The 144,179-nt window shown below is 40.1% G+C and overlaps 2 pseudogenes; one reads left to right on the top strand and one right to left on the bottom strand.

Moving 5' to 3' along the window:
- Window positions 1–34,131: 34,131 nt before the first annotated feature.
- On the bottom strand, window positions 34,132–78,663 carry LOC124787759 (annotated as a pseudogene).
- Window positions 78,664–85,727: 7,064 nt separating this feature from the next.
- On the top strand, window positions 85,728–129,502 carry LOC124787757 (annotated as a pseudogene).
- The last annotated feature ends 14,677 nt before the right edge of the window (window positions 129,503–144,179 follow it).

Here is a 144,179-nt window from a genome sequence, read left to right as displayed (position 1 = left end):
CTAGTCAGTTGCCGTGCTTCATTTCTGACTGTATCACTATTCAGCATACGAATAATACGAATATAAACATGACATGATATATATATATATTCTTCCGCGTTTGCTGTTGTCTCACTCTAGTTTCGTAGTTTATTAGGAAGACAGGTTTTAAATGAGATAGCAGGAAACACGTAGGAATACATGGCAAAATGTTTACATTCATATTATTCTTATGGTGAAGAGAATACTGCATGTGATTCACAATTCATAAAAGTTGCTATTAACAACCATCTCTTGTCACAGGTAGGACAAAAATTCAGAACGTAGACTTGGCCATATTGACAAACATCCCAAACAGTCTTCCAGTTGGATTTTCATAGTACATTGAAAGGCTGCAACATTCAGAGATGAAAAATACGGAATTTGTATTTACTTCGTTGGATAAAGTATGAAAATGCAGTGGTCGAAACTTGGGGCAGAGAAAAAAGCTCGTCTTCCACCCCCACCCACGTTTTTTTTTAGTTTGCTTACTGACGCATAGGTTTTGGCGCCAGTATTTATCTTTGTGCCTGCAAAGCATGCCTGTGTAGTGCTACATATATTCGACGGCAGAAGTTAGTTGTGGCGGCACCTACCAACATTTTTCAGAACTTCCGCTTACTTTGCACTTGATTCTAAGCCGCAGGCGGTGTTTTGGATTACAAAAACCGGAAAAAAGTGCAGCTTAGATTCGAGTAAATACGGTATTACACAATTACGTCTTTTGTGAATCTCGGGAAGCATACTTGCCAACCACTTAGTGGTTTTACAAAGCTTTTGGGAATATACACTCCTGGAAATGGAAAAAAGAACACATTGACACCGGTGTGTCAGACCCACAATACTTGCTCCGGACACTGCGAGAGGGCTGTACAAGCAATGATCACACGCACGGCACAGCGGACACACCAGGAACCGCGGTGTTGGCCGTCAAATGGCGCTAGCTGCGCAGCATTTGTGCACCGCCGTCATCAGTGTCAGCCAGTTTGCCGTGGCATACGGAGCTCCATCGCAGTCTTTAACACTGGTAGCATGCCGCGACAGCGTGGACGTGAACCGTATGTGCAGTTGACGGACTTTGAGCGAGGGCGTATAGTGGGCATGCGGGAGGCCGGGTGGACGTACCGCCGAATTGCTCAACACGTGGGGCGTGAGGTCTCCACAGTACATCGATGTTGTCGCCAGTGGTCGGCGGAAGGTGCACGTGCCCGTCGACCTGGGACCGGACCGCAGCGATGCACGGATGCACGCCAAGATCGTAGGATCCTACGCAGTGCCGTAGTGGACCACACCCCCACTTCCCAGCAAATTAGGGACACTGTTGCTCCTGGGGTATCGGCGAGGACCATTCGCAACAGTCTCCATAAAGCTGGGCTACGGTCCCGCACACCGTTAGGCCGTCTTCCGCTCACGCCCCAACATCGTGCAGCCCGCCTCCAGTGGTGTCGCGACAGGCGTGAATGGAGGGACGAATGGAGACGTGTCGTCTTCAGCGATGAGAGTCGCTTCTGCCTTGGTGCCAATGATGGTCGTATGCGTGTTTGGGGCCGTGCAGGTGAGCGCCACAATCAGGACTGCATACGACCGAGGCACACAGGGCCAACACCCGGCATCATGGTGTGGGGAGCGATCTCCTACACTGGCCGTACACCACTGGTGATCGTCGAGGAGACACTGAATAGTGCACGGTACATCCAAACCGTTATCGAACCCATCGTTCTACCATTCCTAGACCGGCAAGGGAACTTGCTGTTCCAACAGGACAATGCACGTCCGCATGTATCCCGTGCCACCCAACGTGCTCTAGAAGGTGTAAGTCAACTACCCTGGCCAGCAAGATCTCCAGATCTGTCCCCCATTGAGCATGTTTGGGACTGGATGAAGCATCGTCTCACGCGGTCTACACGTCCAGCACGAACGCTGGTCCAACTGAGGCGCCAGGTGGAAATGGCATGGCAGGCCGTTCCACAGGACTACATCCAGCATCTCTACGATCGTCTCCGTGGGAGAATAGCAGCCTGCATTGCTGCGAAAGGTGGATATACACTGTACTAGTACCGACATTGTGCATGCTCTGTTGCCTGTGTCTATGTGCCTGTGGTTCTGTCATTGTGATCATGTGATGTATCTGACCCCAGGAATGTGTCAATAAAGTTTCCCCTTCCTGGGACAATGAATTCACGGTGTTCTTATTTCAATTTCCAGGAGTGTATATTACCATCTGTAAATGTACCTGGTATCTTGTGATAGTACACTGTACCAGATGCATAAAAATTGCTACAACAAACAATTTTTGTTTGTTGTCAGATCACTACTATCATCACTTGTGTAGTTGGAAAAAAAAATTGCCTCATTTTCACAGTGGAAAATAGCAGCTCACAAAAGGGCTCTGGGAGAAATACACTACCACTACAGTTTTTGTCCTAAACCACAAAAATAAAATTACAAAAATAAATAAATAAACAAACTGATCACATGTCCAATATAACATCAAAAAATTTGACTTTGCAAAGGGATTAAAGCATTAATCCTTAAAGACTGCCCAAGCATTGTTACTTTACAGTAAGAATGTTTGTCAGCATGGAAAGTTACCACACAATTGGCAAACGCTACAGCGACATCATATGAACATTCCAGAGCTTTTGCAGTAACAAAATGTTAAAAATCGGCACTACAGAGATTGCTCAGAGCCAACAACAACTGACGACTGCTAACTTCAAATTATAGCTGACAGGTAGTACCTTGGGAACTTACTGTAACTGCACTGTGACTTTTTTTGCAGATAATGGGGAGAGCTGTGTTGACTCACATGGTACACAACCATCTCGACACATTCAGTGGGGTCTCTAGGTGTCCATTATGTACTACAGTACAAACCCCCGGGGAATGTAGTGCACAAAGAATCGTGGTGTACATGGAAACCGGTGGATGGAAAGCGACATTCTTTTTGAGGAGCACTAGTGAGAAAATTTAGAGAAATGGCTGTTGATGCTGACTGCAGAACAATCTACTGCGACTAATGTACATTCCATGTAAGGGCCATGAACACAAGTTTAGAGAGATTAGGGCTCATTCAGAGGCATATAGATAAGTCATTTTGCCCTCACTCTGTTTGTGGTGCAACAGGAAAGGAAATTACTAGTGGTGATACAGGGTGTCCTCCAACGGAACTTGGATCAGTGGTATTGTATTCCTTTCACAATATGTGAAGCATTTCTTTGATACCTAATGATCCTTGTAGAAGGGTGCAGAAATGGCCAGGTACCAATGCATGTCTCAAGTGTGAAGACCCACAGATTCAGCACATAGTTGAGTCAGTCTGGTTTTGGTCTGGTGTCACCTATGGATATCAAATGCCTCTAATAACTAGTAAGTATAATTTGAGAGCTGTGCAGTATCAGAACTGAATCCTCCAGCCTACTGTCTAGCCAACATAATGTCAAAATTTCAGCAGTGGGTCTCTCGACAAATAGTGCACTATGGCATAGGTCCTGTTCTTAGCATGCATTTATTGTAATTTCCTGCTTAATGCAAAGTCCTAAGCAATTGGAAAAAAGCACAGTAATTCCTGTATATAAGAAGAGTAAAACAATGGACCCACAACATTACAAACCAATATCCTTAACATTGGTTTGCTGCAGAATTCTTGAATGTATTTTCACTTTGATTTCCATGAGACAGAAAAGCTTCTGTTCACAAATCAGCACAGATTTAGAAATCATCGTTCGTGTGAAACTCGACTTGCCCCTTTCTCACAATATATCCTGCAAATCACGGATGAAGGGAACAGGCAGATTCCACATTGTTATTTCCAGAAAGTGTTTGCCACAGTGCGCCACTGCAGACTGTTGATGAAGGTCTGAAATTACAGATTAGGTTTCAAGATATGTGAATGGCTCGAGATGACTTCTTGTGTAGTAGAAGCCAGAATGTCGTCCTTGATGGTGAGTGTTCATCAGAGGCAGGGGTATTGGGGTTATTCTCAGGAGTGCCCCGGGGAAGTGTGATAGGACCACTCTCATTCTCTATACAGGGTGTTACAAAAAGGTACGGCCAAACTTTCAGGAAACATTCCTCACACACAAATAAAGAAAATACGTTATGTGGACATGTGTCCGGAAATGCTTAATTTCCATGTTAGAGCTCATTTTAGTTTCGTCAGTATGTACTGTACTTCCTCGATTCACCACCAGTTGGCCCAATTGAAGGAAGGTAATGTTGACTTCGGTGCTTGTGTTGACATGCAACTCATTCCTCTACATCAAGCACATCAATACGTAGCATCAACAGGTTAGTGTTCATCAGGAACGTGGTTTTGCAGTCAGTGCAATGTTTACAAATGCAGAGTTGGCAGATGCCCATTTGATGTATGGATTAGCACGGGGCAATAGCCATGGCGCGATATGTTTGTATCGAGACAGATTTCCAGAACGAAGGTGTCCCGACAGGAAGACGTTTGAAGAAATTGATCAGCGTCTTAGGGAGCACGGAACATTCCAGCCTATGACTAAGCGACTGAGGAAGACCTAGAATGACGAGGACACCTGCAATGGACGAGGCAATTCTTCGTGCAGTTGACGATAACCCTAATGTCAGCGTCAGAGAAGTTGCTGCTGTACAAGGTAACGTTGACCACGTCACTGTATGGAGAGTGCTATGGGAGAACCAGTTGTTTCCGTACCATGTACAGCGTGTGCAGGCACTATCAGCAGCTGATTGGCCTCCACGGGTACACTTCTGCGAATGGTTCTCCAACATTGTGTCAATCCTCATTTCAGTGCAAATGTTCTCTTTACGGATGAGGCTTCATTCCAACGTGATCAAATTGTAAATTTTCACAGTCAACATGAGTGGGCTGACGAGAATCCGCACGCAATTGTGCAATCCCATCATCAACACATATTTTCTGTGAACGTTTGGGCAGGCATTGTTGGTGATGTCTTGATTGGGCCCCATGTTCTTCCACCTACGCTCTATGGAGCATGTTATCATGATTTCATACCTGTGCTGCTAGAACATGTGCCTTTACAAGTACAACACAACATGTGGTTCATGCACGATGGAGCTCCTGCACATTTCAGTCGAAGTGTTCGTACGCTTCTCAACAACAGATTCGGTGACCGATGGATTGGTAGAGGCAGACCAATTCCACGGCCTCCACACTCTCCCGACCTCAACCCTCTTGACTTTCATTTATGGGGGCATTTGAATGCTCTTGTCTACGCAACCCCGGTACCAAATGTAGAGACTCTTCATGCTCATATTGTGGACGGCTGTGATACAATACGCCATTCTCCAGGGCTGCATCAGCGCATCAGGGATTCCATGCGACGGAGGGTGGATGCATGTATCCTCGCTAACGGAGGACATTTTGAACATTTCCTGTAACAAAGTGTTTGAAGTCATGCTGGTACATCTGTTGCTGTGTGTTTCCATTCCATGATTAATGTGATTTGAAGAAAAGTAATAAAATAAGCTCTAACATGGAAAGTAAGTGTTTTCGGACACATGTACACATAACATATTTTCTTTCTTTGTGTGTGAGGAATGTTTCCTGAAAGTTTGGCCGTACCTTTTTGTAACATCCTGTATAGACTGGTGGTCCAAAACATTATGACCTGCTTAGTAGCTTGTTTGTCCATCTTTGGGACAAAATACATCACTGATTCTGCGTATAAGGGATCAGACAGCTTGTTGTTAGGTTTGAGGAGGTATGAAGCATTAGATGTCTACACACAGGTCTTGTAATTCACATAAATAACATATCACTGATTTGCATACGTGGTAATGATGCTCGATAGCGATCCAGATGGGTTCTTTAGGTTTACATCAGGCAAATTTGGCCACCAAGACATCAACGTGACGTCACTATAATGCTTTTGAAACCTCTGTAGCATGATTCTGGCTCTGAGACACAGACATTTACGCTGCTGAAAGATGACATCGCTGTCGGGGAAGACATCAAGCATGAAGGGACATAGGTGATTCACAGCTGTCGGCATGTCTTCGATTACTACATGCAAGTGCAGGAGAATGTCTCCCAAGCATAATGCTGCTCCCACCAGCCAGCTTCCGTGGTGTGCTGCACATTTGGAGCTGCCATTCACCTCGATGATGGTTTTTGTGGAGACACCTATCAACCTAGTGTAGCAAAAATGGGATTCACCCAAAGAGCCAACATTTCCATTGATTGATGGTTTAATCCGAATGGTCCTGTGCCCACTGCAATTACAACTGATGATGTTGTTGGGTAGACATGTGAACATGTAGGAGTGGTCTGCTGCGGAGCTCCATGTTCCAGAATTTACAATGAACAGTGTGCTATGGAACACTTGTGCGTGCACCAGCATTGTGCTCTTTCAGCAGAGTTGCTACAAATCACCGTCTATTCTACATTGCAGCCAGACATGCCTCCAAACCCCAAGTACTGTGAAGAGTTGTGGATGTCTAACCATTTAGCACCTAGTGATAGATAGCACATGAACATTTGACCAGCATTGCCGCTTTTGAGATGTGTGTCACAGGCTCAGCATAATAATAATCTGCCATTTATCAAAATCACTTATCTCAACTGATTTCCCCATTTGCAGCCCATATCTTCCCTAAAGTGAGCCCCCATCTGTGTCTGCTCTATTTACATATTTTTGTTACCGCATCACATGCCCGCAATGCCACCAGGCAGCATCCAACTCGCAGTGGGCAGTGGTCATAATGTTTTGGCTAATAAGTGTACATTAAGGATCTGACAGCCAATGTGGCCAGCACTATGAGGCTGTTTGCTGATGACGCTATTGTGTATGAGCAAATGTCGCCATTGAGTGACTATAGGAGGATATAAGATGACTTAGACAAAATTTGTGATTGGTGAGATGAATGGAAGCTTGCTGCATATATAAAAAAATATAGGTTAATGGAGATGAGAAGGAAAAAAAATCCCATGATGTTTGAAAACAGCATCAGTAGTATGCTGATTGACACTCATGTCAATTAAATACCTAGGCATAATGTTGCAAAGCAGTAAGACATGAAACAAGCCAAATTGGTTGTAGGGAAGGCAAATGGCCAAATTGGTTTATTGCAAGAATTTTAGGAAAGTGTAGCTTATCTGTAAAGGACACAACACTAGTGTGACCCATTCTTTAGCATCGCTTGAGTGTTTGGGATCTGCATGACATTGGGTTAAAGGAAGACATTGAACCAATTCAGAGATTTATCACCAGTAAGTTTGACCAGCACATAAGTATTTTAGAGATGGCTCATGAACTCAAATAGGAACCCCTCTAGGGAAGATGATATTCTTTTCACAAAACACTATTAAACTATTTAGGTACCTCGTACTTGAAGCTGACTGCAGGACGATCCTACAGCCACCAATTTACAATTCATGTAAAGGCCACAAAGACAAGAGAAATTAGGGCTTGTACAGAGGCATATAGACTATCATTTTTCCTAGCACTATTTGTCAGTGGAACAGGACAAGAAATTACTAAGGTGGCTTGTGGGGTATGTACGTAATTTTAATCAGCATGATAGATACATTTTTGTACATGTTTACTTTCAAGGAACTTTGTTGTGCTGTTCTTTTTTAATAAAAACAAATACGAAGCTCATGCTTTTTCACTCCATTCCTGGCTGATGAAAGTATCTAATGTAATTATCATCTTTCTCATGTTCCCAGTACCTCGGAAACTCTCTGTCAATTGTATTTCTTTTTATTTGGCATTTATGGTGTGGACATCTTGGAATTCACGAGCATCTATTCTGTTATCAGAAACATTACATTCTCTTCAGACCATTCTGCTGCTCAAAGATCTTGAGTTGAAGACAAAAGTTCACTGATGAAACACCAGAATTTAGCTCTCTCTCTCCTGCTCTCACCAATGCAGAGACGATGGAGACTTCGTTTGACAGTTCATCGAAAGACTGATAATGGGCAGAACATGAGTGAACACCTGTGAATGCTAACCAGATGCAACAGTATGGTGTCTGCTTGTGCTCAGCTACTGTTCAGAGCCACAGAGAATTCTTGTTCATTTGTGTCCGCTCCAGTGAAAAATGAGTTTCAGACTTGCAGTCCAGTCTTTTAAGTTTAGCAGGCAGATGGATCAGTCATGTTTTGGGCCAGTATGGTATACAGATGTCTGACACATCTCATTTCTAATGAGGCTATTTGAGGGCTGTGCAATATGATGATAGGATCCTCAAATCTACTGTCCTGTCATATAGTCGACGTTTGGATGATCATTGGTTGTGTTTCAAGATGACAATGCACAAGTACACCATGGGATACGAATGATGGAGGAAATCAAAGTCAAAATGAGGGCAGCTCAGTCTGTATTATTGTAAAATATTAGGAGAGAGAGAGTCACGGACATGATATGCGAGTTGAGATGGTAATCACAAAAAGAAATACATTTTTGCTGTGGCAAGATCTTTTCACAAAATTCCAGTCTCCAACTTCATCCTCCAAATGCAAAAACATTTTCATTTTCATAGCACTCACCTTCATAGGGAAAAATGATCGTTATAATAAAACACAACAAATCAGAGATCACACAGAGCAATTTAAGTGTTACTTTTCCCCACACATTGCTCAAGAGTGGAACGGTAGAGAAACAGTATGAAAGTGGTTTGATAAATCCTCTGTCAGGCACTGAGCTGTGAAATGCAGAGTAGTCATATAGATGCAGACATTTCATATCCCATAAGCACGGTGGTTGTGGTGGTCTAGTGGGTAGCGCACTAGACTCCAATCAGGAGGTCCTGGGCTCGATTCCCCATAAAACATAAAAGGTGGGGATTTTTCCTTGTTCCAGTGACTGCAGGATGGCCCCAGGTGACGCCAACCTGCTATCAGATGACTCCTGGGGATATTTCCCAGAGGTAAAAGGAAGCTGGGGTGATAGGCCATAACCCTCTCCCTCCTAGTGCCATGGTGAACAAAGGCTGCACCCTACCTGCTGTCAGGACAACAGCCCAGTCACTGCCTGCCATCATAGACCTTACTTTAACTTTTATGTTGTATGCGTCTGAACAATTACTTTAACACAGAACAAATACGGAAATGAACAAGACCAGAATAATTAACATATTCTGTTGGATTTTCTGTTGCGACTATATCATAAATTAAACAACAACAGAAAGACATCTTCAATCAATTTTCTAAAATTCATGACATAAAAGTATTGTATAAATCATTAAAACTCTACTGTACTCTATCGAAATTGTAATACACCTGGATAGATGCCAACATTAGCATGCAGCTAGAGCCAGTGCTGTCCACATCCGACTAGATGAATAGCAGACTGGTATGCACACTCCACATCAGTTACATGATCCTCAAACATTTTGAAAACATTCTCACACGTTCACACACGATAATATTAGATACATACAGATACAGGGTACATAACTTTCATCCTGGTGTGGGTTGGAAGGGAGGGAGGGGGGTGGGGAGGTGGCATGGAAAGGGCATCTGGCCACAATTTACCACTAATACTGCCAAATCCACATTAACATGCTGAGACTGTGATAGCAGGGGATAAAGACTAAGAAAAAGAAAAAGTAAAATGTATCAAAGTTGTGAGGTAAAAGTCTGTGCCCACTGCCAGAAGAAAATTCACTCCAGATTTAATGTTGCAACAGTGCATATGGAGTACATGAAATGATCACATTTACAGATCAATACTGCAAATGCTTCTCAGCTAGCATGTATCGACCCGTGCCAAAACACACACATTAGTATGTGGTGTAGCCCTCACTTGTGACAATGCAGGCACTGACTATGGCATTCAGTCGATAGTACAGATGGCAAAAACTGTCCTGAGATAAATTATGTCATGTAAGAGTTGTTGGTTGACAAGTTGCACGAGTCACTTCTCATCCCATGTTCCCACATGTGCTTGGTTGGAGACAAACTCGTAGAACATGCTGGCCCGGGAAGTCACTGCTCATCTTTCGGAGAACACTGAGTGTCATGGGCAGCGTGTGGGTCAGCACTATACTGTTGGAACAGTACATTACCTTCCAGTTGCAAGAATACAAAAATAACGGGTGTAACATCATTCTGCATGTACCAAGTGCAGAAACACCACAGATGAATGAGAGTTGTAGTTTATCGCACCCCAGACCATAAGGCCTGGGGTGGGGCCACTGTATCTTGGACAAATGCACTCTACAAGAGAGTGCTCACCAGATTTATGTCATTTGCTGATACGACCATCACTTGTGTGCGAGCAGAATCGAGCCATGCATGTCAGTGCTGAGGCACGATTGGAAGACGGGATAGATGTGTGCACATCCGTAACGCAACTGGCAATAACTGCTGCCCAACAGTTTGTGTTTACACATCTGGGGCTCACAAGACCTTTTATCTGTGCTGTGGTAGCCGTACGATCTGCACCTGCTGCCCTTTCAGTACAACAATCCTAGTGAGCATCTGTGCTGTGTGGATGTCCAGAACGTCGACTACGTGTGTGAGAATGTTCACGTGACTACTGATACTAGCAACGTTGCATAACTGACGCAGCATGTCCAACTTGTGTGGCAATTCCCCCGAAAGGACCATCCTGCCACTCGGGAGCCCACAATTTGACCCTTTTTTAAACTCACTCATTGGCTATAAGAATCACGAGTGTGCCTTCCTGGCATGGTTGCCTGCTTGCTTCACATGTCTGCATCACACTGGCTGTGAGCATTTCCTATGAAAGGGTAGACACATATAGCACTCTGATAGCTATGCCATTACACTATCTGTTGGTGGATGACACTGAAACCGTTGCCAGTACATCTACTATTCCCAGGTGACATGTGTTGTCATCAGAACAAAATTGACATTGTATTTCCAGGTGTACAATATAAGCTGTATCAGCAGAAACATGTGACTAAAAAGATGCTAGCCTTACATTATTCTTGCACATTATCATTATCTTTGATGTTAATATGACAAGAAACATAAAAAATGCAATATCGAAGGTGAAGTTCATGGGAGAGATCTATGAACCGTTCAAAGTAAAGACAGGAGTGAGGCATGAGGATGGCCATCACCTACTCTATTTAACTCAGTTTTGGAGAAAATAATCAGGACATGGGACAAAAGAGACAGATGGGTGAAGACTGAACCGTCGCCCTCCAAGTGCCGTGCCAAACAAAGACTGCATGCTACGTGTAGTCAAATCATGTCACACACCGCACCATGGCTTGGGGAATATATATGCACATGTAGATAAAATGTCTGGCCTTTGCTGATGATATAGCCATCATAACAAATAACAGAAAAGAAGACAAAAAAGCTCTACAAACTCTTTATCAAATCTCAGTCAAAATGGGACTACAAATCTCACATGAAAAAAACTTGTACATTGACATAATGTAAAGAGACAGACACCCACTGGTAACAAAGTATGGAAAGATATCACATGAAGAAAGTTTCCAGTGCCTGGAAGAGATTACACAGAAAATGGGACTGAACTCAACATCCAATGAAAAAAGAATCACAAAACTACATAAAGTATTCAGACTTATATGGAACAATTATAACAAGTTTTTCCATCAATGCCAAATTAAGACACTGTAGTACAGTAGTTACCATAGGCCTTGTACACCTCAGAACAACAGCAATGAAGGGAAGAATAAAAATCAAAGAGATGGAAAAACAGAAGGAAAGATCTACAGGCCAGTTCAGAGAGAGGGGATCTGGATAAACATATTGACAAACGAACTGTACAAATGCAAACAGAGGATTAAAAACAACACCAGGTAAAGAAGGACAAATTTCTAGAGACACATACAAATTATGCACAAAAACAGACTTACCAAGAATATTTTTAATATAGTTATGACTAATAAAGTGAAAACCAACTGGGTATAGGAAACCATGGAGGACCTCAAGAAACTAAAAATCTCCACAGAAGACATCACAGACAGGAAAAAATACAGAGTAAAAAACTTGGAAACAGAAATTTCAGCAGATATTGAAAGAGAAGGAAATGGGGAAGAACGGTACAGAAGAGAGGAAGAAGAATCACAATGAATATATGAGAAGTTTTTGAAAGACAAATGAAAGAGACAGAAAAAAAGCCTTCAAAATTGATGGTGCTTTACTGCTCTACTTTAGGGGGTATTAGTTAACAATAATTCAATATAATAATAATAATAATAATAATAATAATAATAATAATAACAATAACAATAACAATAATAATAATGACACTGTCTCTGTCTCAAGAAACTGATCTTCGAAGATCAGCTGAAGTTATCTCCCATGTCTTACTCTGCCTCTGTCCATGTGAATAACAGTAAAATTTAGGCTTATTTGGGAAAACAGCATCAAAGAAATTGTTTATTACAAATGGAACAACAGTATTATAGATTACACATGACAAAGATTTATTGTCACAAATTGATGTTATCACCACTCTTGATGAATCCTGTTAATACAGTACAATAAAAAATAACAACACCAGATAAATCTCTGTACACACGCCACATTACCACAAGTGAAAACTACATGGAGTGGAAACAGAGGGAGATACTACGACGCAAAATTGTTTGCATCTTATGACCTTTTTGTTGTTGCTGTGGTAGTCTAAAGATTGGTTTGCTGCAGCTCTCAATACTAATCTATCCTGTCCAAGCCTCATCACCTCCACCTCTACATATCTATTACAAGACCCACCCATTTAAACCTGCTAGTAATCGTGAAGTCTTGATCTATATCTACAGTTTTTATACCCCTTCCCTTCCAAAACACACACACACACACACACACACACACACACACACACACACTAGCCACCAAGGAAGAGCCTACAGCTTTGATTCAAACCCCCCCCCCCCCCCCCAGTCATACCCTCATACCTCCCTAACTATGCTTTGTTCATTACTCCATCTTCCACAATCGCAACAAATTCCTCCATCATCCATGAGATATATACATCCTAAACACCAATCCTGTAAAACTGTTGTCAACCTTTCTGCCACAACTCTTAGCCCTGCAGAAGTCTTGGTACTTTCTAAAGGCCTCACCTTTAGCCCAAAACCTAAATTCAAGTGTGCTGGACTTGTAAAGGACCTTCTTTCCTTACCTAATCTCTGCAGTGGAAATTTCTTCAATGTGCATTAGGGAGGTATGAGGGTATGACTGGAATGGGGGGGGGGGGGTGTTGAATCAAAGCTGTAGGCTCTTCCTTGGTGGCTAGTGTGTGTGTGTTGGAAGGGGTATAAAAGCTATAGAAATAGATCAAGACTATGCTCCAGACTGAATGCTGAAAGGCATAATCAGTCTTAAATGATGATGATGATGATGCATCCCACTAATAACAGCCAACAAAAACCTCACATAGAACCTTGCTTAAAACAGTTCCAGCCTCCCTCCCACCCTGAACCTCCCATTCCAGCCAGTCATCTCTTGGTTATCTTTCAGGAATTCGTCACTTCTAACCCGGCCTTTCTTTCCTTTCCTAAATCCTCCCTAATGAGACCAACATCACTCCTATGTAACACACAGCTACCCATATCCTGAAAATCAATCCGTGCCTTATCATCTTTCCCACAGATAAAAGCTTCATCACAGTGTTCATGAATCATAGTGACTATGTGGCTGAGAGTCTTCACCAACTTTCTAACACCTCTGCATACAAACCTTACAACCATGATCACATCCTAGAATTCCAAGACTCCAGCAGCTCTCCAAGACCTTAAGTCCATCCCATAACCTGACTCCTGGACCAATCTCCCTCCTCACACCACTCCTTCCTTTTTACCTATTCGCCAAACTACACAAACCCAACTACACAGGTCTCTCCACTTGTCCAACTGTGGCTGGGTACAATCCTCCCACTGAACATCACATGCAAACCATTGTCTGTAACCTCCCATCCTACAATGAAGACAATGCTCACTTCCTTCACCGCCTTTCTGCAGTTCCTGTTTTGCTACCACATGACTCCTTGCTGGTTACTATGGATGCAACATCATTTTACAACATCCCCCATGCCCATGGCCTCACTTTCCAAACATCCTCCTGATACCAAACCCACCACCTCTTTCCTAATCCCCTTACCCTATCACATCCTGAACCACAATTATTTCACTTTTGAAGACCAAGCCACGGGGTGAAATGCCTAAAGCTTGCACCACAAGTATGAAGTGCTATTGATTTGCGGCTTTGACAGAATGGATTGGTAGTCAGGGACTCATTATTGTTACCCAATCAACAGATTCTAAACTCCATACACCCCAACATCAAATTCACTATGGAGACTGAAACGGAGGGTAAATTACCTTTCCTTGACGTCTTGCTCAAGAAAAGGGCTGACGGCACCCTAGGTCATGGGGTGTATCGGAAGGCTACGCACACTGATCTGTATTTGCATGCAGACAGCTGCCACCACCCTTCACAGAGGAATGGGGTACTTAAAACTCTAGTACATAGGGCGCGCACTATCTCTGACGCAGAGAGTCTACCCCAGGAATTGGAACATCTGAGAACTGTATTTCGAAAAAATGGGTACTCAGAGTGGCAGATTCAACGTGCTCTCCGCCCAACCACTGCAGCACAACCTGTTGAGATGGATGAAGTCACGAGGGAGGAGGTAGGCACTGCATTTATTCCATACACAGGCGCACTCTCGGGGAAAATCGCCCGCATTCTGAAGAAACACCTGGTCAGAACTGTGTTTTGTCCTCCAAATAAAACTCGTGCACTGGTGGGGAGCGCCAAAGATGACCTCGGTTTGAGGAAGGTCGGCGTGTACCAGATTCCGTGTCAATGTGGCAAGTCGTATATTGGTCAGACGATGCGTACCGTCGAGGATCGATGCCGTGAACACCAGAGGCACACTCGACTGTTGTATCCGAGCAAGTCGGTGGTCGCTGAACATTGTTTGTCAGAAAATCACGCCATGGAGTATGACCGCATGAGGATTCTGGTACAGACGTCGAGATACTGGGACAGCGTTGTTAGAGAGGCCATCGAAATTCGCACCAATGACGACCTCATAAACCGTGACTGTGGCTATAATCTTAGCAAGGCTTGGGAACCAGCGATCGGGTTAATCAAGAGTAAATTGAGCAGACGTATAGTTGTGATGACCACGGCGGACAGAGCCATCACACCGACGTCATCTCAGACGCCGTCGCAATCTGTTCCACCGCGCAACCGTGGCGCTGGGCGGACGGTATTTAAATCGGCCGCCGCCGCGACCGAACCCAGTTCCCTCTGAGCAGCCATAGCGTACGGATCTCCGTGCCGGCACGTTCACAGGAGCTCAGTCCGTCAGTTCACCTGATCATGGCGACGTGTTTGATCGCCGAAATATTGTGCCCGTTGGACACTATAGACCGGCAGCATACCCGCGGATATTTTGATTACTTATAAAAATATTCAGACTTAGACTATAATCAAATACAGAGAGAGAAAATATTCTAACTAAAGAGATATAGCAGCGATAGGCAGAAACAAATAAAAAAACTGATACTAATCTTAGCTTTGAGCACCAAAAGTTTCTTCATGTGGAAAACGTAAAAAGAGAAATGAGACTGTTCAAGAATTAAGGATGAAAATTCAGGATCTTGAGTCAAGGAAGATGGATGGTTAAATGAATGAAAAAACTAGACTGGACATGATGAAATTCAGTTGCGAAAGAGCAGCAGATGATGTAATTTTAAATGCTGAGAAATAAGATCTCTTCAAGAGGAGCCACCAAAAGGTCAAATAAGTGAAGAACAAGCTGAAAATACCGGTAAATGGGCTAAAATGGCGGCAAATAGATAAAGGAAACAGAAAGAAAGTGCTGAAGAACAGGCAACCAAACAACAACAACAGCAACAACAACAATAATAATAATAACAGCACATTTTGACACGTTCCATATCCTTGTGATTGACTCACTAACTGGATCTACGGAACAAGAAATAAATAAATAAATAAATAATAAATAAATTGTAGCAATATATAATAGCAGTCCCACAACATCTGGAGGAAGATTTTCTACTAACAGAGCAATAAATTCATGAAGCCATCAAATCATTCCAAAACTTCAAAGCAACAAAGGAAGACTCCACTACAGCAAAATTATTGAAATAGTGAGAACACACAAATGATCTAAAACTGCTGTTTGAGAACATTTGGAAAGCTGAAGAGATTATGGAAAGCATTAATCCACAGCTATGAGAAAATGTCAACAATTGCAGAGATGCCTCACTTCTGCCAGTGGTACACAAAATATTATCAAAAATTCTCTGGACAGAGTTGTAGAAACTTTAGACAAATAACTGGGAGAATCTCAAGGAGCTCTAGAAAGGGAAGACCCTGCACAGAACAGATGTTTATTAGAAAATCGATAATTCTCCACAGACTGTTAATCACCAAAACTATAATAGTATCATGTATTGGTTTCAAGAAAACATTTGATTTGGTAGGCAGAGAAATTATAGGTAAAATCATCAAAGAATTTTGTGTTAAAGCAAACATAATCCTCAAAACACTAGCAAATAGGATGACTGAAGCTAAATTTATGGGAGAAGTATCTCAACCATTTGAAATAAAAACTGGTGTTAGACAAGGGGACAGTTTATCACCTTTACTGTAACACTGCATTCTAGAAAAAATAGAAAGTATCTGGAATTTGGAGAAAAAAAATCACAAAATTGAACCAATAATTTTAGGACGAAAAACAAATGGAATTAAGGTAAACTGCCTGGCTTCTGCAGATGATTCTGATATATTTTCAAAAAATCTGACAGACAGTTATTGAAAGAAATCTTTTGGAAGAAATAGCAAAGAGAGCTGGTCCCAAAATTTCAGCCAAAAAACAACATTGATGACAATTTCAAGCAATGCATCAACATTCTTAGAAAAACAAAAATGTAAAATAGCATTAGTAAGTAAATTTAAATATATTGGACAAACTGTGCAACAAAATGGACTAGAAGAATTAACAGTAGATGCAAGAGTCAGCAAACTGGAGAGAGCAAATCGTTTGACAAAGGATATTTACAACAAGAAATGTACAACTAAAAAAACAAAACTAAAACACTATCCCACAGTGGTATGACCAGGATGTTTATATGGATGAGGATGCCTAATGATGAACTATAAGCTGGACAGAACAGAGGTTCCTCAAAGGAGCATTATTAGAAAATAATGGTTGCAATACAAGCTACAGATGGCTGGAAAATGAGAAGTAATGAGGAGATCTACAAAAATTTTGAAAAAATATCAGAAGTAATGGCTAAAAGAAGATTAATCTTTTTTTAGAGACCTCTACTGAATGAGTAGTTCTGGAAGAAGGAATCAATGATAGCATGGATTGCAGAAATAAGAAAGAAACAACATCAAACAATCAGAAATAATAGAAAGAAACCTTTTTACAGATAAAATACTGAATTTAAAAGGATCATCACCTCTCCAAGATCAAAATTAATTTCATCCCTCTCAATAAGAACGTGAAAACCGGAAATAAAATTCATAAATAAGATATTGCGAAGCTCAAAATCAATCAAAACATATTGGAACAATGCCACCAGTAAGTGACAGTTGAATCCCATAAATGGGCAGACATTGCCTCCATGATCCAACAAGCAGCTAATACTACAATCCTGACAGCTAAAAAGAGGAATCATACATGGTGGAATGAGGTTTGTGATGAGGTGGTGGCCCAAACAGCAAGTGCATGGAAAAAGTGGAACTCTACCAGGAGACCTGATGATTTTGATGTATTCCATGAAGTTCGAAAATATGCAGCCAGAACTCTATGAAGGGCTAAGCAATTGCATGAGAAACAGCAGTTAGAACAGATCGATCAATGTTTCCAGATAAACAATGTCAGAGACTTCTATCAGACGTTCAAATCGAATTTGAAAGGATACCAAGCCCCTAGTTTTTGTTTTAGAGGCGAAAATGAAAAGCTCAGTGTTGTGTACATAGTTCCGCGTATTCAGTGCGTACACAAATTTCCCACTAGAGTGCGCCCCGCTAGGCACAACAGCGCAGGCGCAGTGCTCGTCCATCTCCGCACGACGAGATGGCGCTGCCATAGAGACGGACCAAATTCTGCTTCCACTAATCCACGTATTAATATGTAACGCAGCCAATGAGATTGCTGCTAACATAGAACACTTTCTCCTCATGCATCACACTCGCGCAGTGATACATGAACGTGCGAGGTATTATAACGAGTGTAAAGACCTTCGATCAGTCAGTCTGCATTTGTCTGCACCAGTCTGCATTAGTCTGTACCAGTCTGCATTAGTCTGTACCAGTCTGTACGAGTTCTACAATTGTCTATACCAGTCCACAGTCAAGATTCAGTCTGCACCTAATAAGATTACCATATTCCTGTACATAGCCATGAAGATAAATGTATAGACACTTTTGTCAAGTATCCGAGATATATGTGAGAATAAGATTAACGTACCAATACCAAAGGAACTTCAGATTGTCAATTGTAAATAGCATCCAGAACCAAGTTAAGTAATTTTTATATTTGTTATTATTTTAATAAATGTGTGTGAAAATTAATCAAGTTCTGTTTAAAGTTGGTCACCGTCAATCTGCAACTCTAAGCATGCAAGTGGCATTTCTATCGTCTGACCTAATGGCAGAAGATAAACATGCCATGATAAGACCATGAGACATATTGCTGACACTCGCTTACTTCATTATAGCAACAAGTCAAATAATCTGATGGTGTGTGTACTGAAGGTCTTACAGTATGCACACCACACTCGGCCTGACCAACAAAGAAAACTGCAAGATCATGTCTCGTTACTTTGAAAACCTACTTAATTGTGATGAACCGAAAGAAAGATTCCCTGTATGTGCCCCAATCCACAAACTACCCCTCATCTCCATCTAGTGAAGAGGAGACCAAAGATATCATCAACAACTTTAAGAATAATAAGGCAGCTGGAGAGGATTCAATAGTGGTGGAACTACTGAAGCTGGCAAATAATGAAACTCTAGATATACTAGTCCAACTTTTTGAGGAGATCTGGAGAGCTGGGATGATACCAACTGAATGGCAGTCAGTTTTAATCCATTGTCTACACAAAAAAGGTGATAAATAGAATGTCAATAACTATAGGGGTACCTCATTAGTATCTGTTCCATATAAGATTCTCTCCAAAGTGATACAGAATAGAATAGAAGATTATTGTAACCAACTGATTGGGGACTATCAAGCTGGTTTCCGAAAGGGCGATTCTTGCGCAGAACAGATCTTTAACCTGAAGAACATCATCAGGTACAAAAAAATGGAAGAAATAACTATGTGGTCATGTTTGTTGATTTTCAGAAAGTATATGACTCCTTCGACTGACAGGCATTAATGAATATTTTGGAAAAGTTTGGGGTGGATAATACATCAAGAAAGCTGATCAAACAAACTCTTACTAACACAGTGTCAAAAATTAAATTTATGGGTGAGGTATCTGAACCCTTTACAATCAGAACGGACATATGATGAGGAGATGGACTATCCCTCTCCTTTTCAATTGTGTCTTGGAAAAGGTCATTCGAGAGTGGAGAAAGTTATTAGCCCAAGAAGAAACAAATGAAGAGTGGTTCAAACTTGGTCCTAAGAACAAAGGGGTGTGCTTTGACTGCTTAGGTTTTGCGGCTGACCTGGCCATTTTTGCTAACAACATAGAGTCAGCAGTCAACAAGATAAATAGGCTGTCAGAAATTGCTGAAAAAAGTTAGACTCCGGATCTCTATTCAAAAGACAAAATATATGACGAACATCTGTGACGGACCTGAATGGATGATAACCAACCTGGGAAAAAATCGGATGAGTTAAGAATTTCAGGTATCTCGGTGAAGTCATCCACCAGGAGAATGGATTAAAAGAAGAAGCAACTGTCGGGATGAGGAAGTTAGACCAAGCATACCAACTGACAAAGAATACTTACAACAAAAAGTCTATGAGTATATGGGCCAAGTTACAACATTATAATACAGTTGTAAAACCTGAGGGCATCCAAAACTTTGACCACGAATAGACAAGGTCAAGCTGAGCGGCTGGAAAAGCGTGAGTGTAGGATATTAAGGAAAATCCTAAGGTAATAGATGGGTCGATGGACAATGGCGAATGAGAGCAAATGAGGACTCGTGCAGCAAGACAGAACCTATCACAGCATCCATTACGAAGAAATGATTGTTATTTTATGGTCATCTCATGAAAATGGATGGTGATCGACTAACAAAAAGAATACGGAGTTTCATCCTATCTAAGAAAATGAGGCTGAGATGGTTCAAAGAATGTGAAAAAGATCTTAAGCAGATTGGTATCTCAGAGAGAAATTCCTGAAAGGAACAAATTTAGAAGATTGGTGACCAACTACCAAGGTTTTAACATGGCATCAACATCCGAAAGACAGTGAGGACCATTATCTGAAGAGCATAAAAAGGCACTTCTTGGAGGGGCTCAGAAGATACTGGCAGGAATTCAAAGCTGGAGCAAGAACAAGACCTGGACACTAGAGTGAAGTCGGCTATTACCATGCAGTCCGTAGAGACTCACTTCGATATAAAAAATAAATAAATAAAAATAAAAGGCTTTCGATGCAGAAGAAATAGGGGATTGAGAACAACACGAATAGAATAAAGGGGGAAAAACATGAGTAGGAGATGGACGAGTACTGGAAAAACAGGAGACGACAAGGGAAGAAGAAGAAGTGAAGTTATTACATGACGAGAGATGGTGATTGAATTTGATTTGATTCAGTTTTCGTTACATACACCGAAAAAATGAGATGATTCTCGAGGGTGTGGAACATGTCAGAATGTATAACACAAAACATTTTAATATAATCAATACTACCCTGATCATTTGTCACGAGAGTGTCAAAATAGGTGAATACAATACAGTAAACTGGAAAAGCTAATATTTACAGAATTAATACGCTGTCAGAATGAAACATTGTTATGCACTATTAATAAATTTATCATACACAAAATACCTAATATTGACTGTTGCAACCAAGTGCTGTCAAAACTTAAATCTAACATATTTTTACTTACGCTGGCCTAACAGTCTCTGTTAGGATATTCATCTATAGAGTAGAAGGCATTGCCTATCAAAATTCAAACTCTGTTTAAACTGTGCTTTATCTGACACCAAGTTTTTAATGGTTGCTGGTAATTTATTGAAAATGTGTGTTCCTTAATATTGGACCCCCTTTTGGACCAACATAAGTGATTTTAGGTCTTTATGTAGATTGTTCTTATTCCTAGTATTGATAATATGTATTGAGCTATATGTTGGAAATATAGATATATAACTTGCAACAAATTTCATTAAGGAGTAAGTATACTGAGAAGCAATGGTTGGAATTCAAAGTTCCTCGAATAGGTTCTACACGATGTTCTTCAAAGACTGGTCCCAGATACTCCATTGCACCATTCACCGAACCTGATAACCCCGAGCCGTCAGTAACAAAAATTAAGTCTTGCTTAAGAGATTTACAACACTACATGCACTTGTTACCAAAGTCTCATTTACTTTTAGAGCTATCTGTTCCACTTCCTTTTTGGCCCCACTTATCTCTGTCTTCACTATATCCCATACAGTTCTTATTTTGTTGCCCGATACAATTATCTTTTTCTCTTAACAAAGCTACTTCGATTTCTGGATTACTTGCTTCAATATTTTGCAGTATTCTTTGTAATGCATTACAATGCTAATATCAGAAATGTTCCTAGATAGTAGATACAGTCTCCTTTTTGCCCCACATGATATCTTTATTCCTTGTGTAATCCATGGTTTATCTTTTGACTTCTGTGTGATTTGAGTTACCTTTAGAGGAAAACAATTTTCGAATGAGGAGGTAACTTTATTAATAAATGCTTTGTATTTTCCATTTGAGTCAGGTAAACATCTCTCCAGTTCATGTCTTTGAGGAATTTCCTGAATTCCTCAATTTCTGGCTTATTTATTATCCTCCTGTACTCAGATTTAATATTTTTTTATCCTGACAAGTTTCAACATTTAACACAAGATGCTGCACGTCGTGATCAGATAGTCCATTTACTATTGGTTTTGTGATATGACTTTTTTCCCCTAGATTTGTTCATAAAGATATTATCAATAGCAGTCTCAGAACATTTACATATCCTAGCTGCAAAGTTCACAATAGGAACTAAATTGAATGATAGTGTTAAAAACACCAGCAACCACTATTTCCTCTTCTTTTTTTTTTTTTACAGAAGCCATTCCTTTCGCTTTGTGAAATGAAGCACTGCCTAGTTCCAAAACACAGGACTACTATGACAAGGTGAAATGTTCTCAGAGTGCTACATGTATGATAGTAAATGTAATCAGCACTATAGTTGTTTTCTGAGTAGTTATGCTGTGTGTGTTTCATTCAATCAGATGAAATGGAATAAAATCATCAATTTATTTATTTGGGCTCTTTATCACCAAGATACATTCAATGTTGGTTGAGGTTTATCTTTTGAATTCACTCCAGTGTAGATTGTCAAAATTTTATCAGTTGTCAAAGTACTTGTAACACAGTTTCCGAATTTACTGCCATCCAGGAAAGTCTCGCACTCAAATTATTCTCAGCGACTGAGAGCTGGCTGAAACCCAGAGTAGAAAGCTCTGACATATTTAGTGATTAATGGAATATATATCGGAAAGGCAGGTCAGACACTGTAGGAGAGGGAGTGTCCATTGTCTCTATTGAGGTCAAAGCTGATTGTGACAGTGAAATATAACAAGTCTACGTGAAATCACGTTAATTAATGGATGTTTTAATCAGCCACCCGGTTCTGCTATGACAGTTTTGGAGCCATTCAAAGAAAGTCTAAAGACAGTAGCACGTAAATACCTAGATCTTGCAATACTAGTTGGAGGTGAATTTAGCCTACTGAGTATAGATGGTAGCCTATGGCTTCATTGCAGGGGGTGCAGTCAATTTTGTGAAGCACTTTTGAATGTGGTTTTCGAAAATTGTCTTGAGCACCTAGTTTGGCATGCCACATGCAATGGAAATATCTTAGACCTTGTAGTTACAAACAAGCCAGATATCATCAATGACTTCAGCATAGAGATGGGGATTAATAATCATGATAACATCATAACAACTAAGGTTACACAAATTAATAAATCAGTGAAGAAGGCTAGGAAAATGTTCATGCCAGAAAGAGCAGATAAGCAGATGTTAGCATCTCACTTAGACAGAACTGACATCACTTACTTCCATTAAGATGGACGTAGAGAGATTATGGTCAAAGCTTAAACAGATCGTGAATTGCACTCTCAACAAGTCTGTACCTAGTAAACGAATTAAGGATGCAAAAGAGCCACTGTGGTTTAACAATGAAATTCGGAAAATACTGAGGAAGGAAAAGCTGCTGCACTCTTGGTTCAAAAGAGAATGCCAAATGGCAACAAGGAAAGGTTACTACCACTGTCATACCTCAGCAAAAGATCTGGCTGAGAAGCAGGGGAAATTATTGTCCTATGTAAAATCACTAAGTGAGTCAAAGGTTTCCATCAAGTCACTTGACCAGTCTGGTGTGGCAGTAGGAGATAAATGTTTTAAATTTTGCATTTAAGAAATCATTCATGCAAGAGAATCATATAAACATACCGTCATTTAACAATAGCACAAAGACACCTAACAACGATCACCACAAGAGGCCAGCGCTAGCACAAGTTGTTCACATGATATTCGTTGGACTGTTACCTGTAAACACGTGCCATGTCAGTGCTCTTGGAAGAGAGCTGTGGCAGTGACACGGCTCTGTTGTTGTTCCTGTGTAGTGATCTGCAAAGACGGGACGGTACGTGACAGGTGGGGGGAGGGGGGGGGGGGGGTCGGGTCGAGATTCAAGCAGTGATTAAGTACTTCATAAAGAAAGGTATGAAAGCGAAGGACATTCATGCCGATTTCCAGAATACACCAGGGGACTCTGCTCCTTTGTCTTCAACTGTTGCCAAGTGGGTAAATGAATTTAAATTTGGTCAGGAGAGCTTAGATGATGATCATCCATGAATAGGTCAGCCAAGATGTGTCACTACTCTAGAAATCATTGCAAAAGTGCGCATAATGATCAAGGAGGATCACCAATTTAGAGTGCATGAAATTGCTCTCGCTTGCCAGATGTCATCTGAAAGGTATTCACAAGATGGGTGCCGCAACTCTTGACGCTGGGTCAAAAACGCATGAGAATGGACATATCACAACAATGTTTGGCCTGTTTTAGGGGAAACAAACAAGATCTTTTGTGCTGGTTTGTGACCACGAGGAAACTTTGGTTTACTACTATTCCCCAGAGACAAAGCAACAATCAAAGCAGTGGAAACATGCTGAATCTCCGCCGCCAAACTCCTTCAGCGGGGAAGGACATGATGTCAGTGTTCTGGGATGCACCACCAAATTCCTTCAGCGGGGAAGATCATGGCATCAGTGTTCTGGGATGAGAAGGGGATTCTGTTTGTACATTATCTCCCCACTGGGCAAACAATTAGTGGAGAATACTATGCTAACCTTCTGGACAAATTGTAACAAAAGATATGCAAAAAAGGACAGGTTTAATAAGGAAGAACGTCATCTAGCATCAAACCAATGCACGCTCGCACGCATGTGCCAACGCCATGGTAAACTTACACAAACTAAGGTATGAATTGTTGCCATACGTGCCTCTTCCCTAAACTGAAAATTTTTCTTTGTGGATGAAGATTCACTTAAATGAAGAATTGATAGCCTGAGTTGACAACTATTTTGTAGGCCTGGAGGAAAATCATTGTTGAGATGGGATCAAGGTATTGGAACACTGTTGGACCAAGTGAATTAATCTACAAGCAGGGTACATAGAAAAACAAAAAAGTTTCAGTGACATAAGTACTTTTTTTCTATTCTGTTTCAAGAACTTTTCAAACCACCCTCGTAAGCATCCCTGACACCTGAAATAATTAAAAACAAATAAGTCCCCAGTTGCAGATGGAATCTCAATTTGGTTTTACAAAGAGTGCTATATGGCACTGGACCCTTACTTAGCTTGTATTTATTGTGAATCTCTCACCCAGCAGAAAGACCTAAGCAACGGGAAAAAAATACAGAGGCGTCTCCTGTATATACGAAGGGCGAAAGAACAGACCCGCGAAATTACAGACCAATACCCGTAACATCAGTTTGCTGCAGAATTCTTGAACATATTCTGGGTTTGAATCTAATCAGTTTCATAGAGACCAATAAGTTTATGTCCACAAATCAGTACAAAGCATCGCTCATGGGCAACTCAGCATGCTCTTTTGTCATACGACGTCTGTTCAAAAAATTCAAGAACTTTGTCCACAAAATTTTCTATGCTTATCTTTTAGTTACTATGGATTGTCTCCTTTGAAATACTCTCCTCCACAATTGATACACTTCTCCCAATATCATTTCCACTTCCAGGAGCAGTCTTGACACACCTCTTGCTGGGTCGCATAAAGTGCCGTCTGCGAATTTTCTTTTATCTCATCTACCATTGCAAAACTTCATCCTTTTCAACTTTGGAAATAAAAAGAAGTCTGCAGGGGTCATACTATTCTCGCAAGGAACATCTCATTCTCATTTGTGAGATCCAAAAAGTTTTTTTGGTCTTGACTCATGAGCCGTGGAATGAACTTGGCGGCAACACAATGCATTCCAAGATGCTGTGTCATTTCATAACATGATCCAATTGAAATGTTACATTCTTCTACAATCTCTTGGACAGTGAATCTTCGACTGGCACACACAATTTTGTTGACGTTCCTGACACAAGCGTCATCAGGGGACATCTAAGAGCGTCCTGAATGAGGATCATTTTTGACTTTTGTAAAGCCATTTTTAAAACGTGTGAATAATACGTAACACCGAGTATGGCTTAAGCACTCATCGCTATAGGCTCCCTGCATCATTTGGTGTGTCTCTGTAAAGGTTTTCTTGAGTTTCACACAAAATTTAATGCAGATGCATTGCTCCTCTAACTTTGCCATCACAAAATTCACAAACCCAGATTCCATATTTCTTGATTTCCGAGAAGCATTTGACATAGTGCCTCACTGCAGACTCTTAACAAAGGTACAAGCACATGGAATAGGTTCCCAGACATGTGAGTGACTCAAAGACTTCTGAAGTAATAGAACCCACTACATTATCCTGACAGTGAGTGTCCATCAGTGAGTAGGGTATCATTAGGATCGTTCCAGAGATGCGTGATAGGAGCGCTATTACTCATATTTTCTATGTGCATAACTGATCTGATGGATGAAGTGGACAGTAATCTGTGGTTGTTTGCTGATGATGTTGTGGTGTATGGAAGGTGTCATCGTTGAGTGATTTAGGAGGATAAAAGATGACTTGGACAAAGTTCCCAGTTGGTGTGATAAATGACAGCTAACCTAAATGTAGAAAAATATAAGTTACTGCAGATGAGTTGGAAAAACAAATCCATAATGCCAGAATCCAGCATTAGTAGTGTCATGAATGAAGAAGTCACATTGTTTCAATATCTGGACATAATGTTGCAATGTGATATGAAATGGAACAAACTTGTGAGGGTCATGGTAGGGAAGGCGAATAATCATCTTTCGTTTGTTGGGTGGATTTTACAACAGTGTGGCTCAGCTGTGATGGACATCACATATAGGATGCTAGTGTGATCTCTTCTTGAGTACAGTTTGAGTGTCTGGGATCCGCAAGGGGTCAAATTAAAGCAGACTTTGAGGTAATTCAGAGGCAGGATACTAGATTTATTAACAGTAGGTTGAAACCACAACATACAAGTATTATGGAGATGTTTCTGGAACTCAAATGGGAATCCCTGGAGGGATGTTGAGGAACACTGTGCTGACTGCAGAACAATTCTGCTTGCACCAACATACATTACGCATAAGGACCACGAAGATAAGAGACGACAAATTAGGACTCATAGAGAGGCATATAGACATTCACTTTCTCCTCACTCGATTGGCAGATGGAACGGGAAAGGAACTGACTACAGTCGAATTAAAATTACTTGATAGTTGGCACTTCAAACGCCAATAAGAGTAGTCAGCGTCACACTTGAACTGTCTGCTGTTGCCAAACTCCACCAAAATTGGCCAGTCACTTCCAATTCCTGGTTCAGCATTCTTTCTTGATGTATTTGTATCCCGAATTACAAGCCCGACACTTTTATTATGTATTTCATGACACACGATAACTACACCAAAAACAACACACATTAACAATGCTAATGAAAGACACACATTTCATTCATAGCACTAACCAAACACTACCGAATAACTCAGCACAAGGTGTAATTCAGTATCATACATATAGTTATCATATTCACAGAGATCATCTTACATTAGATAAGCTTTTCACTACACTGTGTGAAACTGAAATTTTTAAGGTTACAATTTATAGTTGCAACTGGGTCACTATATTCACATATATAAATACTTCATGCAGTGCTGTGGCATAGCACAATGGTTGGCAGATTAATCTAATGTGTAGCATGTCATAGGTTTGAATCTCATCAATGTAGCAAAATTTTTATTTCTAAATCTAACCAAAAGAGTGTGATTATTATTTTCAATCAATTAATTGGTTTAAATGTATTTTTTTATTTTTAATACTTTGCTGCATCATTTTTCATCATTGTTTTGACTGTTCTATTTGGTCTTATTTGTCTTCCTGTCATTATTTCTTCATTTGGAATCTGCCTCAGTCATCTATAATCCACGAACAAGTGCCCACACGGGCTGTTCACTGGTTTCTAACATGTCAGCATGTGCAGCTAGTGTAAGGATAGTTACAGGTAACAAATGACATGGAGAAATTTCAATTTGCTTTCAGCCCTGAAATTGAGTTTTTGTTGTCTTGAGTTTACCCTTAAGGGTTAGCTTTAATCGCCATGAACAAAGCGATCATGATATTAGTACTGCTGCAGACTGTTGACCACAATTTTCTCGGCTGGGTTAGGACACAAGTTTACAGTCAGGGATACAAAACGGGTCGTCTGCCCCAGTTCAGTCACTGGTCACTTTAAATCAATAGTCGACAGAGTATCCAACATTTCTGACATACCTTGCACCAGCCACTAGAAAAATTGCTCTGTGTTAAACATTTAACATAATTTGTGAAGTGAACCGCTTGTTTGTTGTCACCTGTAACCAAACGGTAGCTGGTAGCCAATGTGGCAACATTGTTGCAGCAAGTGATTGATGTCAACTATCAAGTAATTTTATTCAGACTATTGTAGTGAGACAGGGTACCTTCTGCCATGCACCATATGGTGGCTAGTGGAGTATGTATGTAGATGTGGAATCAGTCTTTCCTTCTCATCCCATCTGGAAAGTCTCCCCTGATCTGCGGTTCTGGGTAACTTTCTCAAAATCTACCCTTTTTCCTAGACCTATCCTTCACCCCTCTTCCTTCCACTTCAACCCTTCTGCCTGAAGAATGAGCTACTGGCTCTGAAAGCTTGCTTAATTATAATCTTCTTTTATGTGTGTGTTCTGCCGCCACTTAGCAAGTAGATTGTTTATCTATCCAATTCAATTATCATGTAATCAAAAGCTGCATTTAATACACCAAGTCTCTTTTACCAATAATTTTTAATATGTCCTACAGAATGTACTGTCTATCCTGAACCTTTTTGAGATTACTGTTTTGTTGTACTTTTCTACAGGCATCATCTTACTTATTAGGAGTCAGTTCCTTCATGTTGTTGTTGTTGTTGTGGTCTTCAGTCCTGAGACTGGTTTGATGCAACTCTCCATGCTACTCTATCCTGTGCAAGCTTCTTCATCTCCCAGTACCTACTGCAACCTACATCCTTCTGAATCTGCTTAGTGTATTCATCTCTTGGTCTCCCTCTACGATTTTTACCCTCCATGCTGCCCTCCAATGGTAAATTTGTGATCCCTTGATGCCTCAAAACATGTCCTAGCAACCGATCTCTTCTTCTAGTCAAGTTGTAGAGCTACATGTCCTCAGGAAAAATTACGGCTGTAGTTTCCCCTTGCTTTCAGCCGTTCGCAGTACCAGCACAGCAAGGCCATTTTGGTTAATGTTACAAGGCCAGATCAGTCAATCATCCAGACTGTTGCCCCTGCAACTACTGAAAAGGCTGCTGCCCCTCTTCAGGAACCACATGTTTGTCTGGCCTCTCAACAGATACCCCTCCGTTGTGGTTGCACCTACGGTACGGCCATCTGTATCGCTGAGGCACGCAAGCCTCCCCACCAATGGCAAGGTCCATGGTTCATGGGGGGAGTTCCTTCGTAGTCAACAGTTAAGGAATGGGTGGCTGAATTGATATGTGGCATATGTCTCTGTAAGATGACTCATGAACAACTTCCTAGAATTACAATCAAATATGAAAATGCTGAGAAAGAACACAGTGTGATATTGCAAGATCAGTAATTAAAAAGATGTGCAAAACAGTTGATGCCGTGGCCGTACCAGAAAGCGAGTGGCATGTCTGTTGAAGCCTGACTACAACCTAATGTGAAAAACAATTTGGGACAATCTGACACACAATTGATTCTATGCACCAATCTGTTCCCTTGGAAGAGAGACGACCGAAATGAAATAGCAGTCACACAAAAATAGCCAAGGTGACTTCATCGGAGAGAAAGAGTGGTCATTGTTTTCTAGGATGCAAAAGGGATTTGTATTTTAGATTAGCTTGCAAGACTGAAACAATACCTCACAAATACTATGCAAGTATTCTGACTCAACTGGATGAAAAAATATGGAGCCAAGACCCAGAGGGAAAAAAAAAGTTTATCGTCAGTGAAATGCATATGGTCATAAAGGCACTTTCACAATAGGAAAACTGGGAGTTTCAAGTGTGAAGTCTTCAAATATCTATTTTATTCTCCAATTTTTTCACATTCTGACTTTAGCTTCTTCTTCTTTTCTTTTTGTATGAATGATTCACTTAAGACTACATGCGTCACAGCTCAAAACCGTTTTGTGAGTCAACAACTGGATATGTTTTCACTGCTCTGTCTCTTGTAACTCCGTTGGACATGGAGGTAGCAAATGAGGATGCAGGATGTCCATGACATACTGCTGTGCTGTCAGAGTGACCTGAAGTCATATCCAATGCTGCCCCAGATGCCCTGTCCCTATGTCGTTGTCATACTCACTGACAACTGTCATCGCGGGTCTTGCAGAATGTGACTCACTGCTGATCACATGACAGGTGCAGGTGTGAAAGGGTTACAATGTGCTCGGCGTACATTACAGCAATTCTCCCATGGGCTCGTCAGACACGGTCAACTGGAAGCTTGCTGACAAGCATGCTGCCCTTACGTTCCCAAGCAGTCCAACATGGGGACACTACCACATCTGAATGTCTCACAAATCTGCATATTGCATAATTCAATCATCCTGGCAAATGGAGACACACAATTAGGCCCCTTCAAATTTTGTTACGTGCTGATAATGCTGACTCACGGAAGTACAGGGCATCTGTGCCCTTCACAGGGATCACTCAACATATTACACTCTTCACATCTCTTATAGCTCCTACCATTCATGGTAACAATCCGAGACACAAACAAAGCTAATGCAATCTGGTGGCCTTTGTATCCATTTCAGAGAGTTGCAACTCTCATAATTTACCACTGGTATGCACACTCGTGAAACTACGTTGCTTTAGGGAGCTTCCCTTTTTTTTCTTCAAGCAGTTTAGTTCTTTGAATCCATTTTTCTTGTAGCTCAGAATAATTATTTTATTGTGTAGTAAACTTACAGACTAGCATTCTGGTCTGAGCTGTCAGAGTTGGCGGTCATGTGTGTGTGAGGTGTGCTTGCTTGTGTGAATGAATGGTGTGTATTTCTATTTCTTTTTCTGATAAAGGTTGTGGCCAAAAGCTTATGTGTAAGTGTCTTAACTGTGCCTGTCTGTATTTTAACGTGCCATCTTTATGGTAATTAGCACTCTATCGTTTCCTACACTACTGATATTCCAACCTGGAGTTTCCATTGTTTGAACTTACGGTCTACTGTTTTATGTTGCAGTGCACTTCTACAAGTGTAATACACAAATGTTGCCTTAGGAAAGAGTCACAACAACATCCATGTCTACCGTTTGCTATTTTTTACGAAATAGCATGTCACACTTGAAATTTAACTTAGCCAATGAAATAAGTGTTCTGCAACATATTAAATTTGAAATGTTGTCTATGATGTTGAAGAGTGTAAGTTAAACTGATATCTGAGAATTTGTTGTTTTTGTGGCATTATCTGGAAAATGGCCTCTCTTGCAGCTCCAAGCATAAATGTCAAGTGAAGAAGAATAATTAGCACAGCACACTGGAACCAAGTAGGGATCCGGTTTACTGCTTGGCCACTAAATTAGCATATCGTGAGTGCACCTGAAGAGACGCTGTACACACTTGCATATACTACACACACAAGTACAAGCATCGATCAAGCTACTGTGAAACTGCACTCTGTGTGACTCCTCACTACATCAGAATACTGTAAATGTGGTGATTCCAATTTCTTAAGGTCTCTTCCTGTTTGTTTTCATCAGTTGGATCTTATTTTTCAAGTATGTGGGAATCCAATGAGCTGCCTGTTTGGATACATTCTTTCTGTATGTCCCATAAGTTTGATTCTTTGGAGACACATTGTAACAAGAGTTTTTAGGATTTTGCCTGGAGGTTTCACACTGGTTTCTGTGTGATGTATTCCATCTTTTATTCTTGGACCTAAGATTTTTACTACAATTTTACATTCTTGCTGTTTTCATGTCTTGTGTTGGACAAAGAGTCTCTCTCATGCATAAAGAAATTCTAATTTGATCACAGTTGTACAATGTTAGATTTTAGAGTTCCAGGAAAAATACTTTTAGTTAACTAAGAGACAGTTTGTATTTTCTGAAGTCTGGATTCTATGGCCTTCTTTTCATTATGATGTTCAGTGGTCTTTTTCACCTAACTATTTAAACTCTTTAACACAGAATACTATGTCATTTCCTATATAAGTTCACCCAGTGCCATTTTGGTATCAGCCAAGAATTTTTTCTCCAGGTGAAATTAGTAGTCCAATTTTCCTAGCTTGCTCCCTTAATATTTCAAATTGCTTTAGCACATCAGTGATGTTTTTGTCAATTAGTAATATGTCATCGGTATAGGTTACACAATATAATTCTATCTTTAAGTTTACGTTCTAGTCAGTGTAATAATGCACCTCCTCTTCTCCATTATCTTACAATTTTCTTAGGGGTATAGTTGAATAGCAATGTGATATGCCATCCCATTTTCATATTCTTATGTCTGTCTTAAATTACACTGCTTGAAAAAAAGTGAGACACTCAGAAGGTGGGGAGAAAACAAATTGAAACATAGCGAATTTAGAGGGTATGTGATGTTATTTCAGTGATAACAAAACAGATTCAAATTTACACGGAACTTATCAGTTTGAGCCCACTTATCAATACAGCAATGCACCCTGTCTGGCCTGGACAGTGCGGGAGGATGTCGTAAAGCTGCTGCATACCCTCCTGAGAAAGGTGATCCACAACTGTTGTAACTGGACATTGCAATCATGGATACAGGCAGTGGGATGGAGTTGACGTCCATGTTGGTCCCATAATGTTCTATCGGGGACAGATATGGGGATTTTGCTGGCCACAGGAGTATATCAACATACGCAGACAATTTAAAGAGACACATACTACATGTGGACAAGCACTGGCCTGTTGAAAAATAGCACCACAATACTATTACACACTGCTGTACCATCAGAGTTCCCTCGGCCATTACAAGCCGTGACCTGAAGTCATACCCAATGGCTCCCCACACCATGGGACTCCTTTGTGACCCCCCCCCCCCCCCCCCCCGCCCCCAAAATGTGGAAGAATGGGACCTCTCCCCATCTCCCCGGGTCACTGTCAAACTTCTCCACGATAGTCATTTGGAGCAGTGCAGGACTGGGACTCATTAGTGAACATAATGTGATGCCATTCATTAGCAGTCCGTACTTCTCGATCATGGTACCACTTCACAAGCAGTCATTTGTTTGGGTGTTAATGGCAGCCTATGCGCAGGACGGCAATTCCATAGTCTGGCTGCTCCTAGCTGCATGACACAGCATGTTGCAAGGAGTCTGTTACAGTGAACTCCTGTTTATCCGAAATGATTGGGACGGTGGCCGGTTCTGATAACGAAAATTTCAGATAAATCAAAGTCCCCCTGTTTTCATATGTGAACACTCCAAATTGCGTCAATATTGTGAAATACGATCGTAACACGTGCGTAGGGTATGTAAAATGTTACTGATACGGTTGCAATTAACCCTGCACTTTTTTACTGAAAAAATTGTGTTCACATGTTGAAAAGGCACCCAACTGTGATTGAAAACTCAAAGTTTTTAAATGCTGTATAACAAAGCTCGTTTATTTTGCATTCTTACAGAAAAAAATCTCCCTTATTTGGCAGCAGGAAAAAAACAGGAGTTTTAATTTTATTACCTACTCTTTTTAATAAAAAATAAACTACTGAACAAAATTATGAAACAAATCTAGAGATTACTCAAAGGAACGAAAAGTCTGTCTAGAGGAACTTTCAAGAAAAGTAAAAAAAAAAAAACTTTTTATGTTATGGACATAGAAGTTCTAGGATGCTTCATTAGAGTTTATTTTTTGGTAACGAAGTCACAAATGTTTTTTTTTTTGTTTTTTTGCTTGAGAAACTATTGCTGCAACAATACATCTCCAATGTTGAAATCAAACTATTTCAGGATAAATCGTCTCCTCCTGTTGGCTGATGTACTCCAGGGCAGTTTGGATCACTTTGTAACAGAATGTGTGAGGAATATTTTTCTCTGATTCATCATCAGAAACATAGTCTTCTGACGCTTTATGATCAGTCACAATTTGGACGATTTCATCCTCAGTCACATGAAAAAATGCCATTTTCCATCCACTCTTCAATGTCTCCGAAGTGTGTGTCTTTACAACCAGCTTCTCCAGTAAATTCACCAAAATTATGTCAGCTTGAGGTTCGGTGTTGCCTCCTCCTTCCCACCACTTAGGTTGCCTTACGATCTAAGAGTTTTTTCCAAGACCTAACAAGAGGAAGTGGAGGAATTAGACTCCAAGCTTCAGCAATCAATGAATGACACTTAAAACATCGATTTTTTAAGAGCTTCCACAAAATCATCTGCAGCATCAATCACACCTATTAAGTATTCCAGCATCTTGCGTCTGTAATGTTTTTCCATCGCCTCAAGAATACCTTGGTCCATCGGTTGACATAGAGATGTGACATTTTGTGGGAGAAATACAACTTTGATATCCCCATCTTGCAGATCACCTGGGTGAGAAGGAGCATTGTCCACAAGAAGTAGCGCTTTTCAAGGAAGTCCATTTCCTGCCATGTAATTTACTACAGCTGGAACAAACTCTGCCTGGAACCACTCTCTGAAGATGGCACTGTTCATACATGCCTTAAGACTGATTCGTGTACCTCAGTGGCAAATTGGTTGGTTGGTGTCTAAATGCTCTTGGTGTTTTGGATTTGCCAATTAAAGTAAGACACAGTTTATGATTGCCAGTGGCATTACTGCAAGCAAGGACAGTAAATATATCTTTGATTTTTTTGGATCCAGAAGCCATTTCTTCTTCTTTAGAGGCAAGGGTTTTCGTTAGCAGGATTTTGTAATTCAACCCAGTTTCATCACATTTGTAAAGTTGATTGCCAGTATAACCTCCTTTGTCAATGATTGTGTGCAGTTTCTTCTTAAAATCAGCATAGCAGCTTCATCCCCAGATAATGATTTGGCACTGATGGCAATTTCATGGATGCCATGCCACTTCTTGAAACGATCCTGCCGGCCATTACTTCCGAGGAATTCTTACTCCGTTCCTTCAATCAGCTCATCAGCTCATTTTGACAAAGTAGAGGACCTGAAACTGACACACCTTTGGCTCTTATTTATTCGTGCCACAAAAATAATACCTCTTCTAACTGAGGATGTGCACCTTTTCTCATTGTTTTTCAAGATTTCACTGCGCTGCCCAATGTTTGGATGGAACAAAATTTTTCAATTCCTGATCGATTTGTCTTCCGATCAGTAATTGTACTCCTACTGTGCAGCCACTTCTGTGGGTGGCTCACCAGCATCAATTCTCTGCAAAGAGTGAAGCTCTTTTTCCAACAAGATCACATTCGTTTTATGTTTCATGCCCATAGTCACGTTCAGTGTTCTTTTTACAGACACTCGACTGAGTCCTTTATGGTTTTTGGCCCCTTTTATCTCTGGACACTTTAAGGCACATAGTGGGAGCACAAAACCTCAAATCAGAAACACACAGATGCACAACTTGACAACACTCGAGATGCACTAGACAAACTTTTGACTTTTGAAACCAGGCTGTGGCAGCCATCAAATGAAAGCATTCAATACATCTATGCCATTTCCTCTGTTCTACCCAAGCCCACGTGTCAACACAACAGAGTGTTGTACGTTCACTGTTAAACACTCAGCTTTGATGTACCGACAACAAGTGGAAAGTGTTAGGCGGCGCACTCTAATTGTCGGTTTCGACAGGGCTATGTTGCGCTGCATAGAACAATACTGTATGTACTGTACTTACAAGGAGTTCCAATAGATGGCAGTGGCATGAAACCATGCAATACGAATAAGAAACACACTAGAGCTTCAACCAACACACGCACGAATTGACGATACTTGGACTTTTGACATGCACCAGTGCACTGATTAGCAGTAGATTGCCAAAAAACACCAGCAAATACTTGGCTCCAGGTGCACGCAAATTAAAACTTGTCAAGTGTCAATCTAGCTAGCCAAAAGTGTAGCTGCACGAGAGTTTACTGTACTTGTTCTCAGATGGCAGTCACAGACGTGAACAGGTTACAATGTACTCAGTACACTACACAGTGATGCTCCCTTGTAGTGGTCTGATGTAGTCAACTGGAACATTGATGATGAGTATGCCCTTACTTTCCAACATCAGGCCACTGTCAGATCCAAATACTCCAAAAATACAGATGTTGCAAGGTTTAACCAGGCAACCAAATGGACATCCACAATGAGGTTTCTTTCAAACTCTCATCAGATAATGCTGTCTCACACCAATATGCAGCACCTTCATATCCTCCAGAGTGATGATTCAACATCTGACGCTATTCGCATCCCTTATATACCACACAATGCTTGCTAAACAGCAATAAAAACAAAGAACACTAATGAATAATGAAGGAAAAGACAGCCTGTTACTTACCATAAAGAAGATACCTTAGGCTGCAGATGGGCAGAATTAAAAGACACTTACATAAAGCTTTCAGCCACAGCCTTCATCAGTAAGTAGTAATCTGTCTTTTCCAACATTGTTGATATTCCTACTGGAGTTTCCATTGTTTCAAGGACACTGATGCTTTTCTGTTAGTGTTTCCTTTATGATGTTTTCTGCATTTTAGCTTTTTTTTAAAAAAGAAAAAAAAAAGAAAGAAAGAAAAAAAGATTTGTTGCTGGAAAACTTCTGAAGTCCAATAAAGGAGTTACAACAGCCATATATGGTTATCTGGTGGACCTTGCAGAACCAAATTCTAGGGCTGAAATGTACTGTTGACCAATGGGCATTAATCAGAATGAATACTAAATAAAAAATTAAATCCAATTTTACACAAAAAACACAGGTTCTATCACTGTTGTTTTTCATTCTATTTTGCTCTTATGTTTGCTATGACTTGTTAAGCAGAAATTTTCTTTCTATCTATAGAGTTACATTTGATGTAATGTATCTTACCTGCATGTTGTTTCTTCTTTCTTCTCACTGCTGCCCCAATCATGGCAAGCAAGTCATCCTCACTGCATTTGCTTCGTATTGCATCTCTGAAACAACAGATAAAACACCCGTTAAACAGTACCAGGCAATTACCACACAGTGAAATGTTGGTACACTAAAAAGGAAGAAAAACTTTGCAGATATCTTCAACAGTAATCTTGTAGTCTGCAGTAGGCAACAGCAGGATAACAAACCCACTGGACAAAATGGGAAAGACATGATAGAAGTTACTTTTATTTTTATAAATAAACAGGTATCTTACACAAATGCTCAAGAGTATACATAAGATCTCGGGCTGAAGAGGTGGAGCAGAAAGTGACATTAGTTTTGTTGAAGAGGGAGTAGTGGAACATAGCACAATTTCTTGCAAAATGACGCCAAATTTATTGATAAACTGTTAATTAATTGCCAAGCTCACTAATGTGACCATTTTACAACAGGTACTTACTGCTTGGAGTATATGTGAATTTTCAGGCTTGCCTGATAGATCTGTTGCAAAAACACTTTGGGTTCCCCACCAGATAACATTATGCAAGTCCCTCCCTCAATATTTCAGTGACACAACGTTTTGGCATCTTCAGGTGGTGGTGATTTCCACCATCACTGCTGCAAGATGCAACTGGCAATTTCCACGTGACAGCTTTGAAATTTATCATGTGGATGACTATGACCATCATATTTAGAATTCAGAGGATTTCATAGAATACCTGAAGATGCTTAAACTAGTACTTTCAGATCTTTTAGTTAGCTCAAATGTTATATCATTACTTACAAAAGTGCCCCTGCTGCCCTCATTAGAGGTTATTAGCAGCAAGTTTGAGAAAGAAATTGTGGTGCTGTTTAAACATGTGCATACCTCATCCTATTTCTTATGTAACACCAACTACTTTGATCAAGTGGACAGTGTTCCCATGGGAGATCCTCTATTTCCCTTAGTAAATATCCAACATTCCTCCTTCTGGCAGAATGCTGAAGAGACATTTGTGGTGTGGCCCACATAATACAGACACTACCTATGTTCCTGCAGCATTTGCACTCGCTCCATCTGAATATTCAGTTCACTGTGGAAGTACAAAAAGATAGCAGCTTACCATTCCTGGATGTCACGGTTAGAAGAAAAGCTGACAGAACACTGGGGCATAGTCTCTACTGAAAACTGATACACGCAGAGTTATATTTGCGGTCCAAAAGTTGCCGTCACCCTGCACAATGTGGTAGTGTCTTACACTCCCTGGCACATAGACCACACGTGATCTCAGATACCGACAGTCTGCCTGGTGAACTGTAACACCTAAGAACAGTGTTCCAGCAGAATGTTTATTCTTGCAAACAGATTTGAAATGTGTTCTGAGCAAAGCAAGTTCAGTGTAGGGATGTAAATGAAGATACTTAGACAAGCACTGCAAATGGCTTTTTTGCCATATTTCAGTGGCATGTTTTCAAAAATAGGAAGAATCGCTAAGAGAAACAGAATCAAGTGTGTTTTTCGTCTACCAGCAAAACTAAGGAATTGTTTGTGTTCAGTTAAAGACAATCTTGACCTTAGAAAACACAGGTCATATATAAGATCTGATGCCATTATGGGAAATCTTATATAGGGCAGACACCTCACATTGTGCAAGAACACTGCGTTCAACAGCGCTGACAAAAATGCCACCCAGTAAATTAGTGGTAGCAGAGCACTGCCTGAATACAGGGCACCACATGTTTCCCAAGAGGACTGAAATTTTATCCTCAGCATCATCACTCTAGGATTGTGTTTTTAAGAATGAGGCATGTATCCATACGATGGGCAATCTTACCAACAGGAATATGGAATTTTGATTAAGCACTGCCCAGAATCCAGCACTGACTGCCATGAAATTAAAACAGTAGAAACCAGATCCTCCGATGTATGACCTGATGCAGCACCTTGCAGAGAGTTAATTCAGCTTTTAACCACACGAGTGTCCAGAAGTGCAGTCATTGCCCACAACACATAAGCAGAAGGCTACTATGAACGGAATTTCCATCCAACTGGGAGTGCCTGTCCACACATTCGTACTCCTGCTTCTAGCCTGACAAATTTCAATTCTGCTGTGCGAATATCACCAGCCACATCTTGCAGCAGTGATGACAGGACCCACCACTACCTGAAGATGATGAACAGTTGTGTTGGTGAAATATTGTGAGGCTTGCACAAAATTATTCAGTGGCAAATCTGAGAAGATTTGTATACTTTATTTTTCTGTGACGGAGGTAATGTGCAGCAAAATGTGATAACTTTCTGCATTTGCCTTTTTGTACATTTCAAAATACCCCAAAAATTGGTGAGAAACACTGAACATATGACATAACCAGATGACATACCCCACAGCATGTGCAGCAGTTGGGGTTGAGTGTAAAGGAATGATTGAGCAGTGCAATACTTTCATTTGAGCAAACAGAGCAAATTTTGAAAACATTTTGTAAATATGATCTGTTGTAAATGTAGATGTTACAAAATTATTGTCCCTGCTGTAATCAAGCAAAAGCAGTTCTGATTTTGTGTTTTTTGCTTCTGTCCCTTCTCTTTTTGTTTACAGACATTAGTTAGTAAAGAAAACATAGGTCATTTAATGGCAATGATGCTATTCTGAAGTTTATACTCATCTACTTGTTATGCAATATGGTAGGTTTTCATTGTACTGTACTTTGCAAGAAATCAAGGAAACTGCAAGGCCGGTAAATAAAATAATAAACTTCAATATAAATACATAATTGTTTAACACAATGAAAGAATACTGCCTGCCAGATGCAAGACTCAAATCCTGAATGCCATCACTAAAGTCGCACATGTGTGTCCGTAGCCACAATGATATGAATACTTGACTTGGGTTGGGATGATCAAGTGTGACAGACCGAGAGGCTCAACCACTGCAAGCATGGCAAGGTACATCATCTGGTGACATTTGTCATTCGCTTTTGACACATTTCCCAACATTTGTATCGTATCCAACATTTGTGATCCCATGTGTCTTGTATTAAATTACTTGTCTCAGGGTCATCTACAGTGCTTTGGAGGTTTTTAAATGTTAATACGCATCACCCTGTCTGTGTGTGTGTGTGTTTATATATACGAAACAAATACTAACAAAGAGATAGAGGGCCTGACCAGTACTTACCTCAGCTCAGTACAGCCGATAGATACACAAAACAGAACAGAAAATTGACGTATCCTAGCTTTCGGAACTTCGTTCCTTCATCAGGGAGGAGAGAGGGGAAAAAAGGGGAAGAAGGGAAAGTGGATTCAGTTATTCACAACCCAGGTTATGAAGCAACAGGGGAAAGGTAAACAGGGAGGGTGGCAAAGATGGAGGCATGGATGTCAGAGGGAAGCCAAAGATAATTCTACTGTAATTACTGTGCCAGCTTCAAACCAAGGAGGATGAATACAGAAGTAAAGAGGCACATAGTATAAAGATAAACGCAACTATGTAGGATGAAAAGATGCATGAATGGCTAAAGAGGAAAAGGAAAGAGGAGAAGACTAAAGAGTAAATGGGAGTGAGGTTGGTTAACGTAGGTTCAGTCCAGGGGGATGGCGGGACGAAAGGATGTGTTGGAGTGCAAGTTCCCATCTCCGCAGTTCCGAGGTACTGGTGTTGGGCGGGAGAAGCCAAATGGCACATATGGTGTAGCAGGTTCCTAGGTCCCTAGAATTATGCTGGAGAGCATGCTCCGCTACTGGGTATTGGACATCTCCTAGGCGGACAGTTCGTCTGTGCCCATTCATGCGCTCAGCCAGTTTAGTTGTCGACATACCAATGAAAAAGGCTGTGCAGTGCAGGCATGTCAGTTGATAAATGACGTGTTGTCTCACATGTGGCCCTGCCTTGAGTTGTGTATGTTTTACCAGTAGCGGGGCTGGAGTAGTTGGTTGTGGGGGGATGCATGGGGCAGGTTTTGCATCGTGGTCGGTTACAGGGGTAGGAACCGCTGGGTAGAGAAGGTGGCCTGGGAATATTGTAGGGTTTGACAAGGATGTTACGGAGGTTAGGGGTCGGCAAAAGGCAACTCTGGGTGGTGTGGGGAGAATATTGTCAAGGGATGATCTCATTTCAGGGCTTGACTTGAGAAATTCATATCCGTGGCGGAGTAATTAGTTGATGTATTCGAGGCCAGGATAATATTGGGTGACAAGGGGGATGCTTCTGTGTGGTCTGGGGGTAGTAACATTGTTGTTGGATGGGGAGGAATGTATTGCTTGGGAGATCTGTTTGTGGACAAGGTCTGCAGGATAGTGGTGGGAGAGGAAAGCACTGATATATAATATAATACAGGGAAACATTCCAAGTGGGAAAAATATATCTAAAAACAAAGATGATGTAACTTACCAAACGAAAGCATTGGTATGTTGATAGATACACAAACAAACACACACACAAAATTCAAGCTTTCGCAACCCACAGTTGCTTCATCAGGAAAGAGGGAAGGAGAGAGAAAGACGAAAGGATGTGGGTTTTAAGGGAGAGGGTAAGGAGTCATTCCAATCCTGGGAGTGGAAAGATTTACCTTAGGGGGGAAAAAGGACAGGTATACACTCGCACACACACACACATATATCCATCCGCACATATACAGACACAAGCAGGGTATATGTGCGAATGGATATGTGTGTGTGTGTGTGTGTGTGTGTGTGTGTGTGTGTGTGTGTGTGTGTGTGTGGCATACTGATCTGAACTATGCAGCCTTCAAATGGAAGTTTTTTTGATCACTCCTTATTTTGCTCCCTGCCACCTTGGCAATATGTACCGCAAATCATCAGACAGACGACCTTCCTGCATGCTTTGAGCATCCCCTGGTGCTGTTCCGAACCAATGCTAATGTTTGTAAGTGTGACGAGCAGTGTGCAGATTGCATGTTTGTATCCCACAAAGAGGTGACAGTTCCCAGTGGCATGAATGGTTACTGTTTATTGACTGTCACTGAGTTGGTGAGTCATTTGCTACATTGTGGCCCACCTGTTCGCTGCTAAAGCCATGCTAGTCAGTGGTAACCCCTGTCAATGATATCCTGTTGCCCATAGCAGTTCACTCTGCTGACTGTGGTAGTATTTTCCTTGAATAAATCTGCTTACAGTACACCTTTGACACTGTGGTACAAGAAAGCCCAATGACTACACACCCTTGTAGAATAAGTGTCTCTAGCCATGGGTACCCACGATATGGCAGTGATAAAATCACCCTGTGATCAACTGTCACACTGCAGCTGTAAGCTGCACCTCCTTTTTCAGAATACTCAGGTTTATTAATTTGAAGTAAATCAGATCTTTTGAAGGAAGATTTAACAAAAAGAGCACATCCAGGAAAGGATGAAACCATGTCTAATTAACTGAAACACAAAATTAATTATTAGTGGTGACAAAGACCCTCTGCAATAAAAAATAATGTCCACTGACTTCATGTATTAGTCTTGAAGTGACAGAATATATGTAACTGTGTCCTTCTTATTTACACTGATTAAACAATGGAAATTCCAGGTAGGAATATCAACAGTGCAGGGAAAGATAGATCACTATTTACCGTAAAGAAAACAAAGTTGCACACAGGCACAATACGCAAGCAAGCCTACCGCGCGCGCACGCATGCACGCACACACACACAGAGAAAAAAAAAAAACTGCCAAGTCCAGCAGCTAGGGGCAAGCTGCTGGAGTTGACAGTCATATGTGTGTGACATGTGCTTGCCTGTGTGTATGAATGTGTGTGTTTCTCTGTATCTCTTTTGCTGATGAAGGCTGTGGCCGAAAGCTTTATGTAAGTGCCTCTTTAATTGTGCTTGTCTACAATGTAACATGTCTCCTTTACAGTAAGCAGCAATCTATGTTTTCCTATATTTTTCATTTACACAGATGTAATTAACAAATCAGAGTCTATTTATTCCAGAGAAGTGACAGTTTGTTCATGACAGTTCAGCACAAATCTGATTTTTTATATACAGCAAGACTACCTATAAATTATTCTGTGTGCCAGTGTTCATGCTGACTATAGGGATTCACACTGATCATGTGTAATTTGACATCTGGTCCTGTAAACTTACTTCTGCTCAATGTGAAAAATTCTCCAATCCACGTTTTGTAATTAACCTTAACATATCAAATAATGCACCCTTCAATATAACTGCTTATTGTCCACTTCCCATCACTCTATTCCCACTGTCAACCCAGCTGACCTCTACTTCTAATCCAAAAACCATGGTTGACTCAATGTTTGCTATTGCAAGCTATTGCTATTGCAACACATAAGTGCCAGAGGCACCAGTAATGATATATAATTAAAAATACTAGAAAGTAAGGCTCACCGGTTAGTTCATGCTAAGACAAACACTACAAGTGTCTAAGACACTGCGCTCTTACACAACAAGTACGAGGTCTGAATACATTCCAGTTACGATACACTAAACTATTTCATTCACGTTGGAAATATACATACTCTCTCCCCAATAAACAGAATAGTTATAACTCAATTGTTCACAAGTGTATATTATGACTCTTGCCACAGCTATGCAGTCAGTATGCCACAGGCGTGCCATAGAAAGGGATCAGGTTCAATTCCTTGTAGAGCTGGGAAATTCTGCTCGGTGGACAGACTGGAATAGGGTACACTCTGCTTGTAGTTCCAGCTGAGGAGCTACTCAAGTGAGAAGTAGTGTCTTCAACTTCTGGAAGTTGATAACAGCCTGGAGAGTTGTGTACTGATCCCCTAACTCTCCATAGATATATAGTAGAGGACATCTCTCGAAGAGCATTGCGTGGTCTTCTGGGACCAATGCAGAGTTCCTTTATCAATGTATATTGTATATCACCACTTGTACACACTCATCAGCACAGTACCATTTTGTCTCTTCACGTGGCAAATTTTTATTCCCTTGTTTCCAGATCAACATTTTTCCTCTTCTTCTTCTTCTTCTTTTTTTTTTCTTACTATCATTTCTTGTACCACACATATTCCACACAGTTTATGCTCACTCCTTCAATGATACTGCCCATCCTTCTCTAGTGTGCGAGTTGTCCCTGCTTTCCTGCGTGTTTGTTGGTTTAAACACCCTTGTTTCAAAAGAGAGTGACAGCTTAGATACAGTCTTGTCAACATTTTGTATTTTTATTTAGCAATTATTGTTTGAGCCTTATAGGCGAATGTCACAAGATATTGTCAACCACTGCATTCACTAGATTGGAATGGGGTTCATGGTAACTTATCAATTCATTTTTTAAGTTGCTGTTATCTTTTTCATCCTATCTTGGACTAGCTTTTCCATACTCCCACTCTATTTTACGTAGCCAAACAGTTATCTGCCCTTGCAAACTTGCTCCTTTACTACCAAGTTAACTAATACTGGGCAGCCTAACAGAAGTTCCAATATCCAGTCTTTCACCACAATTCACCTACACACACTTTTCACTCACTGATTTTCTTTTTTCAATGTCATAAATATTTTGCTTTCACAGACTGCTGTGCTTTGAACATAAAATTGTAGGAACATCTGCCTCACATGTCAGTTTCTTTTTTTTTAATTATTTATTAAAGAATATGTTCCTTGCTTATTCCTATCTGCTTCTGATACATTTCCATTCTCATTTTTATTTTGTTTTGATCCATTTCTTTTTTCTTTGATAGACAAGTCAAACAACAATGGCAATATGTTGCAGCCCCCTGTGTTTCACCCTACTTACTACGAACTTACTTTTCTTAGCTTCCAATTTTATTAGTCATTTGGTTTTTAAGATACTTAAATTAGTTGTTTGACCCTGTATTTTTATATCTTATTTTACCTTGGGTTGATAAAGGATTTCTGGTATGCTCACAAAGAGAGAGCTGATTCTTCCCACCCCCCACCCCCCTTACCTTGTCCTGAAACAAACTTATCGCCAAGTATCTTGCAGTATTTTTTCTATTATTAATCTCTTAGTCTAGTCATCAATTTAAAAGTGTCAGTTGTTGGTCCCATTGTCTAATAATTTGTCCATTTATACACATGAAGTTCCAATTTTTATTTGGAACATATAGACTCTGATAATCATGAATCACAGTTCAAATGGCTCTGGGCACTATGGGACTTAACATCTGAGCCAAGGCAGGATTCAAACCTGCGATCGTAGCAGTCGCGCGGTTCTGGACTGAAGTGCCTAGAACCGCTTGGCAACGGTGGCTGGCAAATCATAGTTACCATCACATGGACAGAAATACTGTGTTAACTTTATTAAAACCTAGGGACATAGCTAAAAATGTCTTTACATAATTTCCAGTTCTGATTACTTTCCTTTAATTTAATCTCACAAATAGGTTAGTGTAACATGATGTTGACAGAGGCAAATTATATATACTCACAAATTATTTAGCTAGAGGTATCTGGTTTGTATGTCTGGGAGGGAGGAGGGTGCAAGCTGAAAACTTCAAGAAAAGATAACTCATTTCATACCTGCTGGATTTAACTGCAGTTTATCTCTTCCATATACCAACCACATACCTAATGTGCATGGCAAACAGTTTGAAAGTATTATTCTATACTCAGCATTTGGAACTATCAGTTCCTTCATGAGAGAGGAAAGAGGGATAAGTTCCTGAAGGTCTGAAAGGTCACTCGGACTCCACAACTAATGTGAGGACAAGAGGAACGAATGTGTCTATAAGAAGTTTTGGAATTTCACCTCCTGAAGGTAAAATACTGATCAGTCTGTCAGTCTTCTAGTAATTTTATGGTTTCCTCACATGAATTTTCACTTGGACATGATTATTCTATGTTTCATCACTCACCTGAGAGATATCTCTGAATTCCCAAAGAGACACACCTCCAAATTGCCATCAGCTGTTATCCGTAAATGGTTGCATGTGCCACAGAAGTGTTCACTCATTGAGGTAATAAATCCCACGCATCCCTTGAAGCCCGGGACATGGTATGCCTGCAAAAAGAAATTGTAAGAAAATAGCTACTGCTGTTGTGAAAATACTGTAAATGTGTTGCTCACCAAGTGGAGGAAGGAGAAAACGTGCATTAAGGGGAGTTTGAACACCCTATCCTGACAATGTTAAATTTAGTGACTTAACTTCCCCGTATTTCAGGAACAACTGTAGCCATTGACAAGAAACTTTTACAGGACATTAAACTATATGTTCTGAGTCTTACAATAATTGCATTTCAGCCACTGCTTTTGGAAATACAATTTTTTAATTACACAGTTAAAATTTTGTGTACTTTTTTGTATGTTATTCTAAATAATTTTATTTATACATAACATTATGTTTTTCTTTTAGTTAAGAAGACTCAGGATACGTATGTTATTACTCCCTGAAAATTTGAATTCGCTACTCGAAGTAGTTTCTGAGATTTAGGGAAAAATGCAAGAGAAAATGTAAATTTTCAGGAAGAGTTTTTAAAGTTTTAATAGACTGTAACTCAATATATGCTTAACATTTTATTTTTAGTCACTCAAAAGCACCCTGCACCATACTGTATATCATCCTCTTGATCTTTTTTAAGTTTTTTCTTGTTTTCTTCTTTCTGGACTCCGTAGTGGCCAACTGTGCTGCATACTTTGCTTTACCAGTACAAACCTACATCCATACTCCTCAAGCCACCTGACGGTGTAGGGTACCTTGAGTACCTCTATTGGTTCTCCCTTCTATTCCAGTCTCGTATTGTTCGTGGAAAGAAGGATTGTCGGTATGCCTCTGTGCGGGCTCTAATCTCTCTCATTTTATCCTCATGGTCTCTTCGCGAGATATACGTAGGAGGGAGCAATATACTGCTTGACTCCTCGGTGAAGGTATGTTCTCGAAACTTCAACAAAAGCCCGTACCGAGCTACTGAGCGTCTCTCCCGCAGAGTCTTCCACTGGAGTTTATCTAACATCTCCGTAATGCTTTCATGATTACTAAATGATCCTATAACGAAGCATGCTGCTCTCTGTTGGATCTTCTCTATCTCTTCTATCAACCCTATCTGATACGGACCCCACACTGCTGAGCAGTATTCAAACAGTGGGCTAACAAGTGTACTGTAACCTAATTCCTTTGTTTTTGGATTGCATTTCCTTAGGATTCTTTCAATGAATCTCAGTCTGACATCTGATTTACCGACGATCAACTTTATATGATCATTCCATTTTAAATCACTCCTAATGCATACTCCCAGATAATTTATGGAATTAACTGCTTCCAATTGCTGACCTGCTATATTGTAGCTAAATGATATGGGATCTTTCTTTCTATGTATTCGCAGCACATTACACTTGTCTACATTGAGATTCAATTGCCATTCCCTGCACCATGCATCAATTCGGTGCAGATCATCCTGCATATCAGTACAATTTTCCATTGTTGCAACCTCTCGATATACCACAGCATCATCCGCAAAAAGCCTCAGTGAACTTCCGATGTCATTCACGAGGTCATTTATGTATATTGTGAATAGCAACGGTCCTACGACACTCCCCTGCAGCACACCTGAAATCACTCTTACTTCGGAAGACTTCTCTCCATTGAGAATGACATGCTGCGTTCTGTTAACTAGCAACTCTTCAATCCAATCACATAATTGGTCTGATAGTCTATATGCTCTTACTTTGTTCATTAAACGATTGCAGGGAACTGTATCGAACGCCTTGCGGAAGTCAAGAAACACAGCATCTACGTGGGAACCCGTGTCTATGGCCCTCTGAGTCTCGTGGACGAATAGCGCGAGCTGGGTTTCACACGGTCTTTTTCGAAACCCATGCTGATTCCTACAGAGTAGATTTCTAGTTTACAGAAAAGTCATAATACTCGAACATAATACATGTTCTAAAATTCTACTACTGATCGACGTTAGAGATATAGGTCTATAGTTCTGCACATCTGTTCGACGTCCCTTCTTGAAAACAGGGATGACCTGTGCCCTTTTCCAATTCTTTGGAACGCTACGCTCTTGTAGAGACCTACGGTACACTGCTGCAAGAATGGGGGCAAGTTCCTTCACATACTCTGTGTAAAATTGAACTGGTATCCCATCAGGTCCAGCGGCCTTTCCTCTTTTGAGTGATTTTAATTGTTTATCTATCCCTCGGTCATCTATTTCAATATCTACCATTTTGTCATCTGTGCGACAATCTAGAGAAGGAACTACAGTGCAGTCTTCCTCTGTGAAACAGCTTTGGAAAAAGACATTTAGTATTTCGGCCTTTAGTCCCTCATCCTCTGTTTCAGTACCTTTTTGGACACAGAGTGTCTGGACATTTTGTTTTGATCCACCTACCGCTTTGACACAAGAGCAAAATTTCTTAGGATTTTCTGCCAAGTCAGTACATAGAACTTTACTTTCGAATTCATTTAACGCCTCTCGCATGGCCCTCCTCACATTACATTTCGCTTCGCGTAATTTTTGTTTGTCTGCAAGGTGTTGGCTATGTTTATGTTTGCTGTGAAGTTCCCTTTGCTTCTGCAGCAGTTTTCTAACTCGGTTGTTGTACCACGCTGGCTTCTTTCCATCTCTTACGATCTTGCTTGGCACATACTCATCTAACGCATATTGTACGATGGTTTTGAACTTTGTCCACTGATCCTCTACACCATCTGTACTTAAAACAAAACTTTTGTGTTGAGCCATCAGGTACTCTGAAATCTGATTTTTGTCACTTTTGCTAACCAGAAAAATCTTCGTACCTTTTTTAATATTTCTATTTACGGCTGAAATCATTGATGCAGTAACCGCTTTATGATCACTGATTCCCTGTTCTGCGTTAACTGTTTCAAATAGTTCGGGTCTGTTTGTCACTAGAAGGTCTAATATGTTATCGCCACAAGTCGGTTCTCTGTTTAACTGCTCAAGGTAATTTTCAGATAAAGCTCTTAAAAAATTTCACTGGATTCTTTGTCCCTGCCACCCGTTATGAAAGTTTGAGTCTCCCAGTCTATATCCGGCAAATTAAAATTTCCACCCAGAACTATAACATGTTGGGCAAATCTACTCGAAATATTTTCCAAATTATCCTTCAGGTGCTCAGCCACAACAGCTGCTGAGCCAGGGGGCCTATAGAGACATCCAATTACCATGTCTGAGCCTGCTTTAACCGTGACCTTCACCCAAATTATTTCACATTTCGGATCTCCGTCAATTTCCTTCGATACTATTGCACTTCTTATCACTTTAAACATGCCTCCCCCTTCACTGTCCAGCCTGTCTCTCCGGTATACATTCCAATCTGAGTTTAGAATTTCATACTGTTTACATCTGGTTTCAGCCAACTTTCTGTCCCTAGTACTATGTGGGCATTGTGACCGCTTATTAATGAGAGCAGTTCTGGGACCTTTCTATAGACGCTCCTGCAGTTTACTATTAGCACATTAGTATTGTTATTCCCTGTTGCATTTTGTCTATTCCTACCTTGCCGCATCTCAGGAGGTGTCTTGTCGGGCCTAGGGAGGGAATTCTCTAACCTAAAAAACCCACATGTGCACTCCACATATACTCTGCTACCCTTGTAGCCGCTTCCTGCATGTAGTGCACGCGTGACCTATTCAGGGGGACCCTACATTTCGCCACCCGATAGCGGAGGTCGAGAAATTTGCACCCCAGATCTCCGCAGAATCGTCTGAGTCCCTGGTTTAAGCCTTCCACTCGGCTCCAAACCAGAGGACCACCACTATCGGTTCTGGGAATGATACTACAAATAGCTAGCTCAGATTCCACCCCGCGAGGCTTTCCGCCTTCAACAACTCCGCTAACCGCCTGTACGAACTGAGGATGACCTCTGAACCCAGACGGCAGGAGTCATTGGTGCCGACATGAGCAACAATTTGCAGTCGGGTGCACCCAGTGCTCTCTATCACTGCTGGCACGGCCTCCTCCACATCTCAGATGAGACCCCCGGCTAGCAGACAGAGTGAACACTGACCTTCTTCCCCGACCTTTTCACTATTTCCCTAAGGGGCTCCATCACCCGCCTAACGTTGGAGCTCCCAATAACTAATAAACCCCTCCCCCCATGTGCCTGCTCGGACCTTGCTGAAGGAGTGGCCACATGTCCACTCACAGGCAGAACGGGCGATGCCACACGGCCAGCCTCCACACTGACCCTCCGCCTCGTGCGCCGCGAACACCGCTGAACCCGCCACTCCCCTTGGGAAGAGGGTGGCCCAATCGCGCCTGGTACCCGCAAAGATGTGTCGACAGCAGGGTCAGTGGGTGAAGCATGTAACACCTGGGGTGTACCATGCAATGCACCAGACTCACCACTGCTTGAAGACGGCTAACCGCGGCCATCAACACGTTCAGCTGTTCGCGAACAGTGGCCAGCTCCTCCTGTGTCCGTACACAGCAGTCTCACATCCTCTCCATCCTAAGAAATCAATTTACTGTTGAGAGTTAATCAACTTATAACTAGACTGCTAATTCACTAAAGGCGGCTGATAGTTGACTAAACTGTGGTTACTAGACATTTCCTGTAGAAAACAATGAAAATAGCACTACCTGTCTCTGGACTGTATTCAAAACAAACACTAGCACTACTGGCACTATGGCTGACTAAACGGACTCTCTCTGACTGTATTCAAAACAAACACAAAATCTATGGAACACTATTACTAGCACTCGACAATTAAAGCTTCCTAAAAGCAAAAACACACGGAAGAAGAAGTGACAAGTAAGAAAAATAGAGTTAATACTTAAATTAGCGTAGCTCGCTGCACAGCAGATGTGACGCAGACGGCAGTTACGATGACACTGACACTATAAGATTGTTGAACGACTCATTGGGATTTTGAGTCTGACAATGCAGACACTTCTTCAATAATTCAGGATTGGCAGGTCTCTGTAAACAGGTTTTATGATATCCACAACTGCTGCTGGGATAGAATGTTTATGGCTGTATGACCTGTTTGAGTACTGGGCATTGCAGTAATTGCACCATGAACCAGATCCAGGAGGGCAAAGATGGTGTACTGGTTTATCATCAGCTGACAGTCTCTGGAAGAAGGTAGCCCATACTGCCTGCTTCATTTTCAACAAATCCTCAGTATTATTTCTAATGGCAATCTCATAATACTGTTGTAGTTCATCAATCATGTTGTCTGTCAGCCTGCTTCATATGGTCTTACCACCTGAAAGTGTCTTGTCTCTCAAACTTTGTTTCAACTTCCTCAATCTGGTACCCATCCTCTTCTGGGCATGACCAACACATTCCATTTCTGTGACAAGCTTCTTACCATAAGGCTGAGTGGCTACTACACTGTTATATGCATTTGAGTCTGCATAACTTAAGAACTTAGTGTAACACACTCCCCTTTAGTTTACAGATCGATTATAAATTTCAACAGCTGCACGGGCCTCCGTACGACTAGCTGTCCTTCATAATTTCTGTCACAGATATGCCCTTCTTCATTCCCTGATTTATACTTATAACAATGTTTGGTTAAAATCTGGAAATCTATTAGCTTTCCAGTATCCACACTGGTCACTGTAGCAACAGAATTCTTAGAACTGCAGCTGCGCTTCTACCAAGTGCCCCAAAAGCTACTGATATGTCAATCATACCATCGTTTATTTCAGCAGCTTCATTTGCAGCACCCTTAATTGACTCACATGCAGCAGATCTCACAGCAGCTCCAATAAATCCTGCATACTTGTCCATTTTACAATGTGGGCGTGGCATATACATCACGACACACATTGTTTCTGCTGCAGTGTGTCCTTTGCCAATAGCTCTCAATCCATAAAACTACCTAATATTTATTTTAAAATAATTATCTTTACACTTATCAGAACTCCAAAATGAATGAGTTAATTTACAACTGGCAGAATTAATGATAAGTTTCCTGGCTAGTCCATTTGATACCTCAATGTCTTCATGTAAACTAACTGGCCCTCCACATACATACAGCACACACATTCACATAACACCCCTGTTAGGATGTGTAAATGTAGCAGAATATAACCTAACCTACCGTTTACATGAGTTTTGTTTTGAGATAACTGTGTTATCACTATGTTTCATTTTAATATTCGAAGCACTAATGGGTGTTTCGCTAGATACTCATGAGTTTGCCAGTATTTCATTGTCTGTAACTTCACACACCACATGCTGAACACAATGTTTCTCTTTATTCAAAAATTTATTACCATGAAACCCAAATTTCTTAAAAACACTTCATTTTGGAGTCATACTTTTTGAGAGATTTACCAGTCTATTCGTCACTTTTCCTCGGAAAAACGTTAGCACTTCGATATACAAAGCATGTTTATACTATGAAAAGATACGATACTATTTTTGACAGTGCTACCAATACAAACACATAATTTAACCTTTATAACACAGCAATCCACAGCTTTCTACAGGATGGTCCATTGATAGTGACCGGGCCAAATATCTCACGAAATAAGCATCAAATGAAAAAACTACAAAGAACGAAATTCGTCTAGCTTGAAGGGAGAAACCAGATAGCGCTATGGTTGGCCTGCTAGATAGCGCTGCCATAGGTCAAACTCATATCAACTGCATTTTTTAAAAATAGGAACCCCCATTTTTTATTACATATTCATGTAGTACGTAAAGAAATATGAATGTTTTAGCTGGACCACTTTTTTCGCTTTGTGATAGATGGGGCTGTAATAGTCAAAAATGGTTCAAATGGCTCTGAGCACTATGGGACTTAACTTCTAAGGTTATCAGTCCCCTAGAACTTAGAACTACTTAAACCTAACTAACCTAAGGACATCACACACATCCATGCCCGAGGCAGGATTCGAACCTGCGACCATAGCGGTCGCGCGTTTCCAGACTCTAGCACCTAGCACCGCTCGGCCACTCCGGCCAGCTGCTGTAATAGTCACAAACATATAAGTATGTGGTATCACATAACATTCCGCCAGTGCGGACGGTATTTGCTTCGTGATACATTACCCGTGTTAAAATGGACCGTTTACCAATTGCGGAAAAGGTCGATATCGTGTTGTGATCAAAATGCCCAAGGGGCGTGTGCTATGTATGCTGCTCGGTATCCTGGACGACATCATCGAAGTGTCCGGACCATTTGCTGGATAGTTACATTATTTAAGGAAACAGGAAGTGTCCAGCCACATGTGAAACATCAACCACGACCTGCAACAAAAGATGATGATGCCCTAGTAGGTGTTTTAGCTGCTGGGGCAGCTAATCCACACATCAGTAGCAGACAAATTGCGCGAGAATTGGGAATCTCAAAAACGTCGGTGTTGAGAATGCTACATCAACATCGATTGCACCCGTACCATATTTCTATGCACCAGGAATTGCATGGCGATTACTTTGGATGTCATGTACAGTTCTGCCACTGGGCATAAGAGAAATTACGGGACAATGAAAGATTTTTTGCATGCGTTCTATTTAGCGATGAAGCATCATTAACCAACAGCGGTAACCTAAACTGCCATAATATTCACTATTGGGCAACGGAAAAGCTACGATGGCAGTGACAAGTGGAACAGCAGCGACCTTGGCAGGTTAATGTATGGTGTGGCATTAAGGGAGGAAGGATAATTGGCCCCCATTTTATTGATGGAAATTTAAATGGTGCAATGTATGCTGATTTCCTGCGTAATGTTCTACCAATGTTACTACTAGATGTTTCACTGCATGACAGAATGGCGATGTACCTCCAAAATGATGAATGTCCGGCACATAGTTTGTGTGCGGTTGAAGCAGTATTGAATAGCATATTTCATGACAGGTGGATTGGTTGTCAAAGCACCATACCATGGCCCGCACGTTCACCGGATCTGACGTCCCCGGATTTCTTTCTGTGGGGAAAGTTGAAGGATATTTGCTATCGTAATCCACCGACAATGCCTGACAACATGCGTCAGTGCATTGTCAATGCATGTGCGAACATTACGGAAGGCGAACTACTCACTGTTGAGAGGAATGTTGTTACACGTATTGCCAAAGGCATTGAGGTTGACAGACATCATTTTGAGCATTGATTGCATTAATGTGGTATTCACAGGTAATCACGCCGTAACAACATGCATTCTCAGAAATGATAAGTTCACAAAGGTACATGTATCACATTGGAACAACCGAAATAAAATGTTCAAATGTACCTACGTTGTGTATTTTAATTTAAAAAACCTACCTGTTACCAACTGTTCGTCTAAAATTATGAGACATATGTTTGTGACTATTACAGCGCCATCTATCACAAAGCGAAAAAAGTGGTCCAACTAAAACATTCATATTTCTTTACGTTGTTGTTGTTGTGGTCTTCAGTCCTGAGACTGGTTTGATGCAGCTCTCCATGCTACTCTATCCTGTGCAAGCTTTTTCATCTCCCCGTACCTACTGCAACCTACATCCTTCTGAATCTGCTTAGTGTATTCATCTCTTGGTCTCCCTCTACGATTTTTACCCTCCACGCTGCCCTCCAATACTAAATTGGTGATCCCTTGATGCCTCAGAACATGTCCTACCAACCGATCCATTCTTCTGGTCAAGTTGTGCCACAAACTTCTTTTCTCCCCAATCCTATTCAATACTTCCTCATTAGTTATGTGATCTACCCATCTAATCTTCTGCATTCTTCTGTAGCACCACATTTCGAAAGCTTCTATTCTCTTCTTGTCCAAACTATTTATCGTCCATGTTTCACTTCCATACATGGCTACACTCCATACGAATACTTTCAGAAATGACTTCCTGACACTTAAATCAATACTGGATGTTAACAAATTTCTCTTCTTCAGAAACGCTTTCCTTGCCATTGCCAGCCTACATTTTATATCCTCTCTACTTCGACCATCATCAGTTATTTTGCTCCCAAATAGCAAAACTCCTTTACTACTTTAAGTGCCTCATTTCCTAATCTAATTCCCTCAGCATCACCCGACTTAATTAGACTACATTCCATTATCCTTGTTTTGCTTTTGTTGATGTTCATCTTATATCCTCCTTTCAAGACACTGTCCATTCCATTCAACTGCTCTTCCAAGTCCTTTGCTGTCTCTGACAGAATTACAATGCCATCGACGAACCTCAAAGTTTTTATTTCTTCTCCATGAATTTTAATACATACTCCAAATTTTTCTTTTGTTTCCTTTACTGCTTGCTCAATATACAGATTGAACAACATCGGGGAGAGGCTACAACCCTGTCTTACTCCCTTCCCAACCACTGCTTCCCTTTCATGTCCCTCGACTCTTATAACTGCTATCTGGTTTCTGTACAAATTGTAAATAGCCTTTCGCTCCCTGTATTTTACCCCTGCCACCTTTAGAATTTGAAAGAAAGTATTCCAGTCAACATTGTCAAAAGCTTTCTCTAAGTCTACAAATGCTACAAACGTAGGTTTGCCTTTTCTTAATCTTTCTTCTAAGATATTACGTATTACACGAATATGTAATAAAAAATGGGGTTCCTATTTTAAAAAACACAGTTGATATCAGTTTGAGCTATGGCAGTGCCTTATAGCAGGCCAACCATTGCGCCAGCTGGTTTCCCCCTTCGAGCTAGACAAATTTCGTTCTTTGTAGTTTTTTCGTTTGACACTTATTTCGTGAGAAATTTGGCCTGGTCACGATCAATGGTCTACCCTGTATATAAAAAATTACCGATTTTATTAGGTCTTGAAGTAATGCATGTAAAAATTTTAACATTTTCAACTAGTGTAGATTATATTTTAGAAAATAAAATAAAATACTTCCCACGCAAGTTTATAAGTAATATACATATCATTTTATTTGGAAAATTGCAAATTTTATAATCAGATAAAAACCCAAAAAAGTGAAAAAGAATGTTTTCCCCTTCTAACTCCCCTTAAAGTTATGGAAATGTGCAAGCTTTCGGAGCCAGTGGCTTCTTCTTCTGGCAGAAACAATGAAGGGGAAGGAAAAGGGAAGAAAGAAAAGGCTTGTCAAGGTTTAGGAAATGGGGAGAGTTGCAGAAAAGCTGCAGAGAAACCCAGGCCAGGACAGACTTACTGAATGGGATGAGAAATATGTAACTAAACCAGTCCATCTCTCATACCACCAGCAGATGTGAAGTATTCTTGTGATTGGTAGTAAGTCATAAACATTAAATTATTTTCAATGTATGTTCATATGTAATACTGCACGTACCTTTGAGGTATCATTGGGCCCATTGGGAAGAGGATCGAAATTAGGCCACTGCTTTCTAATTATTTGGAGCATTTCACTAAATGAGACCATCTTCCCATCATTCCATTTGTTGCCGCTGAAAGGCATGTACTCGATAAATCTTACGTCAACATTACTCTCTTTTGTTAACTACACAAAACTGCACACTTCATCTTCATTAAAACCTCGCATTACAACACAATTTATCTGTGGAAGAAAGACACCATTAAAAACTTGGTATCAGATAAAGCATGGTTTAAACAGAGTTTGAAAGACCCTATAGATGAATATCTTAACAGTGGCTGTTAGGCCAGCTTAAATAAGAATGTCTGTTAGATTTCAGTTCTGAGAGCACTTTGTCATAACAGTCAAAATTATGTACTTTTTGTTTGATAAATTTATTAATAGTGCATAACGATGTTTGAGTCTGACAGCGTATCAATTCTGAAAATATTAGCTGTTCCAGTTTGTATTGTATTCATCTAGTTTGACAATCTCCTGACAAATGATCAGGGTATTCAAATGTTTTATATTTTTTATGTTATACTTTCTGGCATGTTACTCACCCATGAGAATCATCTCATGTTTTGGGTCTTGGAACAAAAGCTGAATCTAATCTAATCTAACCTACAAAATAATGGTTCTACAAGTCTGTTGTTATATTTGTATACCTCACTGATTCTGTTAAATTAATCTTTTTCTCTTTTTTTAGAGAATGTCTGAATTTATCTTAGCATGCCAAGCTGTTAACCTTCTTAACAATTTACAAAAATTAAACTGCATACATCTCCAATCTTTTTCCCCACTCCAACGCACACATCTTTTGCTGAAGGTATTATTTTAACTATTACATTAAATTAAGAAGCTTTCTTGAAACTGTGCTGCCATTTGTGAAACAAAGTTAAAAGTGTTCTCAAGATAAAAGGTCTTCACAAAAGGAGCATTTAGTATCTGTGCAGGTGGTAACGCTGACAGCCTTCATATAAACAAGCCCAAATGGTAGAACATCCTGCTTTACACATACATGCAATGGCAGAAAAAAGGAAAAGAGCACACCTTTCATTCAAGCATTGAATATATAAACTGATGAGACAAAACACTATGACCTCCTGTTTGATAATGTGTTTGTCCACTGTTGGAACACAATACAGCAGTGATTTTGTGTGGGACAAGTTCAACAAATTTCAGGTATGTTCCCAGTATTATGTGAGGTATGTTCCCAGCATTATGCAGCACCGCATGTCTAAGCACAGGTCATGTAATTCCCATAAATTGGAGATCAGTGGTTTCTGGGTGCAGAACTGGTATCTGATAGCATCACAGATGTATTCCATCAGATTCAGAAGGGGTGAATTTGATTCTGGCCTCGTGACACTGAAAGTCATATTGTTGAAACATGTCACCTTCATTAGAGACAGTGTGTGGACAGTGCACAATAATGTTCACACAGAACAAAGCTGTTATGGAGCCTTCAGTTACTACCACAGGACCCACAGAAGACCAGGTGAATGTCCTCCATAGCATAATATTGCTCCCACTGGCCTAAGTCTGTAGCAAAGTGCACCTTTCAAGCACCAATTCACTCTGTTGACGGTGTATGTGCACAAAACCGTCAAGCAGGTGTAATGTGAAACACGAATGATTCAACCAGATGACACATTTCTATTGATTCACTGCCCAATCTCAATGCTCCTGAGCCACAGAAATTGTAATTCAGCAGTGTTGTCAACATGGGAACATACGGGGATTGTCTGCAGCAGAGCCCTATGTTTAACAATGTGCAATGAATGGTGTGCTCTGAAATACTCGTGCTTCCACCAGCACTGTGTCATCAGACGTGCCACAGAAATTAGCTTCCTCAGCCGAATGTCATCTTTTTCAAAGGAACCATCCCAGCATTTGTCTTAAATCATTTAGGGAAATCAAGGAAAACCCAAATTTTGATGGCCCGATGGGACTCGGGTCCGTTGTCCTCTCGAAGGCAAGTCCACTGTCTGACCACTGTGGTGGCATGACCTAGTCTTAATTAAGCCAGAAAATCCTGGGAAATGCTGACATACTTATTGATTTAAGATATAACAATTTAAAACAATCCTTTCATGAATTTCACTACAATTTTCTGCTCTTTTGAAAAAAAAATTCTTTTGACTGTGTTGATGTTGTTTATTATGTTTAAATAATGATGGCAGTCTCTATAAAAGGGCAGTTTGACTTTTAAGTTTAGTTATACTGTTTTAAACTACATCCTTCATCTATTTGTCCACCCAGAAGTGCTATAGGATATAACTTGAAGACTATGGTGAGGTGGTGGGGGACAGTCATGTGTTGAGAAGGAGGTGCTGCCAGAAATTAAGTGTGTGAGGTGACGTTATTGACACTGCATACAGGGAAAATAAAAATACTCTATTCCATATTCATTTACAATCTACGTCTGGCCCCCATATGGTTTTACTTTTCTCCAATAAGAAAAAAGAAATTGTCAGTAACTGTCTTTATAAGGTCTTAAAAGGAAACAAACAATAGAAAATCTAGGCTGGAATAATGACCATATTATAAAAAAGATACATTGCTATTCATTGTATACAGGAGATGTTAGGTCACAGACAAGCACAACAAAAAAGACTACTAAACACATAAGCTTTCGATCAGAAAGTCTTCTTCCAAAGTGGACAAAACACACACACACACACACACACACACACACACACACACACACACACACACACACACAGACACAGACACAGACACACACACACACACACACACACGACCGTTGTTTCTCCCATGATGCGTAGTTGCTCCCAGTCTGGCCCTAGCAGCCAGAGACAGTGGTCATGTATGTGTGATCTGCATTTGCGCGCATGTGTGTGTGTGTGTGTGTGTGTGTGTGTGTGTGTGTGTGTGTGTGTGTGTGTGTGTGTGTGGGAAGGGGGGGGGGTTGCACCAAAAGCTTACGTGTTTAATAGGTGGTGTATTTTTTTTTTTTCCCCCTGCCTGCAACACAACATCTACACTATACAGTGAGTGCCAATCTATCATTTGATAATACTGTCGTTACCACCTTGCCAAGAGGCATATTGTGGAGTAATCCAAAGGGCTCTACTAATTTGTACAAGAGGGAGGAGAGCACAATCTCAATGTAAGTTTTTAGAAAACTGGTATGTGCATTAATTCTGTAAACCTTTCAGAAAGGACATGGTATGCATTTCATTCAGCAAGATGAGTAATAAACAATATTAGCAATACTGCATCAAACTTGTTCACTTTCATCTTTGGATTAAACATTCGATTTCAGAGAGTACAGAATTTGGCAGAATTGCTACTTTTATTGTGTCTGCTGCTGCAATGCATATATGAAACTGTAAGTGCAGCATCTATGATGGAATAAAATGTTATACAAATGAAACAAACAGGCACAGTGAAATAGAGTAGTATGGCTCATCATTTCGGTCTCACAGATTAGCAGGTGTTGACTTGAAAGATAATACTTAAGAAGTTGAATCCAAAGGAGAGGATGTACCGTATTTACTCAAATCTAAGCCGCACTCAAACCTGAAAAATGAGACTCGAAATAAAGGAAGGAAAAAAAAAATTCCTGAATCTAAGCTGTACCTGAAATTTGAGACTCGAAGTTCAAGGGGAGAGAAAAGTTTCAGGCCGCACCTCCAAATCGAAACAAAGTCGGTCCATTGTAATATGAGACACAACTTAGGTCGAATGATTGACGATACAGCTACAGTAGTTTGGTTCGAGTCGTAAGCTTAGCAGTTAAGCTTTACCAGGTAGCCTTTGCTATGCGTCAGGCGCTCCGTCCGTATTTATACTGGTACCCTTCCTTTTTCACATGCATCGTCTGGTTTGAATCGATTGCTTATTTTGCTTTGATCTGATAAGTGCCGTTTTCCTTGTTATAGGCGTTTATGTCACTCTAAGCTGAAAATGCATTACTGTACTGTGTCATGCATTGTTTGTCGCATTCTGATAGTGCGTGTTTGCGGACTGTCGTCGCTCGCGGCATGGCTTGCTTTTGTGCACGCTACCGCCGCCTACAATTAAAAAAAAAAAAAAAAAAAAAGAGAGAGAGAGAGAGAAATCATCTCATTAGCAGAACAATGGCAAGAGACTACTATTTCTTGTTACTTACACTGCTGCTTTCTTTGATAATGATCAACAAGAACCAAATAATAGACTGCATATGATAGAACATGTTCTGAACGAGAGTTAGGCGAAAATTTTTCTCCATTTGAAAATCTTTGCGGCCGCTTCTTTAGTACATCAAATTCTGCACAGAAATTAGAGTCATCTTAGATTTAAAAATCTAGTCAGTTGCCGTGCTTCATTTCTGACTATATCACTATTAGGCATAAGAATAATACGAATATAAACATGACATGATACGTATATTCTTCCGCGTTTGCTGTTGTCTCACTCTAGTTTCGTAGTTTATTAGGCAGACAGGATTTAAATAAGATAGCAGCAAACACGAAAGAATACGTGGCAAAATGTTTATATTCGTATTACTCTTATGATGAAGAGAATACTGCATGTGATTCACATTTCATCAGGTTCCTATTAGCAACCATCTCTTCTCACAGGTAGGAAAAAATTCAGAATGTAGAGTTGGCCATATTGACAAAAATCCCAAACAGTCTTGCCAGTCGGATTTTCGTAATACATTGAAGTTCTGCTACATTCGAAGATGAACAATACGGAATTTGTATTTACTTCGTTGGATAATGTATGAAAATTGTCTTCCACCTTTTTTTTTTATTTATTTACTGACGCAGAGGTTTTGGCGCCAGTATTTATCTTTGTGCCTACGAAGCATGCCTGTGTAGCGCTACAGAAGTTAGTTGTGGCAGCACCTACCGACATTTTTCAGAACTTCCACTTGCTTTGCACTCGAATCTAAGCCGCAGGTGGTTTTTTGGATTACAAAAACCGGAAAAAAAGTGCGGCTTAGATTTGAGTAAATACGGTACATCCTCTCCTTTGGTAGGTGGTATTTCAACTAATTCTAACTATGAAATAAAACAAAGTACAGCAGGGAGCTCTGACGAATCAAAGAGCAGCAATGAAGATTCTGATGAATAGTAAAGTATGAGTTAAGAAATAAGATGCTACTGAGATCGTAAATTTTTGTTGTGTTGATGAATCTGTTAACAAACATATTCAAAAATGCACTGAAACATTGGCACATGTAGTGTTGGGAGGTGATAAACTGTCATTACTGTTAGAGGAGCTCCGTATTTCTTGATGTTCTACTCCTACATGACACTGTATCTGAAGGTATAGAATGAATCTTCACTGGCTAGAGAAATGGGTAACACAATTTTACAAGTCTCTGCTGTCATGTAATCTCTTCAGGGAAATCATGACTGTACTAAGATTCGGTTTGTGGTTGACAAGGTCAGAGTCATTAAGAAATGCAAGGCAGCTACCATGTCAGTCCTAGAAGAGAGAGACGTAGCAAACTGTCAAAGGATGTACATTCCCGGTGCATATGTTTGTGGTGATGTACTAACCAAGTAATACTGTGTGTCAGGCAGCGCATTACTCAAGAACCATCATGGAAGAATGTGGAGTGGTAATTTATGTAAAAAACAACATATCTTACAATGCATTAGATTTAAAGAGCCATTGTATAGAGCAACAAATTGAAGTATGTGGTGTTGAGATTACTGTAAATGACTTCACGGCTGTAGTGTTAGCACTGTATAGATCTCCCTCAGGGAATTTGAATGTATTTCTTAAGCACTTAGATTCTTCATTATCCATACTGTACTCAAAGTCCAAGAACTTGATAATTTCTGGTGACTTTAATGTTGATTTCCTAAATGAGAGCAATAGTAAAGCTGATTTAGTACATTTAATGGAGTCTTATAATCTGATGGCAATAGTAGATTCACCAACTCGGGTTACTGTTAACAGTAAAAGTCTGATAGATAATATATTTATAGATAAGTCTAGATGGAATGAGATCACTGTACATCCAATCCTTGGCCTTTCTGATCATGGTGGTCAATTGCTTAGGCTCAATTACATCAGTGTGTGCAACAGTTCCGAGCATTCTTGGAAATCTTTTAGGATAATAAATGAACAGGGCCTTAAAAATTCAATGATAGCCTAAAATAGATAGACTGGAGCCGAGTTTATAGGGAAACAGATGTAAACAAAAAGTACAATTCATTTTTAAATGAATTCATGTCTGTATTTGAGTCCATCTTTCCCAAAAAAGTAGTTAGAAATAGTCATATAGACAATGCCAAGAAGTCTTGGATCACTACAGGGATAACTTCTTGTAGAACAAAGAGGATGTTATAAAGTTCTCTCAGGACTTGTAATGATCCAAAGAAACGACAACACTACAAACTTTACTGTAGCATTCTCAAGAAGGTTATAAATAAATCTAAAAATATGTGCATAAAATCAGAAATTGAAAGCTCAGAAAATAAAATTAAAACTATATGGAATGTAATAAAGAGGGAAACTGGCAGGACAACAGGGAACATGTCTCAGGTAGAGATTAAAACAGGGGACAGTATCATTAAGAAACCTGAGTTGGTTGCAGAAATATTTAATAACCACTTTTTGAGAGTAGCAGAGAAGACAGGCTGTAATGGTTCCATGGAAGAATCATTGTCCCTCCTACAGAAAGCTATTAGCAACAGAATCCCACAGTTATCCTTATCTCCAGTTACTGTAAGCGAAGTCATAAGAGTAATTAGATCATTAAAAAATAAAAATTCTGCTGGTGTGGACAATATTTCTAGTAAAATACTGAAACACTGTTATAAATTTGTTAGTCCCGTCTTATGCAACATATACAATGCACCCCTACAAGATGGGATTGTCCCTGACAGACTTAAGTTGGCTGTAGTGATTACTCTCTTTAAAAAAGGGGATAAAAGCATTGTTACAAACTATCGCCCAATATCCCTATTAACTACCTTCTCGAAAATTCTAGAAAAACTCATGCACAGGAGGATTGTAGACCATCTCAACTACCATAGTATCTTAAGCAAAAATCAGTTTGGTTTTCGTGCCGGTCTTTGTACTGAACAGGCAATATTCTCTTTCAGCAACCAAGTTCTGGAAGCCATTAACAAAAAAATGTCTCCAGTGGGTATTTTTTGCGATCTTATGAAAGCCTTTGACTGTGTAAACCACCAAATTCTTTGGAAAAAGGCAGAATACTATGGTTTAGGTGGTACTGTTGGCTTGTGGCTACAATCATATCTACAGGATTGGAAGCAGACTGTAATGCTAAATGGCTCTTCTGGAGAACCTGCCTCGTCTGAATGGGGCACGATAACGTGTGGTGTGCCTCAAGGCTCCGTTTTGGGCCCACTGCTTTTCCTCATCTTTATTAATGATCTTCCTCTTTGTTCTGAGACAAACAGCAAATTTACCCTGTTTGCCGATGATACCACAATTCTAATTGACGATTTGACTGATGATGATCTTGAAAAAACTACAAATACTGTTTTTAATGATATCTTAAATTGGTTCTCCTCAAATGGTCTCTCACTCAATGCAGATAAAACTCATTATATGAGGTTCCATACATCACATAGTAATCCCGATGAAATTGACATAAAATGTAGAGATCAACCAATACAGAAAGTTGAAGACACAAAATTCCTGGGTGCTTACATAGACAGTAAATGTAATTGGTCAGTTCACATTCTTCATCTATGTAAAAAACTTAGCTCGGCAACATTTTCATTACGGGTAATTTCTTCAGTGGCTGAAGTTGACTCTATTAAGGTTGCCTACTTTGGCAACTTCCACTCATTGATGTCATATGCTATCATATTCTGGGGGAACCAACCACTTGCAAAAAAAGTTTTCACCATCCAAAGAAAAGCAATCAGAATAATGTGTGGGGTCCATCAAAGACACTCTTGCAGGCACTTGTTTCAGAAGATAGGTATCCTAACAACTGCCTCACAGTTTATTTTTTCCTTGCTGACCTTTGTGTGCAAAAATTATTCCATCTACCAAGACAGTAAATTCCATGGTTATAACACCAGAAACAAAAACAATCTACATTTAGAAATGAAACGTCTCACTCTGGTACAAAAAGGAGTTTACTACTCCAGCATTAAGTTGTTCAATGCTCTACCACTACATATCAAAATTTAAACTAGTTCTCAAAGATTACCTGACAGAGAAATCTTATTATACTGTGGATGAATACCTGAAAGAAAATGTATACCATCACTAAACTTATTGTGTCTAGAAGTAGTTCAATTGATTTTATTGTGCATTTGGGCATTAGCACACTTTTTGCAACAACAGATTGGCTGTACATGTATTTACTCTTGTAGGCCTAATATCTGATTTAACTTTGTGCTCTTATCTTTAACCTTTATTTGAAACTCCTTTTTCTGTCAAACGGTTGTTATGTTGTCTAGCTGACAGTGTATCTGTTACTGTATTTATAGTATGTCTTACTTAAACTATGTACAATTTGCCATTGAATTGCCCTTGTATTTATTGTAAGTTTAAATTGAAACCTGTACAATTTGACACGTTCTATATCCTTGTGATTGACTCACTAACTGGATCTATGGAACAAGAAATAAATAAATAAATAATTAAATAAATAAATAAATACTGAAGTGTGATCCAAGTCGCACAAATATGGCTTTAATAATAACCTCCAAACAATATGCCTCTAAGGACTCAACAAGACACAGAACACTGATGTGCACATTACAAACTAGAATCACACAGAGAGTCAGTCAGCACTGTTCCACACTTATATATGTGCGAGTCATCAGCAGATGGCACGGCAGGGACCGTGCCGCACGCTTGGCTCCCAGAGACGGAATCCAGCAGCCAGCCTGCAATGATCAGTCGGTGACCAATTTAAAGATGCATGTACGGCAACACCACTCTCGGTGCACTCACACTGACACGTACTAGTAGCACGATACATCACAACTTTCGTAGCCATACTTACAGCACATCCTTTGCTTCCTGGCCTAAATCCAAGTTAACTCCAGCCCCCCTGCCCCCCCCCCCCCCCACACACACACACACGCCGCTCCCCCCCCCCCCCCCCTCTCGCCCCCACCCAAATCAGCTAGTTGTGTGCTGTTATCTCACGTCACACCCTAGTCTATGAGTGCCCAGCTGTCTGTCGCCTGACCCCTCTACCTGCACCCCTAGCTAGCCCACAGATGGCTCCCCACTCTCCCACGAGCCACTAAATGCTTCCCTCCAAACCCCTCCCATCTCTCTCCATCTCTCACATTGCCTCAACCCACCCCATCCTACCCTACTCTAAAGCCCCACCTCACTCCAGAACACTCACCGTGGGCCAGTAAAGAGCTGGCAGTTGAGCGACCACAGCATAAGGAGACATGCATGCGCATGTGAGTGTGTGTGTGTGTGTGTGTGTGTGTGTGTGTGTGTGTGTGTGTGCGCGCGCGCATGTTTTCCCTACAGCTAGAAAAAGAAAGTGCATTCTGGAAGCTTTTAGTTTGGAAGGTAGAAGGCGAGGTACTGGTGGAAGTAAAGCTGTGAGGATGGGTCGTGAGTCGTGCATGGATAGCCCAGATGGTAGAGCACTTGCCCACAAAAGGCAAAGGTCCCAAGTTTGACTCTTGGTCCGGCACACAGTTTTAATCTGCCAGGAAGTTTCATATCAGTGCACACTCCACTGCACGGTGAAAATCTCATTCTACATACCTTTTGTTCTTGTGCCTATCGATGAGACAGTGCTTCTGCCTTTGGTGAGCCATCTCCTTTATTCCTAAACAATTCGTAATTTTCAACAGAAACTTTCCGTACGTTATTATTGCATCCTACATTACAATATGCAATTTCCACAATATGTGGTCATCTGTGAATATAATGGGGGTAACAACTGTAGGTGACCAAAAACTGACTGCAGTAAGCAAGTTCAAGTTATTGTACACTGCAGTAGTTACGCAGAGGTGAAGAGGTTCACACAGGATAAGCTAGCATGGGCAACTCCATGAAACCAATCTTCAGATGGAAGATCACAACAATAAAAACATTTGATTCAGCATACACCAGACTCCAAACAGCGTACACAACCTGTATGCTCAGAAACACAGAAAATCATATTGGTTCCATCAGCAGCAAACTTCAGCCCGTAATTGTTATGGAACACTGCGGCGATCTTGTTCATTAATATAACCCAAAACTGGGGAGTAATAAGAGAGTATTGTTGGTAACCTGGTTACCAAAATACATATTAAGAAGACTGGTAAAGTGTTATTTTAAAGGGGTCACTCCAAAGCGCCACGAAAGTATTTGACCAATGTATAAAATTAGAGAATCAGTGCACAATATTGAAAGCCTATATACACTATCTATATCTGCATGACTAGTCTGTAATTCACAATTAAATGCTGGCAGAGGGTTCAGAGAACCACCCTCAACCTATTTATCTACCATTCCACCCCCCTACAGCATTTGAGGAAAACCAAACACTTCAATATTTCCGTACAAGCTCTGATTCCTCTTATTTTATTACAATGATCATTTTCCCCTATGTAGGAGGGCTCTAACAAAATATTTTCACATTCGGAGGAGAAAGTTGATGATTGAAATTTTAAGAACCTGCTCCAGCAAAATGCTTTTGCTTTAATGACTGCCACCCCAATACACATGCGATATCTGTGGCATGCACTTTCCTGTTTCCCAATAAAACAAAATGAGCTGCCCTTCTTTGAACTTTTGAATAATGTCCTCTGTCAGTCCTATCTGGTAAGGATCCCACACCATGCAGAATACTCCAAAAGAGGACAGACAAGTATAGTTGTAGATAGTCTCTTTAGTAATCCTAATCTTCTAAATGTTTTACTATTAAATCACAGTCTTTTGTTTGCTTTCCCACCGCATTATCTATGTGAGCATTCCAATTTAAGTTATTTGTAAATGTAATTCCTAAGTATTCAGTAGACATCACAGCCTTTAGATCTGCGTGAATTATCATGTAACCAAAATTTAGTAGATGCCTTTTACTACTCAAGCGGATGACATAACAATTTTTATTATTTAAGGTCAGTTACCACTTTTTGCATCATATGGATAGGTAGCCTAAATCATTTTGCAGTTCATTTTGATCATCTGATCACTTTACAAGACAGTAAATGATTTGCAAGACTGTAAATGATAGCATCATCTAAGAGGACTGCTCAAATTCTCTCTTAAATTGTTAATGTAGATCGGCAACAGCAGGTGGTCTGTAACACTTCCTTGAGGAATGTCAGATATCACTTCTGTTTTACTTGACGATTTTCCATCAATTTTTCTGACAGGAAACCACACATCCAGTTGCACAACTGAGACAATACTCCCTAGACACACAATATGATTAGAAAATGCTTGTGAGGAACTGTTTCAAAAAGTCTTCTGGAAATCTACAAATATGGAATCAATTTGGGACCCTCAGTCGACAGCACTTATTACTTTGTGTGACTAAAGAGCTAGCTGTGTTTTAAAAGGTCGATATTTCTGAATCTATCTTGGCTATTTATCAATGAATCATTATCTTTGAGATAATTCATAATATTCAAACACAATATATGTTCCAAAATCCTAATGCAAATCAACATTAGTGATATGAGTCTGTTATTTAGTAGATTACTCCTCTTTTCTTTCTTGAGCATTGGTGTGACCTGAGCAACTTTTCAGTCTCTAGGTATGGATCTTTATCAAATGAGTGGCTATATATGATTTCTAATGCAGCTATTGTATCAGCATTCTCTGAAAGAAACATAACTGCTTTATGACACTGAAGAGAGCTACTACTAAGTTACTCACAGTTGCAGTTGTTCTTGATTTGAATACTGCAATATTTACTTTGTTGTCTTTGGTGAAGAAATTTCAGAAATCCGTGTTTAGTAACCCTGCTTTAGTAGCACTGTCATCAGTAACATTACCACAGCTATTGCGCAGTGAAGGTATTGGTTGTGTCTTGCCATTGGTGTACTACACATGCAACCAGAGCCTCTTTGGATTTTCTTCCAGATTTCAAAACGAAGTTTCACTATGGGAACTATTAAACACATCTTGCACTGAAACCCACCCTAAGTTTCGAGCTTCAGTAAAACATCGCTAATCTTGGAGATTTTGCATTCTTTTAAACTTTGACATGCTTTTTTTCATTGCTTCTGCAGCTGAGTTTTGACATATTTTGTGCACCAGCCTTTTAATTTATTTGGTATCCTTCCAATTTATTTGGTATATATCTCTTAATTGATGTTGATACTATTTCTCTGAATTTAAACCATGTCTGGTCTACACTTACATAGTCAGACTTGAAGGAGTAGAGACTTAGTAGAGACCGTCTCCTTGGAAGGCATCAAGTTAATTTTTATCTGCTTTCTCATTAAATGCCCTATTGTGTAGGGCTGAAAATTAATAGAGATAAGGCAAACAGAATGTGCAAAGTAAGTGGAAATTACTCGTCTCTTCCCCGATTACAGTGCAATAGAAGATACTACAAGATGTTGACAGATTTCCATATCTCGGTAGCTTTATATGTAATAATGAGGTCACAGATGCAGAAATCACCAGCAGAACTGGAAAATCAGTCCATATGGCAATTAGGTCTGTAATATGTCAACAAATCTTTGCCTGTACTCCTTTATCGTTTATATGTGTGAGACTTGGGAAATGTCAGTACAATCAGCACACAGTCTCCATATTTTTCACCAACAAAGCTAGAGATGAATTCTGAAGATGTTAACCCAACCAAGTTACAAACGATGAAGTGCTGAGAATACGACGTCTAGACAGCCTGCACAAAATTATTGTTGAAAGAAGACTGAAGATTGCAGGTTATGTTCTACACATGTAAGGTGGAAGAATCCCAAAATCAACACTGTTGTGGAAATCAATGGACAGATACAGATGTACAGGAAGACCTTTTAACACTTGGAACTTTTGCAATGAATCTTCAATGCATGGACACAAACTTGGAGGAAGGTGAGAACTTGGCAGCTGATCGAGTGAACTAGTGGAAACCAATTCCTTGTATGGTACACAGCAAATCTGAGTAAGTTAGTAAGTAAGTAAGTAAGTAAGTAAAGTAAGTACAACTGGGGATTTTGCAAAACTGTTGGATGATCCATATTATTGTCTATATTTGACACTCTTGGACTTCTACCTTTTCCTTGATGTGTATTCTTCAAATTGTGAGTTTTATGAGAAAGGTGATAGGTACTTACCAATCAGCATTCCCTCACACGAACTGACATTGTCTCTTTGTAAATTCTACTGTGCTAACAATTATCTACTGAGAATCCTCGACTAGGTCTCCGCAGCTCAAATGAGCCAGTTTCTTTTAAATTTCTGTCTTTGGCTATAATTGTCTTCCAAGTATGGTGACACAACATCCTGTCATGAAACTATTGCCTTTACACTTGTTTACTTTTCTGGACACTGCCTTTTTCTGCACTGTGCACTAAATACACTATGTGATTAACGCCCAATCTCCAACAGCCAATCGTGAACTGTAAACAGTTGTAAACTCTACCAGGGCACATAACAAACAATTAACATTTGTGTTTTAGTGCTCTAAGCTGTGAGGTCATCAGCGGACAAATAATTTAGTACCTATTCCTGGACAGCCGGAGTGGCCGTGCGGTTCTAGGCGCTACAGTCTGGAACCGAATGACCGCTACGTTCACAGGTTCGAATCCTGCCTCGGGCATGGATGTGTGTGATGTCCTTAGGTTAGTTAGGTTTAATTAGTTCTAAGTTCTAGGCGACTGATGACCTCAGAAGTTAAGACGCATAGTGCTCAGAGCCATTTGAACCTATTCCTGACGTGCTGTTGTTTGGAACAACAACTGACATGATCCAAAATATTACTTTCTTTTATTATAGCTTCACTTTTATTTTGTCTAATGATTACTAATTTCAGTATCAAATTCCATCATCAAGCCACTATATGATCAGAAAGCATAGTGTATCGTTAAAATATTGTTTAATAAACAGATTACCATTATATCGTCATTCCTTAAAGTAATGTCCAAAGTGGAAGGCCAGATGATTAATTTTGAGTATATACAAAACTCAGAGTACTGAACCGGATATGAAAGAAGGAAAACCAGAAGGGCAGTGAGAGACGGGTGCCTTCTATCACCTTACTTCCTTAATATGTTCATCAAGGAAGTAATAACAACAACAAAGAAAAGATGACAAGAATGAAAAGGTAATTTCTGGAATACTCCAAGGAAATGCGATAGGACCATTACATTTACAATGTATATAAATGATCCAGTAGAAAGTGTCAGAGGCTCCTTAATATTGTTCACAGGTACTACACTTGTCCATCAGAAAGTAGCAACAACAGAAGACAGTATCAATTTGCACAATGACCTGCAGAGGATTGGTGAATGATGCAGGCTCTGGCAGTTGACCCTGCACATAAATAAATGTAACATATCACACACACACACACACACACACACACACACACACACACACACACAGGAAAAGAAATCCAATACTGTACAACTACACTATTAATGACAAATTGCTGGAAACAGAATCTACCATAAAATATCTAGAAGTAACTATCCAGAGCAACCTTAAAGAGGAATGACCACATAAAACAGCAATAGAAAAGCAGATGCCAGACTAAGATTCACAGGAAGAATCTTAAGTGAATGTAAATTACCTCTGTGTCCTTACCCAGTAGGACTGACAGAAGAGAGAAAGAAGATCCAATGAAGTGCGGAGTGTTTTGTCACAGGATCATTTAGTCGCTGTGACATCATTACAGATATGCTCAGCAACTCCAGTGGTAGATGCCATAAGAGAGCAGTTGTGCATCACGGAAAGATTTACTACCCAAATTTCGAGAGAGTAGTTTCCGAGAAGAGTCTGACAACATAATAGTTTCTCTCATATACAATTCACGAAATGATCACAAGAAGAAAATTTGAGAAGTTAAGAGATAATACAGAAGCGTACTGACAGTCATTCTTCCCAAGCACTGTTCACAAGTGGAACAAGGCAGAGGGGATCAGTTGGTGGCATGAGACGTACCTCCTGCCACACACAGTTAAGTGGTTTTTGGAGTATGATGTCGATATGGAAACTTAATTGCATGCATATACACTGCAGATTGACAACATCACAATAGTAAATCAGAGTAGGAACTAAATAAAATGTTTCAGGCCTTAAATCAAGAAGTGGTAAAACTAAAGCTAAAAATGAATACAAAGAAGACAAAAGTTATGGCTACAGACAAGAAAGGAGGTGGAGGTAGGACTGACACAAGAACAGGCAATGAGCAACTCAAGAAAGGAACTGAAATTCACTATCTCAGTAGCATTTTGCAAGAAAACTATCAATATTTCAAGGCATTCAAGAAAAGAAAAGCACAGGTGAAGAGTTCCTTCCAAAATAAGAAGAAGCTGCAACTGAATAAACATATCAGCTTCCACATTAAGAAAATATTTGTAAAGACCTTTGTGTGGAGTGTTCTGACACACAGATGCAAAATCTGTACATTAGAAAAGCCAAAGGAAGCTCACCTCAAACCTGCTGAAATGTGGTTCTGGAGGAGAAGTACAAGAACTAGCTGCATTGACAGAAAAATTAAAGGAAATAGGAGAGAAGAAAGAACCACTGAAAGTTATAGGCCAGGGCAAAGCAAAATACACTGGACACTTAACTGGAGATGATAATCTTTTAAAAAACATTTCTGAAGGCAAGATCGTAGGTAAGAAAACAAGGGGATGACTGAGAACATCCTACTTAAACAATATGATCAATGAATGGGATTTTCTTCACACATGGAGATGAAGACAACTGCTGAAGAGAGGAAGCTGTGGCTGCAGAGACAAGGTTTAACCTTTTGGAAGAGTAAGGACAAACTAATACAAAATATGAGTCTGCATGGTAGCTACATATGGAATAAATGACAACTTCTTGTGTGCAGTCATCAAGTCACTTACCCCAGTAGGTGTCTTATCTACTAAAAGTAAAGGTCACTGCTGTGCTTTCAATAGATGTGAACTGCACCCTGAAAATGGTATGTCTAGTTTGCAGTTGTACAGAAGCTTTTTATTTTGCAAAATGGTTCAAATGGCTCTAAGCAGTATGGGACTTAACGTCTGAGGTCATCAGTCCCCCAGACTTAGAACTACTTAAACCTAACTAACCTAAGGACATCCCTGCCTGAGACAGGATTCGAACCCGCGACCGTAGCAGCAGCACGGTTCCGGACTGAAGTGCCTAGAACTGCTTGGCCACAGTGGTCAGCTTTTATTCTGCAAAGAAATTTTTGATAATAAGATGAACTGATGCTGGTACTTGCTACTGAAACCAGTAGTACTTAGACACAACAAAAGTGTGACTACAGAATTAAGAATAATTTTTCCAAACAATCGAGTATTTTTTCAAAACAACACCACAATAGAGGAAACTTATTTTAAACTAAAGACACAAAAGAAAAAAAGAGAAACTGTAAAGATCTTGAGTCTCATAAGACTCTCTTGGGAGGAAAATATCAGATATTTAATTGGTAAACTTGCAAGGCATACTTTTTTATGTTGTATAAACTATGAAACTGTTAGCATCGTCAGCTAAAATTTATTTCTTCTGTCTTAATATACCTTCCTTCACTTACAGCTGCAGTGTGGAGACAGGGGTGAGGGTGGGAACGGTGATGGGGGCGAGGGTGAGGGCGTACTGCTTTAAAATGGTGATTCTTGTATTGATATTCTTAACAACAGATTTATATCTTTTGCTTATGAAAGTCTGCATGCGATGACAGCTGCACTAGTAATACCTTCACAGGGTCGTATTCAAGTTGCAAGGCTAGATCTATGCCAGCCAAGACACGCTCCCAGCCTTTCCTCCTCGTGATCTGGTTGTAGCGTTGGGACTGCAGGGTGTCTAAGCTGATGTTCAGACCGTCAAGCCCTGCCCTCTGCAAGGCAACCAGCTGTCTTGTCAACATGAGGCCATCGTTGTCATTAAGACACTTTCGAGATCTTTTATTTTCTTCAAGGCACCTGTGAAACAGCAAATTATTCTAAAGAAACTGAAACAAATAATTTGTAACATTGCTGCTGCATATGAAACAAACCTCCAGCTGATAAATTGAAAATACAAATTCCTTAAAAGTTAACTGTACATTTGCCCTAATACAAAGAGATAAGAAGGGTTAATAAACTGAATTGAAGAATGCAAGTTAAGATAGCAATGAAAAAATAATTAGAGGCATGAGATCACCTACTGCAACAGGGAAATGGGAATCAATATGAACCATTACCCATCTACTGTCAACTGATTCCATGTCTCCATGCACACTGTATAAACCACTGTGGGTTGTACGACAAAGTACATTGTTGTACCACACATTATGGTTTTTCCCCATTCAATGCTCATGTGGAGTGTGGGAAGAATGATTCTTTAAATGGTTCTGTGCATGCTGTAATTAATCTTGCCTTCATGGTCCCTATAGGAGTGATACATATGCGGTTATTGTATAATCCCTAAATACCTCACTTAATACAGGTTCCTGAAATTTCATAAGTTGGGTTTTGTCATATATTTGGCATCTATCTTCACTTGTCTGGCATTTCCAATTTGTAGTAGCTTCTTGATGCTCTCCCATGCATCAAATAAATCTATGATCAATCATGCTACACTATTTTGTATACATTCAATGTCTGCCATTAGCCTTATTTGTTATGGGTCATACTTAAGCAATATTCTAGAATGGGCCACACAAGTATTTTGTAAGCAATGTCCTCTATAGACTGATTACAATTTCCAGTATCTTACCAATGAATTGAAGTCTGCATTCTGCTTTGCCTACAAGTGAGTCTATGTCACCATTTCATTTCATCCAGATATTTGTATGAGTTGACCAATTAAAACTGTGATTATTTGATAATGTGGTCATACAATACTGTCTTTTATTTGTTTTGTGGTGTGCTCCAATTTACATTTCTGAAAACTTAAACTCAGTTGCCTATCTTTGGACCAATTTGAAATGTTATGATCTGACTCAAATTTGTGCAGATTTTTTTCAGGCAATAATTCATTATAGACAACTCTATCATCCAGGAAAAGTATGAGGCTCCTTATAATATCGTCTTCCAGAACATTAAGGTACAACATTAATGTAATGGTATAAATTACTATAACTGTATAAATAAGTTTATAAGTGTGTAAAATACATTGAACTATTTGTTACAACAAAACATTGTACTGGTATACTCAGCAAGATGTTAAATCAGCAGATAGCTACATTTTATGTTCAACATTTTGTGTACAGCATATATGCTGGAAAGGATTTATACCCAAATTAAATAAATCTGAAGAAATGGTAGGGTGTCTCTGGAAAAAAAAAATCCATAAAAACTCATACAGTCCAATTTGCTATTATGTCACTGTTACTGAAATATAATACAAAGTAACTGAATTCGATGAACATTCTCAGAGTGCAATATGCCTCAGAGTGAAATGCACAGTAATGACAACATTATTTTTCAAGGCTATGTTTGTGAAAATGGATGAAAGCAAACCACACATTTTGTTCTCAATCAGCGGAAGCATTATGCACTGTGAAACACTGTACTGCTGTTCTACATAAAAGCTGTCTCATTGCCAACATCTTTCCCCTGCTGGCTGTTCTACACTTCTCATCACTGATTCAACATGTTGTAAGATATTTTATGCTGTATGACACCACAGTCCAATCTGGTTAGGATAGCATAAAAATAATATATGAATTTCAGTATTGAAACTGGAACAGCAGAACAGCTCTCATCACACTGGATATCAAATCGAGGTTGGATTACAGCCATGGGTACATCATTTCATGCTACTCAACTGTATGTCATATGTCAGAGTTCATCAACTGTAGTGGCTGGCACCTGGTTGCTGGCGACTGGTGGCATAGCCATCTCTAGGCATCCAGTGAACAGACGTTCTACACAGGTGACAGATTTGAAGAAAATGCTGGATACGGCAACAGTGGAACACTCTCTGTATCGAGGTAGCTCAGTACAGCTCAGGTGATGTGTAGTCTTGCATTATCTTGTTAAAAGATAACATCACGGAGCCTTGAGAATAGGGCACAGCGATAGGCCTTAACAAAACACAAATGCAATGGCTGCTGTCCAAATTACTGGCTATGTGAACCAGAGGTTGTGACATGTATCCAGTTGCACCCCATACCATCACATCACATGCTGGACCCGCATGAGAATGACAGGTACAATCTGGCCAGGTCTGTTGGCATCAGAGCCTCCACACACGAGTACATCAATTGTGACGATGTTGCAGAACCGAGACTCATCTGATACGATGACACAGTGCCATTCCTGTGTCTGGCATTGTTGTCAGTTGCACCGCTGTCAGTTCACCTCTCTCTAGAGCTGCATTAAGGGCTTGACAGTCTGTACTGCTCCAGATGCCATCACATTGTCTGTGTGGATACTTGTCTCACTGTATACAAGCCCACTTCCTGACTAAATGTACACAACTTCACTGCAGGATCACGTATGCATGAGCGAAAACTTGTGCTAGTTGGGTGGCACTACTGAGGCCCTGCAAGGCATTTAGCATGGCCCTCCTGAACCTACCAATTTTATGTTCGCACAAAATGAGATTCTGAGCAATGCAAGCAGCAATATAGTGAAACAATAAACCAGAGTCTCAGCAGACCATGAGCCTGCCACTGCCAAATCTGGAATGCTTATAAACATTTCTCCTTCTTCCATTATGCTTAACACAGTCTTCGTGTAAACAACCAACACTGAAATAGAATTTCTGAATGAGAAACCTGCTCCATAAGCTTTTCTCGCATACAGAATATGCATGGGAGTGCAGAAAAGTAATGCCTCTGAATTTTTTATTCTGTTCTCAATATCGGTCGAGGTATGACACGTCACGCATATTACTTGGTCAACTTTCCCACTTCACTGGCTCGTGGCACACCCCCCTCCCGCAAACAGATGGAGTCACAATAGGCAGCCCACTCTGACCAGAGATTGTGAATATGTTTACGGTGCACTTCGAGGAAGAGGCCCTGATGTCATCAAAATGGAAATCAATCTTCTTCTTCTTCTTCTTCTTCTTCTTCTTCTGTTATGTGGATAACACACTTGTCATCTGGCCTCATGGAAGAGACAAACTTCTTGACTTCTTTGTACATCTGAACTCCACACGCCACAAAATCAAATTCACTATGGAGACCAAAGAAGAAGGAAGACTACCATTCCTGGACATCATAGTCAGGAGAATAATGGACAGCACCCTGTGCCACAGCGTGTATCTGACTCTATAAAACACATAAACTCAGTTCTCCCTATGGCACTGTGAATAATTTCAATAACAAAAAGTGAGATGAATGTTGCAGCGTACATTTAATTTCCACTTTGGCTTTGCATTCAAGATCAGTCTTACCTGAGAGTGCAACATTACATCTTTGGTTAATTTAATTATATGTTCATTAGATTTTGGTTATAAGGCACGTTTTGCTGCCTAATGTTTCATCTCCAAATACTGGAAACAATCCATGGAGGAAGAGGAGTATGTAAGACATTGGTGGACCAGGTTGGAAGAATCTGTGAATTTCAATACTCTGTAGAAGAGCTCAATCATTTGAAAATAACTTTCAGACCTTGTGGCTATTCTAACAGATGTACATAAGGCACTACATTCTAAAATATTTGCATCTTTCACTGAAAAACAAGCAACTAGAGGAAAAGTTCTCTTGCCATTTGTAAAAACAGTCGCAGATCGCGACCTCCAAGTGCTATGAAGAGAAGGTATTGACGCAGTGCTTAAACCAAACTGAAGACCACAACAGCAGCCATACTCAAGTAAATTGCTATGCAGTAGTTTCAGTGAATTTGACAATGATGTGGCTGCTTTCATGGTGGCCCAGTCATATTGTGGGGTAGGGAATGCCAGTGACAGGGCTGGAATTGTAGGTGACAGATGGATTTTTGGCAAAGCCTTGTATCAATACCTCCTTAATTATTGAGCTGAAAAACTGTAAAAAACATTCATACAGCAAAATCACACAAAAAAATTTCCTATTTCTGCAGGTATTGTGCCTTCTGTTTCTTTTTCATTACAAAAACATATTGATTCAAGTTTATAAAGTCACAACTATGTCACTGTGATTTGTGTAACACACATTCTGGAACATGTTCCAGGAATGTCATGAAACAGACAGCTTTAAATACTTACTCTAGCTCATCTTTCAAGACTTGCATGCCAACAACAACACCATCTATCCAATCTGTTTTTATTTCACTTTCATGTAAAGATTTATCCACAAAGGATATCATCTGCCATGTAGGCAGTGCAAGAGGAAATTCCACACTCACATTTGGGTAATCAAGTGGATTCTGTGTCTTGTCAGAACCAAGTACAATCAACCCAATTTCATCTTTACCACTGGTAAATATCTGGAAACATAGTAAATGGTAAAAATAAGTTTTGTTTATAACAAGTTGTATACCAATAAAACATCACACACAGATACTCTTTATAAAATTATTTAATTGGATAGATAAAAAATCTACTCACCAAGCAGTGGCAGAACACACACATAAAAGACTGTTGTGATAGGCAAGCGTTTGGAGCCAGTGACTCCTTCTTCAGGCTGAAGGGTTGCAGGGGAAGCAAGAAGGGTGAAGGAAAAGGACTGGAGAGGTCTAAGAAAAGGGGTAGATTTTGAGAAAGTTATCCACAACCGTGGGTCATGGGTGACTTACCATACAGGATGAGAAGGAAAGACTAATTGTTGGGGACTGCATCGGGCAAGATTCGGAAACCTGAGAGCTTAAAGGTGGAAGACAGGGTAATATGCAAGACAGAGATTACTACTAAAACTGTACATGAGTTAATAAGAGTGAGAAGCTAAGTGTATTGTATGCAACAGCTGTGGGAGGGGGCAGTCAAAATAGATGGAAAAGACAATGAAAGATGTAGAAAGCTAAAACGGAGTGAAGCAAAGAGTAATTACAGTGAAGAAAAGCTGAGACAGGAGAAATTAACGTAAATTAAGGCAAGGTGGGTGGTGAGAACCATGGACACGTTGTAGTGCTAGTTCCCATCTGCGGAGTTCTGAGAAACTGGTGTCTGGCGGAAGAATCCAGGTGGCATGTGTGGTGAGACAAGTGCCGAGGTCACGTATGCCATGTTGTAGAGCATGCTCTGCAACAGGATATTGCGAGTTTCCAGTATATACACTATGACTGTGCCCATTTATCCTAACTGATAATTTGGTGGTAGTCATGCAGATGTAGAAAGCTGAACAGTGTTTACATAATAGCTGGTATATGACATGTGTCGTTTCTATTTTTCGCCTGATCCGCAGTTCTGGGTGACTTTCCCAAAATCTACACCTTTTCCTGGAACTCTCCAGGCCTTTTCCTTTACCCTTCTTCCTTCCCCTTCAACGCTTCTGTCTGGAGGAGCCACAGGCTCCGAAAGCTTGCCAATCACAACAGTCTTTTATGTGTATGTTCTGCTGTCGCTTGGTGAGTAGATTTTTTATCTATTCAATTAAATAATTTTATCAATAATTTATTGTTTATGTTGTTATAGTTACTCTTTATAACCTACTTAAAATACATCACGTACCCTCCTCTCCACAATTCTTCGAACACATAGTTTTGCCTTTTGTAAAAAATCACTGCGTTTCTGTATAACATACTTGGAGTCAAAGTGTCCAACATCTATTACAATTATAAACAGAAGAAAGAAAGTCATTATATTTATTGGCAGTATTACGCAATCAAATATTTTGAAAGCCACACTGTGCATCCATCAAAAATTGTGAGACTCGAGCCACCATATCATCCGGGCATGAATCATATGTCCCATCACCTTGCGAACACACTGGTAAGAGAGATGGAGTGGTAGCTAGAAGGAAGAGTGTGTGTGTGTGTGTGTGTGTGTGTGTGTGTGTGTGTGTGTGTGTGTGTCAGAGAGAGAGAGAGAGAGAGAGAGAGAGAGAGAGAGAGCTAATTTCGGCAAGAGCTGGATTTCCATCAATAAACTGAGTTGAAGTCTGCTGTTGTGGTCTTCATCCAACTACTGCTTTGGTGCATCTCACCAGCCTATTCCAGCCTTTGTAAGCCTCTTCATCTCTGCATAGTATTTCAACCTAAATCCACTTAGAATGGTGAACCACCATTCAGAGAATAACTTTTTAACAACACAGTTTGACTTCTGTAAAGGCTTCTATACTGAGAATCCAACATAATATCTCACAAATTCAATTCCAGTAGAATTAAATAGTGGAAATTATCCCCTCTGTCGTCTTGCCAAAGCCTTTGACTGTTTAGATTAAAAATTCTGTGAGGGGGAGCTAAAATAGTATGGCATTAAAAGTCTTCCCCTTGCATGGATTGAGTTGTACTTTAACTACAGAAAATGGAAGGTCACATTAACAAATGATAAGACAGGAATAAGATTAAACTCAAAAAGGGAGAACATAAAATATGGTGTGGCACACAGTGTTTGCTGCCAAGTCCACAAAAATGATTTACTTGGGGCACTGGAGGGCTTTGGAAAAACTCTAATGTTTTGCAGTGTCACAAACTTATTGATGCAAGATCTAAACTCATCCATACCAGAAACATCCAGGAGAATAACAGAACAGGCTTGTACTGATCCACAGGTACCAGCTTAATGCCTAAAAACTTGTATTGTGCAGTTCTAAAGAAATAAAAGTGACTTACAGATACGAATATCAAAAGTAGGGATAAATGGGCAGTTAGGCTCCCGTGTTCTAAGTTCCTGGGTATGCAGATACCACTCACGTGTGAGACCAGCATGTGAGTCAGCTAACCGAGAAGCTCAGTTCCGCCCATTTTGTGCTTAGAAATCTCTTACTGTATCAAACTGGACAAAGGATTGCTAACACACTTTCACTCAGTTTACTCATATGGCATAATCTTCTGAGGTACTTCAGCTAAGCGGAAAAAAATATTTATTCTACATGTTGAAAAAGCTTCTTCAGGGACCCATGGATTCTCACACTTACATGCCTATAGAAGTTATATTCCCTAATGGTATTTGTGATTAATAACAAGAGTTAGTTTAAGATGAACTCAGCAATTCAGAACTGCAATACTAGAAGCAAAAATAATTTCCATATATAAAAACCTAAAATCAGGGTTGCCACAAGTTTCTCCAAGTGAAATTCCCTGATGTTTCTCTGATTCCACAGACACGTTTTAGAATTTTTCCCCAACAAATTTTGAGGTCTCAAGGGGAGGTAAAGACATAAGTCGACAAAAGAATGTAAGGGCTTTGTATTTCTCCCCCATTTTGTTTTAGGGCGCAAAAACACCTAGGGTCATATGTGTCCATGCCAAAACTGTGAAACACAAAGATGAAGAGAGGAGTTAAAAATGATTACATGTCAACGTTTAATGACAGAAGAGAGGACAGCTACAAACAGGGACCTGGAGAAAGGTCTATGAAGTACGCAATAGGGAAATGGAGGCCCAGAACTAAAAATTAAATGGCCTTCACCATATTGCTACAACTGATAAAAAGTAAAACACGGTCGACAGCCCACGCATTGTTCACTAAAATGGCCAATAACTCAGATGGCAAACCCAAACGGGAATGTAAACGGTAAAAAAAAAAAGGGCATCCCCTCAGGAAACGGCAGACAGTTAAAAGTTGGGTGCAATGTGCACAAAGTAGTAGGGGAGCACCACTTAACAAATGGTGATGACTAAAAAGGCAGTGCCCAATATGCAACCTAGTTAAAATGACCTCCTCGCCACAGGAGGACTGAGAGGTGGTTGTCTAAGCCACTGGGAGAGGCTTAATAACCCAGAGCTTATTCCTATGAATGGAGGACCAGTGGCGATGCCAAAGTGACATCACCTCCTGACAGAAAGCAACAAGAGATCATCAGAGGGAATGCAAGAATTATTGGGCTGAAGTACGAGGAATGCAGCTTTGGCAGCAGTGTCAGCAACCTCTTGGACCGATATGACCTGGAACCCACATAAACATCACAGTGGCTCCATAAAAAGTGAGCAAGTGGAAGCTTTCCTGGAACCGGTGCACTAAGGGATGGACAGTCTACAGTGCACAGAGGCTTTGAAGGGTGCTGAGAGAGTCTGAGCAGTGACACAGTTGAAAAGAGTATGTCACCAGATGTACTCCATGATCTGATACAGGGTGAAGAGCTCTGCTGTAAATACTGAGCAATGTGCTGGAAGTCAGTACCAAAAAATGTTGGTTGACGTTGAAGGCACACCCGACACCATGGTCAGTCCAAGAGCCACCAGTGTACACAAAGATACTATTGCAAAATTCCATGCATAGGTCATGAAACTGAAGGCAATAGACCGAGCCTGGTGCAGTGCCTTTAGAAAGTGAATGAAGGTCAAGGTGAAGATGGGCTGCCGCACAAAGCCAAGATTGTGAAGGGTTCACACCCATCGAAAAAGCTGCAGGGAGCATGAAGTGGGAGGACCAAGATAGTTTTGTATAAAGCAGGAGCCTCAGGAATTTTGTAGTGTCAATGAATGGAAGTGCAACAGGCCCAAGATGTAAAAATGGTGGGAGAAACTAGCTGTGCTGCCAGAAATTCATACAAATGTTTTTGTCAGTAGAAAAACGAAAGCCACTGTCGATACTCCGTGAGTAAAGACGATCGAGACATTGCTGAAGACACCACTCAATGAGACAGGTTCATGGAGAGCAGCAGTAGATAGCAAAATTGTCAACAAAAAGAGAGCTGGAGATGCCCGGCAGGAGACAGGCCATTGTAGGGATAATGGCGACAGCAAAGACGACGACACTCAGGACAGAACCCTGAGGTACACCATTTTCCTGGCTAAAGGTGTCCGAGGAGGCAGACCCCATACATACTTCGAAAACTCGTCTTTTAAAAATTCCTCAAGGAGATGGGGCAGTTGGCCCCATGTGTAGAGAGTACAAATGATACTAGTCCTCCAACAAATGTTGTAGGCTTTCTCCAAATTGAAAAACACAGCCAGTCTGGGATTTCCACAGAAAACCATTCATGACATGGGTAAACAAAGTGGGTGATAACCAGAAGGAAGTTGTTTGTCCTTACCGGGCTTAGGTGTGGGTATGACAGTGGCTTCACGACAGTGGCAGGAAAACATGCCCTCTGCCCAGGTCCGGTTGTACGTATTAAGCAAAAAGTGCTTGCCCACAAGAGAAATGTGCTGCAACATTTGAAAGTTAACAGTGTCTGGTCCAGGGCAGAGGATTGAGAAGAAGTGAGAGCGTGACCTAGCTTCCTCATAGTGAAGGCAGCACAGTAACACTCACGATTCTGAGAAATCCAGCTCTTGCCGAAATTAGCTCTCTCTCTCTCTCTCTCTCTCTCTCTCTCTCTCTCTCTCTCTCTCTGACACCCACACACACCCACACACACAAAAACACACACACACACACGCACACACACACACACACACACACACACACACACACACACACACTCTTCCTTCTAGCTACCACTCCATCTCTCTTACCAGTGTGTTCGTAAGGTGATGGGACATATGATTCATGCCCAGATGATATGGTGGCTCGAGTCTCACAATTTTTGATGGATGCACAGTGTGGCTTTCAACACGGCATTCTGCAGTTGACCGTCTCATTATTTTGCCCACCCATGTCAAGAATGGTTTTCTGCAGAAATCCCAGACTGTCGCCGTGTTTTTCGATTTGGAGAAGGCCTATGACACCTGCTAGAGAGCTAGTACCCTCCATACTCTTCACATGTGGGGCTTCCGTGGCCACCTACCCTGTTTCCTTCAGACATTTTTAAAAGACCGAGTTTTCGAGGTGCATGAAGGGTCTGCCTTGTCGGACACCTTTATCCAGGAAAATGGTGTGTCTCAGGGTTCCATTCTGAGTGTCATTCTCTTTGCTATCGCCATTAACCCTATAATGGCCTGTCTCCCACTGGGCATCTCCGGCTCCCTTTTTTCTGACGATTTTGCCATCTATTGCAGTTCTCTATGAACCTGTCTCACTTAGTGGCATCTTCAGCAATGTCTTGATTGTCTTACTCCTGGAGCATCAACAATGGCTTTCGCTTTTCCACTGACAAAACTGTCTGTCTGAATCCCACGAACGCTGACTGCAAATTTGTATGTCCGTCTGGTTATTTGACCTGTTGTGCTGCCATTCACAAACAGCATTCCAGGAGGTGTTTTCCTACAGGATAACACTTGCTCACATACTGCTGTTGTAAGCCAACATGCTATAGTGTGTCAACATATTGCCTTGGCTTGCTCGATAACCAGCTCTACCTCCAATCGAGCACATATTGGACATCATCTGATGACAGCTTCAACCCATCCACAAACATCATTAACTGTCCTTATATTGGCCAACCAAGTGCAACAGGCATGGAACTCCATCCCACAAACTGACACATGACACGTGTACAACAGCGTACCAGCATTTACATTTACATTTGCAGTGGCTTATCTCACACTCACATTGATCTCTGATCCTGCAACATTAAACACTTTACATACGTTGTCTCAACAAATATATTCCTGGTATTTCATTACTCTACATTAATTATTTTTTGGTGTTGCAAATTTTTCTGTCAATGTACCTGGCCTTTCTTTAACCATCCCTGGTGCAATGCAGAATTCTCTTCCCAGTAGCGAGAAAATGCCATTATTCCAATTTTGAAATCAGATAAATTGCCTCTTCAAATGGACAGCTGTCGTCCAGATTGTTTACTCAGTGTCCTGCAAGTTACTTGAACATATGGTTAGTCGAAGGCTGTATTGTGTCCTTGAATCCCCGGATCTTTGGCTTCGATCCAGGGTGCTTTTCTCCAAGGGCGCTCTACTGAAGATAATTTAGTCCACTTGAAGTGTGCTATCTGAACAGCTTTTGCTCAGCATCAGTTCCTTGTTGCAGTTTTCATTGATCTGCGTATATATCTTATGATACCACATGGTGCCATAACATCCTTGCCACCTTAAAGGAGTGGGGCCTCCATGGCCCACTCCTGATTTTTATCCAGAACTTTCTTCCATGTCACACTTTTTGGGTACAGGTTGGTGCCTCCTGTAGCATCCCCCCCTGCAGGAGAAGGGGCTTGCACAAGGTTCTGTTTTGAGTGTCGCTCTCCTCTTTGTGGCTATCAATGATCTGGCGGCAGCTGCATGACATATGGTGTCCCCATCTTTTTTGTTCGTCCGCGACGGCTATTGCTGGAGGCAGAATGCAGGGAGCAATACACCAAGCACAATCCTGGGCTTTCACTCATAGCATCCATTTTTTGGCTGCCATGACCTACGTTATGCATTTCTGTCATTGTGTTTTTTAGGACCGGACTTTGATGCCTAGTTGACATGGCTTCCCCATCTTTGGCAACTAAAGCAGACATGTAGGTCGCACCTGAATGCTCTTCTATGCCTCAGCGACACCGACCGCGGTGTGGTCCACTCTACTTTGATATGGCTGTATGCAGCATTGGTGCAGTCACACCTAGATTACAGGAATCTCTCATATGACTTTTTATCAGCTTCGACATTACGTCTGGATTCGATACACTATTGTGGGGTAAGACTGGTAACAGGTGCCTTTGGACTAGGCAGCAGTTCCACTATTGTGGGTTCTGCACCATCAAAAATTGATGGCAGCTGCTCGCCCATAGTACCCTAACTGTCATCTCCTCTTTCCAGATACGAGATCTACCTCCCAAAACGGCAACACAGGTCTGGGGTTACGATCACCAAGTTTGAGTCTTGGTCCAGCACACAGTTTTAATCTGCCAGGAAGTTTCATATCAGTGCACACTACGCTGCAGAGTGAAAATCTCATTCTAGAAAACTCTTTATCTGTAATTCTCTTTACATATTGGCTATTTTCTTCACATATGCAGGACATGATCTCAACTGAAAAGTGAATACCCAATTTACTCTTTCATCTACCTAGTTTTCTTCTCGTCAAGCAGAACGATATTTATGCCCGTTGCTTAATACCTGTTTGTATCACTTACAATGCTGGTATTTATGTATTTTTTAGCATTTGACTCCGGAAAGACCATTTATCTTTGTAGTGAGGCCTTGCCAACAGCAAATTTTCTGGATGGAAAGTCGCTCAATCTGCTCATATACTTTAAAATTTAAAAGTAGATCTAGCAATGCTAGAATGTATACAAAATACTGATATACCCATTTCCAAGTTGTTGTTTAAAGATTCACGACTTTTAAAACTTACGTAGATTATCTTTTTGATGATAGAACTTTACATAAGAAGTTATTAAGAACATTGCGAATATCACATGACGAACAATTGAATGACTAAAGCAGTGTTATCAACCCTCATTCATTGACACATGTAATAAATTCATCGAGGCAGTGAAGTCCAGAGCTGTTGTAAAAATTTCTGAAATTAAAAGTATATATTACCTAATGAAAGTATTATTTTGGGGTGAAAGAACACAATAATTATTATTTTTGGAATGTAATAATTCACTATGGCTTCATTTTAATTCTAATAAGTTTCACACTGTAATGAAACATTGTCTAAATGCCTCTCTCTCTCTCTCTCTCTCTCTCTCTCTCTCTCTCTCTCTCTCTCTCTCTCACATTCGTTATAACTTACCGCTGTTATTTTGTATTTGTATTGCAGTCATTACATTAAAATTGGCTATATTGATTCTGCAATTTATACTATTATGTTATTGCTAAGAATTGATTTAAAGAATAAACGTATATATTTATTTGTAAGATATTGTAAATTTATACCACTGGAACTTTTTCAAAATATTTGATTGCGTAATACTGCCAATAAATACAATGACTTTCTTTCTTCTGTTTATAATTGTAATAGATGTTGGACACTTTGACTCCAAGTATGTTATACAGAAATGCAGTGATTTTTTACAAAAGGCAAAACTATGTGTTCGAAGAATTGTGGAGAGGAGGGTACGTGATGTATTTTAAGTAGGTTATAAAGAGTAACTATAACAACATAAACAATAAATTATTGATAAAATTATTTAATTGAATAGATAAAAAATCTACTCACCAAGCGGCAGCAGAACGTACACATAAAAGACTGTTGTGATTGGCAAGCTTTCGGAGCCTGTGGCTCCTCCAGACAGAAGCGTTGAAGGGGAAGGAAGAAGGGTAAAGGAAAAGGCCTGGAGAGTTCCAGGAAAAGGTGTAGATTTTGGGAAAGTCACCCAGAACTGCGGATCAGGTGAAAAATAGAAACGACACATGTCATATACCAGCTATTATGTAAACACTGTTCAGCTTTCTACATCTGCATGACTACCACCAAATTATCAGTTAGGATAAATGGGCACAGGCATAGTGTATATACTGGAAACTCGCAATATCCTGTTGCAGAGCATGCTCTACAACATGGCATACGTGACCTCGGCACTTGTCTCACCACACATGCCACCTGGATTCTTCCGCCAGACACCAGTTTCTCAGAACTCCGCAGGTGGGAAATAGCACTACAACGTGTCCTTGGTTCTCACCACCCACCTTGCCTTAATTTACGTTAATTTCTCCTGTCTCAGCTTTTCTTCACTGTAATTACTCTTTGCTTCACTCCGTTTTAGCTTTCTACATCTTTCATTGTCTTTTCCGTCTATTTTCACTGCCCCCTACCACAGCTGTTGCATACAATACACTTAGCTTCTCACTCTTATTAACTCATGTACAGTTTTAGTAGTAATCTCTGTCTTGCATATTACCCTGTCTTCCACCTTTAAGCTCTCAGGTTTCCGAATCTTGCCCAATGCAGTCCCCAACAATTAGTCTTTCCTTCTCATCCTGTACGGTAAGTCACCCATGACCCACGGTTGTGGGTAACTTTCTCAAAATCTACCCCTTTTCTTAGACCTCTCTAGTCCTTTTCCTTCACCCTTCTTGCTTCCCCTGCAACCCTTCAGCCTGAAGAAGGAGTCACTGGCTCCAAACGCTTGCCTATCACAACAGTCTTTTATGTGTGTGTTCTGCCACTGCTTGGTGAGTAGATTTTTTATCTATCCAATTAAATAATTTTATAAAGAGTATCTGTGTGTGATGTTTTATTGGTATACAACTTGTTATAAACAAAACTTATTTTTACCATTTACTATGTTTCCAGATATTTACCAGTGGTAAAGATGAAATTGGGTTGATTGTACTTGGTTCTGACAAGACACAGAATCCACTTGATTACCCAAATGTGAGTGTGGAATTTCCTCTTGCACTGCCTACATGGCAGATGATATCCTTTGTGGATAAATCTTTACATGAAAGTGAAATAAAAACAGATTGGATAGATGGTGTTGTTGTTGGCATGCAAGTCTTGAAAGATGAGCTAGAGTAAGTATTTAAAGCTGTCTGTTTCATGACATTCCTGGAACATGTTCCAGAATGTGTGTTACACAAATCACAGTGACATAGTTGTGACTTTATAAACTTGAATCAATATGTTTTTGTAATGAAAAAGAAACAGAAGGCACAATACCTGCAGAAATAGGAAATTTTTTTGTGTGATTTTGCTGTATGAATGTTTTTTACAGTTTTTCAGCTCAATAATTAAGGAGGTATTGATACAAGGCTTTGCCAAAAATCCATCTGTCACCTACAATTCCAGCCCTGTCACTGGCATTCCCTACCCCACAATATGACTGGGCCACCATGAAAGCAGCCACATCATTGTCAAATTCACTGAAACTACTGCATAGCAATTTACTTGAGTATGGCTGCTGTTGTGGTCTTCAGTTTGGTTTAAGCACTGCGTCAATACCTTCTCTTCATAGCACTTGGAGGTCGCGATCTGCGACTGTTTTTACAAATGGCAAGAGAACTTTTCCTCTAGTTGCTTGTTTTTCAGTGAAAGATGCAAATATTTTAGAATGTAGTGCCTTATGTATATCTGTTAGAATAGCCACAAGGTCTGAAAGTTATTTTCAAATGATTGAGCTCTTCTACAGAGTATTGAAATTCACAGATTCTTCCAACCTGGTCCACCAATGTCTTACATACTCCTCTTCCTCCATGGATTGTTTCCAGTATTTGGAGATGAAACATTAGGCAGCAAAACGTGCCTTATAACCAAAATCTAATGGACATATAATTAAATTAACCAAAGATGTAATGTTGCACTCTCAGGTAAGACTGATCTTGAATGCAAAGCCAAAGTGGAAATTAAATGTACGCTGCAACATTCATCTCACTTTTTGTTATTGAAATTATTCACAGTGCCATAGGGAGAACTGAGTTTATGTGTTTTATAGAGTCAGATACACGCTGTGGCACAGGGTGCTGTCCATTATTCTCCTGACTATGATGTCCAGGAATGGTAGTCTTCCTTCTTCTTTGGTCTCCATAGTGAATTTGATTTTGTGGCGTGTGGAGTTCAGATGTACAAAGAAGTCAAGAAGTTTGTCTCTTTCATGAGGCCAGATGACAAGTGTGTTATCCACATAACAGAAGAAGAAGAAGAAGAAGAAGAAGAAGAAGATGGATTTCCATTTGGATGACATCAGCGCCTCTTCCTCGAATTGCACCGTAAACATATTCACAATCTCTGGTCAGAGTGGGCTGCCTATTGCGACTCCATCTGTTTGCGGGAGGGGGGTGTGCCACGAGTCAGTGAAGTGGGAAAGTTGACCAAGTAATATGCGTGACGTGTCATACCTCGACCGATATTGAGAACAGAATAAAAAATTCAGAGGCATTACTTTTCAGCACTCCCATGCATATTCTGTATGCAAGAAAAGCTTATGGAGCAGGTTTCTCATTCAGAAATTCTATTTCAGTGTTGGTTGTTTGCACGAAGACCGTGTTAAGCATAATGGAAGAAGGAGAAATGTTTATAAGCATTCCAGATTTGGCAGTGGCAGGCTCATGGTCTGCTGAGACTCTGGTTTATTGTTTCACTATATTGCTGCTTGCATTGCTCAGAATCTCATTTTGTGCGAACATAAAATTGATAGGTTCAGGAGGGCCATGCTAAATGCCTTGCAGGGCCTCAGTAGTGCCACCCAACTAGCACCTGAGAGGGCAGACAAGTGTTCACTCATGCGTACGTGATCCTGCAGTGAAGTTGTGTACATTTAGTCAGGAAGTGGGCTTGTATACAGTGAGACAAGTATCCACACAGACAATGTGATGGCATCTGGAGCAGCACAGACTGTCAAGCCCTTAATGCAGCTCTAGAGAGAGGTGAACTGACAGCGGTGCAACTGACAACAATGCCAGACACAGGAATGGCACTGTGTCATCGTATCAGATGAGTCTCGGTTCTGCAACATCGTCACAATTGATGTACTTGTGTGTGGAGGCTCTGATGCCAACAGACCTGGCCAGATTGTACCTGTCATTCCCATGTAGGTCCAGCATGTGATGTTATGGTATGGGGTGCAACTGGATACATGTCACAACCTCTGGTTCACATAGCCAGTAATTTGGACAGCAGCCATTGCATTTGTGTTTTGTTAAGGCCTATCGCTGTGCCCTATTCTCAAGGGCTCCGTGATGTTATCTTTTAACAAGATAGTGCAAGACTACACATCACCTGAGCTGTACTGAGCTACCTCGATACAGAGAGTGTTCCACTGTTGCCGTATCCAGCATTTTCTTCAAATCTGTCACCTGTGTAGAACGTCTGTTCACTGGATGCCACGAGATGGCTATGCCACCAGTCGCCAGCAACCAGGCGCCAGCCACTACAGTTGATGAACTCTGACATATGACATACAGTTGAGTAGCATGAAATGATGTACCCATGGCTGTAATCCAACCTCGATTTGATATCCAGTGTGATGAGAGCTGTTCTGCTGTTCCAGTTTCAATACTGAAATTCATATATTATTTTTATGCTATCCTAACCAGATTGGACTGTGGTGTCATACAGCATAAAATATCTTACAACATGTTGAATCAGTGATGAGAAGTGTAGAACAGCCAGCAGGGGCAAGATGTTGGCAATGAGACAGCTTTTATTTAGAACAGCAGTACAGTGTTTCACAGTGCATAATGCTTCCGCAGATTGAGAACAAAATGTGTGGTTTGCTTTCATCCATTTTCACAAACATAGCCTTGAAAAATAATGTTGACATTACTGTGCATTCACTCTGAGGCATATTGCACTCTGAGAATGTTCATCGAATTCAGTTACTTTGTATTATATTTCAGTAACAGTGACATAATAGCAAATTGGACTGTATGAGTTTTTATGGATTTTTTTTCCAGAGACACCCTACCATTTCTTCAGATTTATTTAATTTGGGTATAAATCCTTTCCAGCATATATGCTGTACACAAAATGTTGAACATAAAATGTAGCTATCTGCTGATTTAACATCTTGCTGAGTATACCAGTACAATGTTTTGTTGTAACAAATAGTTCAATGTATTTTACACACTTATAAACTTATTTATACAGTTATAGTAATTTATACCATTACATTAATGTTGTACCTTAATGTTCTGGAAGACGATATTATAAGGAGCCTCATACTTTTCCTGGATGATAGAGTTGTCTATAATGAATTATTGCCTGAAAAAAATCTGCACAAATTTGAGTCAGATCATAACATTTCAAATTGGTCCAAAGATAGGCAACTGAGTTTAAGTTTTCAGAAATGTAAATTGGAGCACATCACAAAACAAATAAAAGACAGTATTGTATGACTACATTATCAAATAATCACAGTTTTAATTGGTCAACTCATACAAATATCTGGATGAAATGAAATGGTGACATAGACTCACTTGTAGGCAAAGCAGAATGCAGACTTCAATTCATTGGTAAGATACTGGAAAATGTAATCAGTCTATAGAGGACATTGCTTACAAAATACTTGTGTGGCCCATTCTAGAATATTGCTTAAGTATGACCCATAACAAATAAGGCTAATGGCAGACATTGAATGTATACAAAATAGTGTAGCATGATTGATCATAGATTTATTTGATGCATGGGAGAGCATCAAGAAGCTACTAAAAATTGGAAATGCCAGACAAGTGAAGATAGACGCCAAATATATGACAAAACCCAACTTATGAAATTTCAGGAACCTGTATTAAGTGAGGTATTTAGGGATTATACAATAACCGCATATGTATCACTCCTATAGGGACCATGAAGGCAAGATTAATTACAGCATGCACAGAACCATTTAACGAATCATTCTTCCCACACTCCACATGAGCATTGAATGGGGAAAAACCATAATGTGTGGTACAACAATGTACTTTGTCGTACAACCCACAGTGGTTTATACAGTGTGCATGGAGACATGGAATCAGTTGACAGTAGCTGGGTAATGGTTCATATTAATTCCCATTTCCCTGTTGCAGTAGGTGATCTCATGCCTCTAATTATTTTTTCATTGCTATCTTAACTTGCATTCTTCAATTCAGTTTATTAACCCTTCTTATCTCTTTGTATTAGGGCAAATGTACAGTTAACTTTTAAGGAATTTGTATTTTCAATTTACCAACTGGAGGTTTGTTTCATATGCAGCAGCAATGTTACAAATTATTTGTTTCAGTTTCTTTAGAATAATTTGATGTTTCACAGGTGCCTCGAAGAAAATAAAAGATCTCGAAAGTGTCTTAATGACAACCGATGGCCTCATGTTGACAAGACAGCTGGTTGCCTTACAGAGGGCAGGGCTTGACGGTCTGAACATCAGCTTAGACACCCTGCAGTCCCAACGCTTCAACCAGATCACGAGGAGGAAAGGCTGGGAGCGTGTCATGGCTGGCAAAGATCTAGCCTTGCAACTTGAATACGGCCCTGTGAAGGTATTACTAGTGCAGATGTCATCGCATGCAGACTTTCATAAGCAAAAGATATAAATCTGTTGTTAAGAATATCAATACAAGAATCACCATTTTAAAGCAGTACGCCCTCACCCTCGCCCCCATCACCGCTCCCACCCTCACCCCTGTCTCCACACTGCAGCTGTAAGTGAAGGAAGGTATATTAAGACAGAAGAAGTAAATTTTAGCTGACGATGCTAACAGTTTCATAGTTTATACAACATAAAAAAGTATGCCTTGCAAGTTTACCAGTTAAATATCTTATATTTTCCTCCCAAGAGAGTCTTATGAGACTCAAGATCTTTACAGTTTCTCTTTTTTTCTTTTGTGTCTTTAGTTTAAAATAAGTTTCCTCTATTGTGGTGTTGTTTTGAAAAAATACTCGATTGTTTGGAAAAATTATTCTTAATTCTGTAGTCACACTTTTGTTGTGTCTATGTACTACTGGTTTCAGTAGCAAGTACCAGCATCAGTTCATCTTATTATCAAAAATTTCTTTGCAGAATAAAAGCTGACCACTGTGGCCAAGCGGTTCTAGGCACTTCAGTCCGGAACCGTGCTGCTGCTATGGTCACGGGTTCGAATCCTGTCTCAGGCAGGGATGTCCTTAGGTTAGTTAGGTTTAAGTAGTTCTAAGTCTGGGGGACTGATGACCTCAGACGTTAAGTCCCATACTGCTTAGAGCCATTTGAACCATTTTGCAAAATAAAAAGCTTCTGTACAACTGCAAACTAGACATGTACAGATTTTGCATCTGTGTGTCAGAACACTCCACACAAAGGTCTTTACAAATATTTTCTTAATGTGGAAGCTGATATGTTTATTCAGTTGCAGCTTCTTCTTATTTTGGAAGGAACTCTTCACCTGTGCTTTTCTTTTCTTGAATGCCTTGAAATATTGATAGTTTTCTTGCAAAATGCTACTGAGATAGTGAATTTCAGTTCCTTTCTTGAGTTGCTCATTGCCTGTTCTTGTGTCTGTCCTACCTCCACCTCCTTTCTTGTCTGTAGCCATAACTTTTGTCTTCTTTGTATTCATTTTTAGCTTTAGTTTTACCACTTCTTGATTTAAGGCCTGAAACATTTTATTTAGTTCCTACTCTGATTTACTATTGCGATGTTGTCAATCTGCAGTGTATATGCATGCAATTAAGTTTCCATATCGACATCATGCTCCAAAAACCACCTAACTGTGTGCGGCAGGGGGTACGTCTCATGCCACCAACTGATCCCCTCTGCCTTGTTCCACTTCTGTATTATCTCTAACTTCTCAAATTTTCTTTTCGTGATCATTTCGTGAATTGTATATGAGAGAAACTATTATGTTGTCAGACTCTTCTCGGAAACTACTCTCTCGAAATTTGGGTAGTAAATCTTTCCGTGATGCACAACTGCTCTCTTATGGCATCTACCACTGGAGTTGCTGAGCATATCTGTAATGATGTCACAGCGACTAAATGATCCTGTGACAAAACACTCCGCACTTCATTGGATCTTCTTTCTCTCTTCTGTCAGTCCTACTGGGTAAGGACACAGAGGTAATTTACATTCACTTAAGATTCTTCCTGTGAATCTTAGTCTGGCATCTGCTTTTCTATTGCTGTTTTATGTGGTCATTCCACTTTAAGGTTGCTCTGGATAGTTACTTCTAGATATTTTATGGTAGATTCTGTTTCCAGCAATTTGTCATTAATAGTGTAGTTGTACAGTATTGGATTTCTTTTCCTGTGTGTGTGTGTGTGTGTGTGTGTGATATGTTACATTTATTTATGTGCAGGGTCAACTGCCAGAGCCTGCATCATTCACCAATCCTCTGCAGGTCATTGTGCAAATTGATACTGTCTTCTGTTGTTGCTACTTTCTGATGGACAAGTGTAGTACCTGTGAACAATATTAAGGAGCCTCTGACACTTTCTACTGGATCATTTATATACATTGTAAATGTAATGGTCTTATCACATTTCCTTGGAGTATTCCAGAAATTACCTTTTGATTCTTGTCATCTTTTCTTTGTTGTTGTTATTACTTCCTTGATGAACATATTATGGAAGTAAGGTGATAGAAGGCACCCGTCTCTCACTGCCCTTCTGGTTTTCCTTCTTTCATATCCAGTTCAGCACTCTCACTTTTGTATACACTCAAAATTAATCATCTGTCCTTCCACTTTGGACATTACTTTAAGGAATGATGATATAATGGTAATCTGTTTATTAAACAATATTTTAACAAAACACTATGCTTTCTGATCATATAGTGGCTTGTATTTGGAATTTGATACTGAAAGTAGTAATCATTAGACAAAATAAAAGTGAAGCTATACTAAAAGAAAGTAATATTTTGGATCATGTCAGTTGTTGTTCCAAACAACAGCACGTCAGGAATAGGTTAAAATGGCTCTGAGCACTATGCGACTTAACTTCTGAGGTCATCAGTCGCCTAGAACTTAGAACTAATTAAACCTAACTAACCTAAGGACATCACACACATCCATGCCGGAGGCAGGATTTGAACCTGTGAACGTAGCGGTCACTCGGTTCCAGACTGTAGCACCTAGAACCGCACGGCCACTCCGGCTGTCCAGGAATAGGTACTAAAATTATTTGTCCGCTGATGACCTCACAGCTTAGAACACTAAAACACAAATGTTAATTGTTTGTTATGTGCCCTGATAGAGTTTACAACTGTTTACAGTTCACGATTGGTTGTTGGAGATTGGGCGTTACTCACATAATGTATTTAGTGCACAGTGTAGAAAAAGGCAGTGTCCAGAAAAGTAAACAAGTGTAAAGGCAAAAGTTTCACGACAGGATGTTGTGTCACCATACTTGGAAGACAATTATAGCCAAAGACAGAAATTTGGAAGAAACTGGCTCATTTGAGCTGCGGAGACCTAGTCGAGGATTCTCAGTAGATAATTGTTAGCACAGTAGAATTTACAAAGAGACAATGTCAGTTCGTGTGAGGGAATGTTGATTGGTAAGTACCTATCAGCTTTCTCATAAAACTCACAATTTGAAGAATACACATCAAGGAAAAGGTAGAAGTCCAACAGTGTCAAATCTAGACAATAATATCGATCATCCAACAATTTTGCAAAATCCCCAGTTGTACTTACTTTACTTAATTACTTACTTACTAACCTACTCAGATTTGCTGTGTACCATACAAGGAACTGGTTTCCACTAGTTCACTCGATCAGCTGCCAAGTTCTCACCTTCCTCCAAGTCCATGCATTGAAGATTCATTGCAAAAGTTCCAGGTGTTAGAAGGACTTCCTGTACATCTGTATCTGTCCATTGATTTCCACAACAGTGTTGATTTTGGGATTCTTCCACCTTACATGCGTAGAACATAACCTGCAATCTTCAATCTTCTTTCAACAATAATTTTGTGCAGGCTGTCTAGACGTCGTATTCTCAGCACTTCATCGTTTGTAACTTGGTTGGGTTAACATCTTCAGAATTCATCTCTAGCATTGTTGGTGAAAAATATGGAGACTGTGTGCTGATTTTACTGACATTTCCCAAGTCTCACACATATAAACGATAAAGGAGTACAGTCAAAGCTTTGTTGACATATTACAGACCTAATTGCCATATGGACTGATTTTCCAGTTCTGCTGGTGATTTCTGCATCTGTGACCTCATTATTACATATAAAGCTACCGAGATATGGAAATCTGTCAACATCTTGTAGTATCTTCTATTGCACTGTAATCAGGGAAGAGATGAGTAATTTCCACTTACTTTGCACATTCTGTTTGCCTTATCTCTATTAATTTTCAGCCCTACACAATAGGGCATTTAATGAGAAAGCAGATAAAAATTAACTTGATGCCTTCCAAGGAGACGGTCTCTACTAAGTCTCTACTCCTTCAAGTCTGACTATGTAAGAGTAGACCAGACATGGTTTAAATTCAGAGAAATAGTATCGACATCAATTAAGAGATATATACCAAATAAATTGGAAGGATACCAAATAAATTAAAAGGGTGGTGCACAAAATATGTCAAAACTCAGCTGCAGAAGCAATGAAAAAAAGCATGTCAAAATTTAAAAGAATGCAAAATCTCCAAGATTAGCGATGTTTTACTGAAGCTCGAAACTTAGGGTGGGTTTCAGTGCAAGATGTGTTTAATAGTTCCCATAGTGAAACTTCGTTTTGAAATCTGGAAGAAAATCCAAAGAGGCTCTGGTTGCATGTGTAGTACACCAATGGCAAGACGCAACCAATACCTTCACTGCGCAATAGCTGTGGTAATGTTACTGATGACAGTGCTACTAAAGCAGGGTTACTAAACACGGATTTCTGAAATTTCTTCACCAAAGACAACAAAGTAAATATTGCAGTATTCAAATCAAGAACAACTGCAACTGTGAGTAACTTAGTAGTAGCTCTCCTCAGTGTCATAAAGCAGTTATGTTTCTTTCAGAGAATGCTGATACAATAGCTCCATTAGAAATCATATATAGCCACTCATTTGATAAAGATCCATACCTAGAGACTGAAAAGTTGCTCAAGTCACACCAATGCTCAAGAAAGAAAAGAGGAGTAATCTACTAAATAACAGACTCATATCACTAATGTTGATTTGCATTAGGATTTTGGAGCATATATTGTGTTTGAATATTATGAATTATCTCAAAGATAATGATTCATTGATAAATAGCCAAGATAGATTAAGAAATATCGACCTTTTAAAACACAGCTAGCTCTTTAGTCACACAAAGTAATAAGTGCTGTCGACTGGGGATCTCAAATTGATTCCATATTTGTAGATTTCCAGAAGACTTTTTGAAACAGTTCCTCACAAGCATTTTCTAATCATATGGCGTATTGTCTCAGTTGTGCAACTGGATGTGTGGTTTCCTGTCAGAAAGGTCACAGTTCATAGTAATTGATGGAAAATCGTCAAGTAAAACAGAAGTGATATCTGACATTCCTCAAGGAAGTGTTATAGACCACCTGCTGTTGCTGATCTACATTAACAATTTAAGAGAGAATCGGAGCAGTACTCTTAGACGATGCTATCATTTACAGTCTTGCAAATCATTTACTGTCTTGTAAAGTGATCAGATGATCAAAATGAACTGCAAAATGATTTAGGCTACCTATCCATATGATGCAAAAAGTGGTAACTGACCTTAAATAATAAAAATTGTTATGTCATCTGCATGAGTAGTAAAAGGCATCTACTAAATTTTGGTTACATGATAATTCACGCAGATCTAAAGGCTTTGAAGTCTACTGAATACTTAGGAATTACATTTACAAATAACTTAAATTGGAATGCTCATATAGATAATGCGGTGGGAAAGCAAACAAAAGACTGTGATTTAATAGTAAAACATTTAGAAGATTAGGATTACTAAAGAGACTATCTACAACTATACTTGTCTGTCCTCTTTTGGAGCATTCTGCATGGTGTGGGATCCTTACCAGATAGGACTGACAGAGGACATCATTTAAAAGTTCAAAGAAGGGCAGCTCATTTTGTATTGTTGGGAAACAGGAAAGTGCATGCCACAGATATCGCATGTGAATTGGGGTGGCAGTCATTAAAGCAAAAGCATTTTGCTGGAGCAGGTTCTTAAAATTTCAATCGTCAACTTTCTCCTCTGAATGTGAAAATATTTTGTTAGAGCCCTCTTATATAGAGAGAAATGATCTTGTAATAAAATAAGAGAAATCAGAGCTTGTACGGAAATATTGAAGTGTTTGGTTTTCCTCAAATGCTGTAGGGGAGTGGAATGGTAGATAAATAGGTTGAGGGTGGTTCTCTGAACCCTCTGCCAGCATTTAATTGTGAATTACAGACTAGTCATGCAGATATAGATAATGTAGATAGGCTTTCAATATTGCGCACTGATTCTCTAATGTTATACATTGCTCAAATACTTTCGTGGTGCTTTGGAGTGACCCCTTTAAAATAACACTTTACCAGTCTTCTTAATATGTATTTTGGTAACCAGGTTGATAAGAAGTTACAACAATACTCTCTTATTACTCCCCAGTTTTGGGTTATATTAATGAACAAGATCGCCGTAGTGTTCCATAACAATTACGGGCTGAAGTTTACTGCTGATGGAACCAATATGATTTTCTGTGTTTCTGAGCATACAGGTTGTGTACGCTGTTTGGAGTCTGGTGTATGCTGAATCAAATGTTTTTATTGTTGTGATCTTCCATCTGAAGATTGGTTTCATGGAGTTGCCCATGCTAGTTTATCCTGTGTGACCGTCTTCACCTCTGCATAACTACTGCAGCGTACAGTAACTTGAACTTGCTTACTGCAGTCAGTTTTTGGTCTCCTACAGTTGTTACCCCCATTATATTCACAGATGACCACATATTGTGGAAATTGCATACTGTAATGTAGGATGCAATAATAACGTATGGAATGTTTCTGTTGAAAATTACGAATTATTTAGGAATAAAGGAGATGGCTCACCAAAAGGCAGAAGCACTGTCTCATCGATAGGCACACGAACAAAAGGTATGTAGAATGAGATTTTCACTGTGCAGTGGAGTGTGCACTGATATGAAACTTCCTGGCAGATAAACACCGTGTGCCGGACCAAGAGTCGAACTTGGGACCTTTGCCATTCGTGGGCAAGTGCTCTACCATCTGAGCTATCCATGCATGACTCACGACCCGTCCTCACAGCTTTACTTCCACCAGTACCTCGCCTTCTACCTTCCAAACAAAGGTACGTTGCTTGGTGAGCTTCCAGAATGCACTTTCTTTTTCTAGCTGTAGGGAAAACATGCGCGCGCACACACACACACACACACACACACACACAGACACACACACACACACACACACACACACACACACAAAACACACGCGCATGTCTCCTTATGTTGTGGTCGCTCAACTGCCAGCTCTTTACTGGCCCACGGTGAGTGTTCTGGAGTGAGGTGGGGCTTTAGAGTGGGGTAGGATGGGGTGGGTTGAGGCAATGTGAGAGATGGAGAGAGATGGGAGGGGTTTGGAGGGAAGCATTTAGTGGCATCAAATGAAAAAACTACAAAGAACGAAATTCGTCTAGCTTGAAGGGAGAAACCAGATGGCGCTATGGTTGGCCTGCTAGATGGCACTGCCATAGGTCAAACTCATATCAACTGCATTTTTTAAAAATAGGAATCCCCATTTTTTTATTACATATTCATGTAGTACATAAAGAAATATGAATGTTTTAGCTGGACCACTTTTTTCGCTTTGTGATAGATGGGGCTGTAATAGTCAAAAATGGTTCAAATGGCTCTGAGCACTATGGGACTCAACTGCTGTGGTCATCAGTCCCCTAGAACTTAGAACTACTTAAACCAAACTAACCTAAGGACATCACACACATCCATGCCCGAGGCAGGATTCGAACCTGCGACCGTAGCAGTCGCATGGTTCCTGACTGCGCGCCTAGAACCGCGAGACCACCGCGGCCGGCTTCCAACAGTGGACAAACACATTATCAAACAGGAGGTCATAGTGTTTTGTCTCATCAGTTTATATATTCAATGCTTGAATGAAAGGTGTGCTCTTTTCCTTTTTTCTGCCATTGCATGTATGTGTAAAGCAGGATGTTCTACCATTTGGGCTTGTTTATATGAAGGCTGTCAGCGTTACCACCTGCACAGATACTAAATGCTCCTTTTGTGAAGACCTTTTATCTTGAGAACACTTTTAACTTTGTTTCACAAATGGCAGCACAGTTTCAAGAAAGCTTCTTAATTTAATGTAATAGTTAAAATAATACCTTCAGCAAAAGATGTGTGCGTTGGAGTGGGGAAAAAGATTGGAGATGTATGCAGTTTAATTTTTGTAAATTGTTAAGAAGGTTAACAGCTTGGCATGCTAAGATAAATTCAGACATTCTCTAAAAAAAGAGAAAAAGATTAATTTAACAGAATCAGTGAGGTATACAAATATAACAACAGACTTGTAGAACCATTATTTTGTAGGTTAGATTAGATTAGATTCAGCTTTTGTTCCAAGACCCAAAACATGAGATGATTCTCATGGGTGAGTAACATGCCAGAAAGTATAACATAAAAAATATAAAACATTTGAATACCCTGATCATTTGTCAGGAGATTGTCAAACTAGATGAATACAATACAAACTGGAACAGCTAATATTTTCAGAATTGATACGCTGTCAGACTCAAACATCGTTATGCACTATTAATAAATTTATCAAACAAAAAGTACATAATTTTGACTGTTATGACAAAGTGCTCTCAGAACTGAAATCTAACAGACATTCTTATTTAAGCTGGCCTAACAGCCACTGTTAAGATATTCATCTATAGGGTCTTTCAAACTCTGTTTAAACCATGCTTTATCTGATACCAAGTTTTTAATGGTGTCTTTCTTCCACAGATAAATTGTGTTGTAATGCGAGGTTTTAATGAAGATGAAGTGTGCAGTTTTGTGTAGTTAACAAAAGAGAGTAATGTTGACGTAAGATTTATCGAGTACGTGCCTTTCAGCGGCAACAAATGGAATGATGGGAAGATGGTCTCATTTAGTGAAATGCTCCAAATAATTAGAAAGCAGTGGCCTAATTTCGATCCTCTTCCCAATGGGCCCAATGATACCTCAAAGGTACGTGCAGTATTACATATGAACATACATTGAAAATAATTTAATGTTTATGACTTACTACCAATCACAAGAATACTTCACATCTGCTGGTGGTATGAGAGATGGACTGGTTTAGTTATATATTTCTCATCCCATTCAGTAAGTCTGTCCTGGCCTGGCTTTCTCTGTAGCTTTTCTGCAACTCTCCCCATTTCCTAAACCTTGACAAGCCTTTTCTTTCTTCCCTTTTCCTTCCCCTTCATTGTTTCTGCCAGAAGAAGAAGCCACTGGCTCCGAAAGCTTGCACATTTCCGTAACTTTAAGGGGAGTTAGAAGGGGAAAACATTCTTTTTCACTTTTTCGGGTTTTTATCTGATTATAAAATTTGCAATTTTCCAAATAAAATGATATGTATATTACTTATAAACTTGCGTGGGAAGTATTTTATTTTATTTTCTAAAATATAATCTACACCAGTTGAAAATGTTAAAATTTTTACATGCATTATTTCAAGACCTAATAAAATCGGTAATTTTTTATATACAGGGTAGTCCATTGATCATGACCGGGCCAAATATCTCTCGAAATAAGTGTCAAACGAAAAAACTACAAAGAACGAAATTTGTCTAGCTGGAAGGGAGAAACCAGCTGGCGCAATGGTTGGCCTGCTATAAGGCACTGCCATAGCTCAAACTGATATCAACTGTGTTTTTTAAAATAGGAACCCCATTTTTTATTACATATTCGTGTAATATGTAAAGAAATAGGAATGTTTTAGTTGGACCACTTTTTTCGCTTTGTGATAGATGGCGCTGTAATAGTCACAAACATATGGCTCATAATTTTAGACGAACAGTTGGTAACAGGTAGGTTTTTTAAATTAAAATACAGAACGTAGGTACATTTGAACATTTTATTTCGGTTGTTCCAATGTGATACATGTACCTTTGTGAACTTATCATTTCTAAGAAAGCATGCTGTTACGGCGTGATTACCTGTGAATACCACATTAATGCAATCAATGCTCAAAATGATGTCTGTCAACCTCAATGCCTTTGGCAATACGTGTAATGAAATTCCTCTCAACAGTGAGTAGTTCGCCTTCCGTAATGTTCGCACATGCATTGACAATGCACTGACGCATGTTGTCAGGCATTGTTGGTGGATCACAATAGCAAATATCCTTCAACTTTCCCCACAGAAAGAAATCTGGGGACGTCAGATCCGGTGAACGTGCGGGCCATGGTATGGTGCTTTGACGACCAATCCACCTGTCATGAAATATGCTATTCAATACTGCTTCAACCGCACGCAATCTATGTGCCGGACATCCATCATGTTGGAAGTACATCGCCATTCTGTCATGCAGTGAAACATCTTGTAATAACATTGGTAGAACATTACGCAGGCAATCAGCATACATTGCACCATTTAGATTGCCATCAATAAAATGGGGGCCAATTATCCTTCCTCCCCTAATGCCACACCATACATTAACCTGCCAAGGTCGCTGCTGTTCCACTTGTCACTGCCATCGTAGATATTCCGTTGGCCAATAGTGCATATTATGGCAGTTTAGGTTACCGCTGTTGGTGAATGATGCTTCATCCCTAAATAGAACGCATGCAAAAAATCTTTCAACGTTCTGTAATTTCTCTTGTGCCCTGTGGCAGAACTGTACATGACGTTCAATGTCATCGCCATGCAATTCCTGGTACATAGAAATATGGTACGGGTGCAATCGATGTTGATTTAGCATTCTCAACACCGACGTTTTTGAGATTCCCAATTCTCGCGCAATTTGTCTGCTACTGATGTGTGGATTAGCTGCCCCAGCAGCTAAAACACCTACTAGGGCATCATCATCTTTTGTTGCAGGTCATGGTTGGTGTTTCACATGTGGCTGGACACTTCCTGTTTCCTTAAATAATGTAACTATCCGGCGAATGGTCCGGACACTTCGATGATGTCGTCCAGGATACCGAGCAGCATACACAGCACACACCCCTTGGGAATTTGATCACAATAACCATACATCAACACGATATCGACCTTTTCCGCAATTGGTAAACGGTCCATTTTAACACGGGTAATGTATCACGAAGCAAATACCGTCCGCACTGGCGGAATGTTATGTGATACCACATACTTATATGTTTGTGACTATTACAGCAGCTGGCCAGAGTGGCCGAGCGGTGCTAGGCACTACAGTCTGGAAACGCGCGACCGCTACGGTCGCAGGTTCGAATCCTGCCTTGGGCATGGATGTGTGTGATGTCCTTAGGTTAGTTAGGTTTAAGTATTTCTAAGTTCTAGGGGACTGATGACCTCAGAAGTTAAGTCCCATAGTGCTCAGAGCCATTTGAACCATTTTTGACTATCACAAAGCGAAAAAAGTGGTCCAGCTAAAACATTCATATTTCTTTACGTACTACATGAATATGTAATAAAAAATGGGGGTTCCTATTTTTAAAAAATGCAGTTGATATGAGTTTGACCTGTGGCAGCGCCATCTAGCAGGCCAACCATAGCGCCATCTGGTTTCTCCCTTCAAGCTAGACGAATTTTGTTCTTTGTAGTTTTTTCATTTGATGCTTATTTCGTGAGATATTTGGCCCGGTCACTATCAATGGACCACCCTGTAGAAAGCTGTGGATTGCTGTGTTATAAAGGTTAAATTATGTGTTTGTATTGGTAGCAGTGTCAAAAATAGTATCGTATCTTTTCATAGTATAAACATGCTTTGTATATCGAAGTGCTAACGTTTTTCCGAGGAAAAGTGACGAATAGACTGGTAAATCTCTCAAAAAGTATGACTCCAAAATGAAGTGTTTTTAAGAAATGTAGTTTTCATGGCAATAAAATTTTGAATAAAGAGAAACATTGTATTCAGCATGCGGTGTGTGAAGTTACAGACAATGAAATACTGGCAAACTCATGAGTATCTAGAGAAACACCCATTAGTGCTTCGAAGATTAAAATAAAACATAGTGATAACACAGTTATCTCAAAACAAACCTCATGTAAACGGTAGGTTAGGTTATATTCTGATACATTTACACATCCTAATAGGGATGTTATGTGAATGTGTGTGCTGTATGTATGTGGAGGGCCAGTTAGTTTACATGAAGACATTGAGGTATGAAATGGACTAGCCAGGAAACTTATCATTAATTATGCCAGTTGTAAATATACTCATTCATTTTGGAGTTCTGATAAGTGTAAAGATAATTATTTTAAAATAAATATTAGGTGGTCTTATGGATTGAGAGCTATTGGCAAAGGACACACTGCAGCAGAAACAATGTGTGTCGTGATGTATATGCCACGCCCACTTTGTAAAATGGACAAGTATGCAGGATTTATTGGAGCTGCTGTGAAATCAGCTGCATGTGAGTCAATTAAGGGTGCTGCAAATGAAGCTGCTGAAATAAACGATGGTATGATTGACATATCAGTAGCTTTTGGGGCACTTGGTAGAAGTGCAGCTGCAGTTCTAAGAATTCTGTTGCTACAGTGACCAGTGTGGATACTGGAAAGCTAATAGATTTCCAAATTTTAACCAAATATTGTTATAAGTATAAACCAGGGAATGAAGAAGGGCATATCTGTGACAGAAATTATGAAGGACAACTAGTCGTACGGAGGCCTGTGCAGCTGTTGAAATTTATAATCGATCTGTAAACTAAAGGGGAGTGTGTTACACTAAGTTCTTAGGTTAGACAGACTCAAATACATATAACAGTGTAGTAGCCACTCAGCCTTATGGTGAGAAGCTTATCACAGAAATGGAATGTGTTGGTCATGTCCAGAAGAGGATGGGTACCAGATTGAGGAAGTTGAAACAAAGTTTGAGAGACAAGAAACTTTCAGGTGGTAAGACCATAAGAAGCAGGCTGACAGACAACATGATTGATTAACTACAACAGTATTATGAGATTGCCATTAGAAATAATACTGAGTATTTGTTGAAAATGAAGCAGGCAGTATGGGCTACCTTCTTCCAGAGACTGTCAGCTGATGATAAACCAGTACACCATCTTTGCCCTCCTGGATCTCGTTCATGGTGCAATTACCGCAATGCCCAGTACTCAAACAGGTCATACAGCCATAAACATTCTATCCCAGCAGCAGTTGTGGATATCATAAAACCTGTTTACAGAGACCTGGCAATCCTGAATTATTGAAGAAGTGTCTGCATTGTCAGACTCAAAATCCCAACGAGTCGTTCAATAATCTTATAGTGTCAGTGTCATCGTAACTGCCGTCTGCGTCACATCTGCTGTGCAGCGAGCTACGCTAATTTAAGTATCTGAGCTAACTATTTGCAGTATTGTTCTCAGAAACGATAGTGGTCCTCTGGTTTGGAGCCGAGTAGAAGGCTTAAACCAAGGGCTCAGACCACTCTGCGGAGATCTGGGGTGCAAATTTCTCGACCTCCGCTATCGGGTGGAGAAATGTAGGGTCCCCCTGAATAGGTCACGTGTGCACTACATGCAGGAAGCAGCTACAAGTGTAGCGGAGTATGTGTGGAGTGCACATGTGGGTTTTTTAGGTTAGAGAATTCCCTCCCTAGGCCCGAAAAGACACCTCCTGAGATGCGGAAAGGTAGGAGTAGACAAAATGCAACAGGGAATAACAATATTAATGTGCTAATAGTAAACTGCAGGAGCGTCTATAGAAAGGTCCCAGAACTGCTCTGATTAATAAACGGTCACAATGCCCACATAGTACTAGGGACAGAAAGTTGGCTGAAACCAAATGTAAACAGTAATGAAATTCTAAACTCAGATTGGAATGTATACCGCAGAGACAGGCTGGACAGTGAAGGGGGAGGCATGTTTAAAGCGATAAGAAGTGCAATAGTATCGAAGGAAATTGATGGAGATCCGAAATGTGAAATAATTTGGGTGAAGGTCACGGTTAAAGCAGGCTCAGACATGGTAATTGGATGTCTCTATAGGCCCCCTGGCTCAGCAGCTGATGTGGCTGAGCACCTGAAGGATAATTTGGAAAATATTTCGAGTAGATTTGCCCATTATGTTATAGTTCTGGGTGGAGATTTTAATTTGCCGGATATAGACTGGGAGACTCAAACTTTCATAACGGGTGGCAGGGGTAAAGAATCCAGTGAAATTTTTTAAGAGCTTTATCTGAAAACTACCTTGAGCAGTTAAACAGAGAACCGACTCGTGGCGATAACATATTAGACCTTCTAGTGACAAACAGACCTGAACTATTTGAAACAGTTAATGCAGAACAGGGAATCAGCGATCATAAAGCAGTTACTGCATCGATGATTTCAGCCATAAATAGAAATATTAAAAAAGGTACGAAGATTTTTCTGGTTAGCAAAAGTGACAAAAATCAGATTTCAGAGTACCTGACGGCTCAACACAAAAGTTTTGTTTTAAGTACAGATGGTGTTGAGGATCAGTGGACAAAGTTCAAAATCATTGTACAATATGCGTTAGATGAGTATGTGCCAAGCAAGATCGTAAGAGATGGAAAAGAGCCAGCGTGGTACAACAACCGAGTTAGAAAACTGCTGCGGAAGCAAAGGGAACTTCACAGCAAACATAAACATAGCCAACACCTTGCAGACAAACAAAAATTACGCGAAGCGAAATGTAATGTGAGGAGGGCCATGCGAGAGGTGTTAAATGAATTCGAAAGTAAAGTTCTATGTACTGACTTGGCAGAAAATCCTAAGAAATTTTGCTCTTATGTCAAAGCGGTAGGTGGATCAAAACAAAATGTCCAGACACTCTGTGACCAAAAAGGTACTGAAACAGAGGATGATGGACTAAAGGCCGAAATACTAAATGTCTTTTTCCAAAGCTGTTTCACAGACGAAGACTGCACTGTAGTTCCTTCTCTAGATTGTCGCACAGATGACAAAATGGTAGATATTGAAATAGATGACAGAGGGATAGAGAAACAATTAAAATCACTCAAAAGAGGAAAGGCCGCTGGACCTGATGGGATACCAGTTCAATTTTACACAGAGTATGCGAAGGAACTTGCCCCCCTTCTTGCAGCCTCTACAAGAGTGTAGCGTTCCAAAGAATTGGAAAAGGGCACAGGTCATCCCCGTTTTCAAGAAGGGACGTTGAACAGATGTGCAGAACTATAGACCTATATCTCTAACGTCGATCAGTTGTAGAATTTTAGAACATGTATTATGTTCGAGTATTATGACTTTTCTGTAAACTAGAAATCTACTCTGTAGGAATCAGCATGGGTTTCGAAAAAGACGATCGGGTGAAACCCAGCTCGTGCTATTCGTCCACGGGACTCAGAGGGCCATAGACACGGGTTCCCAGGTAGATGCTGTGTTTCTTGACTTCCGCAAGGCGTTCGATACAGTTCCCTGCAATTGTTTAATGAACAAAGTAAGAGCATATGGACTATCAGACCAATTATGTGATTGGATTGAAGAGTTGCTAGATAACAGAATGCATCATGTCATTCTCAAGGGAGAGAAGTCTTCCGAAGTAAGAGTGATTTCAGGTGTGCTGCGGGGGATTGTCGTAGGACCGTTGCTATTCACAATATACATAAATGACCTTGTGAATGACATCGGAAGTTCACTGAGGCTTTTTGCGGATGATGCTGTGGTATATTGAGATGTTGCAACAGTGAAAAATTGTACTGAAATGCAGTATGATCTGCAGCGAATTGATGAATGGTGCAGGGAATGGCAATTGAATCTCAATGTAGACAAGTGTAATGTGCTGCGAATACATAGAAAGAAAGATCCCATATTGTTTAGCTACAATATAGCAGGTCAGCAATTGGAAGCAGTTAATTCCATAAATTATCTGGGAGTATGCATTAGGAGTGATTTAAAATGGAATGATCATATAAAGTTGATCGTCGGTAAATCAGATGCCAGACTGAGATTCAGTGGAAGAATTCTAAGGAAATGTAATCCGAAAACAAAGGAATTAGGTTACAGTACACTTGTTCGCCCACTGTTTGAATACTGGTCAGCAGTGTGGGATCCATACCAGATAGGGTTGATAGAAGAGATAGAGAAGATCCAACAGAGAGCAGCATGCTTCGTTATAGGATCATTTAGTAATCGTGAAAGTGTTACGGAGATGTTAGGTAAACTCCAGTGGAAGACTCTGCAGGAGAGATGCTCAGTAGCTCGGTACGGGTTTTTGTTGAAGTTTTGAAAACATACCTTCACCGAGGAGTCAAGCAGTATATTGCTCCCTCCTACATATATCTCACGAAGAGACCATGAGGATAAAATGAGAGAGATTAGAGCCCGCACAGAGGCATACCGACAATCCTTCTTTCCACGAACAATACGAGACTGGAATAGAAGGGAGAACCAATAGAGGTACTCAAGGTACCCTACACCGTCAGGTGGCTTGAGGAGTATGGATGTAGGTTTGTACTGGTAAAGCAAAGTATGCAGCACAGTTGGCCACTACAGAGTCCAGAAAGAAGAAAACAAGAAAAAACTTAAAAAAGATCAAGAGGATGATATACAGTATGGTGCAGGGTGCTTCTGAGTGACTAAAAATAAAATGTTAAGCATATATTGAGTTACAGTCTATTAAAACTTTAAAAACTCTTCCTGAAAATTTACATTTTCTCTTGCATTTTTCCCTAAATCTCAGAAACTACTTCGAGTAGCGAATTCAAATTTTCAGGGAGTAATAACATACGTATCCTGAGTCTTCTTAACTAAAAGAAAAACATAATGTTATGTATAAATAAAATTATTTAGAATAACATACAAAAAAGTACACAAAATTTTAACTGTGTAATTAAAAAATTGTATTTCCAAAAGCAGTGGCTGAAATGCAATTATTGTAAGACTCAGAACATATAGTTTAATGTGCTGTAAAAGTTTCTTGTCAATGGCTACAGTTGTTCCTGAAATACGGGGAAGTTAAGTCACTAAATTTAACATTGTCAGGATAGGGCGTTCAAACTCCCCTTAATGCACGTTTTCTCCTTCCTCCACTTGGTGAGCGACACATTTATAGTATTTTCACAACAGCAGTAGCTATTTTCTTACAATTTCTTTTTGCCGTCATACCATGTCCCGGGCTTCAAGGGATGTGTGGGATTTATTACCTCAATGAGTGAACACTTCTGTGGCACGTGCAACCGTTTACGGATAACAGCTGATGGCAATTTGGAGGTGTGTCTCTTTGGGAATTCAGAGATATCTCTCAGGTGAGTGATGAAACATAGAATAATCGTGTCCAAGTGAAAATTCGTGTGAGGAAACCATAAAATTACTAGAAGACTGACAGACTGATCAGTATTTTACCTTCAGGAGGTGAAATTCCAAAACTTCTTATAGACACATTCGTTCCTCTTGTCCTCACATTAATCGTGGAGTCCGAGTGACCTTTCAGACCTTCAGAAACTTATCCCTCTTTCCTCTCTCATGAAGAAACTGATAGTTCCAAATGCTGAGTATAGAATAATACTTTTAAACTGTTTGCCATGCACATTAGGTATGTGGTTGGTATATGGAAGAGATAAACTGCAGTTAAATCCAGCAGGTATGAAATGAGTAATCTTTTCTTGAAGTTTTCAGCTTGCACCCTCCTCCCTCCCAGACATACAAACCAGATACCTCTAGCTAAATAATTTGTGAGTATATATAATTTGCCTCTGTCAACATCATGTTACACTAACCTATTTGTGAGATTAAATTAAAGGAAAGTAATCAGGACTGGAAATTATGTAAAGGCATTTTTAGCTATGTCCCTAGGTTGTAATAAAGTTAACACAGTATTTCTGTCCATGTGATGGTAACTATGATTCGCCAGCCACCGTTGCCAAGTGGTTCTAGGCGCTTCAGTCCAGAACCGCGCGACTACTACGGTCGCAGGTTTGAATCCTGCCTTGGCTCAGATGTTAAGTCCCATAGTGCCCAGAGCCATTTGAACTGTGATTCATGATTATCAGAGTCTATATGTTCCAAATAAAAATTGGAACTTCCTGTGTATAAATGTACAAATTATTAGACAATGGGACCAACAACTGACACTTTTAAATTGATGACTAGACTAAGAGATTAATAATAGGAAAAAAACTGCAAGATACTTTGGCGATAAGTTTGTTTCAGGACAAGGTACGAGGGGTGGGGGTGAGAAGAAATAGCTCTCTCTTTGTGAGCATAACAGAAATCCTTTATCAACCCAAGGTAAAATAAGATATAAAAATACAGGGTCAAACAATTAAGTATCTTAAAAACCAAATGACTAATAAAATTGAAAGCTAAGAAAAGTAAGTTTGTAGTAAGTAGGGTGAAACACAGGGGGCTGCAACATATTGCCATTGTTGTTTGACTTGTCTATCAAAGAAAAAAGAAATGGATCAAAACAAAATAAAAGTGAGAATGGAAATGTATCAGAAGCAGATAGGAATAAGCAAGGAACATATTCTTTAATAAATAAAAAAAAAACTGACATGTGAGGCAGATGTTCCTACAATTTTATGTTCAAAGCACAGCAGTCTGTGAAAGCAAAATATTTATGACATTGAAAAAAGAAAATCAGTGAGTGAAAAGTGTGTGTTGGTGAATTGTGGTGAAAGACTGGATATTGGAACTTCTGTTAGGCTGCCCAGTATTAGTTAACTTGGTAGTAAAGGAGCAAGTTTGCAAGGGCAGATAACTGTTTGACTACGTAAAATAGAGTGGGAGTATGGAAAAGCTAGTCCAAGATAGGATGAAAAAGATAACAGCAACTTAAAAAATGAATTGATAAGTTACCATGAACCCCATTCCAATCTAGTGAATGCAGTGGTTGACAATATCTTGTGACATTCGCCTATAAGGCTCAAACAATAATTGCTAAATAAAAATACAAAATGTTGACAAGACTGTATCTAAGCTGTCACTCTCTTTTGAAACAAGGGTGTTTAAACCAACAAACATGCAGGAAAGCAGGGACAACTCGCACACTAGAGAAGGATGGGCAGTATCATTGAAGGAGTGAGCATAAACCGTGTGGAATATGTGTGGTACAAGAAATGATAGTAAGAAAAAAAAAAGAAGAAGAAGAAGAAGAGGAAAAATGTTGATCTGGAAACAAGGGAATAAAAATTTGCCACGTGAAGAGACAATATGGTACTGTGCTGATGAGTGTGTACAAGTGGTGATATACAATATACATTGATAAAGGAACTCTGCATTGGGCCCAGAAGACCACGCAATGCTCCTCGAGAGATGTTCTCTACTATATATCTATGGAGAGTTAAGGGGTCAGTATACAACTCTCCAGGCTGTTATCAACTTCCAGAAGTTGAAGACACTACTTCTCACTTGAGTAGCTCCTCAGCTGGAACTACAAGCAGTGTGTACCCTATTCCAGTCTGTCCACCGAGCAGAATTTCCCGGCTCTACAAGGAATTGAACCTGATCCCTTTCTATGGCATGCCTGTGGCATACTGACTGCATAGCTGTGGCAAGAGTCATAATATACACTTGTGAACAATTGAGTTATAACTATTCTGTTTATTGGGGAGAGAGTATGTATATTGCCACCGTGAATGAAATAGTTTAGTGTATCGTAACTGGAATGTATTCAGACCTCGTACTTGTGTGAGAGTGCAGTGTCTTAGACACTTGTAGTGTTTGTCTTAGCATGAACTAACCGGTGAGCCTTACTTTCTAGTATTTTTAATTATATATCATTACTGGTGCCTCTGACACTTTTGTGTTGCAATAGCTTGCAATAGCAAACATTGAGTCAACCATGGTTTTTGGATTAGAAGTAGAGGTCAGCTGGGTTGACATTGGGAATAGAGTGAAGGGAAGTGGACAATAAGCAGTTATATCGAAGGGTGCATTATTTGATATGTTAAGGTTAATTACAGAATGTGGAGTGGAGAATTTTTCACGTTGAGCAGAAGTAAGTTTACAGGACCAGATGTCAAATTACACATGATCAGTGTGAATCCCTATAGTCAGCATGAACACTGGCACACAGAATAATTTATAGGTAGCCTTGCTGTATATAAAAAATCAGATTTGTGCTGAACTGTCATGAACAAACTGTCACTTCTCTGGAATAAATAGACTCTGATTTGTTAATTACATCTGTGTAAATGAAAAATATAGGAAAAGGTAGAGTGCTGCTTACTGTAGAGGAGACATGTTACATTGTAGACAGGCACAATTAAAAAGGCACTTACACAAAGGTTTCGGCCACAGCCTTCATCAGCAAAAGAGATACAGAGAAACACACACATTCATACACACAGGCAAGCACATGTCACACACATATGACTGCCAACTCCAGCAGCTTGCCTCTAGCTGCTGGACTTGGCAGTTTTTTTTTCTCTGTGTGTGTGTGCATGCGTGCGTGCATACGCGGTGTGCTTGCTTGTGTGTTGTGCCTGTGTGCAACTTTGTTTTCTTTACGGTAAATAGTGATCTATCTTTCCCTGCACTGTTGATATTCCTACCTGGAATTTCCATTGTTTAATCAGTGTAAATAAGAAGGTCACAGTTACATATATTCTGTCACTTGAAGACTAATACATGAAGTCAGTGGACATTATTTTTTATTGCAGAGGATCTTTGTCACCACTAATTATTAATTTTGTGTGCCAGTTAATTAGACTTGGTTTCATCCTTTCCTGGATGTGCCCTTTTTGTTAAATCTTCCTTCAAAAGATCTGATTTACTTCAAGTTAATAAACCTGAGTATTCTGAAAAAGGAGGTGCAGCTTACAGCTGCAGTGTGACAGTTGATCACAAGGTGATTTTATCACTGCCATATTCTGGGTACCCATGGCTCGAGACACTTATTCTATAAGGGTGTGTAGTCATCGGGCTTTCTTGTACCACACTGTCAAAGGTGTACTGTAAGCAGATTTATTCAAGGAAAATACTACCACAGTCAGCAGAGTGAACTGCTATGGGCAACAGGATATCATTGACAGGGGTTACCACTGACTAGCATGGCTTTAGCAGTGAACAGGTGGGCCACAATGTAGCAAATGACTCACCAACTCAGTGACAGTCAATAAACAGTAACCATTCATGCCACTGGGAACTGTCACCTCTTTGTGGGATACAAAGATGCAATCTGCACACTGCTCGTCGCAGTTACAAATTGCCAAGGTGGCAGGGTGCAAAATAAGGAGTGATCAAAAAACTTCCATTTGAAGGCTGCATAGTTCAGATCAGTATGCCACACACACACACACACACACACACACACACACACATACACACCCTGCTTGTGTCTGTATATGTGCGGATGGATATATGTGTGTGTGTGTGTGTGTGTGCGAGTGTATACCTGTCCTTCCCCCCCCCCCCCCCCCCCCCCCCCCTAAGGTAAGTCTTTCCACCCCCAGGATTGGAATGACTCCTTAACCTCTCTCTTAAAACCAACATCCTTTCATCTTTCCCTCTCCTTCCCTCTTTCCTGATGAAGCAACTGTGGGTTGCGAAAGCTTGAATTTTGTGTGTGTGTTTGTTTGTGTGTCTATCAACATACCAATGCTTTCGTTTGGTATGTTACATCATCTTTGTTTTTAGATATGTTTTTCCCATTTGGAATATTTCCCTGTATTACATTATATATCAGTGCTTTCCTCTCCCACAACTATCCTGCAGACCTTGTCCACAAACAGATCTCCCAAGCAATACATTCCTCCCCACCCAACAACAATGTTACTACCCCCAGACCACACAGAAGCATCCCCCTTGTCACCCAATATTATCCTGGCCCAAATACATCAACTAATTACTCTGCCACGGATATGAATTTTCAAGTCAAGCCCTGAAATGAGATCATCCCTTGACAATATTCTCCCCACACCACCCAGAGTTGCCTTTTGCCGACCCCCTAGCCTCTGTAACTTCCTTGTCAAACCCTACAATATTCCCAGACCACCTTCTCTACCCAGCGGTTCCTACCCCTGTAACTGACCCCGATGCAAAACCTGCCCCATGCATCCCCCCACAACCAACTACTCCAGCCCCGCTACTGGTAAAACATACACAACTCAAGGCAGGCCCACATGTGAGACAACACGTCATTTATCAGCTGACATGCCTGCACTGCACAGCCTTTTACATTGGTATGACGACAACTAAACTGGCTGAGCGCATGAATGGGCACAGACGAACTGTCCGCCTAGGAGATGTCCAATACCCAGTAGCGGAGCATGCCCTCCAGCATAATTCGAGGGACCTAGGAACCTGCTACACCATATGTGCCATTTGGCTGCTCCCACCCAACACCAGTACCTCGGAACTGCGGAGATGGGAACTTGCACTCCAACACATCCTTTCATCCCGCCATCCCCCTGGACTGAACCTATGTTAACCAACCTCACTCCCATTTACTCTTTAGTCTTCTCCTCTTTCCCTTTCCTCTTTAGCCATTCATGCATCTTTTCATCCAACATAGTTGCGTTTATCTTTATACTATGTACCTCTTTACTTCTGTATTCATCCTCCTTGGTTTGAAGCTGGCACAGTAATTACAGTAGAATATCTTTGGCTTCCCTCTGACATCCATGCCTCCATCTTTGCTACCCTCCCTGTTTACCTTTCACCTGTTGCTTCATAACCTGGATTGTGAATAACTGAATCCACTTTCCCTTCTTCCCCTTTTTTCCCCTCTCTCCTCCCTGATGAAGAAACGAAGTTCCGAAAGCTAGGATACGTCAATTTTCTGTTCTGTTTTGTGTATCTATCGGCTGTACTGAGCTGAGGTAAGTACTGGCCAGGCCCTCTATCTCTTTGTTAGTATTTGTTTCGTATATATAAACACACACACACACAGACAGGGTGATGCATATTAACATTTAAAAACCTCCAAAGCACTGTATATGACCCTGAGACAAGTAATTTAATACAAGACACATGGGATCACAAATGTTGGATACGATACAAATGTTGGGAAATGTGTCAAAACCGAATGACAAATGTCACCAGATGATGTACCTTGCCATGCTTGCAGTGGTTGAGCCTCTCGGCCTGTCACACTTGATCATCCCAACCCAAGTCAAGTATTCATATCATTGTGGCTACGGACACACATGTGCGACTTTAGTGATGGCATTCAGGATTTGAGTCTTGCATCTGGCAGGCAGTATTCTTTCATTGTGTTAAACAATTATGTATTTATATTGAAGTTTATTATTTTATTTACCGGCCTTGCAGTTTCCTTGATTTCTTGCAAAGTACAGTACAATGAAAACCTACCATATTGCATAACAAGTAGATGAGTATAAACTTCAGAATAGCATCATTGCCATTAAATGACCTATGTTTTCTTTACTAACTAATGTCTGTAAACAAAAAGAGAAGGGACAGAAACAAAAAACACAAAATCAGAACTGCTTTTGCTTGATTACAGCAGGGACAATAATTTTGTAACATCTACATTTACAACAGATCATATTTACAAAATGTTTTCGAAATTTGCTCTGTTTGCTCAAATGAAAGTATTGCACTGCTCAATCATTCCTTTACACTCAGCCCCAACTGCTGTACATGCTGTGGGGTATGTCATCTGGTTACGTCATATGTTCAGTGTTTCTCACCAATTTTTGGGGTATTTTGAAATGTACAAAAAGGCAAATGCAGAAAGTTATCACATTTTGCTGCACATTACCTGCGTCACAGATCACAGAAAAATAATGTATACAAATCTTCTCAGATTTGCCACTGAATAACTTTGTGCAAGCCTCACAATATTTCACCAACACAACTGTTCGTCATCTTCAGGTAGTGGTGGGTCCTGTCATCACTGCTGCAAGATGTGACTGGTGATATTCGCACAGCAGAATTGAAATTTGTCAGGCTAGAAGCAGGAGTACGAATGTGTGGACAGGCACTCCCAGTTGGATGGAAATGCCATTCATAGTAGCCTTCTGCTTATGTGTTGTGGGCAATGACTGCACTTCTGGACACTCGTGCGGTTAAAAGCTGAATTAACTCTCTGCAAGGTGCTGCATCAGGTCATACATCGGAGGATCTGGTTTCTACTATGTTAATTTCATAGCAGTCAGTGCTGGATTCTGGGCAGTGCTTAGTCAAAATTCCATATTCCTGTTGGTAAGATTGCCCACCGTATGGATACATGCCTCATTCTTAAAAACACAATCCTAGAGTGATGATGCTGAGGATAAAATTTCAGTCCTCTTGGGAAACGTGTGGTGCCCTGTATTCAGGCAGTGCTCTGCTACCACTTATTTACTGGGTGATATTTTTGTCAGCGCTGTTGAACACAGTGTTCTTGCACAATGTGAGGTGTCTGCCCTATATAAGATTTCCCATAATGGCATCAGATCTTATATATGATCTGTGTTTTCTAAGGTCAAGATTGTCTTTAACTGAACCCAAACAATTCCTTAGTTTTGCTGGTAGACGAAAAACACACTTGATTCTGTTTCTCTTAGTGATTCTTTCTATTTTTGAAAACATGCCACTGAAATATGGCAAGAAAGCCATTTGCAGTGCTTGTCTAAGTATCTTCATTTACATCCCTACACTGAACTTGCTTTGCTCAGAACACATTGCAAATCTGTTTACAAGAATAAACATTCTGCTGGAACACTGTTCTTAGGTGTTACAGTTCACCAGGCAGACTGTCGGTATCTGAGATCACGTGTGGTCTATGTGCCAGGGAGTGTAAGACACTACCACATTGTGCAGGGTGATGGCAACTTTTGGACCGCAAATATAACTCTGCATGTATCAGTTTGCAGTAGAGACTATGCCCCAGTGTTCTGTCAGCTTTTCTTCTAACCGTGACATCCAGGAATGGTAAGCTGCTATCTTATTGTACTTCCACAGTGAACTGAATATTCAGATGGAGCGAGTGCAAATGCTGCAGGAACATAGGTAGTGTCTGTATTATGTGGGCCACACCACAAATGTCTCTTCAGCATTCTGCCAGAAGGAGGAATGTTGGATATTTACTAAGGGAAATAGAGGATCTCCCATGGGAGCACTGTCCACTTGATCAAAGTAGTTCGTGTTACATAAGAAATAGGATGAGGTATGCACATGTTTAAACAGCACCACAATTTCTTTCTCAAACTTGCTGCTAATAACCTCTAATGAGGGCTGCAGGGGCACTTTTGTAAGTAATGATATAACATTTGAGCTAACTAAAAGATCTGAAAGTTCTAGTTTAAGCATCTTCAGGTATTCTATGAAATCCTCTGAATTCTAAATATGATGGTCATAGTCATCCACATGATAAATTTCAAAGCTGTCACGTGGAAATTGCCAGTTGCATCTTGCAGCAGTGATAGTGGAAATCACCACCACCTGAAGATGCCAAAATGTTGTGTCACTGAAATATTGAGGGAGGGACTTGCATAATGTTATCTGGTGGGGAACCCAAAGTGTTTTTGCAACAGATCTATCAGGCAAGCCTGAAAATTCACATATACTCCAAGCAGTAAGTACCTGTTGTAAAATGGTCACATTAGTGAGCTTGGCAATTAATTAACAGTTTATCAATAAATTTGGCGTCATTTTGCAAGAAATTGTGCTATGTTCCACTACTCCCTCTTCAACAAAACTAATGTCAGTTTCTGCTCCACCTCTTCAGCACGAGATCCTATGTATACTCTTGAGCATTTGTGTAAGATACCTGTTTATTTATAAAAATAAAAGTAACTTCTATCATGACTTTCCCATTCTTGTCCAGTGGGTTTGTTATCCTGCTGTTGCCTACTGCAAACTACAGGATTACTGTTGAAGATTTCTGCAAAGTTTTTCTTCCTTTTTAGTGTACCAACATTTCACTGTGTGGTAATTGCCTGGTTCTGTTTAATGGGTGTTTTAACTGTTGTTTCAGAGATGCAATACGAAGCAAATGCAGTGAGGATGACTTGCTTGCCATGATTGGGGCAGGAGTGAGTAGAAAGAAGAAACAACATGCAGGTAAGATACATTACAGCAAATGTAACTCTATAGATAGAAAGAAAATTTCTGCTTAACAAGTCATAGCAAACATAAGAGCAAAATAGAACGAAAAACAACAGTGATAGAACCTGTGTTTTTTGTGTAAAATTGGATTTAATTTTTTATTTAGTATTCATTCTGATTAATGCCCATTGGTCAACAGTACATTTCAGCCCTAGAATTTGGTTCTGCAAGGTCCACCAGATAACCATATATGGCTGTTGTAACTCCTTTATTGGACTTCAGAAGTTTTCCAGCAACAAATCTTTTTCTTTCCTTCTTTCTTTCTTTCTTTCTTTCTTTTTTTTTCTTTTTTTTAAAAAAAGCTAAAATGCAGAAAACATCATAAAGGAAACACTCACAGAAAAGCATCAGTGTCCTTGAAACAATGGAAACTCCAGTAGGAATATCAACAATGTTGGAAAAGACAGATTACTACTTACTGATGAAGGCTGTGGCTGAAAGCTTTATGTAAGTGTCTTTTAATTCTGCCCATCTGCAGCCTAAGGTATCTTCTTTATGGTAAGTAACAGGCTGTCTTTTCCTTCATTATTCATTAGTGTTCTTTGTTTTTATTGCTGTTTAGCAAGCATCGTGTGGTATATAAGGGATGTGAATAGCGTCAGATGTTGAATATCACTCTGGAGGATATGAAGGTGCTGCATATTGGTGTAGACAGCATTATCTGATGAGAGTTTGAAAGAAACCTCATTGTGGATGTCCATTTGGTCGCCTGGTTAAACCTTGCAACATTTGTATTTTTTGAGTATTTGGATATGACAGTGGCCTGATGTTGGAAAGTAAGGGCATACTCATAATCAATGTTCCAGTTGACTACATCAGACCACTACAAGGGAGCTTCACTGTGTAGTGTACTGAGTACATTGTAACCTGTTCACGTCTGTGACTGCCATCTGAGAACAAGTACAGTAAACTCTCGTGCAGCTACACTTTTGGCTAGCTAGATTGACACTTGACAAGTTTCAATTTGCGTGCACCTGGAGCCAAGCATCTGCTGGTGTTTTTTTGGCAATCTACTGCTAATCAGTGCACTGGTGCGTGTCAAAAGTCCAAGTATTGTCAATTCGTGCGTGTGTTGGTTGAAGCTCTAGTGTGTTTCTTATTCGTATTGCATGGTTTCATGCCACTGCCATCTATTGGAACTCCTTGTAAGTACAGTACATACAGTATTGTTCTATGCAGCGCAACATAGCCCTGTCGAAACTGACAATTAGAGCGCGCCGCCTAACACTTTCCACTTGTTGTCGGTACATCAAAGCTGAGTGTTTAACAGTGAACGTACATCACCCTGTTGTGTTGCCACGTGGGCTTGGGTAGAACAGAGGAAATGGCATAGATGTATCGAATGCTTTCATTTGATGGCTGCCACAGCCTGGTTTCAAAAGTCAAAAGTTTGTCTAGTGCATCTCGAGTGTTGTCAAGTTGTGCATCTGTGTGTTTCTGATTTGAGGTTTTGTGCTCCCACTATGTGCCTTAAAGTGTCCAGAGATAAAAGGGGCCAAAAACCATAAAGGACTCAGTCGAGTGTCTGTAAAAAGAACACTGAACGTGACTACGGGCACGAAACATAAAACGAATGTGATCTTGTTGGAAAAAGAGCTTCACACTTTGCAGAGAATTGATGCTGGTGAGCCACCCACAAAAGTTGCTGCAGAGTAGGAGTACAATTACTGATCGGGAGACAAATCGATCAGGAATTGAAAAATTTTGTTCCATCCAAGCATTGGGCAGTGCAGTGAAATCTTGAAAAACAGTGAGAAAAGGTGCACATCCTCAGTTAGAAGAGGCATTATTTTTGTGGCACGAATAAATAAGAGCCAAAGGTGTGTCAGTTTGAGGTCCTCTACTTTGTCAAAATGAGCTGATGAGCTGATTGAAGGAAAGAAGCAAGAATTCCTCGGAAATAATGGCCGGCAGGATCATTTCAAGAAGCAGCATGGCATTCATGAAATTGCCATCAGTGCCAAATCATTATCTGGGGATGAAGCTGCTATGCTGATTTTAAGAAGAAACTGCACACAATCATTGACAAAGGATGTTATACTGGCAATCAACTTTACAAATGTGATGAAACTGGGTTGAATTACAAAATGCTGCCAACGAAAACCCTTGCCTCTAAAGAAGAAGAAATGGCTTCCAGATACAAAAATATCAAAGAAAGATTTACTGTCCTCACTTGCAGTAATGCCACTGGCAATCGTAAACTGTGTCTTACTTTAATTGGCATATCCAAAACACCAAGAGCATTTAGACACCAACCAACCAGCTTTGCCACTGAGGTACACGAATCAGTCTAAAGGCATGTATGAACAGTGCCATCATCAGAGAGTGGTTCCAGGCAGAGTTTGTTCCAGCTGTAGTAAATTACATGGAAGGAAATGGACTTCCTCGAAAAGCGCTACTTCTTGTGGACAATGCTCCTTATCACCCAGGTGATCTGCAAGATGGGGATATCAAAGTTGTATTTCTCCCACAAAATGTCACATCTCTATGTCAACCGATGGACCAAGGTATTCTTGAGGCGATGGAAAAACATTACAGACGCAAGATGCTCGAATACTTAATAGGTGTGATTGATGCTGCAGATGATTTTGTGGAAGTTCTTAAAAAATCGATGTTTTAAGTGTCATTCATTGATTGCTGAAGCTTGGAGTCTAATTCCTCCACTTCCTCTTGTTAGGTCTTGGAAAAAACTCTTAGATCGTAAGGCAACCTAAGTGGTGGGAAGGAGGAGGCAACACTGAAACTCAAGCTGACATAATTTTGGTGAATTTACTGGAGAAGCTGGTTGTAAAGACACACACTTCGAAGACATTGAAGAGTGGATGGAAAATGGCATTTTTTCATGTGCCTGAGGATGAAATCGTCCAAATTGTGACCGATCATAAAGTGTCAGAAGACTATGTTTCTGATGATGAATCAGAGAAAAATATTCCTCACACATTCTGTTACGAAGTGATCCAAACTGCCCTGGAGTACATCAGCCAATAGGAGGAGACGATTTATCCTGAAATAGTTTGATTTCAACGTTGGAGATGTATTGTTGCAGAAATAGTTTCTCAAGCAAAAAAACAAAAAAAATGACATTTGTGACTTCGTTACCAAAAAATAAACTCTAATGAAGCATCCTAGAACTTCTATGTCCATAACTTAAAAAGTTTTTTTTTTTACTTTTCTTGAAAGTTCTTCTAGACAGACTTTTCGTTCCTTTGAGTAATCTCTAGATTTGTTTCATAATTTTGTTCAGTAGTTTATTTTTTATTCAAAAGAGTAGGTAATAAAATTAAAACTCCTGTTTTTCCTACTGCCAAATAAGGGAGATTTTTTCTGTAAGAATGCAAAATAAACGAGCTTTGTTATACAGCATTTAAAAACTTTGAGTTTTCAATCATAGTTTGGTGCCTTTTTAACATGTCAACACAATTTTTTCAGTAAAAAAGTGCAGGGTTATTTGCAACCATATCAGTAACGTTTTACATATCCTATGCACGTTTTACGATTGTATTTCGCAATATTGATGCAATTTGGAGTGTTCACATGTGAAAAAGGGGGACTTTGATTTATCTGAAATTTTCGTTATTGGAACCGGCCACCGTCCCGATCATTTCGGATAAACAGGAGTTCACTGTAATAGACTCCTTGCAACATGCTGTGTCATACAGCTAGGAGCAGCCAGACTATGGAATTGCCGTCCTGCGCATAGGCTGCCATTAACACCCAAGCAAATGACTGCATGTGAAGTGGTGCCACGATCGAGAAGTACGGACTGCTAATGAATGGCGTCACATTATGTTCACTAATGAGTCCCAGTCCTGCACTGCTCCAAATGACTATCGTGGAGAAGTTTGACAGTGACCAGGGGAGATGGGGAGAGGTCCCATTCTTCCACATTTGGGGGGGGGGGGGGGTCACAAAGCAGTCCCATGGTGTGGGGAGCCATTGGGTATGACTTCAGGTCACGGCTTGTAATGGCCGAGGGAACTCTGATGGTACAGCAGTGTGTAATAGTATTGTGGTGCTATTTTTCAACAGGCCAGTGCTTGTCCACATGTAGTATGTGTTTCTTTAAATTGTCTGCGTGATGTTGATATACTCCTGTGGCCAGCAAAATCCCCATATCTGTCCCTGACAGAACATTATGGGACTAACATGGACGTCAACTCCATCCCACTGCCTGTATCCACGATTGAAATGTCCAGTTACAACAGTTGTGGATCACCTTTCTGAGGAGGGTATGCAGCAGCTTTACGACATCCTCCCGCACTGTCCAGACCAGACAGGGTGCATTGCTGTATTGATAAGTGGGCTCAAACTGATAAGTTCTGTGTAAATTTGACTCTGTTTTGTTATGACTGAAATAACATTACATACGCTCTAAATTCGCTATGTTTCAATTTGTTTTCTCCCCACCTTCTGAGTGTCTCACTTTTTTTCAAGCAGTGTAATTTAAGACAGACATAAGAATATGAAAATGGGATGGCATATCACATTGCTATTCAACTATGCCCCTAAGAAAATTGTAAGATAATGGAGAAGAGCAGGTGCACTATTACACTGACTTAAAGATAGAATTATATTGTGTAACCTACACCGATGACATAATACTAATTGACAAAAACATCACTGATGTGCTAAAGCAATTTGAAATATTAAGGGAGCAAGCTAGGAAAATTAGACTACTAATTTCACATGGAGAAAAAATTCTTGGCTGATACCAAAATGGCACTGGGTGAACTTATATAGGCAATGACATAGTATTCGGTGTTAAAGAGTTTAAATAGTTAGGTGAAAAAGACCACTGAACATCATAATGAAAAGAAAGCCATAGAATCCAGACTTCAGAAAATACAAACTGTCTCTCAGTTAACTAAAAGTATTTTTCCTGGAACTCTACAATCTAACATTGTACAACAGTGATCAAATTAGAATTTCTTTATGCATGAGAGAGACTCTTTGTCCAACACAAGACATGAAAACAGCAAGAATGTAAAATTGTAGTAAAAATCTTAGGTCCAAGAATAAAAGATGGAATACATCACACAGAACCCAGTGTGAAATCTCCAGGCAAAATCCTAAAAACTCTTGTTACAATGTGTCTCCAAAGAATGCAACTTGTGGGACATACAGAAAGAATGTATCCAAACAGGCAGCTCATTGGATTCCCACATACTTGAAAAATAAGATCCAACTGATGAAAACAAACAGGAAGAGACCTTAAGAAATTGGAATCACCACATTTACAGTATTCTGATGTAGTGATGAGTCACACAGAGTGCAGTTTCACAGTAGCTTGATCGATGCTTGTACTTGTGTGTGTAGTATATGCAAGTGTGTACAGCGTCTCTTCTGGTGTACACACAATATGCTAATTTAGTGGCCGAGCAGTAAACCGGATCCCTACTCGGTTCCAGTGTGCTGTGCTAATTATTCTTCTTCACTTGACATTTATGCTTGGAGCTGCAAGAGAGGCCATTTTCCAGATAGTGCCACAAAAACAACAAATTCTCAGATATCAGTTTAACTTACACTCTTCAACATCATAGACAACATTTCACATTAATATGTTGCAGAACACTAGATTAGTGTTAAAATTGCCAGAGTAAACATTGTTCTCCATGTGACAGATTGTCACCCGACGTCCAAAATCGATAAATTTTATATCTCTGCACAGAGAAGCAGCTGGTTGCTCATTGTCATCTGTGGTGCTAATCAATGGGTTGAGCTTGTTGCTGGCACAGCGCCACCACAGAGTAAGTGGCCCCTCATCCCAGCAGGTGGCGATGTTTTAACACCCGTATAGCTCCCCAGACTTACCGCGTCTGTGGATAACTCCGTCTCTGCACAGAACTTCACACATTTCCCACACAGTGGGCCCTCTTGTCTTTTACACACAATAATTCTTCAAACTTATTTCATTGGCTAAGTTAAATTTCGAGTGTGACATGCTATTTCGTAAAAAATAGCAAACGGTAGACATGGATGTTATTGTGACTCTTTCCTAAGGCAACATTTGTGTATTACACTTGTAGAAGTGCACTGCAACATAAAACAGTAGACCATAAGTTCAAACAATGGAAACTCTAGGTTGGAATATCAGCAGTGTAGGAAAAGAAGAAGAAGCTAATTACCATAAAGATGGCACGTTAAAATGCAGACAGGCACAGTTAAGACACTTACACATAAGCTTTTGGCCACAACCTTCATCAGAAAAAGAAATAGAAATACACACCATTCATTCACACAAGCAAGCACACCTCACACACACATGACCGCCAACTCTGACAGCTCAGACCAGAATGCTAGTCTGTAAGTTTGCTACACAATAAAATAATTATTCTGAGCTACAAGAAAAATGGATTCAAAGAACTAAACTGCTTGAAGAAAAAAAAAGGGAAGCTCCCTGAAGCAACATAGTTTCACGAGTGTGCATACCAGTGGTAAATTATGAGAGTTGCAACTCTCTGAAATGGATACAAAGGCCACCAGATTGCATTAGCTTTGTTTGTGTCTCGGATTGTTACCATGAATGGTAGGAGCTATAAGAGATGTGAAGAGTGTAAGATGTTGAGTGATCCCTGTGAAGGGCACAGATGCCCTGTACTTCTGTGAGTCAGCATTATCAGCACGTAACAAAATTTGAAGGGGCCTAATTGTGTGTCTCCATTTGCCAGGCTGATTGAATTATGCAATATGCAGATTTGTGAGATATTCAGATGTGGTAGTGGCCCCATGTTGGACTGCTTGGGAACGTAAGGGCAGCGTGCTTGTCAGCAAGCTTCCGGTTGACCGTGTCTGACAAGCCCATGGGAGAATTGCTGTAATGTATGCCAAGCACATTGTAACCCTTTCACACCTGCACCTGTCATGTGATCAGCAGTGAGTCACATTCTGCAAGACCCACGATGACAGTTGTCAGTGAGTATGACAACGACATAGGGAGAGGGCGTGTGGGGCAGCATCGGATATGACTTCAGGTCACTCTGACAGCACAGCAGTATGTCATGGACATCCTACATCCTCATTTGCTACCTCCATGTCCAACGGAGTTACAAGAGACAGAGCAGTGAAAACATATCCAGTTGTTGACTCACAAAACGGTTTTGAGGTGTGACGCATGTAGTCTTAAGTGAATCATTCATACAAAAAGAAAAGAAGAAGAAGCTAAAGTCAGAATGTGAAAAAATTGGAGAATGGAATAGATATTTGAAGACTTCACACTTGAAACTCCCGGTTTTCCTATTGTGAAAGTGCCTTTGTGACCATATGCATTTCACTGACGATAAACTTTTTTTTCCCCCCCTGGGTCTTGGCTCCATATTTTTTCATCCAGTTGAGTCAGAATACTTGCATAGTATTTGTGAGGTATTGTTTCAGTCTTGCAAGCTAATCTAAAATACAAATCCCTTTTGCATCCTAGAAAACAATGACCACTCTTTCTCTCCGATGAAGTCACCTTGGCTATTTTTGTGCAACTGCTGTTTCATTTCAGTCATCTCTCATCCACGGGAACAGATTGGTGCATAGAATCAGTTGTGTGTCAGATTGTCCCAAATTGTTTTTCACATTAGGTTGTAGTCAGGCTTCAACAGACATGCCACTCACTTTCTGGTATGGCCACGGCATCAACTGTTTTGCACATCTTTTTAATTACTGATCTTGCAATATCACACTGTGTTCTTTCTCAGCATTTTCATATGTGATTGTAATTCTAGGAAGTTGTTGATGAGTCATCTTACAGAGACATATGCCACATATGAATTCAGCCACCCATTCCTTAACTGTTGACTATGAAGGAACTCCCCCCATGAACCATGGACCTTGCCGTTGGTGGGGAGGCTTGCGTGCCTCAGCGATACAGATGGCCGTACCGTAGGTGCAACCACAACGGAGGGGTATCTGTTGAGAGGCCAGACAAACAAGTTTTTCCTGAAGAGGGGCAGCAGCCTTTTCAGTAGTTGCAGGGGCAACAGTCTGGATGATTGACTGATCTGGCCTTGTAACATTAACCAAAATGGCCTTGCTGTGCTGGTTCTGCGAACGGCTGAAAGCAAGGGGAAACTACAGCCGTAATTTTTCCCGAGTACATGCAGCTCTACAACTTGACTAGAAGAAGAGATCGGTTGGTAGGACATGTTTTGAGGCATCAAGGGATCACAAATTTAGCATTGGAGAGCAGTGTGGAGGGTAAAAATCGTAGAGGGAGACCAAGAGATGAATACACTAAGCAGATTCAGAAGGATGTAGGTTGCAGTAGGTACTGGGAGATGAAGAAGCTTGCACAGGATAGAGTAGCAAGGAGAGCTGCATCAAACCAGTCTCAGGACTGAAGACCACAACAACAACAACATGAAGGAACTGACTCTTAATAAGTAAGATGATGCCTGTAGAAAAGTACAACAAAACAGTAATCTCAAAAAAGGACAGGATAGACAGTACATTCTGTAGGACATATTAAAAATGATTGGTAAAAGAGACTTGGTGTGTTAAATGCAGCTTTTGATTACATGATAATTGAATTGGATAGATAAACAATATACTCGCTAAGTGGCGGCAGAACACACACATAAAAGAAGATTATAATTAGGCGAGCTTTCAGAGCCAGTAGCTCATTCTTGAGGCAGAAGGGTTGAAGTGGAAGGAAGAGGGGTGAAGGATAGGTCTAGGAAAAAGGGTAGATTTTGAGAAAGTTACCCAGAACTGCAGATCAGGGGAGACTTTCCAGATGAGATGAGAAGGAAAGACTGATTCCACATCTACATACATACTCCACTAGCCACCATATGGTGCATGGCAGAAGGTACCCTGTCTCACTACAATAGTCTGAATAAAATTACTTGATAGTTGACATCAATCACTTGCTGCAACAATGTTGCCACATTGGCTACCAGCTACCGTTTGGTTACAGGTGACAACAAACAAACGGCTCACTTCACAAATTATGTTAAATGTTTAACACAGAGCAATTTTTCTAGTGGCTGGTGCAAGGTATGTCAGAAATGTTGGATACTCTGTTGACTATTGATTTAAAGTGACCAGTGACTGAACTGGGGCAGACGACCCGTTTTGTATCCCTGACTGTAAACTTGTGTCCTAACCCAGCCGAGAAAATTGTGGTCAACAGTCTGCAGCAGTACTAATATCATGATCACTTTGTTCATGGCGATTAAAGCTAACCCTTAAGGGTAAACTCAAGACAACAAAAACTCAATTTCAGGGCTATGTTAGAAACCAGTAAACAGCCCGTGTGGGCACTTGTTCGTGGATTATAGATGACTGAGGCAGATTCCAAATGAAGAAATAATGACAGGAAGAAAAATAAGACCAAATAGAACAGTCAAAACAATGATGAAAAATGATGCAGCAAAGTATTAAAAATAAAAAAAAATACATTTAAACCAATTAATTGAATGAAAATAATAATCACACTCTTTTGGTTAGATTTAGAAATAAAAATTTTGCTACATTGATGAGATTCAAACCTATGACATGCTACACATTAGATTAATCTGCCAACCATTGTGCTATGCCACAGCACTGCATGAAGTATTTATATATGTGAATGTAGTGACCCAGTTGCAACTATGAATTGCAACCTTAAAAATTTCAGTTTCACGCAGTGTAGTGAAAAGCTTATCTGATGTAAGATGATCTCTGTGAATATGATAACTATATGTATGATACTGAATTACACCTTGTGCTGAGTTATTTGGTAGTGTTTGGTTAGTGCTATGAATGAAATGTGTGTCTTTCATTAGCATTGTTAATGTGTGTTGTTTTTGGTGTTGTTATCGCGTGTCATGAAATACATAATAAAAGTGTCGGGCTCATAATTCGGGATACAAATACATCAAGAAAGAATGCTGAACCAGGAATTGGAAGTGACTGGCCAATTTTGGTGCAGTTTGGCAACAGCAGACAGTTCAAGTGTGACGCTGACTACTCTTATTGGCGTTTGAAGTGCCAACTATCAAGTAATTTTAATTCGACTGTAGTCAGTTCCTTTCCCGTTCCATCTGCCAATCAAGTGAGGAAAAAGTGAATGTCTATATGCCTCTCTACGAGTCCTAATTTGTTGTCTCTTATCTTCGTGGTCCTTATGCATAATGTATGTTGGTACAAGCAGAATTGTTCTGCAGTCAGCACAGTGTTCCTCAAAATCCCTCCAGGGATTCCCATTTGAGTTCCAGAAACATCTCCATAATACTTGTATGTTGTTGTTTCAAGCTACTGTTAACAAATCTAGTATCCTGCCTCTGAATTACCTCAATGTCTGCTTTAATTCGACCCCTTGCGGATCCCAGACACTCAAACTGTACTCAAGAAGAGATCACACTAGCATCCTATATGTGATGTCCATCACAGCTGAGCCACACTGCAGTAAAATCCACCCAACAAACGAAAGATGATTATTCGCCTTCCCTACCATGACCCTCACAAGTTTGTTCCATTTCATATCACATTGCAACGTTATGTCCAGATATTGAAACAATATGACTTCTTCATTCATGACACTACTAATGCTGGATTCTGGCATTATGGATTTGTTTTTCCAACTCATCTGCAGTAACTTATATTTTTCTACATTTAGGGTTAGCTGTCATTTATCACACCAACTGGGAACTTTGTCCAAGTCATCTTTTATCCTCCTAAATCACTCAACAATGACACCTTCCATACACCACAACATCATCAGCAAACAACCACAGATTACTGTCCACTTTGTCCATCAGATCAGTTATGCACATAGAAAATATGAGTAATAGCGCTCCTATCACACATCCCTGAAACGATCCTAATGATACCCTAGTCACTGATGGACACTCACCGTCAGGATAATGTAGTGGGTTCTATTACTTCAGAAGTCTTTGAGCCACTCACATGTCTTGGAACCTATTCCATGTGCTTGTACCTTTCTTAAGAGTCTGCAGTGAGGCACTATGTCAAATGCTTCTCGGAAATCAAGAAATATGGAATCTGGGTTTGTGAATTTTGTGATGGCAAAGTTAGAGGAGCAATGCATCTGCATTAAATTTTGCGTGAAACTCAAGAAAACCTTTACAGAGACACACGAAATGATGCAGGGAGCCTATAGCGATGAGTGCTTAAGCCATACTTGGTGTTACATATTATTCACACGTTTTAAAAATGGCTTTACAAAAGTCAAAAATGATCCTTGTTCAGGACGCTCTTAGATGTCCCCTGATGACGCTTGTGTCAGGAACGTCAACGAAATTGTGTGTGCCAGTCGAAGATTCACTGTCCGAGAGATTGTAGAAGAATGTAACATTTCAATTGGATCATGTTATGAAATGACACAGCATCTTGGAATGCATTGTGTTGCCGCCAAGTTCATTCCACGGCTCATGAGTCAAGACCAAAAAAACTTTTTGGATCTCACAAATGAGAATGAGATGTTCCTTGCGAGAATAGTATGACCCCTGCAGACTTCTTTTTATTTCCAAAGTTGAAAAGGATGAAGTTTTGCAATGGTAGATGAGATAAAAGAAAATTCACAGACGGCAGTTTATGCAACCCAGCAAGAGGTGTGTCAAGACTGCTCCTGGAAGTGGAAATGATATTGGGAGCAGTGTATCAATTGTGGAGGAGAGTATTTCGAAGGAGACAATCCATAGTAACTAAAAGATAAGCATAGAAAATTTTGTGGACTAAGTTCTGGAATTTTTTGAACAGACGTCGTATGACAAAAGGACATGCTGAGTTGCCCATGAGTGATGCTTTGTACTGATTTGTGGACATAAACTTATTGGTCTCTATGAAACTGATTAGATTCAAACCCAGAATATGTTCATGAATTCTGCAGCAAACTGATGTTACGGAAATTGGTCTGTAATTTCGCGAGTCTGTTCTTTCGCCCTTTCCCTGTTGCTTCATTACCTGGGTTGTGAGTAACTGAATCCACTTTCCCTTTTTCCCTTTTTTCCCCTCTCTCCTCCCTGATGAAGGAACAAAGTTCCGAAAGCTAGGAAATTTAAATTTTCAGTTCTGTTTTATGTGTATCTATCGGCTGTACTGAGCTGAGGTAAGTACTGGCCAGCCCCTCTATCTCTTTGTTAGTATTTGTTTCACATCTTATATGAGATTTTCCATTAATCATTTATGTTTGTATAAGCATTTATTAAATTTAAAAAGTTGGATTTCATATGTTAATACAAAAGATAATGTTTTGCATTGCAGGCATGATGAACCTGTCAAAGATGAAGAATCGGCCAATGATTCTTATTGGAGGATAACAATACGTATAACTTAAACTTGAGATTCTTGAAAATAAAGCTAGTCAGTATTTCTTAACAGTACTGATTGACGAGCAAAGTCTTAGTGGACATATGTATAAAATTGTCATAGGTGTCAATATAATGGAAGGAAACATTCCACGTGGGAAAAATTATATATAAAAACAAAGATGAGGTGACTTACCAAACAAAAGCGCTGGCAGGTCGATAGACACACAAACAAGCACAAACATACACACAAAATTCAAGCTTTCGCAACAAACTGTTGCGAAAGCTTGAATTTTGTGTGTATGTTTGTGTTTGTTTGTGTGTCTATCGACCTGCCAGCGCTTTTGTTCGGTAAGTCACCTCATCTTTGTTTTTATATATAATTGTCATAGGTGTTATTTACAAGAAGAGTAAATAGTTTCAATAGGAATGTGGTGAGACATTTAACAAATGTCATGACCACACATTAATAGGACCTTATAACACTACCATTATGATATTAGTATGCTTTTACGTAAATAACAGAAACCCTGTCTCTATGTTGACACATATAACCCTCTTACTAAAATTTAGTTTAGTTTCCAAATAAAATACACTATGGAAGGATAGTCCTGTTTATAGGAAAAGATAATCAATAGAGTTATCCTTCTTACAGGATTTACCGTGTGTTGCGTCTAATGGATAAGTAAATTGGACTATTCACTCCTTTTCCTAAGATCTTACCCAGTGGCTAGATAGAAACACAGTATGAATATATACTGAAGCTAGGACAACTCATTTCCAAGTTCATTTAGTGGTTTAAAACATGTACTTAATGGTCACCAACCTATCCTGGCAATGAAATAGTGAAGTATTGGAGAAGCAGAAATTTGAATTTTGCCTACTTTCTTGCTACTGTTTAGTTTGGCTCTTCAAATAAATTACACCACTTAAACAATTTTGGGCTACATCTTTATACATTACGTTTTTAAAAAAGAAAAAGCCCAGTAGATAACTTCAAGGAAGGTAAAAAAAATTAGCCGGGGTGGGGGGGACAACCTTTAGAAAAGCACTTTCCATAATCAAGAAACTTAAATACTTAGACACTAAAGCACACACTTTTTAACTGAACATTTCACTTAAAGAAAACCTCTTTCTTGGTGGAATTTACTTTCAAAAGCTATTATTCTTTGAACTAATTCTGTATAGCCATCTAACAGGTTCTAGTAACTTGGCTTCACTCTGATTAAATTTTATGTAAGCAAACTATAACACTTTGCAATAGTTATGAAAAAATTTTTAATATTTACACTAAAGCAATTTAAATGGTGCCTCTTTATATTAACTTGGCGCTTCAAAAGTCTGTAAAACAGGACACTCGGATTAATCAAACACCAGGAAGGAACCCTATACAGATGTATGATTAGGATGAAATAACAGGGTGAGCCAGTTTCCGTAAAGTTCAAGAATGATTATTAAAACACAGTTTAAATTAATGGTTCATGCTGTACAAAGGTAAAAATAGAAAAAAAATCTTATCTGGTGGCTGTAGGCTTGGGTGTGGCAAACAGCTATGATGGCTACACTACCCACACTACGGCCTGCAAGTTTCTTGCTGTATGGGCTCAATTTCTCTTCTTGGCTTCATTCAGTTTTACATACAGTAACTCAACAACTCACAGCTATGCTGTAAGCTGTTTGCAGTCTTCAACCGAGGCATTTTTATGGAAATTTGCAGGCAAAGCTTCTGCTCCACAAAGGAGTTACATCAATCACTGCTGCCTACAAACTGTGTGACTTACTTCCCGCACTTGCTCAAGGTAGCACGCCAATTCGCCTTTCGCACCTTTTCCACTCCCCACAACCATTTTCGTTTCAAACAAAAGCACACTGGCTTTTACATAACACCTATTTCTTACATTGTTCCTAAGCATGACCATTTCTTAAATTGTCAAATTTACATCAACATGAACAATTTATACACACAAATATTTTTAAATACAAAATGTTATCAAAACATTATTTAGACCCTTGGTATCCTTTGTAGAGGACTTGGGCAGGTTTGTCCCATCCTAGTACACATTATTTTGTTACTTCCATTCAGATATTCCATTTAGCTACATCTATAATAATTCCCAATGTTCTGCCTTTTGAGGTGTCCAGTGCGGGTTGCTCTCCACTTCCTGGGTGTACTGTATCGAGTTAGTTTTTTCAAATTTCCACGTGGGTTTATCAATGTATTTTGTAACTGATATTTCAGCACCAATGATAACTTTTGTGAGCCAATGTACACTCCTTGAAAAATGTTTCAGTACTACTATTGAGTGATTCAGTGGTAATTTGTTCTCATCAGTGGAAAAGATGGATGGGTCAGGTTTTGTATCAGTTTCCATCTGCCTGCCCAAAACGTTTTAAATTCCTTGGCATCAAACTTAGATAATTTCTTGTGTGTTGATCCATTCGAACAATGGTTCTCTATTTTTGTCTCTATTTATGTATCTCCGGGTTGTGTTTTGGAATTAAAATCTTAAACATATACGTGCTGTCTAGTTGCTGTGTGTAAGACTAGTGTCAGACACTTTCCGTTAGGTGATTTGTGGACTGATGTAATAACCAGGCCTTTGAGTTTTATCCTAATTACTTCTACATCACTAATTTTCTGACAGCTTAAGCCAGCATAATCCAAGAGCTGTTTCTTTTTTCATTTATTGTGGATGCACCTAACAATTGAGAGGAGTATTGATATTGCTTTACATTGCATAATCTTGCATGTAGCTGCTGAATTATCACCTAAATGCATTTCCTATAGAGCTATAATACTGATGGCATGCTCATCATCTAATTTGCTTTGGTAACTGCATTTGTCACTTGTTAATCCTACGTTGATTTGCATAATATGGACACCTTGCCTGATAATTTTTGACTGTAAGCTCTGAGAAGTGCTGGACCATCTTTTGTGTAGAGTTTTTGCTGGCTGCTCCTGCAGTCACACTGCTTTGGTGCACCATCTCGGAGGTTGTCTACATGCCACACAACAGTCTTTTTGGTGTCCAGTGTGAATGATTCACTGGTAAATATCCTGTCCCATACACTTTTGTTTGTAGACAATACTTCTGTGTTAGCTGAAAATAGAAACCCTGAGCCAGGAAGCAGTAGTCTCAGTACCTCAGAGAATTAGTTTCAGGTAAAGTATATGGATCTAACATATCTAAAATGCACATGGTTTAGTTTGGAAACCACACAAACACCCAAATGTACACACCCGCACTAGCTGCAGGGGGGGGGGGGGGGGGGGCAGAGTGATTGGAGAAGACAGTACATGGTCTGAATGGGAAAAGATTGGTGTGTACAGAAGAGAAAAGGTAAAGTGATACAGTGGGAAACAAATTAGCAGAGGTTTAGGTCAGGTGGATGGCACTAGATGTGCTGGAGAGACAATTTCCACCTGTGTAGTTCAGAGAAACTTGCACTGGAAGGGAATATCCAAATGGTATGTCTAGTGAAGCAGTTGTTGAAGTGGTGTACAGCCTCTTGGCAACTGGAATGTCAAGTCTGTGGTTTGCCACAGTTTGGTGCTAGACATTACTGTGAGTGAACAGTTGGTTACTTGTCATCCCTACATGGAAAATTGTAAGGTAATTGCAGCATAGCTGATTTTTAACAGGTTGCTTTTGCACATGATCGTGCCTTTTATATGGTGGGAGATGCCTGCAACTGGACTGCTGTAGGAGGTGGTGGGTGGATTTGTGGGACAGGTCTTGCACCTGGGTCACTCACAGGATTAGGGGCGGACAAGGATGTTCTCTAGATTGTGCGGGCAGTGGAACACTACTTTGCAGGAAGCAGGTAGTATCTTGAGTACAGTATACCCCATCTGAGATAGTCAAAGCCCCAGTGAAGAATGTGGTTGAGCTTTTCAAGGCCTGGGTGATTAGATGAGTGCTGACCATTGTCTGGTTAACAGGGTTACAGGTGTGAGATGAGGAGATGGCACGGGAGATCTGTTAATGAATGAGACGGATAGGATACTGTGGCTCTGGTAGTGCTATTGCCATATTTAGACAACTCCTGCTTTCCACTGGAGATAGTGAGTCCACGTGCGACAAGGCTGTATGGAAGAGACTTTTTGACATGGAATGGGTGACAGCTGTCAAAGTGGAGGGAGGTACTGTTGGTGGTTGGTCCACTTGACATGTGTTTATGGATATCGACGTCTAGTGATATGGCGCATTGAGTTGAGAATAATCGGGTTAAGATGATTTGGGAGTAGGTTTTTAGGTTATGGAAGATGCAGTCTATACCATGAGTCCAGATCATGAAAATGTCTCAATTGCTCTGAATCAGACAATGGGTTTTAGGTGTTGACTGGATAGGAAGGACTTCTGATGGCCGATAAAAAAGTTGGTATAGGATGGCACCATGCAAGTACCCATGGCAGTACTACAGATTTGTTTGTACAGGGATAATTGCTTAAAACCTGCACCACAAACGTTGCAGAAATGGAAAGTGCTATTGATGTGTGGTTTTCACACGATGGATTGGTAGTTGGGGGCTTATGCTAGTAACCAACCAACAGATTGTAGTGATATTAGAAAGTGCATTTTTTGTGCAAACATACACTTTTTTAAATGAAACTATGCCTATTGGTATTAACTAAAAGTAGGGTAAATTAGTCTATCAGGGGTGTTTGTTGCAGGAGTCTAGTGTGAGCCATTCACGAGATATCATATTTTGAAAAGTTCCCACGCCAACACTTGTACATTAGCTGAGGTAGCACACACCAAAGAACAGTCCAAGTCCATACACTAGTTATGTGGATTGTGACCAGTAATGAGACAATTGACCATCACAGGCTGTGTTCAAAATGACCACTGGCAGCAACAGTATATGCTCCCATTCTGGTATGGAAAGACTGCTGCACACATACCAGTATTTCAGCAGGGACAATCCGACAGGCTGCAGTAATACATCATTGCATATCATCAGATGTAGTTGGTATGCCCTTGTAGACAGTATTTCAGCTTTCCCCATAGAAAAAAAGTCTGCAGGCATGAAATTTGGCGAATGGGTCAACCGAGATACAGGTCCTCTGCATCCAATCTAATGATTTGTAAACAGTTTGTGAAGCCATGTTGTACTCCGTGCACTGTGGGTTGTACAGCCATCGTATTGGTACCACAAGTTGCTCCTAGTCTGCAGAGGAATCTCTTCTAGCATCTGTGGAAGATGATTTGTTAGGAGGCTGTGATACTTCTGCACATTCAGTGTTCTTTCTAAGAAAAATGGGCCTATGAGCTGATGGTTCACTGCCCCACACCACACGTTTACACTCCAAGGATGCTGACATTCCACCTGCCACAGCCAAAGAGAATTGTTAACAGACCAATTGTGCTTATTTCAGCACTTTACCAGGCCACGATTGTTAAAATTTCCTTCACCACTAAACAAGATACATGATACATCTGGAGTACCCTGTCTTAATGCCCATGTATGGAAGTTAACACAATTCTCTTGATCAATTCCATGCAGCTCTTTATAGAAAGGGATAAACCTATGTCAATGGAGAATGCATAGGACACTTGCCCGATTAATGACATTTCCACATGCGATTGTGCAAGAGGTAACATGTGGATCAACTACTTGTTTCATCTGTTATGTTGCTAAGATTTAGGCTATGACTTCCATATAACTGGTTGAAGAGGTTGATAAATGATTGCCGAGATGCTTGACATTTATTGGTATTTATTGCCGCATATACTGTACAAGAATGAACTGCATTCTTCGTACACTCTCCATACACCATGAGCATGTCACCTTTTTCTGCGTTGGTAAATCCCATCGTCCACTCACGACCTACTGATTGGACTGTCACGCACTTACTGACTTGCAAGTCACAATGAACTCGAGGAACACACACACAAACACACTGCAAGGAAACAACATCATACCTAGCAACTACCCACACACACAAACACACTGTAAGCAAACAACATCATACCTAGCAACTACCCACACACACAAACACACTGTAAGCAAACAACATCATACCTAGTAACTACCCAGATTGAGTGGCACAAACTAGTATTGGTGTGGAAACTTTTAAAAATACTGTATCTCATTGACAACTTGTACTAGAATCCTGCAACAAACCCCACTGACATTCTGATTTACCATATTTTTAGTTTGTTAATGTCAGTAAGCACAGTTTCATTTAAAAAGTGTACATCTGCACAAGAAAGGATTTTTACAATCTGATGATTGGGTAACAATAATGAGTCCCTGACTACCAATCCATTCTGTCAAAGCCACAAATCAATAGCACTTCATACTTGTGGTGCGAGCTTTAGGCATTTCACCCTGTGACTTGGTCTTCAAAAGTGAAATAATTGTGGGTCAGGATGAGATTGGGTAAGGGGATTAGGAAAGAGGTGATGGGTTTGGTATCAGGAGGATGTTTGGAAAGTGAGGCCATGGGCATGGGGGATGTTGCATCCATAGTAACCAGCAAGGAGCCATGTGGTAGCAAAACAGGAACTGCAGAAAGGCGGTGAAGGAAGTGAGCATTGTCTTCACTGTAGGATGGGAGGTTACAGACAATGGTTTGCATGTGATGTTCAGTGGGAGGATTGTACCCAGCCACAGTTGGACAAGTGGAGAGACCTGTGTAGTTGGGTTTGTGTAGTTTTTTTGGGATGGACTTAAGGTCTTGGAGAGCTGCTGGAGTCTTGGAATTCTAGGATGTGATCATGGTTGTAAGGTTTGTATGCAGAGGTGTTAGAAAGTTGGTGAAGACTCTCAGCCACATAGTCACTATGATTCATGAACACTGCGATGAAGCTTTTATCTGTGGAAAGATGATAAGGCACGGATTAATTTACAGGATATGGGTAGCTGTGTGTTACATAGGAGTGATGTTGGTCTCATTAGGGAGGATTTAGGAAAGGAAAGTAAGGCCGGGTTAGAAGTGACGAATTCCTGAAAGATAACCAAGAGATGACTGGCTGGAAGGGGAGGTTCAGGGTGGGAGGGAGGCTGGAACTGTTTTAAGCAAGGTTCTATGTGAGGTTTTTGTTGGCTGTTATTAGTGGGATGCATCATCATCATCATTTAAGACTGATTATGCCTTTCAGCGTTCAGCCTGGAGCATAGTCTTGATCTATTTCTACAGTTTTTATACCCCTTCCCTTCCAACACACACACACATTAGCCACCAAGGAAGAGCCTACAGCTTTGATTCAATACCCCCCCCCCCCCCTTCCAGTCATACCCTCATACCTCCCTAATGCACATTGAAGAAATTTCCACTGCAGAGATTAGGTAAGGAAAGAAGGTCCTTTATAAGTCCAGCACACTTGAATTTAGGTTTTGGGCTAAAGGTGAGGCCTTTAGAAAGTACCAAGACTTCTGCAGGGCTAAGAGTTGTGGCAGAAAGGTTGACAACAGTTTTACAGGATTGGTGTTTAGGATGTATATATCTCATGGATGATGGAGGAATTCATTGCGATTGTGGAAGATGGAGTATTGAACAAAGCATAGTTAGGGAGGTATGAGGGTATGACTGGGGGGGGGGGGGGGGGGGGGGTTGAATCAAAGCTGTAGGCTCTTCCTTGGTGGCTAGTGTGTGTGTGTGTGTGTGTGTGTGTGTGTGTGTGTGTGTGTGTGTGTGTGTTGGAAGGGAAGGGGTATAAAAACTGTAGAAATAGATCAAGACTTCACGACAACTAGCAGGTTTAAATGGGTGGGTGTTGTAATAGATATGTGGAGGTGGAGGTGATGAGGCTAGCACAGGATAGATTAGTATTGAGAGCTGCAGCAAACCAATCTTCAGACTACCACAGCAACAACAAAAAGGTCATAAGATGGAAACAATTTTGCGTTGTAGTATCTCCCTCTGTTTCCACTCCATGTAGTTTTCACTTGTGGTAATGTGGCGTGTGTACAGAGATTTATCGGGCGTTATTATTTTTTATTGTACTGTATTAACAGGATTTATCAAGAGTGGTGATAACATCAATTTGTGACAATAAATCTTTGTCATGTGCAATCTATAATACTGTTGTTCCATTTGTAATAAACAATTTCTTTGATGCTGTTTTCCCAAATAAGCCTAAATTTTACTGTTATTCACATGGACAGAGGCAGAGTAAGACATGGGAGATAACTTCAGCTGATCTTCGAAGATCAGTTTCTTGAGACAGAGACAGTGTCATTATTATTATTGTTATTGTTATTGTTATTATTATTATTATTATATTGAATTATTGTTAATTAATACCCCCTTAAGGAGAGCAGTAAAGCACCATCAATTTTGAAGGCTTTTTTTCTGTCTCTTTCGTTTGTCTTTCAAAATCTTCTCATGTATTCATTGTGATTCTTCTTCCTCTCTTCTGTACCGTTCTTCCCCATTTTCTTCTCTTTCAATATCTGCTGAAATTTCTGTTTTCCAGTTTTTTACTCTGTATTTTTTCCTGTCTGTGATGTCTTCTGTGGAGATGTTTAGTTTCTTGAGGTCCTCCATGGTTTCCTATACCCAGTTGGTTTTCCCTTTATTAGTCATAACGATATAAAAAATATTCTTGGTAAGTCTGTTTTTGTGCATAATTTGTATGTGTCTCTAGAACCTTGTCCTTCTTTACCTGGTGTTGTTTTTAATCCTCTGTTTGTATTTGTACAGTTCTTTTGTCAATATGTTTATCCAGATCCCCTCTCTCTGAACTGGCCTGTAGATCTTTCCTTCTGTTTTTCCATCTCTTTGATTTTTGTTCTTCCCTTCATTGCTGTTGTTCTGAGGTGTACAAGGCCTGTGGTAACTACTGTACTACAGTGTCTTAATTTGGCATCGATGGAAAAACTTCTTTTGTTATAATTGTTCGATATAAGTCTGAATACCTTATGTAGTTTTGTGATTCTTTTTTCATTGGATGTTGAGTTCAGTCCCATTTTCTGTGTAATCTCTTCCAGGCACTGGAAACTTCCTTCATGTGATATCTTTCCATACTTTGTTACCAGTGGGTGTCTGTCTCTTTACATTGTGTCAATGTACAAGTTATTTTCATGTGAGATTTGTAGTCCCATTTTGACTGAGATTTGATAAAGAGTTTGTAGAGCTTTTTTGTCTTCTTTTCTGTTACTTGCTCTACAACATGGCATACGTGACCTCGGCACTTGTTTCACCACACATGCCACCTGGATTCTTCCGCCAGACACCAGTTTCTCAGAACTCCGCAGGTGGGAACTAGCACTACAACGTGTCCTTGGTTCTCACCACCCACCTCGCCTTAATTTACGTTAATTTCTCCTGTCTCAGCATTTCTTCACTGTAATTACTCTTTGCTTCACTCCGTTTTAGCTTTCTACATCTTTCATTGTCTTTTCCGTCTATTTTCACTGCCCCCTCCCACAGCTGTTGCATACAATACACTTAGCTTCTCACTCTTATTAACTCATGTACAGTTTTAGTAGTAATATCTGTCTTGCATATTACCCTGTCTTCCACCTTTAAGCTCTCAGGTTTCTGAATCTTGCCCAATGCAGTCCCCAACAATTAGTCTTTCCTTCTCATCCTGTACGGTAAGTCACCCATGACCCACGGTTCTGGGTAACTTTCCCAAAATCTACTCCTTTTCTTAGATCTCTCCAGTCCTTTTCCTTCACCCTTCTTGCTTCCCCTGCAACCCTTCAGCCTGAAGAAGGAGTCACTGGCTCCAAACGCTTGCCTATCACAACAGTCTTTTATGTGTGTGTTCTGCCACTGCTTGGTGAGTAGATTTTTTATCTATCCAATTAAATAATTTTATAAAGAGTATCTGTGTGTGATGTTTTTATTGGTATACAACTTGTTATAAACAAAATTTATTTTTACCATTTAATATGTTTCCAGATATTTACCAGTGGTAAAGATGAAATTGGGTTGATTGTGCTTGGTTCTGACAAGACACAGAATCCACTTGATTACCCAAATGTGAGTGTGGAATTCCTCTTGCACTGCCTACATGGCAGATGATATCCTTTGTGGAGAAATCTTTACATGAAAGTGAAATAAAAACAGATTGGATAGATGGTGTTTTTGTTGGCATGCAAGTCTTGAAAGATGAGCTAGAGTAAGTATTTAAAGCTGTCTGTTTCATGACATTCCTGGAACATGTTCCAGAATGTGTGTTACACAAATCACAGTGACATAGTTGTGACTTTATAAACTTGAATCAATATGTTTTTGTAATGAAAAAGAAACAGAAGGCACAATACCTGCAGAAATAGGAAATTTTTTTGTGTGATTTTGCTGTATGAATGTTTTTTACAGTTTTTCAGCTCAATAATTAAGGAGGTATTGATACAAGGCTTTGCCAAAAATCCATCTGTCACCTACAATTCCAGCCCTGTCACTGGCATTCCCTACCCCACAATATGACTGGGCCACCATGAAAGCAGCCACATCATTGTCAAATTCACTGAAACTACTGCATCACAATTTGCTTCAGTATGGCTGCTGTTGTGGTCTTCAGTTTGGTTTAAGCACTGCGTCAATACCTTCTCTTCATAGCACTCGGAGGTCGAGATCTGCGACTGTTTTTACAAATGGCAAGAGAACTTTTCCTCTAGTTGCTTGTTTTTCAGTGAAAGATGCAAATATTTTAGAATGTAGTGCCCTATGTATATCTGTTAGAATAGCCACAAGGTCTGAAAGTTATTTTCAAATGATTGAGCTCTTCTACAGAGTATTGAAATTCACAGATTCTTCCAACCTGGTCCACCAATGTCTTACATACTCCTCTTCCTCCATGGATTGTTTCCAGCATTTGGAGATGAAACATTAGGCAGCAAAACGTGCCTTATAACCAAAATCTAATGAACATATAATTAAATTAACCAAAGATGTAATGTTGCACTCTCAGGTAAGACTGATCTTGAATGCAAAGCCAAAGTGGAAATTAAATGTACGCTGCAACATTCATCTCACTTTTTGTTATTGAAATTATTCACAGTGCCATAGGGAGAAATGAGTTTATGTGTTTTATAGAGTCAGATACACGCTGTGGCACAGGGTGCTGTCCATTATTCTCCTGACTATGATGTGCAGGAATGGTAGTCTTTCTTCTTCTTTGGTCTCCATAGTGAATTTGATTTTGTGGCGTGTGGAGTTCAGATGTACAAAGAAGTCAAGAAGTTTGTCTCTTCCATGAGGCCAGATGACAAGTGTGTTATCCACATAACAGAAGAAGAAGAAGAAGAAGAAGAAGAAGAAGAAGAAGATGGATTTCCATTTGGATGACATCAGCGCCTCTTCCTCGAAGTGCACCGTAAACATATTCACAATCTCTGGTCAGAGTGGGCTGCCTATTGCGACTCCATCTGTTTGCGGGAGGGGGGTGTGCCACGAGTCAGTGAAGTGGGAAAGTTGACCAAGTAATATGCGTGACGTGTCATACCTCGACCGATATTGAGAACAGAATAAATAATTCAGAGGCATTACTTTTCAGCACTCCCATGCATATTCTGTATGCAAGAAAAAGCTTATGGAGCAGGTTTCTCATTCAGAAATTCTATTTCAGTGTTGGTTGTTTACACGAAGTCCGTGTTAAGCATAATGGAAGAAGGAGAAATGTTTATCAGCATTCCAGATTTGGCAGTGGCAGGCTCATGGTCTGCTGAGGCTCTGGTTTATTGTTTCACTATATTGCTGCGTGCATTGCTCAGAATCTCATTTTGTGCGAACATAGAATTGGTAGGTTCAGGAGGGCCATGCTAAATGCGTGCAGGGCCTCAGTAGTGCCACCCAACTAGCACCTGAGAGGGCAGACAAGTGTTCACTCATGCGTACGTGATCCTGCAGTGAAGTTGTGTACATTTAGTCAGGAAGTGGGCTTGTATACAGTGAGACAAGTATCCACACAGACAATGTGATGGCATCTGGAGCAGCACAGACTGTCAAGCCCTTAATGCAGCTCTAGAGAGAGGTGAACTGACAGCGGTGCAACTGACAACAATGCCAGACACAGGAATGGCACTGTGTCATCATATCAGATGAGTCTCGGTTCTGCAACATTGTCACAATTGATGTACTTGTGTGTGGAGGCTCTGATGCCAACAGACCTGGCCAGATTGTACCTGTCATTCACATGCGGGTCCAGCATGTGATGTTATGGTATGGGGTGCAACTGGATACATGTCACAACCTCTGGTTCACATAGCCAGTAATTTGGACAGCAGCCATTGCATTTGTATTTGTTAAGGCCTATCGCTGTGCCCTATTCTCAAGGGCTCCATGATGTTATCTTTTAACAAGATAATGCAAGACTACACATCACCTGAGCTGTACTGAGCTACCTCGATACAGAGTGTGTTCCACTGTTGCCGTATCCAGCATTTTCTTCAAATCTGTCACCTGTGTAGAACGTCTGTTCACTGGATGCCAAGAGATGGCTATGCCACCAGTCGCCAGCCACCAGTCGCCAGCCACTACAGTTGATGAACTCTGACATATGACATACAGTTGAGTAGCATGAAATGATGTACCCATGGCTGTAATCCAACCTCGATTTGATATCCAGTGTGATGAGAGCTGTTCTGCTGTTCCAGTTTCAATACTGAAATTCATATATTATTTTTATGCTATCCTAACCAGATTGGACTGTGGTGTCATACAGCATAAAATATCTTACAACATGTTGAATCAGTGATGAGAAGTGTAGAACATCCAGCAGGGGCAAGATGTTGGCAATGAGACAGCTTTTATGTAGAACAGCAGTACAGTGTTTCACAGTGCATAATGCTTCCGCAGATTGAGAACAAAATGTGTGGTTTGCTTTCATCCATTTTCACAAACATAGCCTTGAAAAATAATGTTGACATTACTGTGCATTCACTCTGAGGCATATTGCACTCTGAGAATGTTCATCGAATTCAGTTACTTTGTATTATATTTCAGTAACAGTGACATAATAGCAAATTGGACTGTATGAGTTTTTATGGATTTTTTTTCCAGAGACACCCTACCATTTCTTCAGATTTATTTAATTTGGGTATAAATCCTTTCCAGCATATATGCTGTACACAAAATGTTGAACATAAAATGTAGCTATCTGCTGATTTAACATCTTGCTGAGTATACCAGTACAATGTTTTGTTGTAACAAATAGTTCAATGTATTTTACACACTTATAAACTTATTTATACAGTTATAGTAATTTATACCATTACATTAATGTTGTACCTTAATGTTCTGGAAGACGATATTATAAGGAGCCTCATACTTTTCCTGGATGATAGAGTTGTCTATAATGAATTATTGCCTGAAAAAAATCTGCACAAATTTGAGTCAGATCATAACATTTCAAATTGGTCCAAAGATAGGCAACTGAGTTTAAGTTTTCAGAAATGTAAATTGGAGCACATCACAAAACAAATAAAAGACAGTATTGTATGACTACATTATCAAATAATCACAGTTTTAATTGGTCAACTCATACAAATATCTGGATGAAATGAAATGGTGACATAGACTCACTTGTAGGCAAAGCAGAATGCAGACTTCAATTCATTGGTAAGATACTGGAAAATGTAATCAGTCTATAGAGGACATTGCTTACAAAATACTTGTGTGGCCCATTCTAGAATATTGCTTAAGTATGACCCATAACAAATAAGGCTAATGGCAGACATTGAATGTATACAAAATAGTGTAGCATGATTGATCATAGATTTATTTGATGCATGGGAGAGCATCAAGAAGCTACTACAAATTGGAAATGCCAGACAAGTGAAGATAGATGCCAAATATATGACAAAACCCAACTTATGAAATTTCAGGAACCTGTATTAAGTGAGGTATTTAGGGATTATACAATAACCGCATATGTATCACTCCTATAGGGACCATGAAGGCAAGATTAATTACAACATGCACAGAACCATTTAAAGAATCATTCTTCCCACACTCCACATGAGCATTGAATGGGGAAAAACCATAATGTGTGGTACAACAATGTACTTTGTCATACAACCCACAGTGGTTTATACAGTGTGCATGGAGACATGGAATCAGTTGACAGTAGCTGGGTAATGGTTCATATTGATTCCCATTTCCCTGTTGCAGTAGGTGATCTCATGCCTCTAATTATTTTTTCATTGCTATCTTAACTTGCATTCTTCAATTCAGTTTATTAACCCTTCTTATCTCTTTGTATTAGGGCAAATGTACAGTTAACTTTTAAGGAATTTGTATTTTCAATTTATCAACTGGAGGTTTGTTTCATATGCAGCAGCAATGTTACAAATTATTTGTTTCAGTTTCTTTAGAATAATTTGCTGTTTCACAGGTGCCTTGAAGAAAATAAAAGATCTCGAAAGTGTCTTAATGACAACCGATGGCCTCATGTTGACAAGACAGCTGGTTGCCTTGCAGAGGGCAGGGCTTGACGGTCTGAACATCAGCTTAGACATCCTGCAGTCCCAATGCTACAACCAGATCACGAGGAGGAAAGGCTGGGAGCATGTCATGGCTGGCATAGATCTAGCCTTGCAACTTGAATACGACCCTGTGAAGGTATTACTAGTGCAGCTGTCATCGCATGCAGACTTTCATAAGCAAAAGATATAAATCTGTTGTTAAGAATATCAATACAAGAATCACCATTTTAAAGCAGTACGCCCTCACCCTCGCCCCCATCACCGCTCCCACCCTCACCCCTGTCTCCACACTGCAGCTGTAAGT

This window comes from Schistocerca piceifrons, chromosome 3 (genome assembly GCF_021461385.2).
Source record: "Schistocerca piceifrons isolate TAMUIC-IGC-003096 chromosome 3, iqSchPice1.1, whole genome shotgun sequence".
NCBI lineage: Eukaryota > Metazoa > Arthropoda > Insecta > Orthoptera > Acrididae > Schistocerca > Schistocerca piceifrons.
Note: the sequence above shows the minus strand (reverse complement) of the source record. Positions and strands in the feature narration are given on the sequence as shown.